Below are 127,626 nucleotides of genomic sequence, written 5' to 3'. Positions count from 1 at the left end.
AGATTTCAGTGAATCTTCGTTGTTTTACTTATTTATTGGAATGTAATGGAACCTCAGTTCTGGGTATTCCCAAGCAATAATTGATTCTCAAGGGCAGTAGCTTAAAATGAACATGCTAATTATTAAAATGCTTTCTGAAATATTCCAACTGAACAGCTTCAGTTTCTCATATTTAACTTTAAAATTCTACAATGAGAAAAGTTTTTATCTGCAATTTGGTGCCACTAATGCAAATTTCTAGTAAAAAAATATAGATTTTAAGTTTTAATCACACTTCCAGCTAGAAACATCGTATTAACAGACATATCAGTGGGATGTTAAACTCTCTGAATGCACTGAAATGTTCAGACTTGCTGCATGTCAGTGTCAATAGTTTTGGATAAATGTTCCATTTAGTATTTAACACTTTAATTATTTGTTATTAACTGTAATCATAATTCACTGTTATGTGAAATGTAGTCTTAAGTGAAAATATGGTCAAGCTTTAGAGTGTAGCATCTAAAAAATTAAATGCATTAATCACTTAACAAACGATATCAGTGAATTGACAGTTTGTCAGCAAGGGACCAAAACATGAAGGCATTACAAAGAATTCTCAGGAAATACTGACTTATTGTGTCATTTCTTCCCTCATGTGCTTTGTGAATGAGCAGTGTTGTTTTATTCCTGCTATTTTAATGTTTCTGTTGAATTTTTTTCTTGTTTGAACTAAAAAAAAAAAAGCAAAAATAAAGCAATTTCATTGCTAAAAAGCGTTTTTTGTTTTTTAAAAAAATTTATTTAAAAAGATAAACCTCAAACATTCAGAATGATGGTACATAATATATTTGAGGTCATTTACAACTGCTGGGTTCTTAAAAAATAAAACACTGAGTTCTGGCAGCAGCACAGCTTTTAATCAAAAATGTTTTGAAAAATGAAGGCATTTGCAAGATGTGGCAAAGGATAACAGGCTGAACTGTTGAGTTAAAACTATTCGTGTTTCTTCCCCGCCCTACGATTAGTTCAATTTCAGGTTCAGCAGTATAATTTCATCATTTAAGGTTAAACGTACTTTTAGCCAACTCAAAGCATACCATGTATTTGTTGGAAAAACTATATTTGGCTGACTTAAGCAAAAATTTGACTAACAAGGGATTGACCATGTTCATCATTGACATACAGCTTTTTTTTAAACATCATCTGTTTAACTCTGAAAACAAAAGACATTTATTTTTATTCTTAACATATAGTTCGTTATTCACACACACATGAGATACAGAAACAAGGGTCTGATGTGGATGGTGTTCAGCTGAAAAAGAGCCAAAGACTTATTTTTTTCATATTGTAGCAAAAATCTTTTTTATAAAGTGTCCTTTCTTTTGGTTTTATCTTTTGCGTTCACCCTTCTGTGTACGCTTCTTCTCCTTCTCTTTTCTGTCCTGTTTAGCTAGTTTGTCCTTCTCCCGCTGCATCTTGTCCATTTCCTTCTTCTTTTGAGCTTCTTCACGAGCCTGCTCCCGCTTTTGCTTTTGTCTGTTCAGCACCAGCTCCACATTGGTGTTTTTGAACAGGCCTGACACTTTGAGTAAAGGACAAGTGGAAGAAAACTAAAATCTGTACAAATCATGGTTATGCATCATTTATCCATTCTTGGAGTTAGACTTGCATGCAATTGTAAAATATCTGCACAAAGGATACTTTTTTCATTTCCAGTGATATTTCCACTTGTTGGCTCTTCTTCTTCAGCTTCAGTGCTTTAGTCAAGGAAAGAACTGACATCTTAAGGGTTATGACTGCACTGGATGAGACAGTTTCCCTCTTTTCCTTTGCATGGTGAAAAATATGGATGATTGCCAAACAGTGACTGCAGACTTACTATTTTTTCAATCTATAAATCAAGGATATTCCTCTTCGTCTGTTACATTAGCATATTGAGCGAGAAGGGCTTCTTTCCTTTTCTTGGACTCCTCAGACACCTCCTTCTGCTTCACCACAATCTGAGCTTGTTTTTCTATCATACTGGCAATAGCCTGGACCTCTGTTATAGAGAAGGAAGGACAAAATAAAATGTGCTTTTGCTTTTTTATATTTTTTTCCTCTCTCGCTGTCAGTGTGAAGGTTTACTAGCAGATGGAGCCATGAGGGCAATCTGTCTCCACACAGCATAACACTTCCTTATGGTTATGTACATAGTCAACATTCTCATTCCAAACTCAAGCCTACATTCTGGTTTCAGCGCTTCTCCATGAAAACTTTCCGCAGTCTTGGGGGCTGCTTTTGTTAGTCTTTCCAGGAAATCTCTCCCTTGGATAGAAGTGTCACAATGCACTCTGCTTTAAACTCAAGGCAAATGATCTTCAACTCATAGATGTAATGCTTCTGTAAGTTTAACCAGTATTAAAGACAGCCTAAGTAGCAAGCTGTCTTTTCCCTTTTCAGTCTGGATTTAAATAAACTGATGAATCTGCTGTATTCTGATGAATTTAGTCCTATATGACTATATTCTTGTGTTCTTCGTAGAGAAGATATACAACTTTGATCGCAGACTACAGGCTTATCTGCGATTCCTAGATTTTTTTAAAAGCAGAGTTGAAGGTAATGCCTTAAGCTTTCAGGCCCCTCTTCTGTGGAACTACCTCATAGTTTGGATCTGGGAGACAGACACCCTCTCTACTTTTTAGAATAGGCTTAAAATGTTGAAAAGGTTGTAGTTAAGGCTGGATCAGGTGACCCTGAACCATCCCTTAGTTATGCTTCAATAAGTTTGGCTTGCTGGGGGGCTTCCCATGATGTACTGAGTGTTTCTTAACTCACCTCTTTTCACCCTGTGTGCTTAAACACCACTATTGCATTTTAATCATTAGTAATTATTAAACGCTGACTCGCTCCCATGCTTTGGCTTTGCTTCCCCTTACTCCCAATGGGTAACTGAACATTTTCTCTTTTGGGGGGCGGGAAGTCAGGGACAATAAATATGGTATCGGGAATGAATCAGAGTCATACAGTACCATCGTCAGCATCCTTTTTGGCTGCAGATTTGCTGCAACACTCTTCCCACTGCTTTATGATCTGTTTACAGACATCTTCCACTGTGTTCTCCTCCTGTACACAAATGACAGCGAATTCAAGCAAGTCACACAGAAGTAACAACTCAAATTCTGACCTCACTACATAATACATTTTTTTTTCAGGAGCAGTGATAAAACAAGAAGTTTAGATACGTTATTTTATCAATATATATAACCTGCACTAGGTGATTTGCAGTATTTTTTCCTGAGCCGCAAACGTAAAAACGTCTCGGGAAATGTAAAATAGCCTTTATTTGTTACGTGGTGCACATCATTACAGCTTAACACCACATCCATCCAAAACCTGGCGATTTCTTTATGGGGTTTGGCGAAACACTTTGACCTATATCAATGCTGGATCTTAGCTAAAGAAACGTAATAGCATCTACGGTCGATAATTAGTGCCACATATAGAGGCTGACATCAGCACTGTCACTTGGTAAGCTACCAAGAGACCGACAAGACGGACAGCAACAGACGAGAAAACACAGCCTTGTTGGGAGAGCCGAACATGCGCTTTGAATATTCACCAGAAATGCGGATAAAATTCCTTGAAGCGCATCTTCTTTCTCCTCGTCGGTCTCCTCCTCTTGTAGAATCCCTAAAATATACGCCCCATACACCTCACGATCCACTTCTAACGAGTCCAGTCGATCATTTAGCCAGCTTTCAAACTCCCCGGCGTCTGTCAAGGGCGCAGCCATCTTGGCCCCTTTGGGTCCTACGCTGCAGCTCGGCTGTCCGTTATCATTGCCTGCGTTAAAGAAAAAAGTTTTAAAAGTGTTTGACAATTCAGCATTTCAGTACAAAGGACAGAAAAAAGCGCGGCCAAGGTAATGAGTCGTTTTTATTTTGTAACAAGCTAATACACAAATGTAGCAGCTGATTGGTTGACTATATGAACTTAAAAAATCAAATTTATCTCTCGCTGTTGCTTTGAAAGAAATGTTGAGGCATTTCGCGTGCCAATTACCATTTTTTTCTTTAATTGTAGCATTTCTGAAACATAAAGAAAATGTTTATGCAGTCATAGAAATTAGTCTTTTTTATTTATAACCTTGTCTCAACATGAATTTAAGCTTTAATATTTATTCACAGCGTGACACTAATAGCATTTTTTGTATTCTTCTGCAATTTCTTCTGTTTTCAGCCACAAGATTGTAGTTAAACTGAGACGAAAGCTGTCGTCGTTTAATATGAGAGAAAATCTGCATCCATTCCTCATACAGGTAGCTTATAGTCTGTATTTTCTAGTCTTTCCTAATTTCTGTGTTTACCTTACCAAATCACCACACGAAGGGTCCCTACTTGACCGCAGTTTACACTTTGCCCCCTGCAGAGTAAATCATGCACACAGATTATATTTCAGGGGTGCACCCATAAAGCTAAATTACAACTCGTAGTCTATGAACACAGGTCTTGTAACTGTCCATCTGAATAACATTTTCTGTGATAACTTTATCATGCTGCTTGTTAAATTGATTTAGCAGCCAAAAATTTAATCGGTGCTAAATGCCCAGCATTGGCAGTCGCTTAAGTGCCTTGGGATACTGCCACGAATACCAAAGTTTTTGATTGAAAATTAATGTTTGATTGTTCCGCAGTTTATACAAGTACTTATGCACTCAATCACGCTTTGAGCACGAGGCGTGCCAGTATTAGTCTAATTGAAATGCTGATTTCCAAATAATGAGCTATTCTTTGTAAACTCGGTGGGCAACTGGCAATCAAACACCTCTTGGCAGAAGACAATCGTGATGAAAACATACCAAAAATACTAAAGAACTATTTGTTTCCGCCTTCTAAATTGGGACGAGTCATCTTTGAAGATTAATTTGTGTGATTATAAACCTCTGTGAAGACTATTGCCTCAGTAGCAATGAGGCTAGGAGAAATAATTGACGGAAGCAATTTTCATTACTGTGAAGCAGATGTTGCATGATGAAGTTATGCACATTTTTTAAGTATTTACTATTAGCTTTTGTAGTATTTGATTCAGTATATATGTAAATTGAGTCACACACGAAATGCAGACTTTAGTTATTCGATACTATGTCTTGCACTATCCTACTGTATATTACTGTAAACTACTATTCTTATTGTATATATTGTATATCTTATATCTTATTCATCTGTTCCTCTGTCTCTCCAGGTGCTTTGAGCATGTACATGACAAAAGAATTTCCCTCGGGATAAATAAAGTTATTTTTATTCTTAGTGATGATCGGCGTGTGTGACATTCTGTTTTTGGCCACTGGGTGGAAGTAGAAGACAGATTTGTTTATTTCTTTGTTTATGCTGAAGACGATGGATGAAGATGAATTTAGCTGCATGACAGGCGTTTGAACCCCACTTAGTATGTTTTTCATTTTAAAATCCCAATGTGCATTTGCATCAGAGTTGGTTGTTTAAAATATAGTTGTTTGCAGACCTGTTGATGAGGAAAATGCCCTGCATGATGTTTCTTCCTCTCCTGTCATCTAACACTGAGAGAACCAACAACACCTTCCAGCTGTTTGAATATAGTAAAAACACAAGTGAATGGTTTGATCCTGCTTCTAGAAAGCATTTTGTGGAAGGGTGGTTATTTGTTACCCTACAACTCCTACTTATTACCCCTTACACACACACACGTGCATAAGCGCGCACTTCCTTTCCCGTTGCTCCTACATAATAGTTTCACACGTCGATGGACTTGCAGTAATGAAGTGTGAAGCTTCTGTGACGCCACAGGGAAGCTACCGTGTGGAACTTTACTCTCTATTTTAGTGCACCACCTTCGGTTCCTTACAGCCCATTGGCTTATGATGGCTTAAACATGTCGTTCACTTTGCACATTGTTGTAGGTAAAATTAAGTATAAGCTTCATCAAACACACTTAACAATTGTGAAGCCAGACAGACAAGTTTTAAATAACACAAGGTACATAACGTGCAGCATACTGAGTTTTTTACATACATTTAAAGTTGGCAAAGGAAGCAAAATGTATGTCTCTAGATTATCTACCGAGGCTTGAATATTGAGAAAATATGACAAAAATAGTGGGTCTAATTTTTTTCCCTCTCTTCATGTGTTCACATGCTTCAGTTAGCATTTGTTGCTGGGTAAAAATTGTTCAAACTGTGTAAAAGTTTCAGTAAGCACACGAAACAAACAAACAAACAGAAAAGCAGTACTTGGAAAAGCTTTTTTTAGAGATGAGATTTTTAAATGTGGAATTAAAATGAGGTTTCCAAAATCTGCCGTTACACTGATCCGTCCTTTAGCAGCAGTTTGTCTTGAATTATTGTATCCAGTACCAAAATGGTAAGGTGTATCAATTTCCTGTATTCCTACTCCCAAAATAGTTCCCTCTTAACAGAGTGGTGTGCAAGTGAGAGGGGAACTGCCATTAAAACAGGCTGGGGTAGTCATATTTCAAGCTGAGGGGCCCAGGGTCGATGCATAATGCCACTGCCTCTCATAGTACTGCGTAGCTTTAGGACGCCTGTCCTATTTATATTGAGGGGCTGTGGATTGATGCGAAATGACGAGGGCCGCGAGGCTGCTGAGTGGGTGGGCATCCACATGCTCTGCTCCACAGGCAATCCTCTACTTCTATGCACACATACATACACGCTCAGAGATGCACACTTGTCTTTGTGTCGCACTGCCACCAGCCTTAGAAAAGCCCTACAGTCTCAATGTGCAATGTCCTCTCTCTGTCAACATATCCTCTATCCCAGCGTTAATGTGACAGAATATAACCAGAGCCCAGAACAACCAGGCGGTGCAGTGCAATGAAAAACAGCATGTGTAACAGGCATGTTTCCTCATCTTCTATAACAGTTTGCTTTCTCATCACATTGTAACTCAACATGTAGCAATACTGAAAGTTTGAGATGCCGCTAATTCTTTTGAATAAGGCTCTTAAGTCTGATTTTGATTATTTATTTATTGTGCACATGGTTGTGGATTCAAATGTACATAATGTGTACTGTTACACTGCAAGAGTATTGGGAATTTATTGAAAATTATTGCAGCACTATATTATTTTGTTTGCTACTTATTGCACAGATAAAGTGAGTGTTAAATTTTCCTGATTTTAGAGTGCACAGTATATCAGTGGTCTGACCTGTGAGAAGTGATGGGTGGGTGGACCAGAGCGAGGCAAGTTACTGGTTCTGTAATTACGCCAATACAACATAATAATTCTACTATTATCACTGTGCTGCTTTTGAAATTTGAAGTCTGTTTTTTCCCCCTTTCAATTCACCCAACTCACTGTCACACACATACGCTCTACCCCCTCTTTCACTCATGCTTCTTACCTCTGCTTCTACATGGAGACTTTGACAGGCAGTTTCTCAGGTTAGTAGAGAAGTAGTTTGCAAAGTCTGTGAGAAAGTGGGGGAAATTTGTTAGCATTATAGCAACCAATTACCAGTCATGTTTTACGACCAGAAGCCTTAGCTGTCCACCCATTATCACTATTATTTAACATTGCTGATTGCATATTTTTTCATGGGTATTAAATGCCACGTTCTTACATGGTAGCCATCCCATCCATTTAGTTTGACTATTTGGGGTAAGAAAATGCTTTTTGCTGTATAGCAAAATGATATAAGATGTATTAACTCTCGCATGCCTTTATAGTAAGTTCAAGGCTTCAACAACAGCTGGTAAGCATCGCATACACTATTTAAAACAAGGGAAATGGCTAGTCAGTCACTGCCTAAACTCTGCCTACCAGGAAGGTTTAAAAAAAAATCATAGTGAAAAAGCTACAGATTGTATTTTTAGTATGACAAGTCTTCTTCCTAACGTACTGTCAAGTAGTAAGTTTGTTTCTAAAGTGCTGAACTATTCCTTTAAAAGGTGTCCATTAAAAAATGTTTGGTTTTTTTTGTCCTCCTACAGAGAACAACAGCTGTGCTCAGCTTGAATTCACGTCGTTTACGATGTTCGGAAGTGATTTTTTCCCAGAGGAAAAAAAGGATCATGAGCTATCAAATCTTCTGACATTACTTCCACAGTAATCCACCTCTCTGTTGTCTATCCCATATGTCTTCATAAGAGTCAAAGTTTCCCCAAAATGTAGTGTTAATACATTGCCTCTCTTTGCTTAACCCCTAACAGCGTGCGTACCAGAGCCACAAATGGAGGCATATTTGTTAATAGCGTTGTGTGTTCATTAGCCCAGCGGCAGATTATTTTCTTCATTAGTTAATAAATTATTTGTTAAACAAAATGACAGAACAAATGGTATGAATTCAACAAAATACATGAACACGTCAAGTTTCAGCAGTCTAAACTTCTAAAGATATTTGGTTATTAGGTGAGACAAAAAATTGTCTCATTCAAGGTTCAGTCTAACATATTTGGCATTTTTGATCAAAGCCCTAACTTGCTTACCAATGTTGTTAAAAAAGTAAGCAGGATTAACTGATTTACATCTTCAGATTACATTGATAATACTGATGCACCATGTGTGCCTTTTTACAGGTGGTGCAGTATAGTGGTACCCAGCTACCAAAGAGTAACAAAATAAATATTTTTGCTATTTCTACCATTTACTTTGTGACTTTATACAGCTGGTAAATGAGAGTAGATTTAAAAACTTGATATTGATCTCTCTAATGCATTGGAATACTTGTATACAGCTGCATAAAGTAGTCATGCAAAGTGCAAGTACCTGCCTCAGTTCCACTGCCCTCTGTTATAGTGTGAAGTCATATTAATTAACAAGTTTTAAGGCAAAGTTGCGATGTTTGAGTATGCAATATAAAGTTACCAGATTTGAGCTGCGTTCTTACCTCTAATGGAATAAGTCATTAAATTAAAGATGTTCTGTTTGACTTGTTTAATGATCTTTTGGGTCTCTTGGAATTTATATGCTACATAGCAGTGAAGCACACTGGTTCATCATTTGTAGGAGCCCTGTGACTGTGAGTGTCTTCGGAGAAGAAAAATTAACTTGGAATAATAGCTGAGGGAATAATCTGGTTATGTGTAATGAGGACTCTTATTAGTAGTTATGCGCCTATCAGGAGTGTGGTGGAGGTGGACTTCCCTCATCTCCCTCTCTAGAGGCATGGCGCTTTCACTCCGCTCATCTAGCTTTTTAGTGTGAATTGTGGGCAATTAAAACCCCACCATGTAAGTGTGGAAAAAAGGTAATGAATATGGAACACTATCTCAGAGAGGTCCGCGGAGACTGCTCGTCGAGTTCTGAGGTTTCCTTTCTCCAAATCATTGGGAAGCACAAAGACCATTTGACAGTGTTTTTTTTTTTTTCCTTCTTCTTCTGTCCCTGGCTTGGTGTGCATGTGACTCCCCAAATGACAGCCCAGAGGTTTTAAAAATGCGAAGCCCATCCTTTAGGCTGGTGAACTTGCGTGACCTCTGGCAGCGAGGAGAAACTTTTTGTCGTAGGTTTGGCGACCTGCCTGCCTGACCGTGCCAGCGCTCGCCGCTTCTGAGCAGAACACGGGAGTGATGGGAAGGGGGCTGAGTGGATGTGTCTAGACAGCCAAGTGGAGGAGGGCAAATATTTAGCCATGCCACTTGGGGAGGAGATCCAGGCCTCCTCTCCACACTAAGGCATGCCTCTTAGACACCGAATAAGGCCATGTCTCCGTCCTGCTCCCTACGCTGCTTCGCACTCTGTATTCAGGGTCACGGATCTCATTTCTTGGATAATATTTCAAGCTGGCCACAGATGGGGAATTAAATTGAAGACTTGAGTTGGTATGGTGCATAAAGGATAGATTTTGGTGGCTTTGCTGAGCTGATATGAAAAGGAATTGGATACAGTAGATTTAGCTGTACTGAGGCTGGCTTTAAGGCTCTTTGTAAATTAATGCATTAAACGTTGACTGAGTTGTGAGCATCCTGAAAGCAGAACAACCCCCTAAGTCATCAGTTATTATCCGCTGTGACACATGAGTCACCTCATTTTAAACCGACTTGTTATTTTGCTGTTGATAGTTGAATGTAATACTTACCCTCTCATTTACAAAACAGAGCCAGCAGAGCCAGCATGGTATTTGACAGCACTGCAGGCTTTTACGTGCAAGCTCCAGTACCTTCCTAAATTCACTTCTGATACAAGGAAAATTCCATGCATTTTTTCTCCCCGTCTATACCACATTTGAATAAGCCTGTAATCAGAAAAATTGCTGTCAGATGACTACCTAACAAGGCTTCTCACACCAGGGTAAATATTGATTCAAGCGAAACAGCACGTGACAGTTTATGGTAATGGCACGGTGCCACACTGACAACAATACACATCATCCTGTCACTATTCTGGCAGGATTTTGACACTGAGGGGAGAGTAAAAGTTAGAGAGATGGAGAGCAGATCGACGAGGCTTATGCTCAGTTGCTCGTGGTGAATTTAGGTGAGTGCTGCAGACTGGCGTTTGTGTCGCGTTTGCTGATGGGCTGAGTAAACCCTGCTCTACTGGTAGCCGTCACTCACCCACACATCAGACAGCGCGGTGCAGTCTCATGCCACCTGTGTTCTCACAGTGTCTTTATGATGATCTGTCTCTCTGGCCTCTCAGTCTTCATCTGGTCCCTCTGCTTAGAGCCAGCAAGAAGAGCTTTTTTGTTCTGATGGGAGAGAGCTTAACACACACTCGTGCATGTTGAATAGGAAATCCATCAGAGTTTCTCCTCTAACTATCAGTAGCCATCATGCAGTGCTGAAATGATTAGTTGGTTGATCAATATTCCAATCAGCAGAAAATGTTCTGTGGCAGTTTAATAGATTAATCATTAAAGTCATTTATCCAATAAAAGTTGCAGACATTTGTTTCTTAGAAGCGATCATTTGCTTTGCTCTGTCATTTTATTGCAAATTGAATGTCTTTGGAATTTTGATTGATCGCTGGTGGGATTTTCTAGTATGGATTAAATGATTATACTGACAAATCAGGAAATATATGTGTTTTTCTCAATTTTGTCAAATTCTTCAAGGGACAGTGCTCACAAATCACTGCATAAAACAGTTTAGTTCAAGCCAGATAAATTCAGCCACCACTCACAACCGCAGACTTTACTGTAGATAAAAAAGGCAGAGCGCCACGGCATTCGTAACAAGTTTAACTGATGCAGTACTTTAAATTTACCTTATAATTCTCCAAATAGATATAATAAGTACACTGTGAGAGATTTCAAATTGACACTAAAATGTGCAGAAAGAAAAATGGCTCCAAACGTACATCCAGCCAAATTAGGGCTTTAATGATCACAAAACTCATGGTGGGACCGGAAAATTACATTCATTTCCCCCTCTCTCTGCACACTACAGCACATTTGTAAATTTCCAGTATGTTACCCATGCAGGCTTAATCTCGTAAACACTACATACATATTTGAAACTCCCACCTCTCTGAGTTAATGAAAGCATTTGTGTCACTTTAATGTAAAGGCTTGTAGGGCTTGCCCATCTGTTTGCAGTTGTGCTGTTACAGTGTGTGTCATCAGAGTCTACAACTCTACAAATTATAGCTTATTAGCACCAATACTAGCAGTGACAACATTTATCAAGGAAAACATCTTCTATTCTCCCTAATTGTCCCCTCTAGGGCCCGCTGTTATGTGGACCGGTATCGACGGGCAGGCGCTCATTAGGACATCACACTTGAGCTGATGAACAGTGATTTAAGGGGACATGTCCATCCTGATTGGTTAATTTGATGTGAATAGAATGACACCACATCTGGAGCCGATGAGGTATTTATAGTCTGGGTGAGGATATCGAAACACACACCCTTAGTTTGTGCGCTTGTGTTCGTGATCTCTCATAGAGCGGTGCCCACAGGGGTTGCCCGCGCAGCCGAGGCGGGAAGGAATATGAATAGCTGGCAGGGAACAGGGTGCCAGAGGTGGAAAGGGCAGGGAAGTTTATGTGTCAAAAAACAAGAGCGAGTAACTGATATTCAAGTGTATCTGTCAGTCTCTCCTAGCTTATGAGAGTGAGTGACAAAGGGCACAGGTCGGCCTGCTCTGTCTGAGGGTTTTTTTTTTGTTTTCTTTGTTTCTCCTCAACAATGGGCTCTTGTCTGATATAGATATGCTTCCTGTCTGTCAGTTTTACTCGCTGATATTTTGTCACTTTTGCTGCGTGAAGTGAGACTGTGGACCTTTACATGAATGCCTGTGTGTGTTTCTGTCCTCAGATTGTGATCTCCAGTCAGGTAGAATTGTCCCCGCTGCTGCCCTAGGTTCACAGTGATACCTCCCTCCTGCCACCTTCCACTTTACACAGCTAACATCCTCAGGGAGTGACAGATAGAAATCAGAATCTAAGCCCAGCGCTCAGCAGCTCAGTACCTGCTCAGTGTCTGCTCCCAAATGCTGTGATCTTTTAAAAGGGCTTTGCCTCTTAAGTCTGAGAAGTCTCCTAGTCTAGATTTCTTTTTCTCGGGTTCCCCGTATGATCCGCTGCTATAGGATTGTGCATTAAATTCATTTGCTTTAACTATCCACAGTCTTGTTGCTTTCACTATTTCACCACGAGCTTGCTTACCATGATTTGTCACATTAAGGACCATACAGGCAAGCCATGTCTTTCCCCAATTTGTTCCGGTGATCAAACCTAACTTTTCTTTCCTGCCAGTTAAAGAGCTTTGATGTCTATCTGTGGAATGGGTAAGGATGGAAATGCAGCTTGCTTCTGCTGCCTCTTGGCTACCGAAGGCCAGACTTGTGCTCGCATAAGATAATCAGCACTTCTCACACAAACAAGATAAAAAAAAAAAAAAGTGAGAGAAGGATTTACTCCCATCCTGCCTATCAGGCACCCACTGAAGACAGGGGAATTATTTTGGCAGCAACACTAATGTGGTGACGGTTGTTGTTTCCTAAACTGATTTCCTTAATCCTCCACTTGTTCCACACTTTGTAAACATTGGGGCTTGATTTTGTAATCTGGGAGGTCCCATTGACGCACAGACACACATGCAAACACACACCCAACAACTTGTCCCCCTAACCCCCTCCTCGTCAGCCTCTGCCCTAATTAGTCAGAATTAAGACGAATGCCTGGGCCTCACACGATCAATTGGTATTGAGCGGACCTTCGCTCGCCCCTGCCTGGGGGCCTCTCTTGGCCGGCAGATCATTTATATCAATCGCTTTTGTTTTTCTTTCCTTCCCTCTTTCCATTCTTCCTTCCACCAAATGCAAGATTCAGTCTATTGGTTGGCATGCAGAATGGACGGCGGGAAAAATGGCCTACCTGCTGCCGTGTTAACTGCTACAATTGCATTTATGTCACAGCCACGTTTTCTTCCAAAATATTCAGGGTCACATAAACCTGTCACATTAATATCTGTGTTAGCTAACCGTTATCAGGTGTTTGAGTGTTTTCTGTGTACTTTATGCTATCTCTTTGTACTTAAAAGCTCACAATTTAGAAGCAGCAGTGCTCCTCCCCTGCCCTTTCCTCTTCTGTCAAATACATTTGCCTCTATCACTTGCTATTCTGGGTGAAGAATAATAAGTACTTATTTTTTGGCCCAACACAATAATCAGTCTACAGTGATACCAGTTTCTCACCTCCTTTTCGTCTTTCACTGACCTTTTTTTGTTCTGTTTTGTTTTTGCTTTGCACCCCTATGTTCCCTCTCTGTTGTTCCTGTTTCTTCTGAAAAGGTGAGTCACTTTAATAGTTTCATTTTTATGTTTTCTTTTGTAACCTGCCTCTTTTTGTCTTATCTTAATAATCCAAGTATTTCTTCTTCTCCAAAACTTGGAGACAACACCAGAAGAATTTTTGTGTTGCATTATTCTTGGGTTTACAGGCACGACACCTTAGGGAAATTTATTTATAGGCCAAATTAAATAGGGGGAAAAGAAAGGGTACAAAAGCGCACTTTTATTACCTCCTTTCTCCAAGGTTAATGGTACAGTAGTCAACTGCCACTTACAATAGATATAGATCCAGTTTGTCCTCTGTGTGTATCTCCATGGGTCACTGAGTGTGTACTTCAGTGTACTATATGTTAGTAGTACCTGAGGGTGTTAGAAACTGAGTGATTTTGCCCTGGAAGCAAGTTTAAACCTCTCAGGTCAAATGCCTTTTCATGTAGCATGCTTTGTGTGCATGCCTGGTGCATTTGTGATGTTGCAGAGAGCAGCGATGGCCTTCATCCACGTATGTGGTGCCAAGCTTGGATGGCGCGCAGCAACACTTCAGCCTTCAATGATTTGGAAACTGGCTCCATGATTAGGATTCTCCATTCTGTACACCAGAATGTAGCAGTATGCCTTTGGTGGGATTTATTTGGAGTTCACTTCAGAGAAACCTTGGGTAAATGTCTTAAGATAAATGTTTAAGCTAAGATATACTTTAGGCTGCAGTTAAAGTTTGATAGTGTCAGATGAACTCTATATACCTGTGTTAGATCCCAGTTACTCCTGTACAGGAAGTCTGGACCAGCTCTCTGTGTAAAGAGGCTCTGCTTCTAAATAGTATTACCTTCATGCGATTGCCAGAAACATATTTAAGCCAGCAGGGAGACATGCGTTGCTCTAACCATCTATGTCCAGAATCTTACCCAGCTTCCTCTGTGATACATTTAACTGAGCAGCCCTATTAGTTAAATACAATTACCAGCCACACCCGTTAACAGCCGCTCTCCCCTTAATGATCTGTGTACTTGGTGAAATTGCTAGGTATTTACTTCAGTGACCAGGAAAATAGGCCTCGAGGATCTGTTCATTTTGTGGGCTAGAACAACCCATAACATTACCATTAAAAAGATGCAAAGGAGTGTGCACATTTGAGACTTTAAATGCAGATAATATATTTAAGCATTTTAGCCTTTGCATAGCATGCATATAAATCACAGTACAAAATAAACTTTAAAAGCCAGTTTGCATTAATCACTTTACATATCACTAGAGCTAATCATAAAAGCTACTGCAAAAACTACCACTCATCTTGGAAGGAGTGAGAAGATTAAAAACTATTTCCTGGCCAGTAACAACCTTCCATCTCTGAATCTGATGAGGAAGTAGCAACTCTGTCCAAAGTCCCCCAGTTCCCCCCAAGTCCAAGAGTGAGCAGGAGGAAAGTTCTTGTAAATCCAATTCTGAAATCACAGTTGTTTGGTCACTGATAGTCCTTCAGTACTCTTCATTTTATAATTCAATTACGAATCTTTAGAATAATTACTTCTTCTAGATTATCTGCTCATGCCAAGGTGCAGAGGATTAACAGGTTGTTATTACAGAAATATCACTTTTTATCCCCTCTCTCCACTCCTGATATTACTCTTAATGCACTGATGATTTTTAGTTTAAAAACTAACAGTCTATAGATGGTGACCCCCTTACTTCCTATTCATAACCTCATTACAGTTCTCCCATTCAGAGTTACAGTGCAGAATCATTACGTTTACTCTTTTTATTACATCTTTTTATCCTGAATAATGTATTTCAAACCTCCTTGACAGGGTCCATTGGTGTGTATTTAATGGATTATGTATGTTATGTTTAAAGGTGATGAGTGAATGTTTTTATTTTGGCACTCTAAAGTCCTGGCTTTCCTGGCACAAAGACATCTCGTCTATTTTCCACATACTCTGTTGTTTTGTTTATTTCTTCGCCACCTTCTGTTTAGAGAAGAAGGTGACGGTTTTAAACTCTGCCTTTCTCGTCCATTAGGTACTGCTGGACAGCTATCATCTGTACAAACAGATGCTCTATATTTCTGCCTTGAACTCAGGGTCATGGAGGATATAAAAGAGGAGGAAAAACACAGAGATGGAGGAGGGGAGTTACTCTATACCGTCTTTGTGGATTAATGGGAGGAAAAGTGGGACTATTAATCCTCCTTTCCCATTCTGTGGTGTGGAGTATAGAATTTGATGGAGACAAAGTGCTATGTAAATATTAACCAGTGTATCCTTTCACAATTTTGCCCATACATTTTCTGCTTATTATCAGATCCTTAATGAGTCACAGAGGAGAGACACACTCAAGCTCGCCGTGTGTGTGCGTGTGCTTGATTGGGCGGGATGGTTGGCAACCACTTCTCCATTTCTGCTTAATTTGCCATTGTGAACACTATTGAGTTAAGTGCCCTAACTTTGTTTTGCTCCCCAGCTCCCTGCTGCGCTAGCATTACTCCACTTGGGCTATAAGCAATCAGAGAAAAAGATACAGGAATTTAAGGGAACAGGGACTGCAGTATCGCGTTTTAACTGAGGAGCATACCAATTAATGCTGATAAAGAAGAAGGTACAAGGAGATTAATATCTGGACCCATGGTAAGTGTACCGTGCTGACAGGTGGTCCCTATTAGGCCTTCTGAACTGGGGAATCAACTCTGGCTAGTCTGAACTTCTGCTACCTTTGCTAGCTGTATGGTTGTTGTAAATGGCACAGACAGTAGCAATGATGTGGCAGGGAAGACATTATGGAAGAGTAGAGATTGCTTTGGTGAAATTTATCCTCCATGTGACCCCTAAATGAAATCAATGAAATTGATTAATTCTTCCACAAAGCTTACCCTTCAAGAGAAGCATACACTGGCAAGAGCTGGCACTTCAACCTTTTCATCCAGTGCATTAAATGATCACAAGCCACCTGCAGCAGAAAGAAAAATCTGAAAAACAGCTAAATTATATGTTCGCATTTTTGATATGCTGTTTGGCTGCTCATGAAAACAAACTTGATTAGAACCACAAAGGAGTTAATTATATTCTGACCTTCAAGACCTCACACACCCAAAAAAATATTTTTGCACAAAATATTGACTTTAATTTATTAGTCTACATTTAAATTTGACATATTTTATATAAATAAATAAAATCAAAATTATTAAATTGAATGGAATCTGGTCAATTTAAATGTACTTGAGTCATATACATTCAGTTTATGCCAAGTATTTTTTTACATAATTATGAATTATTTGAATGAATAATCCTTTGATTTTACATCTTTCAGCACAAGTCAAAATAAGTGCTGAAGTATAAAAATGAACGGTTAATCTGTGACCCCCTTTTGCCTTCATAACTGCCTTAATTCTTCATGATACGAGTTGAACAAGATGCTGGAAACAAGATTTTGTTCCACATTCACAGTTGGTGCAGATTTGTCAGCTGCACATCCATGGTGCAAATCTCCTATTACATCCCAAAGTTGCTCTGTTAGATTGCGATGTAGTGACTGTGGAAGTCATTTGAGCACAGTCAGTACATTGCCATCTTCAAGGAACCAGTTGGAGAAGGTCTCAGCTTTGTTACATGCTGCTAGAAGCAGCTATCATAAGATGGCCACACTGTGGGCAGTGAATAACTGGGATCTAACGATGGTCACCAAAAATACTCAGGCTGTGGCGTTCAATGTTCAGCTGGTACTAAGGGGCTAAAAGTGTGCCAAAAAATATCCCCCACATCATTAAACCACCATCACCTTGAACTGTTGATTGGATCCATGCTTATTTATACCAAATTCTGGTTGTACCATCTGAATGTCACAGCCCGTATCAATACTCATCAGACCAGACAACATTTTCCCAGTCTTAAATATTCCAATGTTGGTGGGCCCATGCAAAGTGTAGTCTCAGTTTCAGTAAACTGTAGCCCCGCTGTAGCCCATCTGTCACTATTGCCCATCTGCTTCAAGGTATGAAGTGATGTGCATTCAGAGATACTTTAGTTGTAACAAGTGGTTATATGAGTTTCTACTGCCTATCATCTCAAAGCAGTCTGGCCGTTCTCCTCTGACCTCAGGCATTTTACACAGAAAACTGCCGCTCACTAGATATTCTCTCTTTTTCAGACCATTCTTTGTAAATCCTAGAGATGTGCAGCATGGCAAAATCCCAGTAGATCAACAGTCTCTGAAATGCTCAGACCAGCCCATCTGGCATCAACAACCATGCTACATTCAGAGTCCTTTAAATCACCTTTCTTCCCTATTCTGATGCTCGGTTTGAGCGTCAGAAGATCGTCTTGACTTTGTCAACATGTGTAAATATGCATTGAGTTTCTGCCATATGATTGGCTGATTAGATTTTTGTTAAAGTAGAAAAAAAGAAAGCGGGTGGTCAGTCTATATGTTCAATGGGGAGTTGACACCAGCACGTGTTATAGGCTGTTTGATTTTGATTTGTGTCCTGCTCTCTCTTTCTCTCATTCTTTCAATAATTTCAAAGTGGAACTTAAGTCGTGTACTGTGTGCACTACTGAGCATTTGGCAACATTTGAGACTGTGTAAAGTCTGTGCTGGGAGTGCATTTTTATTAAATACAATAAAACAAACTGATTGAATGTTGGAGTGCTGAACTTATACGTACTAGTAATTTGAAGAATTAATTAATTTTACAGGCTTTATTTAAAAAAACAATGAACTGTGCATCTGTTTCATATCACAGTGCTGCGAAGCCTTTAGGTGCTATACATCCTGTGCAGCAAGGACTTGGATGCTATAGTCAAAAAATCTTGGGTTGAAACCTCCTACTTAAAACTATATTTCCTGAATCGGCTCAGCTACTGAAATTGCAGCACATGCAGAGAGAAAGGAAAAAAGGGACAGCCTGTTCCCCCATGCTTCATGATGTATTCACAACTAGAACATGTTGTTTTGAGATCCACATGGCAGATTCTTGTTAGTCTAGATCCTGAATAATCAGTTGTTGCTGGGGCTCCCAGCGGCAGCCTGTTGGGCCACAGAGACATGCCCAGGGAACCTTGTGGGTCCCGGCAGAGGGGGATGAGGGCGCTGGTTGAGTGCTGCATCTGTCTATCAGGAGATTTGTGTGGATGCTGAGGGCACAGAGGGGAGACGGTGTCAGGGCGATACCCTTGATGCTGATGTGATTGAATAGACAGCTGCGACCCGCTCCTTTCTTTACTCACCACCCATCTCTTTCCCCCATGTATCCACCCACTCCTCCTTACAAGACAACCCCCCATGAGTGAATGATCTCTTAAAACAGCGCTAGTTTTTATACCATCCTTATAGCATCCTAGTAATTTATGCATGATTGCCTAGCAATCTAAGGCAATTCATCATCCTCTTTCCTATCTTTCTTTTTTTAATCTGTTGGTGTCTTGTTCCTCTGGACTTTAATCTATAGGGCTATTAAGAATGCCTGTGTAATAATGGCTCAACTCAGGTGACAGCATGACATTGACTCCGTCATTCCTGTGTAGGAGATCCTGGAGGACTGCGGACAGTGAAAGCGGACAGTGAAAGAGGGCAGAAAGACCTCGCTTATATGGTGAAGAAGAACAAATTGTTTTGTTGTTGGTGCAGAACCTCCTTTCCAGTCTAGCTTTTTAAAAAATATATATATTATGGAAAAACCTATAGTACTTTTGGCACTCTTTAACTCGATTTGCACTATGTTCCTAACACTAAATATGTAAATAGAAGCTGTATTTTTTTTTTTATTAATTTGCATAAATGTCTTGTGCTGATTTTGCAGTTTGTTCATGTTTGTTGGGAATGGACTCGTGTATGCTCATGGTTAGTTACTGTATTAACAGTATTGTTGGTTTTGAATTTGGTATAATTACTTAATGCAGAATGAATTTGACTGGCCCAATGGTATGCATATGTAATACAGATTATTATTAAAATTACTGCATTGTGTATCAGGAGATTTGTACAGCAGTGTAGTTCAGATAAATTCCATCAATTCGCATAAGCATCTAAACTTGTGCCTAATGCATGTGCAAAATGAAGATGTTAGCAGCAGCAGCAGCAAGCACTAGCTAACTGTTCTGTTGGGGAGTTTCCCATCTGTGACTCTAAGACATGGCTAATGAATGCCGACCTTGCTCCATGTTCTCTTTCGGTTCCATTCAGTATCTATCAACCCAGGAATGTATCTTGATTTACCCCCCTGTCCCTCTACCACTTCATGCTTGTAGAGTGGAACACCAGTGTGCATCTTGGCCTGTTGCAGGCCATTGTAATCTGTGTGGGCTCAGAGGAGGCTAAATTAAGAACTGAACAGCAAGACTGAGACAACAGAAGGCAGCAGCTTGGCAGACAATCAGAGGAAAATGGACCACAGATAGTGACCCTGGCTTATCCTTATCTTAATCTTTACTTATATAATTGGTCTGACTTCAAGCTATTTATTCACAGTGAAGACACAGTGTATGGGTACTGTATGAAATTACTGAAATTATTCTTCAGTAGCCTAAAGCTCTTTTATTACTTGTAAACTATATTTTTTCATTTCTGACAATATTGTTTTTTCTTTAAAGGATAGTTCCTTAATTGGCCTTAAATAAATGTTGCTATTGTAGCTAATGGATCATACTAACCACTTCTGTCACAAAGCAAACAACCATGTATCAAGCAAAATGTATTCCTTCACATCTCATAAACAAATATATCAGATCAGGATTATCAGAAGGATGTTTGAAAGGCCCTTTATGTGACATTCAGAAACACTGGATGTCACACTTGAATGTGCATATTAACAGAGTCAGACGAGAAAGAGTTGTCTTTGTGCGAAAATGTCATTTTCTTTTCTTCTTTAGCTCTGTTCTTTGTTGTGCGAATGTGTTTGAAAGCCATAAGTACTTGGATGGATGATTTTTGTGCTTTTGACTCTTTATTCCAACAATGAGAAATTGACTGATAAGCAGTTTCATGGCCACGTGTGGTATCCTTCTGTGTTGCGGGGAAAGGTGCAAAATTATGGCTACTGCTGGCTTAGGCTATGCTCTTGTGGAAGTCAGCATGTCATAACTGGTAGTGTGCGGAAACTGTGAGATTTAAGTAAGAACTGAGAAGATCAATCAACCCATCAATTAGAGCAGGGCGATATGACCAAAAATATTTATCACGATATACATTTGAAAATTTGCGATAACGATATAACTGACGATATAATTGACACTAGACAAAATACTTTACAACTCCACAACTTTGGTGTTTTTTGTTTTTTTTTTGCACTAATAATGTATTTTCACTTAAACAAGCAGCTGTTTTTTATGTGCATTAAAGTTATATAAAAATTTTACAGTGCAAATGCAAATTCCTCGCTGACAGTTTAACCAAAAGGCATTTCCAGTGGAAACTGGCCGACATATCCTCAGCATAACCATGTATAATATCCACAAAACTTGAAAAGAGGTTATACACACACAATACGGTAATATTATGTTGAAGCACAGTACGTATCACTCTGCGAGGCTCCTGCCTACAATAGCCGTAATGCTCCGACAATCCATCAAGCGGTGCGGCTTCGTAGCTTAGCAAAGTCGTACTAAAACATTTGACAGATTTTCGAGTGCCGTGTACCACATAAAATCGTTTCGAGGTCAGTAAACACAACCAGAATTCATACATAAGGCACACGGGATTACAAGGCGCACTGTAGATTTTACAGAAAATCAAAGGATTGATTTTTAAGTGTGCCGTATTTTCCAAAAAACACGGTAATAACGACGGCCCGCTAGCATGCTCTACCAAAAATAGTGCTTTGTTGTGTATCTGACGGACGAAAGCTAAACTAGTTCCACACCACTGGAGTTGCAGCATTTTTACAAACCAATGCTGGTTCATCCGTTTCATTCAACGATCCGCTTTTGCCCTTCTCATTCTCCGTCGCCGTCATGCTTTTTCCGCCATGTGCGTATGAAAACAAAGGCACTGCGCATGCGCGTTTTACCCATATTCTATCGCGATATTTCATTTTCTTATCGTTGGCCAATATTATACCGGTATTACCGTGAACGGTATGATATGGCCCAGCCCTACCATCAATCTTAATGGATATTCATCTTCTTGGTGTGCAAAAAGTGAAAAGTCTCAGAGTCTAATGACTAAACAAGTGCTTAGCAATCTAGTGGCCACTGTTAGATATATGATTTAACACCTAGATCAAATGAATACTTATCTGCCCACTCCCCTTGCTACCATCTTCATTACCAGCATTCTCATTGGTCAGATCATTTGTTAGCTTTAGCAAGTTATGCTCAATTTATGGCACCACAATTGTGTCTGTGTTTGTGTATTGCTCTACAAAGAGCCTGCAGAGAGAGGTTTACAAATAATGCATGTCCCGCAGTCCTTCAAAATCCTAATTGCACCTTCTTCTATGTGGACAACATTGTGCATGGGTCGAATGCAGACTAGTTGAGACTTGGGTTGGGTCAAGGAAGGGCACAAGAAAAGTCAGCAGGGATGGAAGAAGTGCCAAAAACCAAGCAAACAAACGTCAAAAATTAAAAATAAATAAAAAGAAGTACTGTAGGAAAAGTACAGACAGTGGCTAAATTGATCACTTTTCATTGGTTTTTTAACATTGTTTTAATTTAGCTCTTTGCAAGTTATAACTTTACTCTTTTCTGTAGCTGGCTGATGGTGAGAGAAGAATATGGCAAAGGACAGGATGGGCTTAATATCTAATGCATACCATGTCATATGTCAAAAATGATGATGGTACGGTGTAGGATAGTAGTCAATAGAATTGGAACACTGGTGTTTCTTGATGATGTGAAAGCATCATTCACCTGACCTGAGCTGAATAAAGCATTTTTTTTATTTATAAAGACACAATAGAGGCCATAAAGGACCACAGTGGGGAAAAAAGCGACAGCTGAAGGTGCAGCAGTAATAGCCTAGTGAAACGCCTCAGGAAACAATTTTTTGTGGCATTCACGAGTTTTAGACTTTTTAATTTACTTATTATTTCTTCCTTTTTTTTTGCTGTGGACCTGACTGTGTATTTGCCTCTGTAAGTCAAATTTCTTGTTTGGACTTGTGTGCTGACACAGATGGTTGGGGTTATGTTAAAAACACCCAGATGGTATTTAGAAATATATGAGTCATATTTCAGTTGCTGTGTTACAGTATGGAGCTGCGTTTACCGTTAATGTGACAGTGAAGGAAGCCTCACAACGTCAAGTAAAACAGGTTTTCACAAAACACTTTTTTTTCCCCCCTAAAACTTTTCTGTCGAGTTTTATCCCTGGAATAAAATATGCTTCGTGTGTTATTTCCCCTAATGTATGAAGACAGTCAAAGAAACTCTTAACTAAGAAAACTATCTCATGGGTCTTAGATTTCTTGGCAATGAAGCAGTCTTTCTAAAAGACACCCTTTTGATTTGCTTGATTTAATTGTCCTTGTGTATGTATGTGTGATTATTTGTCTGTGTGTGGGTGTGTGTGTGTGTTGTGTTTGTCCTCATATGCTTCTGTTTGTCAGAGTCTAAAGCCACATGGGTGCGTTTTTTGGATTGCACCTCCAAACATTTCATTGACACTCACAGCAGCAGTCAGTGCATTGATTTCCCATTGGCTGATGCCAGTTGAGTTTACAGAAGGAGGTGGCTGAGGTAAAATGTCTGCTGTCTTTCTTTTTTATATGCAGAAGTCACACGGTTTTTAGTTTCTTATTAAGAAGCTAGTAATAAAGGATCTTTGCAAATTTTGATAAAAGTAGCACTACAAATGTAGCAATTTTAATTTCAACAGCAATATAAGATCACAGAAATGGTCACAGCTAAAATTGATTTGTTCTGTCTTTTTTTTTAAATGTATCATTGGTTTGTTTACTTCTGCTTACTTCCATAGGTATATAGAGGTTGTGCTGCAAACCTCTACACTCCTGTGGCATCTCCAGCGCACCCTTTTACTGATGATGTGTACTTCAGCCATCAAGTGCTTTGCTCACACTTTTCCTATCCTGTCACTTTCTGCTATTTCCCCTGCCACTGTTCATAAAGCTGTTGCCTGAATATATCCTTAGAGTGATATTAGTATCATCACTCCATACTTCCTGCTGTTCTGAGCTTTGTATTGTCTTGTGGGGAGTGAGAGCCAGAGCCTTGACACCAACTTTCAATCCTGTACATGTTTAATCCCATTTCCAAAACAAATGTTGGGATGCTGTGAGGGATATTTGTCAATCAAATCAAATACAATGCCAAACATTTCTCTGGATAATTTGCAACCCTATATATTTTCATTAAATATTTAACCATTAAATGCCAGAACAAATTCAGAGGCATTTGATTTTAATTGATTGTGCTACACTAGAGAGAACACCGGTTTTCACATTGATTCGACTACAGTCCGATATTGTTTGGAGACGCAGAGCAGCCACGTATAACCCCAATTCTGAAAAAAATTGGGATGCTATGTAAAATATAAATAAGAATGGATTTGAGAAAACTAGAAAACTCATATTTTATTCACAATAGAAAAACTTTTAAATGTTAAATGCTTATAATGGTTTTAAACCATAATAAGAAAAATATTAGCTCAGTTTGAATTTGTGGAAACATGTTTACCATAGTATAGCATCCACCCTTTTATTTTAACAAGAGGATAAATATGTGGGAAATGAGGAGACCAGCTGCTGGACTTTTAGAAGAGGAATGTTACCCAATTCTTATCTGATATATGATTCTAGCTTCTCAACAGTCCTGGGTTGTGCTTTTCATTTCAGGATCCACCAAATGTTTTCAGTTAATGAAAGGTCTGGATATCAGGCAAGCCAGTTCAGCACCCAGACTCTTTTGTTATAAAGACATCTATTACATGTTGTAACAGAAGCAGTATGTGGTTTGGCATTATGCTGCTGAAATAAGCAAGACCTTCCCTGAAAAAGGCAATATCTGTATGGGAACATCTGTTCTAAAGCCCCTGTATATACCTTACTTTCCATATATGAAAGCTGCCAGTCACTAATGTACCCCCTTACAATCAGAGAGACGGACTTTTGAACTGAAAGCAGATAACTGGATAGTCTCTCTCCTCTTGGATAGGGTCCATATTTTCCAGAAAGAATTTCAAATACGAATTCATCTAACCATGAAGCATTTTTTTTCATTTTGCCAGTTTGTTTTAAATGAGCTTTGCTATAGATGCTGAGAGTTTCAAGGTCTTCACAATTTTACATTAAAGAAGATAATTCTGACATTAGTTGATGTCGTTTTTGCAGACAGTGAACAGAAATGGGGATTTAATCCGATTACTATTTTCAAGTAACGAGTAAAGTAAGGCATTACTATTGCAAAAAAGTAATTGGATTACTGTTACTTTCCTGTAAGCGTGCTGCGTTACTAAACCGTGATTTTTGTTTGTGAGAGTGTCTCTTGACAATGCCGTACGAGCGTGTGACGTCCGTGGCAGCACCAGATGTGTGTAGATCAACAATGGATAATATGGAGTGCAGGAGAGAGTACGACCATGCAGTGTTTAAATCTTGGAAGTACTGGCATTACTTTAGGTTTAATTCCGTAAAAAGTGACAAAAACATTAGTGTCCGCTGTACACTCGGGCTGGGAAGAAAACTTCTTTCTACAGCGAAAAATGTCTCCCCACTGACATTACTCTGCAGTACCAGGCAAACCTCCACTGCCCCCACTCCTGCTAAACAGATTAAAACAGATTTAAGAGCAATGGGACTTAGTGCCGCCGAATCTTTGATTTTATTTATTTTTTGCTGTGTTTTACTTGCATCTATTTGAAAGAGTGAGTGTAAACAAAACATTATTTTATTTTATATGCTGGAATATGCAGAAAATAAGGTTAAATGTTAAAAAAAAGTCAGAGAATGTTGCGTATAATAATGATAAAAGATTAAAACTAATAAAACAAGTTTTAAAAAGAGACTTTTTCATTTGATTCAATTTTATATGATGGATTATGCAGAAAAAATAGAATTGGGCTGAAAGGTCTGTTGTTTTATTACGTATTCAGGTTGTGCATCATTAAAAAGTAACTAAGTAATAAATAACTAATTACTTTTGAAAATATGTAATCAGTAAACTAATGGGATTACTTTCTTGGAGAAGCAATCAGTAACTAATTACTATTTTCAAGTAACTTGACCAACACTGCTCGTGAATCCCAACCTGTCGTTACTTTAGAGCAACTGCCTCTTTAAGACCTGTTGCCGATTGTCATATTAATTGGAAAATGTTCCTCCAGCTGTTTCTCTTTTGTACTACTTACTTTTTCAGCCTTTTGCATCCAGCATCCCAACTTTTGCCAGTATCAGAGTTATATCTTTAAGCATTGTTTCTTGCTTTGATAATTACAAAATGTTTTCAGAAAAGTTGGGATGCTGTTTCAACATTCATACCTAAAGTAAAGAGATTTTTATTATGGCCTCAAATGGTCCAAATTTGGGGGCATAGTGGCCAAAGGGCAAAAGTGTGGCCTAGCACTTTTGGGATTTGGTTTCAGTGTTGGTGTTTATACCCTCAGAGCATGGCTAATCCTCAGAGGCCATCATTGTGTACTCAATCATCTTCTCACATGAAGCACCAAGCCTGCTGGACATGCATGCCTAGTTGGTCCCATGACAACATTTTTCTTTGATCTGTGCCTGGTAGTTTGATGAAAAGCAATGAAAGAGAACAGACTTTCTCTTTCTATCCATTTCTTTACCCCAGAGTTTGCTGTCACCTCTTGAAGGCCTCCCACTTGTTTTAAACAGTAAGAAGATGACGAGAGCAAAAAAAAAAAGTTTGAGATTTGACGGGGTTTTTTCTCTTTTTTTGAGATGTTATTTATATCTACATTTCCCCCCCTCGTGGTAGAATACAGCTGACCGGATCTTTGAGGATGCATGAAAAATTTCATGTCTCTGATTCCTCCTCATACTGAGCTGGCAAAGAAAGTCTAGCAGCTGCATTTAGGGCTTATGTATATAGACAGGTAGATGGACTGGTAGTGGGAAAGGAGTACTGTAACCACAGAGATGGAAGGATGAGGTCAGTCATGGCTTCTGGTAACCTAGTACCATACCAGAGGCTGGATATGGCCAGACATGAAGGATCTTTATTGTCAGAGAAGGAGCCACTCTGCTGTCCATGCTCGCTTAGAAGAATTAATCTTTCAGTTCTATGAATACACTCAATCTTCTTATGTCATTCATCATCAGTCTTTGTCCACCTACCTGTCCTCTTTGACCGCTTCTCATCTTAATCATTAGCAAAAGTTAAGCTTCAAACTTGCAGACAGTATACCTCTGACAATTTCTTCAGTATTTCATTGTGTTCTTCTTGAAACTCTTAACTGTCAAACCTTTAGCTGAAATATAGAACTGGGTTATATCTTAAAAAGGCTTAGAGTGAACAGCTACATAGGCAAACTCTTGTGAGGCTACACTAAAGTCCCATGTCTCTTTAACGAAATAAACATGCTAACATGCTTACAAATAAACTAAAAGTATGTATGTATATTTACTACAGACCTGTTCCTAATTACAAAGTATAGTGGACGCTGATGATTTTCTTTGTTTTAGGTATTACATATTTAGATGAGGATTTCTGAAGTGATGGGATATTATTACTGCAAATAGTCCAAATTTCATGGAGCTCCACCTACAAATAAAATTGCACAGTATCAGAGGGCCATGTCTAAACCACGAGTATACACACTTTTGTGCCACTTTATCTATGTTGAGATCAGTTACATTTTTTATGTGCTGGTAGTGTTGAAGGAGAAGTCAGACAATCACCAGACAGATATTTATATTCATATGATAGGAGTGGATTGACTCACCAACAGACTTGCACTAACATCCACAGACCAATACCAGTTTTGTTACATTTTGGGTTTACTACTTTCTGCTGGCCAATATCATAAGGCAAGTCTTTCAGTTCATGAAAGATTTGCTGTCGGCTCTAAGTGTGTTTTCACAAATATAGTTTAAAAACTGATTTAGATGGTCAGAATCGGTTGATGAGTTTGAAAAAGTGCAGCTTTTCCCTGTGTTTTGGTTTCTTTTCACACTGAGAAAACTCCAAACAAACTCCAAGCGGAACAAAATGCACCACTACAAACCACATTGAGGACATTTAGTCTGCTTATTGGATACATGTGTCTGTTGTAGGAGCAACGCTCCGGGTAAATGGATAACATGGAAAATTTACTATCAACAATGGCTAATTGCTACAGTTTGTGTACTCTGCTGCATCACAGACTGCAAAGGCTACAGGAAGGCATTGAAACCAGACTAAGCCCACATTCTCCAAAGGGTTTTGGCATGATTGGTTTGTTCCGCACCTGAGTGCGATTACCGTGTTCACATCTGCACAAACAAGCAGCCTCAAGGGCGGATACGAACCAGAGTTTGATTTAAATGGACTAACCGGCACAGGTGTGAAAATACTCTAAGTAACTGCTGTGCACAGGAAGTGATGAATTTTGAATAACCAGGCCCAGCAGCTGCAATTTTTTTTCTTTTAAAACACATAGAACTCATCAGCACAAGAACTCAATAGGTGATATTACCCACGGTAACCACAGAAACTGAAAAGCCCACGGAAAGCTGCATTATAAAAAGGGGGGGAAAACACATCAGTGAACTAAACACATTTGTTATTTATGTGAAGCTAATCATTGTTAGTTCCTTGAGCAATGGCCACTTTGTGTCGAGGATGCAAATAAAAATGTAAAAAAAAAAATGAAGTTGTTACTCTCATGGAATATGGTTTCCATTTTCATTGGGCATGCAGTCGTGCAGTGCGTTTGTCCTATATCCTTGCTCTACAGTCTCAGGGAGGCAGGGAAATAAAAGTGAATTTGATTTCAGACAGGTGTTTCACTCAAGAACCTCCAAGGGGCCTCTCCTGACAGTGGTACTTCAAAACCCTTTGTAAAAAGTGAGGTGGGGCTGTCACCAGCAAGTCCCTACTGATGTGTCACAGAAGTACAGCATTTTAAGAATTCATGTGTTTGTATGCACATTTTGTATTGTCTATTTTCTACTTCCTGGGATATGAGTAACCTTCCTAATCAGCAAGTTCATCTTTGCAGAAGGTAGTGGATTAATTCTCAATCTGTTATTATTTTTCCCTGATGGTTTTATAACTTTGACTCTCAGTAGGAGTTCCCAAGCCTGTGCACAGCTATCGTTGCTGTTGGATTTTGAAGATACTCTGGCCCCGGAAATTTATAGAGACACCATCTTTCAGCCTACTCAAATTCTTTCAGTACATTTGGCCCTTTTCTGGTTTTTATGATTGCATTTTGATTTGTTGATTTGATAGATAGGCTTTTGGTGCCAGCCAGCCTCATTTCAACCTTTTCTGACTGACTCTTTGCAGAAATTAATCACCAACACCGTACTTATGAGATTATTAATAAATCAGTAATAGACAGTTAATTCTTACGTGGTAGACAGGATATCATGCTGATTTCTTCTGTATTCCAGTGAGTCATTTCTCTGGCTGCGAGGTAGTGACTGTCTCGGTCTTGTTTTAACAGGATTTCTCTCTCTCTCTTTTTTACTCATTCAAAATTACACTTGTTTCTAACGATTACCAAGACAAATAGATCTTCATTCTTTTATCAGTTCCTTTTGAATTGCTGTTACATTTCCACACACAAATTTGACTTCAGTCAACAGATTAGTCCCCCCCCAACCCATTTACTCTTCTCTCATTTTATGTTTTTATACATTTTCCTCTCACTCCGTCTTCTCTTCCATTTTCACACATCAAAAGAGCTTGATGCCTTGACAGGACGGGCCCTAGAAACTTGCTGCCTCCCTCCAGACCTTCCAGTCTCTGCTCCCTCATTGAACTGTTATCTGCTCCATTTCTGGGCTTTTCCATGGCAACCAGGAGCCAGCGAGCGTGTGAGTGAAAAGAGTGAGGTCTCCAGTGGAAGAAGTATCTTGTCTCAGACAGCTGTCTGCTAAAAAGACAAAGAAAAGAGGAAAAAAAAAACAACAAAGAGAAAAAGGAAAGTTTGGGAAAGTTGTTTTCCTCCCGTTAGCATGAACAACAACCAAAGTGGATATATTTTACCACACAGTGAGCTACAGTTGCATTCAATTAAACCCTTTGACCAACCTCAATCCTTGACCTCATGTGTCTCTGTCATGCTTTTTTATTTAAAAAAAAAAAGCTATATTACTTACTTACTTTTAGTGCTCTGGTGACAAACACATTACAATAGTGCTCTCCACTTGATCGGTTCCTAAGCAACCTGTTCACTTGATGCAGGCTGCAACTGCTGACTGACAGTCCTTAAAGTTTCATCCATGGGACCCCCTCAGTGGAAGTAACCCACATTTCTCTCTATTTTAAGATTAATGTCAGATGTAAGGTCTTACCAAAACATATGGGCCTCTCCACTCAACATGTATCAAATGCAGACTGATTTCCCTGGAAAGTCAACATGAACACTTGATTTCTCACACCAGAGCCTCTCTTTACAATCCTTAGCCTCTCCTCTCCAGGTTCTTCACTTGGATGTGGAGCGACAAGACAACTTTAAAGTCAGGTTATGTCTGTGTCTTCCATAGGATTACACTAGATTCCCAATGGTTTTAAACAGTCACACTCTGCCACTCAAAGCCAGACATTTTCGTTTGGAGCGTTTATTAAAGGAGCTTGGGAGTCTGTGGTGACAAGTGAAGCGTTTTGTAGAAACGGAATGAGGGATAGAGAAGAACAGAACTCTGCAACAAGGGTTTTCCTTTTTAAAAGTTTCGGTCTCAAGACTTTCACAGCCTTTGTCACTCTGTTTAGAAATACAGTCACAAACATAGCCCAGGGACATCATGACCCTGAGGACTGGGAAGCAACAAAGAGTCAGAGGCAATCTGTGAGTGGCGATAGCCACGATTCTGTATGACGGTTTTCCTATTAAGTTTACTGTTTGTGGGGTGGAGTGAGCCTTCACCAAGCTTAGTGCTTATATAGAGCCTGATGAGAGTGCTCTTTGTTTTCTTTTCAGAATAAAAAGGGACTAGAACGTGGGTCAGAGTGAAAACATAATCGGGGAGAAAGAGAAGCAAGCTAATTTGGTATGTAAAATGTCCTGTCATGGTAAAAAGACTATCTGTCAATTCTAAGGTTTCACATTTAAGAACATAATAGAATATCTAGTCATTACTAAGTAGATCCCACAATTCAGTAATTTGTTGAGCCACCTTTAGCAAAAGTAGATTTAAGTACTTGTTTTGTGTCTGACTTAATCAGTCTCTCACATTTTTTTGGCCCACTCTTCTTCACGTCATAGCTTCAGTTCAGTGAGGCATGCACACATTCATTTATTCACAGTTCTCTTAAGGTGCCATAACAGCATTTCAATCGTGTGGAGGTCTGGACTTTGGCTGAGTCATTGCAGCACCTTGATTCTTTTCTTTTTCAGCCATTCTGCTGTAGACTTGCTGTGCTTGTGATCTTTGTCCTGTTTCATCACCTGGGTTTTTGCCAAGTTTAAGATGTCAGACACATGGCCTCATATATATCCGTGAAATACTTATACAAAGGAGTTCATGGTCGACTCAGTGAGTCCAAGGTGTCCAGATCCTGTGGCTGCAGAACAAACCAAAATCATTACCCCTTCACCACTCTGCTTGAGAGAGTTGGTATGAAGTGTTTGTGCTGATCTTCTTTCTTTGTTTTTTCCCCAACCATGGCGCTGTACATTATGGCAAGACATTTCCACTTTCGCCTCATCTGATCAGTTTCTTCCAGAACTCTTTTTTTTCAGACGTAACTTTGCAAATCTATGCCAGGAACCATTCCATACGAGCCATATTTGTTCAGACTTTTTTTTCTAAATGCATTGTCATGAACTTTAACATTTAGCATGCTAAAGCAGGGCTTGTGGAGTCTGACTTGGAGCTCTGAGGTTTTTTTTTTATTGCAGTTTCTCTGAACATTGGACAGTCTTATTTTGAAAGATTGGCACTGTTTTCTGCTTGTGAATAATCCTTCCCATTGTAGAATAATGGCCATTGAATGATTTGGAAATGGCCTGATTACCCCTCCCAGATAAGATAAGATAAGATAAGATAAGATAAGATAAGATTGCCTTTATTAGTCCCAGAGATGGGAAATTCACATTGTTACAGCAGCAAAGTAGACAGGGCAGGAATATCATCATCATCGTTTATTAGTATAGCCCTTTAAGAACACACAAGGCAGTCCAAAGTGCTGAACAACACAGATTAAAACAAAAATAAATATATAGATGCTGTATACCTGAGAGTAATAATATTATAAATATATGTTCATATATATATATATATATATATGTATATATGTATATATATATATATATGTATACACTAAAATATGTGTATATATGATACAACAATGCACTATACTAGTAGCAGCAGAATGAAATGTTTCACAGTGGAGCGGTCGGCTGTTAATAGCCATAGATTGATAATTTCTTGTGAAAGATTATTGCTGATATTGTTCCTTTTTGGTGCCGTGTTAACACACTTGAAAATATTAATTTCAGCTGATTTAAGGACGTCATACAGCAGTTTTGTAGCTGTTCTTTAAAATGTCATTAAAGATTTTGTGCACAATAAAAATACAGCATTCAGTATGAAAGTGCAGTAAAAGAAGGTACAATAAAAGCACCACAAGTGTAAAAAACACACTATGTAAAATGTATAAACTTATAGTCTATATTTTTATTGCTACCGTTTAGAATCTCAGAATGACAGTTTAACAACTTGTGCTTCTGACTTCCACTAAAAAGTAAGCAACACCCCTTCTTTTCTCCCTTTACCAGTTGTTACCTCTATATCTAGTCAGTGTTTGTAACAACAAGCTTGCAGTGAAATCCCATGTGAAAAGCAGCATTTATCATCCTGCAAGAATAGAACAAAAATTGGAAGAAGCATAGCAACATCTTTTTCCACCGTCCATGGTTTCCTCAATGTAATCTACCCTGCGTAGCTTGTGAAAACAGAGAAACGCTCTCTTGCAAACTGCCTCCTCTGTCAGTTTTACTGTGTTTATCTACTCCTTCTGTCACTCTCATCTGCAAAATAGTTGGTGAGACTATGGATCCAGTTCATGACAATCCATCATTTAAGACAAGTATACACAGTAATCTATTTTAAACAGCAGGGTATGACACTGATGATGCATGGCAGAAGAGGCTGTACAGAATACACACTTATGCATATTGATAATCAATTTTCTTCATTTTAACCACTGCAGGAAAAAATAAAAGTTTCCGGGTGCCACTCTGTGCCGTGTTCTTTGAACTTAGAAAATGCACACTGATTTTCTGTATTGCCATTACTCACTATTTAGAGTACTGGGAGTGACTAAAATAAATGAAGCAAATATGCCCAAAGTCTTATTGTGTATTGATCTGTCAAAGCTAGACAGGTGTTTTAGTTACAGACAGACAGAGCTGCTGCAGAAGAAAAAATAATCTAATTGCACCACAGCAACTTTAATGTGCGGAGCTACACAGCTACAGTATATAACACAGACGAAAGCAGTGTATTCATGTGTTTGTGGCAGAATATAGGAAGATAAAACAAGAGGTGTGATGACAGAGTGACAGTATTTTCTTCTGTGTAGCCTTCCCTTGGCTTTTTTATTTTTGTTTTTGTTGAGTTGTTAAAGCAAGTGGCAAATATTACCATGGCAACGTGGAAACTGTCCAATGACACGGCACAGCAGTCCTTGATGTGGCCCATGGCATTTCAAATTTTTAAACATCTGTGTCCTGCAACATTTTATCTGGTGAAAATGGAGAATTTGGTTAGCAACTTTCTTTTAAAAAATTAGTCTTAATAATTAAGGAGTCATCAACAGGTAGCTTTTACTTCCTGTGTCCTGCCATTTCTCCGTACTCAAATTTGCCTTCTTTCCCCAGCTGGTTCCCACCAGTATCCCATCATCACACTCCCATTCTTGTGTTCTCAGTGACTGTAATGAATTCCAGACCATTCTTTTGAGATATGTGTAGGCTTTCTTTTTGCTTCCAGCTCCCATTGCTACAATTTCAATCTTCCTGCCAGTTTGATGGGGCTGCCAGGTGCTTCTAGCTAAACCATATGTCCTTTGACACTCTGTCTTGGGGATGGGGGGAAACGTGGAGAAAGGGGGGTTAAAGAGGAGACTATCTGGAGCTACCTCTGAGAAAAACTCTCCCTAAAACTCCGTTGGCTGACATGTGGCAAAAACACAGGCCACCAAAACGAAACTCCGGTTCTAATTCCTCTTTGCGCTAGGCCTGAGAGAGCTTCAGATAGAGGGATGGCAGGGAGCTCTTCACTGTTTCCCCCGTGGGGTCGGAAAAACAGATCCTGTTTCAGTGAGCCAGTTGGCTTGGTGTGGCGCAGTGACCGCATCGCCATCTTCGGCTCAGTCTGTCAGTCAGTCACAGTCTGCTGGTCTGCAGCTCCAGTGGTCAGGCAGGAGTTCATTCTTTTCTGGTGTCTTTGTCTGAATGTTTTTCTGACGGCCCGAGAATCCTTTCAACTCTGAAACCTCAGTCTCTGCCTCGTCTCTGTTTCCGATCCAGGGCTGTGATTCTGCGCTGAACTGGTCACACCATCGTTCAAGCGGCTCCTCCTGCCTACAGGTAAGGCCTGTAAGCCTAGTGATAGTTCTGCTTGCACAAAAGCATAGTTACATGTATACACACACACACACACACACACAGCAGATTTTTTAAATCACTTGCAATGTCTCTGCAACAGAGACATAGCATAAACAACAGCTAAATGCCCCCAGAGAAGAAGCTGATTTTAGCTGCTCCCTTATCTGTATTCTCTCCGGTGCAAAAACCAGTACTACACAACATACATTTTTATACTGAAACTCCAATGTGAGATTCTGTGTGTATGTGCTGAGCCTTTTGTCATTTTGCCGCACTAGACGGACGTTTTCCCAGAGGTCCATGCAACCCAGCAGTGACCTGAAGTTACCAAGTCTCCGGGATGTATTGTGACAGACTTTAAATGTGAGGAAGAGAAACTCTCATCACCCATCACCTCTGTGAGATGAAAGGCCCCAAAAGCAGCCAGCCACCCTGCTGGACACAGCTCAGCTGTTATAAGAAGTGTCTGACAGAAGTGGCAGGTACTTGACCTTCTCTCTAGCTTTTTCTCTCTCACTCTTTCTCTCTTCTTCTCTTTTCTCACACTCTCTTTCTCTGTGTCACTGCTTTGCCACAGGCTGACCACTCACGCCTCCCCGCCTCGTCGGTGTTGTCAGAGAGCTAACAATCCCAGCCTGCTGTGCTACACCTGCATTTATTTGTTTATTCCCACTGTCTTCTAATAAGTACTCCTCATGAGTCCTTGTGGTGACGCTGATCTTGACGCTGTGCAGTCCCACTTTCTCCACCTTATTACTACAGGGGTCTCATGGCTCAGGGAAATTTATTGGTGAGTTAATGTCAATAGTTAGTCTGAGAAATTAGAGGATGGACACATTTCTGCTCAGTTCACAAGTAAAAGAAAGGTCTGGGGATTCGAGTTGTATAAGCATGGTTTGTGTTACTCAAGTGGAGTTAGATGAAGAGTACAATAGCATCCACAGACTAAATCAAGGGAGAATTACAGTGGCAAACATTGCTGGTTACCTACTGTATTCCGAGCCTAGATCTGCATGTCTGGGTGGGGAGGGCAGTTGAATTTTTAACAGCCTTGATGCACATTTCCATTTCTCCTGCAGACAGTGTCCCATGTATTCATCTCTCCTAACAATGGCGAAATGTCAGCATACTTTCAGGCTGGTCTAAATTAAACATTCATCCCCTTTGAGTATACAGCTATAGAGCTGTTCTTGCCATCCCCTCCCACACTCTTTCTTTCTATTTTCATATATAAGGGTTCGTCCAAATGTGGAACGAGAACAAGACACTTTCTCTCATTTTAGGCCAGATGGTCAGTATGTAGCGTTTAAATTATTTTAAGTTTGCTAATATGCTAAATAACACTTCTCTGGCTGACTTTCATGGTCACATCCCAAAAGTCCCAAGCCTTTATATGTGCAATGGCCAAGAAAGTTGAAGACAAGACTTAAGATGGGGAGTGGGATATTTTATTAATGGGAACTATTAATATTCCATCGCAGGGGGACGATGGCGTGTTTCTTTTTGCAGAAGCATAATGAATAACTGAGCGCCTCCATGGTACCCGATTCGTAGGCATGAATATTCAGGCTCTGGCGGTGTATCATGGGAGTGTTGGGAGCCTCTTCTCTACCCTATAGTGGATCACACCCAAGCTCTTTGTCTCACCTCTCTACTCCTACTTTTATTTCTTTCCATGCACATTCAGCCAATGTCACTAAGGCCAGCAGCATCTTGAGACCGGCGACTATAGATCTGATGCTTGGCTCTCAATAACAACCGTCCACAGAGGCTGGATTGATTGATTACACTACTGTGGCTTTGTGTGGGTTTTTAATTGATTGATTTATTGTGGGCCTATGATTGATTATGAGTAGTCAGCAGTGGGTTGGAGTTGGGCTGTCAGAGGACACAGGGTGAGAGGTGAGCTCTTGTGGCCCCTGTGATATGTTTGTTCTTTTATCCAAGAATCCCACTTTTATGTGTAACACTTGGTAGAGCCACATTTTGTCCTTACCTCGGTCACCTCTCTGGAGCTCTTTTCTCCCTAATTTCAGTGAATGCGCGCCTGTGTTCACATGTGGTGTTGCCTGGAGCTCTGTATGTCCTGTTCTTGCCAACAAAATGTTCAGTAATGTCAAGTTTGTGGTATTCAGCAGGTACAACAAAGACCTCCTTACAAACCTCAAAGAACTAACTCTCACAGTGCCTGTGCAGGAAAATAAAAAGAGATCAAGCATAAAAAGGAGAAGAACAAAGAAAAGGGAAAGATAGGGAATCACATGACAGTGCAGAGGGAAAAAAGAAAGTATTACCCCGCTCTGAACATCCCATTCAGATATAATGCTGAGGAAAGGAAAACTATGAAGGACCAGAAGAAAGAATCAATTTGGTAACATAGATCAGGAAGGGGAGACAGTTAAACGCAGTGGCAAACAAACATTTCGACAGTACACATGTCATTCTCAAATGATACACTGTCCCAGTGGGCCAATAAATAACAAAAATCTATGCTTATTTCGACTCGTAAAATCAGGCCGGCCGAGATTAGGGGCGGTTGGTGTGCTACCACCAAGACATAAAGCCTGAATGTATCAGTCATTTCTTCAAGTTTCATTAAAGTCTGATCCGTGTTGTCTCAGGATGTGTAACAGATAAACAGATGAATGAATTAACAATAAGACAAACAGAGAACAAATAGATGAACAAACAAAGCGCAAACAAATACACCAAGAACAACAAAGAAGCAAAGAAACAATTCAGTGAACAAAAAAATGAAATAAATGGAGTAAAGACTCTTGCATGGAAATGGGAAATGCACATGGGTATCAGTCATTGTCTTTTTGTCTTTAAACTCCCAATGCAGAAGAAAAAGTATGGGACAAGCATCTTGGCAGCTAAAGCCTTTGTTTACTCACACATTAAATTAGCAATGAAACAGGGACATGCATTTATTGTGTCATAGCAATTTTAGAAGGGTACAACAACAACTCTGATTACATTGTGGCTAGTTAGTGCATGTTAGTTTGATCATTTCCTTGGTGTCTGTGTATATTTTAGTATTCTAAAGTGGGGGAAAAAATCAATTTTGATATACATTACTGTACAAAATTACTGTCGAAAAGATGTTATTAACTGTGGTGAGCTTGCTATTAATATTACTGGAGAATGGCTTTGTGTGCTCTTATTGCACTTGTGGCTGAGACAGCTGTGATTTGAAACTGAGCTAACATCTTTAAGTCAAGCGATCTAACAGCACGAAGATGCTAGGCAGCTAGGAGGTAGCAGATATTTAGGGAATCTGTGATCAACATCAGCCTGCACAGTTTAAGGTTCTTCACCAAGAAAGAACATTATTCCTGGTCCTAGAAACCTATGCCTTTGCAATGCCTCAGAGAAGCTTGCTGATTGTTGCTCAAATACATCCAGATGTGCAACATCTTTTCTTTTTTATGCAGTAATCTAACACTGCCACTGCTAATCCTTTTTTTTTTTTTCAAACAAAGGGTTGCAGTACAGAAAAGCAATTACCCTGATGCAATTAGAGCCCACGAGTGGCCCTCAAACACCAGTTAAAGTCTGGAGGATGTCATCAGAACTTTGTTATGGCTCCTTGTGCCAGGTCAGTGATTATGGCTATCCTGACTTCTATTTGAAGACTGAATACAGTCTGCTTTCAAGAGGAAGAAGGAGAGGTATTACCCATAGAGCTGGAAATTGTGCGCACTGCAATGCCTTGGCACTCTTCCCTGGTGTGGAAGTAAACTGCAGATGCTTAATTTGGAACATACACCCAAAACTTCTTAAAGTCTTTTTAAAACACTGGCTTGAGGCTCAAAAAGTTGTTTAAGGACCTGGTGGAGGGAGAAGAGCAAGGGACCTTTTGGCTTTAACCCTGAAGTTAGCACAGGCAGACAATCCTGCTGCTTTACCAAGAAAAAAACATCAGTGAAAGATGCTTCCCAGATGGCCATACTGGTTGCTGGGAGTGTCTAGGAGGTAGGAATACATGTGGCTACATCACTGTAAAGTGTGCCCTTTAAAACACATAGTATTAATTAACACAAATACCAGACAGGTAGTCAAATGTTCCTTTCACCTATTTCATTCTTTTGCACTTTGAAATGTCAGCATAGAATCTTTTCACTTGACCTTGTTTGCACTTTTTCCACATTAAATTAAAGATCTGAAAGTAAACATTTAATGCCTTTACTTCACTGATCTTATTCTTTTTGAGACACTTACCATGTTAACCCTGTTTTGCCATGTAATTTTTTTTAAAACTTTCTGACAAATTTAAAAAATCCATATCCATTTGCATACATATATTCAGTTTGTTTATATATATGCAAATAAAAGCATATAAGGTGGTTAAGGCTAAAAGGCTGAAAACATACACAGGATGAGTAAATACATAGGTAACTCTGTTAACCTATGTATTTCGCTAACTGATGCATCACAATAGCTGTTATAATGTACTTAAAACTGATAGTTATAAATATGCTGTTAACTGGAGCCACCAGAGGATAAAGACTGATTTTGGAGAAGCTTACTTATGATGTGCTTTTGACTGAAAATTGTCTGGCAGAGGTCAAACAAGTTCACAGCCACTCCCTCTCACATTTCCTGATGCTGTCTCCTTCCTGGACAGCCCAGAAAGAGAGATGTGTGACTGAGTCACATATCACAGCCATCTGTCAGCCAAACATTGCCAGATGTGGTTGATGATATTAAAAGTGGCAATGCACAATATATCAAAATTCCTATGTTCAACAACAGGGCAGGTCAAAGATCACATAAAATACGGCACCCTTTCATTAAAACCAAGTTTTTGGGTCTTTCTCTTTTTATAACAGAACAGGAATAGGTAAATATGCATTCATTCTATGACAGTAACTTGTACTTTCTAAATATGGATTCCTGCTGGCCAGGCAGATGACATGACTTACTGCAGAACAGCGTGGCATCGTGCCTTGAAGAGTAAACCGGAAGATGGAGGGCACATCGGTATGGTTTCCACTGACTGGATGCTATTAAAATCCCTGAAAATGTGGCTTTAAATATGAGAGTTCTATAGGTTTTTTTTTTTTTTTGGATAAAGGCCCTTTTTTCTTGCCAAAGTGCAACAATAAGTGCAATGCAGTAGGTCTGCCATCGACTGTCTATTCACTCCAAGAACACTTGCTGTCTTAGCTCACAGGTACAACAGGACAAAGTACAAAAGGGCTTACTGAAGTGGAAGATATTCTATAAGAAAACTTTATTCGGAGCACCTGCTTCAGCCAGTTATTTTGCTGCAGTGGATAGAAACGTACAGATCAGGAACTTCAGTCAAACTTAACATATAATATCTGATTTAGGCAAAATATCACCTGAGTGATCCAATGAGCAAAACATAAATAAAAAAAATCAATAGGAAATAAAAGAACAACAAAACAAAACAGAGAGACAGGCTGCAACAGCAGAGAACCACATTTGATCCCACTCCTGTCACAAATTCACAAAACTAAATCAAACATTTGTTCTTGTTCATCAAAATTACTTAAATGTAAAGCCTGAATTTTTGTACTTCAATTGCAGCGTCAGAGTTTCAGAAGTTGATGTCAGCAGCACATACGCATAGATCCAACCTGTACACTTCTTGCCCCTTACTACCAGTTCTCTGTTAATTTGACGTCATAGCCTATTTGATTGGTAATAGTAATTTTATTGGTATAGCACTTTTAAAAATACAGGAAGTGCTTCACAGTTTGGATAAAAACACATTAAAAATAATTTCTTCCAGAGGCTTGTGTAAATACAACAATGCATCATATTAAAAGCTGTCTAAAAAGGAGTTCATGAACATGAGAGTGACACTGAGTGAAGCTTCCCAGTGACCAGAACTGATTCAGGCTGATGGAATCAGTGGTGAAGGATTTTGTGTGTTTTAAGAGAAAATCATATTAAGCGCAAAGCAGGGTGTTCCTAAAACATTGGTTGATTAATGACAGATTAGAGATGCAATAATTAATAACGTTGTTCATGTAGGTTGGCATTTCTCATACTAAAAGCCTGATTGAACAAAATAAAATAATAAGTTCTCATGACCAGCTGTGTGTGCTTTGCTTTATTAAGGTGATAGAAGTTACGGCCTGGCTGATGACAGCCTGACCAACACTTGGTCTTTCTTGTGTGCAATTTGCACTCTGTCACCAAGTGCACCTTAGGTTTTCTGAACAGCTGGTGAACTTTAGTAGACACTGCAGACTGCCAAAAGGGTTCTGTCATGTATTAAAATTCACATCAACACCGTCAGTATAGAGCCTTGGGTATGTTATCTGATGGATATGTTGCTTAAATTAAAGCAGTATCTGTGATCATAGTCTCTTATTAATTTCCTTGGTCAGTGCTCTGACTTCAAATTGTACTTAAAAAAAATGAAGAAAGAACCTATTTCATCTAACTTTAGGTTCTTTCTTCATTTTTAACAACTTGTGCCTTTTTTCTGTTGGGCGACGTGGTCAACATATGCTTTATTCAGGATTCTGTCTGGCATTCATTACCAGTGATTCTCTGTATATGTATAAGATGTTATTTTTCCACTGTCAGTTACAATAGAAGTAGTTAGATATTATAATTAAGTATTTGTTGAAGTATACTGTGTAAAAAAAAAGAAAAAACCCCCCAAACTTCCTGTACTCAAAAGTGTTAAGGTTGCAGAATTAGGATCCAAATGCATTGCTTCCAAAAGCAGGGAGAAGTAATAAAAAAAGCAAATGTTCATTTAGTTGATGCAGGGCCAAAATACACACTAAACAATATCAACCCTGAAGAACATCGGAAGGTTACACACTCTGGCAAATAATAATAAGAGAACAAAGCAATCAGGGAATGAAAGACAGGAAGCTAAATGTTCAGAGGACACAACAGAAAACTTAACCTTCAAATTAAAAAAGGAAAAGTAGCTCAAGAGAATGACGCAGGCCTCAAATAAGACTTAACAAGTCTGGGACAATAGGAATATGACAAAAACTCCTCTTAACTAATAAAAATATACCTGAACCAAAACTGAGACTCATTACTTGAATACAGAAACACAGGAAACGAAGCGTTTATGTTTCAGGAATTAAGACCTTGAAATCTATACACCGAAAAAGAAATGAAACAATGAATCATAAACCCAACCTAGTGATAACAAAAGAAAAGAAAAAAGACAAAGAGCATAAGGATAACAGTGAAAACAAACTCAAAACCCTTAATAACCAAAACCCCAACACTCCAGATCCCACAGACCATAACACAAAAGTAAGCAAGAGCGCATACGCAAGAGTATCAAGTTACTTCCCAACACTGCTCATAGGTACTTTTGGGCAAACTTGTCTTAAAAATTTAAGTCAAGTGTGATTGAGGCTTGTGGTGTTTTTAGGTGTTGTTTTGACCCGTAGAGCAGGAGGTGCATCTGGCTTTGGCTTTGGACAGTCTGCAGGTTCCCTGTGGGGCCCAGCAGCAGAAGCAGTAACGGAATGAATGTTACTAACCCTTTCTACTTCCATTAGAGACAGAAACTAGAGGATTACTGCCAGGGGCAAGGCTAATGACTGTCATGCCCGCAGAAAGCCGATTTACTGAAACCGTGGCAGGAAGGCGTGAAGCCAAAATCTCCCACTAAGTCCCAGTGTGAGGGGCCTTAATAAAGGAGAGACTCTGCTCTATCGCCAGCTTTCTTCAGTGAAAAGTTGTGAAAATCACAAAAGAGTGTATGTAATACATGCATCCCTCCAAGTTTACCATCAGCATTAATCACCTAGTGAAAACAATGGCAAATGAAAGTACACAGAAAATTGCAAATATAGTTACCGAAATGATGACATTCCCTTACAGATCCATAAACCGACCATAAAACTCTCTTTTGCAGTCAAATCTATTTTTGAGGAATTTGTAATTCCCTCTTATTTTCAAACTGGGAGCATGCAGAAATAAATAGTCCCGTCGTTGGCACTAACTCATAAGACTGGAATCACTAAAGAGTGTGGTGAAATGATTAAGTGGGACAATACAGACAATGAATCTTCTGTCTCACAATAACAATACAGTGCAATGCATGTGTTTAAATGTTAATGCTCTTTGAGGCTCTGCACAACTGCTTGACGATATTCATTTTTCCAACGTATGAGTTTGGTTCTGGAAATAGAAGCATTTTATTTAACTAGAGCATCGTCAGTTAAAACTCTGTTGATGTGATGCTAAAAAGGGGCTTGCACAAGAAAGGGTTTTTGTAACATATTAAAGAGCGATGCAAAGTGGGAAATTCAGGACTTAAAGCAATAAGCGCTGTCCCAACTGCTAAGACACGTTTATATTCAACAACACCGTAGGGAGACTTTTCGGTGATATTTAAGAATATCGAATCTGAGGAACTTCCTAACATACATACTGCTACTTCTCATATTTAAACATATTCCATTTTCTATGCTCAGAATTGTCCTCGTCCGTTACCTTTCTCCACCTAAATAGCATGCACATACACACAGGCTCGCACACACACATGCCTAGGCATTGATTTGGCTGCTTCAGGGGCAAGGGAGAGCACTCATCGAGAAGTTCGGACAATTGATCTCTGGAGGGCATGAGATACAGGGCCCGCTTTCTTCTCTCCTTTCTCAGTCGAGTCTCTCACAACCTCTCACACACACTCTCGACTACTCGACATGTTTCCTCTGAATGTGCATTCTCTGGATTACTGCGAAGTCGAGGAGTAGCGAGGGAGAACATTGCTTTACTGAGTGTTTGGGTGAGATACTGTGGGTATAGCTTCTCAACTCACAGTTGAGACTCAAAGTTGAGATCGCAAAACAACAGGAAAAACCCCCACAAAAACTAGCAAAGATTTTTACACTGTGTTTCACTCTGTTGCATCAAAATCAGGCTCTAGTTCCTTTGTCAAATGTTTTTTATACTATTGCTCAGAAGTGTTGTTCACATGTCTAGCGTTTTAGTAGTGTTTACATTTTTGTTAGTTGTCAGTGGTGCATCTATATGTTCAAACAGTCAATGTGCGTTTAAGCCTGGACCAATTACCTACTGCATGTCACTCAAAGTTCCACTTCCACTGATTGTGTAATCTCCAAATACTCACCAATTGGTTGGGAAATACACATTTTTCTATAGTGACTAGAGGTTGCTATGGAAATGTGGATTGCCAATTAGTATTTTGGCCTGCGTGACTGAACCTACATACAGACTGGAAGCACTGTGGTGACCAAACATCAGGTGAAGGTGAAATAATCGTTGGTAATAGGACGTGGGCGGGAACCAAGAAACTTTAATTCAGCTTCCAGCCAAGCAATGGGACTACCGATCAGAACACATGATACTGCTCATTTAGATATGATGTGAAATGGACATCAAAGATAACCTGAGAAAGAGGCGATGTAGGATTTTAAAATTAATACCATGGGTGCGTTTACTAAACATTTTGGACCTCAATGTCAAAGGTCACAGTTCCTGAAAATCACCTAGCATTTTTAAAATTTATACCACAGGTGCATGTACGAGGAGGCTGAGGGGTAGCACTGGTGGCCGCCAGCATTTTCAATCCCAGCACTCTGTCCTGTACATGTTTTCTTTTCTGTTTGTAGCGTAGTGTTTAGTGTAGCCAACACTGACTTGCATGACATCACTTGAGAAAGTTCATTAGATTTTGCACAGCTTACTCTGGAACCATTAAAGAATTTATACCACTTTCATTGCCTCATTTGAAGTAATATTGAAGGCCTAAAAGGAACATGTTATTAAAATCAGAAACATTTGTCAACATGCATCATACAATAGCTACACAAACCAGCGGACGGAATTCCTCATGTTCAACACAAATAGCAATTTTAAGCAGTCAGATGAAAGTACTCTGTAACGTACTAACTATCGCAATCATGATGATGTAATACAGATGCAATACATACATCTGCTAGTGATTCAGTGAAACCAAGGCACTAACCATGTAAGCTGAAGTTAAATACTTACGAACCATTTTCTTAAACTCCAACATATCACAATTTAGGAAATGAAATACTTTTTTTTTTTCCGGCATCAGGAAGTCCAGCTGTACACTAACAGTTACACTTCATTCGCTTGGTCACCATAAGTAAAATGACTGGCTTTTTTGTTGTGTTTCTTTTTTTTCCCCCCTACTATTTTAAAAACTGTATATCACAAGCTGGAAAGTCTTTGTGACCATCTGATGTCTGACTACATTTTCTCTGAAATCCCTGTATATTTGCAAAGAAGAAAGTCTGGCGAAGGATTAGGGAAGAACAGCAAACTGCCAAAATCTGCACAGCCTGTCAGAGTTTGGAAAAGAATGAGACAGGAGAGGAAAAAAAATGTCAAGAAGGAGACTGCAAATGAGGCTTGTTTCAATAAGAAGATCGATGGGGATGCAAGAAAAGATGTTGTGTGCATCGATGATAAGTGTCCATGGGCAAACAGGAGGGGTGCCTATAGAAGTGGGATATATGGGTATGTTGGGAGGGAAGTTGAGCAGTGAAGATGGTGTGAGAGAAATGATGGCGAAAGTGTGGCCCACGAGAGGCTGCAGATAAACAACAGTTTTTGACTACATTTCCAGTGTTTGTGTGACTTGAAAACCATTTTTTAATAAAGAAAAGAGCGTTTCATGATCGTAGAAAAGACCGCATGAGAAGAGACTCCGTAAGAAAGCAGTAAACAGCATCCGACAACATTTTTTAATTGCTGACTTGGATTCTGCTAAAATTCCGCTTTATCTCTTTGTATTGTATTTTTTGACTTATGTGTAGCCTTGATGATGATCATTCATGGCTTCTGTATTAAGTGGGAAATCTCTATGGGTTTGGTAATTATTTTAGGCTGTTGCCCTTTGTGTTATTCAGTTTCCTGGTCTGGACCTTTTGTAGGGAGATGTGATTGTTGAGGACAGCCCTTCAGCAGTTGTGCATGTCACAGGGTCTTGTGGGGGATACACTTTTCACCACGAGACCCATCATGGCAAACCAGCCCAAACAAACAGAGTTGCTCTGTTTATGATAATCTTCTTTTAGAAGTATGTTATTTATTTGTACATTCTCCTCTATATTCGGCTTGTACCGCATGCTGCCTAGCTGTGTGCATATATTGAAGTGAATCCTTGTAAAGAGAAAACCTAGGTATTTCCCAGCCTTGATGTCAGCTGCGTTACTCAGCTTCTTTTCTCAGTGTTGGCAGCTTATATGTTGTGAAGCCACTGACCCTGAGCTTATGGATTAGCTACCAAAGAGCTTTCCCTCATCTAGTCATGATGCCATTAGTCAGTGGTAGCCTCTGAAAATTGAAAAATGATGTAACAGTGGCTTAGTGTATATCCATGTCACCTGTTTTGGTACCATTTGATTTGGTATTATAATGACTGCAACTCTTTGAGGCTACATTGTTCAGGAATGTGCCGTACAGTGTATGTGAGGACGTTGCAGGCTGTGGAACAAAGGCATATCGATTTTTAAAAGAAGCAGTGCAGCTATGCAGACATTTCTTGATAGGTGTCACTGTATGTTTATCAGATACCACTTCACTGATGTGTTCACAGTGACAGTAAGACAGATCAGTTGCAAGTGTGGAATATTTTTTTTATTATTTTTGAAAGCTGATGGCAATAGGAGGAGATCTCTCCAGTGTTTCCCACCGCTTGCCATCCTGTGTTAAAAATAGTCATACAAACAGTGACACTGAGCCATCATGGCATGTCATTTTTGTCATCATCTCTGTGCTGAGAAATAGCTGGAACATATGACAACCCGTTGATTGAGAGGGGAGATGGTCACGATTGTCCACCTGGCTCATATGTTTGTGTTGGGTTAATTTTCAAAGAATACACGTGTAGGCTCTCATTATGCTGAAATAACATTAATTACCTAATGCATTGGCTCTGAGTCATTTTCAGAGTTCATATTTTACTTTTCTTCCCTGGTTGGAGTGCAAAAATAAGCTCTAGGAGTAACCTCTTTATGTGGCTTTTAATTCCAGTGACTGTTGCGACCCTCTTGCTAATGTCTAAAAGTGATGATTTGGAGATAATAACATGTAAACACCTTAAAAGTTTTGTAGTTCTTCACCATTTTTGGAATTGGCAATTCTCCAAAACTAAAACCATGGTAACAAATATAACACAGTGTGAAGAGGTACCAACACCATCCTTTCAGATAGTGTTTACTGAATGAAGATGGAGAAAGCACTAGGCATTAACAAGTCCCTAACCCAAAGGTCCTCTCCTCTCCATCTTGTGCCAGCAGTGGGGCTCTTGAGCATGTTGTTCACACACAGGCACATCCATCTTCTTTGTATCCGAAATTACTTGCTGTCTTTGATTCTCACTCCCCGTGTAAATGAAGTGGGTGTGAGAGGGCGGGAAAGCGGTGGGCTGATGGATCTTATTAAAGGTGTTGCATTGATAATCAGTCGAGAGACAACAAGATATGGGTTGAGCAAGGAGGAGAAAGAGAGAAAGAGAGAGGCAAGAAAGGGTTCGGGGGGGGGGACAAAAGATATGTCTCTGTTCACAGTGGCAACATGCCCTTGAGAGGATGGAGACAGAAAAGCCAAAGAAGGACAGAGAGAGCATGGGAAAAGAGATGGAGGAGACTGTTGAGCTGTCACAGATGTAGCAGTTATGTCACTTTGGTTTATCTCCATCAGTGCATCTGACTGACCAGGGAGGCAATTTCACATGTTTGAGCTGAGTGAAACTCCATGTTTACGAAGGGATAAACGTTTGTAGGACTCTCTCTGCCTATCCTTCCATCCATTCCGTTTCCTGGCCCTGCTCTAGACCTCCATTTAGGAAGTGAGAAATTACACATCTTTATTTATAAATCATGGAACTCCCATTTCTTCCACTTGGTAACAATAACTGCACAATTCATTTGCCTTTTTCTGGATGCACTCTGTCTGCTACAGGGTGAGTGTTGTTTTTTTTCCATATGATAATGTGTTTTTTCTCACTTTGATTTGTTTATATTGAACTGTGAACATACAGTGCACAACATTACCGAAACACCAGTCTGATCTTTTCCTAACATTGTTTCTATTCAGTACTACTGCAGGTCATGCCTTACAGAGTTCTTGCAATGAACAGAATATCACTTTGACAGGAGACCTCAGGGGATGCTATCCCATCTCTCAGTCGGATTATTTCCACCTGCTACGATGTGTGGCCTGGAGGACATGCTATTATGATATTTTCTTTTTAAAAGAAGGCATATGTTTGACTGTAATACATACAATCAGATCTTGTTTTGCTTATATCCAACAGTGAGCTAGGTTTGGATACAGCTGCAACAGTATTTGTTGCATTTCTGTATTTAAAGGGAAGTGATATATAAATAAAAACAAAACAAAAAAACACCTGCATTATATAAGCAAAACTCAGACCTTAAAGCATTTATTTAACCTGTCTATCTGTTTAAGTTGTCAGTAAAGCCATTGTCAGGAAATGCTGAAATTGTAAGGCTTTAAAAGTAAGTATGATTATGCCAAAGAAAGTCACAGAGTCAAGGACCATTTTCATGTTATTTATGTGCAACCAGTTTTATGTCAGGATAATTTCCTGTATGGTCTAGATGTTTTTATACATATTTAGACATTTTCCATTTATATGTTCAGGCAAGCAAAACAGGATGTGTAAAACAGTTAGAAATATGTCAACGAACAAAAGAATTACAAATTAGTTGTTTTGCTTTTACATTGGAATGTATTTAATTTGCTAAAATGTCCTTATTCTGCCAATAGTTATCATATTCAGACTTTTGAAACATGAGGTCTCTTCAGCATAAACTAAATAGCTAAATCACTTTTTAACTGACCAATAGCTGGTGGAGGATTTTGTATGGACAAGATTAATGTTTGGGCTTTTTTATGATAATTATTATTATATTAAAACATTGTAACAAACTGCATATGCCTTGTTCTGGTTATTGATTGGGATTTTGTTGCCTTACTCTTTATGACCACCCTTCTTATCTCATTATGTTGTGGATAAACTAAGTTTTCCAAGCTTGGAAGTCAAAGTCGAGGTGATGTGGGATGAGGAAGGAAAGAGAACTGTTTGGGGCTTGTACAGAAGGTATTATACACACACTGGTACACTGCATGCTAGAGAAAACACACTGAGCCTGTGAGCTTGACTTTATTAGATTCAAGCTTAAAGTATTGTCAGTTACAGCTGGAAAGCTGACTTTATGTAATCGCACAGCCTGAGACAGCCAAGCAAGCCAAGGATGCACGAAAAGACATATATATATCTCCAAATTTATATATTTCTTATACTGTGAGGTGTGAAAACTGAAAGTAGGTTAAATTATATTGTTTATTATTAGAAGAATGTAACTTTTCTAGCTTCAGTGTAAAACAAGAACAAACTGCTTACAGAACTTTTAAATGAATTAAATTAAATGAAAAAAATAAAATGAAAAATCTGTTAAATTATGCCATCGTTGTTGACAATGAAAACAGTGTCAGTGGAAAACTATTTTTAAACTTTATGAAAGTGGATACATTAAAACCCAAGAGTTTTTATTCACTTTTGTTTGTCATTGTTTTTGTTTTTAATTATTGCTTGTTTTAGGCAGTAAATTAACTTGCTTGTGGCCAATGCACTGATAAGAGATTGCAGTAATTTCACTTACTTCTATGTGACCAAGTGAGTTGTAAATCTAAACCTTGCAAAACAGTGTTAAACCTCAATATTCACAAGATCTGAGTACTGAGCAGCTCCCATTAGCAAATCAAAGAACCCACATTTGCTGATGGTAATTGTCAAATTTCAGCTGTATTTTTCTTACTACTCTTACTAGCACCAATATCTTTTGCAGCTTTAATGATATAGAGGAATAAAGGCAACACAGATACAGAGTATCGCTGAAACCAGAATATCTGTGTCAAACAGCATGAGATACTTCTGAATTCTGTCCTATCCATAGACAGCAGAAAACATTGACATGCCTCCCGTGAAGTTTGGAAGAATCCAGTTGAGTGTTTTTGTTGTTGCCACCTTGGTGTTTTGAACTCAATCTGACAAAAAAGGGGTGGATCTGACTGTGAACCCACATGCTCATTGGCTAAGGACTTGTCAATCACCAGCACCGAGCCAATGATCATACTGTGCTTAATCTTTCTTTTATGAAACAGCCTAACTTTTTATTCAATATGACACAAAATGAGTGATGGAGACCATGAATGTGGCAAGAAAGTGTTTACAGAGGTCAAGTTAGAGAGCAGTTTTCCTGTAGACTTCTATATTCTTGGAAGGTTTAGGGGTTTTTTTGCCACCACCCCCACAGAGATTGTCCCCTGGTGGCCATTTAAAAGAATGCAGGCTTAAGGTCCTACCGTGTTGGCTTCACTTTTCAGACCCAGCAGCTACTCACAAGTTTTATACTGTTTATGGTTCTATCAGAGAGCTAACATGACTGGAGCAGGCTGGTAAAATGAACTAACATTGAATCATTAGAAATGATTTTGTCATTCCATTAATTCGACTTTTAAGTTGGGCTGTTTCAGATTCGTTCAGCATACACTAGCCCTATCTCTTCTTTTCATTCCAGTTTTGTTAAATGTCACATTTCTCAATTTGTCATTAGTCAGAGTTCAGTGTGGAGTGACACTGACTGACAGCCAAGTCACGCTGTGGCAAACGATCAGTGATGGATTTGACTGAACCAGCTCAAAGGGTTGTTTAAAAAAAGCATGATTTTATTATTACTTGTTTTCATCCGTTGCTGAAAATAGTGAAATTATCATTGAACTACAGTTTGTTTAAATGTCATCGTCTGCTGGCAGGGACCCTACGATGTAATTTAAAAAAAACTTTTAAAAAAAAAGTCAGGGTAGCAAAACTAGAACTTTCCTCACCCTGAGAATTGAGAAATGGGGATGCTTTTACTTCCCTTGTTTTATTTATTAGTTAACCACAGTGACTTGGTAATGGTGCTCTATGAAAAGTAAAAAGTAGAAGTAATGTGTAGTGTTTTCCTGGGGTTCATTCTCTGGAATTTACGATATCTCTTAAAAATTTGTGAGTGACAGTTAGTCAGACTGATGAGAGATTTCAGAGATTTGTTGTTTGTGTATCTATGTGGTTTTTTTTAGGGTCACAGACAGAGATGCATCTGGTCTGTTAATTTATCAGAAAGCAGTAGAAGTATATTAAAACAAGAGATGTGAGAGAACATAAGGGTCAGTGTGGATGATGCGGTTATGAGGCGTAAGTACAACAGAGCCAAGAACTGAGCGAAATGCATAGAGGAGGAAGAGGACAAGGCTTAAAAATTCCCCTCACATCGTGTGCCTCTGGGTTATATCTCAAGTGCACCAATGAAACAATGTTTTCTCACAATAAATTACACATGAAAATGCTGGATCATAATATATTCGCAGACTACATATAAATGTCATTAGGTATTTAACTGTGTCTCTTTGAATGTTCCTATCTGCGCCTTTGTTATGCTGCCTCCTTGTCTCTCTCTGTCTTTCACAGTTTTTTTTTTTTGTTTTAATTCGTTTCTCTGGAGGGGATTAGAATAGCAGCAGTCATGAGGGAGTTGTTACCTGGATTAAACTTGATTGGTTGCTTTCTTGATTGTTGATGATAGTAACATAAAACAGTAATCCACTGGATAATGATGATTCTCTCGAGATGGTAACATGGAATTAGAATCACCAGGAGGCTATGTTTTCTAACTACCAACTAAATTAAAAATCTAATTTTCATAGCTTTGTTTTATTGCTTCTCCCATTTCTAAATCTTTATAGAAAAACAGATACTGCTAAGTATTAGTACAAGACTAAGATAATAAGCTGTCTGCGCTGTATGGGTTTATTTAATGATCTGAGTGAGAGCTATTTTAAGCGTAAATACCGGACATTAGCAAAGTAAATTGCAATGACACTATAGCTGACTCAAAACACAAACTGTCAGCTATAACTTTTGAAGTATTTTTCTTGTCAGTGAAAAGGTGTTGTACTTGTCAAGCAGCATAAATGGATGTTGTGCATTTTCTCTAGTGACACACACACTATAGGTAAATCGTTTTAGTAGGTTTTAGCAAAAGATGCTCTTTTTGGTTACAATCTGGCACGATACAGCAGATACTGTATATATATTTAAGTTGAATAATGAGCCTTGTGAAATTATGTGATGTTGATAGTCAAGGATGTCTTTTAGTACATTTGGGTGGAAATGTGTAGGCCGGTTGAACATGCTTATTGAATGTTATTCCAGCCGCACCTCAGCGTCTCCCCAAGTCGCCCATTAACTGAAATGTGTGAGCAAATGCATTTGACTGTGCTGAGTGTGACTTTGCTGAGTGTGACGGAGTTTTCTTTTCAGAGGAGGAAAACAGCGCCTCTTGAATCAGTGGAGCGTGATGCATCTGTATGGCAGCAAGTTGGGCCTCTGCACTCGCGCAAATGCTGTGACACCCTGCTCTGCAAATGTCAGTCCCATCCAATTAAATGGTTGAGCGATGCCATTGCCCACAAGGGGATCCTGCCGATGAAGTTCTTTGTTTGTTATCAGCTTTGTTTCCCGTTTTTCACTTTCACAGACAAGAATGTTGTTCATAGATGCCCCTGCAATACATTCTGAGAGAGGGAAGACCCGTGAGCTGTTACAGTGCCATGTTTCATGCAGAAGTACCCTCATGCTCTGTCTGTGATTCTCTTGGGTCATGTCTGTGCTTGTTATTCATTTGCAAGCAGTTTGGACCACCTACACATTGGCTATATTTACAACAATGTCAGTCTGTAGTCTGCAGTTAACTTCGCTTTGATTATTGGTTGCTCTCCTTGTCAAGCACCTACATTATCTGCCTAGGCTGCAGTCAAGAAATTCATCCGAATGTTCAAGAGCAACCAACAGTAAGCGATGGTCTCTGCTGAGTGATGATAGATTAATAAACAATCCACACAAAGCTCAGTTATTGTCCTTATAATGCTATAATGCTGTTCTCTGTGTGGCAGAAAACAGCACATTTTTATGTTTCCTTGGCGATTGAGCTAAAAATTAGCTTAACATTTGCCACCACACTGTCTCATGGTATATAAATATAAGGGGAGTCTCATACTTGTTTTAATTTGAACATATATATATATCTATATCTATCTATCTATCTATCTATCTATCTATATATATATATATATATGTGTGTGTGTGTGTGTGTGTGTGTGTATATACATATATAAAAGAATCCCATAATGATGACCCAGGTCAATATAGTCATCTAAGAGGACATACTTTACTGTAATGTTCACAGGGAAATATTCCTTTACATGACTATAAACCATACTGTTTGTTTTTGGCTGTCTGTCAGAGCAGGGAAGGGTTATTGGCTGACTTTTGCTCATGTAAATCCTGCTTCAGCAGCCACAGTCATTTCCACATATTAATTAAGCCAACTTGCAAACCTACTGCTAGTAGTAGCTGTGCCAATGTGCCACTCTTACAACAAGAAGATAACGCGGAGGAGAAGTGTGCAGGCATTTGCTGTCTTTTAGGAGGGAAGGTCTTAAACGGTGAATTTGGATCTCGAGGCATATTCTCCAGATGCTAGGCCAGTCCCACCCTTTTCTGTTGGAAGTGTGTTTCACACTCTTACTAAAGTCATTAGCCAAAGCCTTTTACACTTTGGCACCAAGACATTTTCCAGGAAAGGGATTTAGGAGCTCTGTTGAACTGTTTCCTTAACTGGGCTTGGTTTGCTCACCATGTTTTTTTTCCTGTTGAGCTAATGCTAAAAAAATGATTCAGATAGTGATTAAAAAAAAAGGACAGACCTTATAGGACTGTAATTCCCTAAAAGGAATTTGATGTTCATTCCACCATGTTAACAGTGACACTCTCCAAAGGCAGCACATGTGAAAGGTTGGACACTACATTACAGGGAAATGTTTTGTGTGAGGGGCTTCTCTATGGGTCAGTGGGTACTGCCAAGAAAATATTCAGACTCTGACATTTGTTCAGGGCTTGTCTTCAATCTGCTGTAAATATTTTCTTTGCCAAGGAAGTTAAGTCACATTTGTGTATTATAAGAATTATAATTCTCTCCAACACATTCAAAATGATTGGTTAACTCTACAAGCATATTGAATTCCTCCTGAAGAACTGACGATTACATACTGAGGGTATTATGAGAGCTATTTTGGGAGAATGTGCGCAGTGAGTTGGCAGTGGTAGACATTAAGTGGTCTAAAACTAGATTTTTCAGCCTGGCTTATTAAATGTTTGCTAATTGACAGTGCAAAGGTCATGATGTTCTTGGCTTGAAAATGCTCAAATACCTTGGGACAATTTAGCTGTCTACTATTTCTATGTTTAAGCTAATTGAGAAATCCAGCACATTCTTTTTCTTTTAGCTTCTGTGCAGTACCAATATATTAGAGAAAAGAATGTGGACATTATATAAACATTATAGGACATGTAAGTTATTAAATGCAACAGCTGCTTAATATGGAACATTAAATTAGTTTTATATGTCAGACATAAGTTACAAAAATTAAATAGTAAAAAATAAATTACACTGCTTACAATATGGATTCCTGGATACATGCATTGTTTTAAATCCTGCAGATTTCACTTAAGAAAAATAAATATGAAGGCAAATATATCACACACAAAAACATAAAAGCACCAACAAATAATCCAGAAAGATAACGATGTGGTTAAATAGTAGATTCATAGACACAATAAATTTAAGTAATCAGTTCACTGTAGTTTCGTTTATATACCACCATTTCATCGTCTGAAAGCATTTTATCTTGTAAAGGTAAACAATTTCCAAATATTAGCTTGAACACCAGCCATGAGAGCCACTGTGAGCAATCTGACTCCAGTGGTGGGGAGGAAGAACTCCCTTGTAACAAGAAGAGACCCCTGGCACAACCAGGTTTTGGTAGGGGGAGCCATCTGCCATGAGTAGAGTTGAAAGACAAAACAGACACAAGGAGTCCCTGAACGTCTAATGGGACCAAATCCAAACTGTGGCAGGAACAAAAGTAGACAAAAGTTAATGACATGCAACTAGTGGCAAATAGATGGGTAGTCAAAAGAGAAGAGTGAAAGACAAGCTCTCATTGCATCATGGGAAGTCCCCCTATAGCAGTACAACTAAAGGGTGTTCCACAGTAGAGCTTAAGGCTCTGACTCCCATTCAACAGTATTTGAATAAGAGATTTAGCTTTGAATTTAAACCTCATCATTATGTACATGTTTAGAGTCCACATTAACAAAACCCCAAAACACTTTTTAAAAATTCACAGCACTATGTTTATAATATCATAACAAATTAAGACATGCATTATATTTTGCGACTCCTCTAACAACTGCAAGGAAACTACATTAGTTCTGACTTTAAGATTAAAAAGCAATGACTTGTACAACAAGCTCAAGTAGACAAATGCAGCAAGTCCCTGAGGGGTTAAGAAGTGTCCATCAACTGTCTGTCTGCGCCTCAGCCTCAAGCTTTTCCTATCCTCTATCAACTCGCCTCCCTTCAAAGTGTCAAGTCAGTAAAAAGTTTCTTTAGACAGTGGAGACTCTACTGAGTGCAGCTATAGCCTAAGGAAGATTTATTAAATTGTAGTCTTTTTTTCTCAAAATTGAAAGTGACAGAAGGAAAAAAAAGAAAACAAATTTAACGATCAAAACGATTTGTTACGAGTTTTGTTTGTCTATGGATATCTGACAGCTGATAAGGAAACGCTGAAGCATTGACAGGACTAAATAAGTTACAAATGATGAGGAATAGTTTTTGTATATTCATACTGAACACTTAGAGTTTTGTATATATATAACATACATACACCGACAAGGAGAATATGGCATTGATAGAATACAACTCTGACAGCAGACACAATGTGGTAGGTTATACAGTTAGGTATATAAATATTTGAACAGAGACAACTTTTTTTTTAATAATTTTGGTTCTGTTTGTTACCACAATGAATTTTAAATGAAACAACTCAGATGCAGTTGAAGTGCAGACTTTCAACTTTAATTCAGTGGGTTGAACAAGAAAGGCTGCATTAAGTGTGAGGAACTAAAACATTTTTAACACAATCCCTTCATTTCAGGGGCTCAAAAGTAATTGGAGAAAATAAATAACTGAAAATAGAATGTTCGTTTCTAATACTTGGTTGAAAACCTTTTGCTGGCAATGAAGGCCCGAGGTCTTGCTCTCATGTACATCACCAGATGCTGGGTTTCGCCTTTAATGTTCAGCCAGGCCTTTCAGTTGCTTTATGTTCGTGGGTCTTTCTGTCTAAAGTTTAGTCTTCAACAAATGAAATGCATGCTCCACTGGGTATCCCACTTCTTTGCTTTAAAAAACACCTGGGTTGCTTTGGGTATATGTTTTGGGTCATTGTTCATCTGTATTATCAAATGCTGGAAATCATTTTCATTGCATTTAGCTGGATGTGAGCAGACAGTATGTCTCTGAACACCTCAGAATTCATTCGGCTGATTCTGTCCTGCGTCACATCATCAAAAAACACTAGTGTGCCAGTACCACTGTCAGCCTTGCATGCCCAAGCCATTACACTTCCTCCACCATGTTTTACAGATGACATGGTATGCTTTGGATCATGAGCTGTTCTACGCCTTCTCCATACTTTTTTCTTGCCATCATTCTGTTAGCGGTTGATCTTGGTTTAATCTGTCCAAAGAATGTTTTTCCAGATCTGTGCTGTCTTTTTTAGATGTTTTTTGTTTGTTTGTTTGTTTTTTAGCAAAGTCCAATCTGTTCTTTCTATTCTTGAGGCTTATGAGTGGCTTGCACCTTGCAGTGGATACTCTGTACTTATTTTCATGCAGTCTTCTCTTCATGGACTTGGACATTAATACGCCTACCTCCTGGAGAGTGTTGTTCACTTGGTTGGCTGTCCTAAAGGGGTTTTTCCTTACCCTGGAAAGGATTCTGCGCTCATCCACCACTGTTGTCTTCCATGTTTCCAAGTCTTTCTGCATTACTGAGTTCATCAGTGCTTTCTTTCTTCCTCAGGATCTACCAAACTTTAGATTTTGCCACTACTAATATTGTAGCAATTTTTTGAAAGGGTTTTTTCTGTTTTCACAACTTAAGGATGGCTTGTATCACCTGCATGGAGCAAAATTTTCCAAATACAAGCACCACACCTCAAATCAACTCCTGGGATACTGATATAATGAAGGAATTGCCCACACCAGCCCATGAAATAGCCTTTGAATCACTAGTCAAATTAGTTTAGGTAAAAAGAGGGTGGCACATGTTAAGGAGCTGAAGCTCCTAAACCCTTTATCCAATTTAAATGTGGATAAACTCAAATGAAAGCTAAGAGTCGTTATGTCCATGTCCACTATATGACTGTTATTGGAATATGTTTCCAATAATATATACACAATGGAGACACTACTGAGCAGTCTGGACATAATGAGCCAATCCTGGTAGAAGAGAGCAATGTTAAGGAACTAGTTGATGACCGGGCACCTACTATGACAAATGTATTTACTGAGCTGAGTATAAAGATTATGGCTAGACTCAAAACAGTCAAATAACCAGTAATGTGGCTCCTCGGCTCACTAACAAAGTTAGTTTAGAAGTGATGCTTGTAGATATTAACATAGCTCTACTCACCATCTTCATTACCAGCATTATAGAAACCAGTAAGTTTGTATATGCCACTGCCACAGTTTTCCTAGAAACATTTAGGTAAAGGGGCAATAAATCCAAAGAGGTCCCCCACAGATTTGGTATTTGAAGCAAAAATCAAAGAAGCCTAGAAAGATTTTAGAAGGAATTTAGAGGTGCAGTAAGGTGTTGTGAGAGACGGGTTCTGGAGGGATAAGAAGCACAGCAAGATGTCCATAACTGATACTCTGCAGACTTCCAAACAGAAGCTCTGGCCTCTAGGCTGCAGAGCTATACCATGGAAGCAGGGACCAAGACCGAGACCTGCATGTGGTGGACTCCTTGTTGCAAGGGGAAAAGAGCACATGGACAAACCCACACAGAGCTGAGACTGAACAATACTGGAAGGAAGGAAGTGTGAAATTGTCCACCAAAACTGCAGCCTTTTCCTCCTTGTCATCCCCCTCTGTGTCTGGTTGGTTGGAAAATAGCTGCCTTTCCATCTGAAACTTATAGTCCCAGATGTTCCAATCACTTCAATGGGCTCAAGTGTCCAGAATCATTCTTCTAAAAACACTTGTAAAAAAATGGATTGCTCGCAGGAGCTCAGTGAATTCCAGTGTGGTACTGTGATAGAATGCCACCTGTGCAACGAGACCAGTTTTGAAATTCCTTGTTAGTAAATATTCCACCATCAACTGTTGGTGGTATTGGGAACAATAGCAACTCGGCCACGGCATGGTCGGTCATATAAAATCAGAGAGCGGGTCAGCGGATGCAGAGGTGCAGAAGTCACCAACTTTCTGCAGAGTCAATAACTACAGATCTCTAAACCTCATGTGGCTTTCAGATTAGCTCAAGAACAGCTCATACATGGACGACATCAAGCTTTATGCCAGAGGTGAGAGAGACATCTACTCACGGATCCATCTCACCAGGATCTACATTAAGGACATTAGGATGTAGTGTGGTCGAATGTTGCAAATAGAGGTGAAGTGAGCTGAATGAACGGAACTACCACTAGTCAGAATAGCAGAAATGCAGAAATACAGGACAGCTGCAAGTACCTGGTTATTCCACGCCAGCAGCAACTATGATAAAGACGTGAAATGTCAGCCATAGCCAAGTACCTCTAAAAGACGGGGGCTGAGAAGCTAGTAATAAGATCCAAGCTATCAATATGTGTGGGTGTGTGAGTGTGAGTGTGCATTTACATGCAAGAGCACTCTAACATTTTATTAACATCATCATATTTTAGTTGCAAAGAACTTGTAATTTTTTTCTCCATGTTATGTTATAATTATTTGATATTAATGAACATAATTCTTTGCAGTGCCTCTTAAGATTATCAAGGTTTGTATTAGTGAGTTTTGTAAGAGTAAAAACATTTCATTTTCTGAAATTACACAGAGCATAAGAAGGCCCATGTCTTTACCAAGTTAAGATAAACCAAGAGGCTCAAAGCCCATTATCTATTTTCTTTGGTCTCATCTGAAAAATCAATAGATTTAAGCACTTAGCAGGCCAGTGTATTTTCTCCTATTTTTAGAAAACCATTTCTTTGGTCTTTTGTCACCAGCTGCTTGTCCTCAGCCCACCAAGTATTCAAGTCTTTGGAAATTAAAACCTTGAAAATTGATAATAGTAGTTTGGAAAAGCTTGAGCAGCTCAAAACGCAGTTATATGCAAACTGAAACATCATCTAACTCAGGAGTGTCAAACATAAGACCTAGGGGCCAGAATCAGCCTGGCAAAGACTCCAATCTGGTCCATCGGATGACTTTGAAAAATGTTGAGGAGTGCATACATTTTAGACTCTCAACTGTATTTTCATTAGTTTTACAGCTTTTCCTACTGATAAAGATCTCTCCATGGCCATCCATACTACATCAAAGTAATTAAGTAATTAAGTATTAATAGTTCCTGTTTTTCACTGCTATAGAAAGATATAGCTCTTTTCAGTCAAAAATAAATAAATAAATATTTTGAAAGGAATTTTTTGGGGGGAACTAACAAAAGATTTCTGTTTTATAATTGCACCACAGTCTGGGCAATGAACTGCCAGAACTTTTTTTTTTTATTTGACATATTTATTTTTCACAATTTAATTCTAAAGAGTTGCACTAACAGATTTCTTTCATTTACTGCAACACCATTTTCTTTATCATGAGACATAATGTTGAAATTGCACTTCTTTGCGTATTAAACCTCTTTACACTGACAGTTTCATTGGTCTGGTCTATTTGAGATCAAATTGGATTGTATGAGGCCCACGATGTAAAATTTGTTTGACCCCCCTGATCTAAACAGTTAAAAGATTACTGGTTTATGTTTTATTCATTAACGACATTGGATATTATTAGTTTAGAAATTTCAGTAAGTTGTAGTAAGTTGGATTGAGTAAATTGGGATTGGGTGGGATGTGGTATGGCATGGGGAAAAAATCTAATCTAAGCTGTAAGAGTGAGTAGAATCTTTTTTTCGCTTCAATTCATCTTTATCTGCATGGATTTATGCAGCTGTCCCAGCAATTTGCTGGTCTTTATGTCACACTCTGTTATCAGACTTCAAAGACCATGCTGTGTTGCTTATCAAAGTGTTCAAGGTGTATAAGAGCTTATCGTGGTGGGACATCACTTCTGACAGCAATAATGTGTGTTTAGGGTAAGATTGGACTTTTGATTTTAACTAAACCCGTGGCTGATACAGTGCTGATGATGCTTGTTTGTTGTTTTGCAAAACTGATCAAATGTGTCTGAGAATCAAATTGCCATGAGGGAGCATAAGTTATTACTAGTTTGTCTTTGTGATATTTTTTTAAGACTGACCAAGAAAATATCTCACTTACAGTTTTGTAAATAAATATTGAACTATGTCAGTGTGACAGACTTGCATGTAAGGGTGGCAGAATAACTTTACTGTAAGAGCTGTTTGCTACAATAAGTATAATATTGGGTGTTGGGACCATTACTGGTATAAGATAAGTAGTAGCAGAAGTATCCCTATTACCTGAAGAAGAAGCCTCAGATGTAATGTACAGCCAGTTAGACTATTTCATTGATTTTTCTGCCCTTTTACTGAAGCAAAGAAAAATATGAAAAGGTCTGAGGTTTAGCAGTACTTAGTAACAGTGTAAGGTGTGGTTTATTTGGGGAAATGGAAAAGAAGCCTCTCAAAAGGCTTAAAAGCACATCAGGACCTCAACGCTCCCGTGTACCACCGCAATTGTGTGATTATTTAAAGACAAAACTATCCAAATGCAAAATGCCAGTGGCAGACAAATGCAAAACCAAATCTTTATTACAGAGGTTTAAGCCATAAACGGGAGGTCAAAACAAATTAAATAAAATGTAGACATGGAGTAGGAAAAAGGAAAAAGAACAATAGGAATAGATAAAATTGCAAAAACGAAGGAAAGAATTGCCAAAAGGAAGACTGAGGTAAAATTATTAGTTCTTGCTGAAATAATCAAGAACGAAATCATTTTGTGCGACAAATACATTTTTCTATTTGACTCTTGTGTATAGTTTGTCTTTATGAATCTCACCCTTGAAGCTGTGCCTGTAATTTACACAAGCTCTCATGGAGCTTGAATAAAGGGAAGCTACGCATCAGCTTCTTCAGTTTGCCATTTTTGTTTCTCAGATGTTTAAAATGGCCGTTTTAACACGCTGGGCAAAGAGTGATTTCAACTTGGAAGAACAAGACAGTGAGAGAAAAGCTAGAAGACAGAGCAGAGGGAGATTGATCGGGAGACATACCTTGGCTAATGGAAAAGCCTTCGGATGAGACTGTGATCTAGGTAAAATGTCAGACTGCTTTCAGCCGGGGAGCCTGACGTTTTCCCAATTAAGCAGAGGTGCAAAGGCAGCTTTTCCCTAATTGTTTAACATGTAGTCCAGTGGCCGAGTGGCACAACTTACACAGGTATTCAGGAGATCACCATGTGGTGATTGACATAGCCAGCCCCCTGTGATGTCTACTCCATGAACCTCATCAGCCTTCAGGTCAGCACCTGCGCAACAAAAGAAGGGCTTGTGGCTCAGCTTAGAATGAAGAGCTTCAGAGGGATAATGAAGCTGTTATCAATAGTGGTGGTTATCAGACATGAGTAGTTTTGAAGGACTTCATTTATCTTCATTATTACTCTAAATGTGTCATTCAGATATCTGCACCTCCCTCTCTGTTGACCATTCAGAATAATTCAAATAAAGAACGGGGGAACTGCTTTCCCTCTTCTTTTTACTGCCTTTTTTGAAGTCCTACAATATGTCCAGTTTTACTGAGCTACTGCCATAGGACCCTGCAGGGCTCTCAGAAGCGAAACATCCAGTTTCGGGCAGTCTTGTGTTTGCAGCAGTCCTGCGCTGGAGTGGCTGGTCAGTGCTGAGTTTCACTGTGTTTGGCCAGCTTAATGAAACCTTGATTTCCCAAACTCCCTTTCTGTATGTTTCTTCTCTCATCACTCTGCTCAGAGTCTCTGCGCCTCTGACAGTGCCAGGAGCTGCCATTTGGTTTTGTTTGTAGAGTGCTCATAGCCAACTGAATCAACAAGCTGACTGATTAAAATGAAAATGGGCCCTCACTCTTGGCCCTCTATTTCTGTCTTCTGTTTTCTCTCTGCTCAGCTGTGGGGGCCTTGCTATATACATTTTCCTCTCATGAATAACAGTGATAAACCTCAATATCTACCACTGCCACTTGAAATAAAAAGTTAATGAAACATAAGAATTGTTTGGACGTCAGACTGTGGAAGATGGTGTGTTTCTGGAGAGTTCCAGCACTTCAGGCAATATTTAACTACAGAAAATGCTGACTCAAACATGCAGAAATCTCCTCTTTACCGTTGATAATGCAATAATAGAACTAGTCAGCATTGTTGGGTTTTAGGTTATTCATTAAATGTCAAATATGAGAAGCTTGTTTATGAAGGAATCTATCCTGCTCTTTTTTTCTATTTAGGAATTTTGTAGTGATTACAGTGAACAAAGGTGTGTTAAAATTAAAGTTGATTTAACATAGCAGGGCATCTGAGATGTGGTTATCGCTGCCTCTGCAGAAAAATAACTTACTGGAACTTTATATATAATATGTCAGACTTGTACAGGTGCTCAGCTGCACTGAAAATAGGTAAAGTGGCCTTACCTATGTAAAAATGCTTATTTATGATGTTAGGAAAGCAGGGGTTTTTTTTTTCAATGATTGCACTTTTATGAATTGAAGCTTCACTTTTGGAAAAACATGACAGGGGCATATCACCAACTGCTGTGATGCTGCTTTTGAAGTGACAATTGGCTAAGTCTGTTGGAATAAGTAAAAAGACTGCGACTGGCCAAGCTAGAGCACTCGATGAGGGATGTCAGACTTTTAGACACACCAGAGAAGACACACAAACTGTGGTGAGCACAAGGGCTACAAAGCAAAAGGGAACATTTACATTTCATTGCAGATTAGATATATGTACTCCAGTGGTTTTAACTGACTGTCTTTAAATACTCAACTCTGAGAAGCACAGAGCAAGTTGTTAGGAGACTTGAAAAGACGTGATGAAAACCCAAAAGTCAAATCTATATTTTCTATTTTTGCACAGGCGTCTTTCTCTAACAGGGCTCTATAGGATTATAGCCACTCAGGATCCCTCATGTTCAGGCAATCAGAATGATCCTCTTCAATCCTTCAGGGTGCTGCCCTTATAAAAGGACAGCAGCCGCCCACATTTCTTCAGTGACAGCCGACGATACCATGGATAGCTTCATCAGACCACTCTGCAGAGTTCTATTGTGCCTGGCACAGTTGACTGCATGGGCTGCTGGCTGCTGTGCAGTGATGCTGAGCGCACCCCTACTGGTGTCACACAACTTTCTCAGTTACTGGCTCTGCCACAAAGTTTTGTTACACCGCAAAATTCACGAAATTCCACATTTTAAACTGTCTGCTGTGAATAAACATCATACCATCATATATGCTTTTGTCAAGAAAGACACATACAAGTCTATTTAACACACCTTTTTCATGGCTTCTGTACCACTATGATGTGTTAAAATTAGTTTACATTCTGCAGTGAACTATTGTTACATTAGGGAATCCTGTGTTTTATGTATATGTCAGATACAAATTCAAATGCAATCAGACTTTAAATATTCTGCATCAGAACTATAGCTTTTTCTTTTTAGCATGCATAGAGCTACAGATCTTTTAAAGGGACATTTTCTTTACTGCTTCTTTCTCCACATTTTTATATTTCTCAACTATCCTGAGATCCAATTTCTTACAAAGAAAATTTGCAGTAATTAGCATTAGGTCCTGCAGGACTTGCAAATATGATTTTGTCTGGAAAGCTACACTGTGACTATTGGTAGATCACTTTCTGATAAGATATAAGAAGTTTTAATCAACCTATCCTGCACTTTATATTACCTACTGTCCAGACAGATATAAAAGCAAACAAGTAGCTTGGAGAACTTCCTGAGTGTAAGAAAGGCTGTAAATTAGCCCTTTCCAGGACAGAACTTCTCTGTCGCCCAGTTGGATTGAGCACACACTGTGAGTTTCTGCACTCGTCATGATCACAGACCTTTGTGTGATACCACAGGGCACAATGGGTGACATCCTTAGTAATCAGCGCCTGCTGCCTGTGACAACAGAGCTATATCGGCAGATGACATGTCATGTGGTCACATACTGTGCGTTGATGTGTGCGTTTGATAGCAGGGAGAATAAAGGTGTGAGTCTAGACTCAAGAGAGAGGAGATCGCCGTAGGAGACTGTGAGGCAGTGGCTTACATGCAGAGCTGGTGGTTTGTGTGAATAGCTAATGACGAACAAAGTCATCCACGATTCTTATATGGGATAGGAAGTCCTGGGAATTAGCTAGCACCCTTCCAGATGCACCAAAGCGTGAATGTCTCCTGTTGGCAAACTGTTACAGCACCTCCCACAGTTTGCGCAGATTTCTGTGTGTATGTGTGTGACTGAACCTTTCTTATTTAGGCAAACCCTAATTATATTGCCTGTACCAAGAAAGGTTTGTCTTGGATTTTAAACAATTAAACTGCATATAGACCACGCATATTAATTATGATAATATTTCCTCTCTCTTCGATTTGAGAACTTCCATTCTTACAGCATTGTTTCCCATACTCTTCATCTATTTTCTATCCCGTGCACAGGGATTCAGTTAAATCCTTCATTATCATTTTCTGCTTACCTCCGGGTTGTCAGATGCAAATTGATCCTCTCTTTTCTACACTTTTTAATCAACATCAGCCTAAGGGAAAACAATGCCTCCCACAAGGTAAACGTGTTTGTTTTCAATATGTAGAAATCAATCTGTGTTGCATTGCTGCAGTGTCCATTTGTGGTGGAGAAGCTGCACTATCTGATAGCTTCAGAAGGCTTTGACCCTTTGTTACTGTATATCCCTGAGTGGAATGAAGTAGTTAGCTTTGTTTGAGTGCTGAAGGAGTGCACACACATATTTAGACAAAAATCCACTCACTCGCGTTTAAGAGAGCATCTCATTGATGGGTGGAAAATTAATTTTTCTTATATGTCTGTAGTAGTTTTCAAGCGTGATTTTGTTTAAAGGGTTGTCTTTTTTCTTTTTTTGCTGCATATATTTGTCATTTATTTAAAATTTTTGTTTTTACAAGGTTGTACACCAGATAAATATCCTGTAAGGTTTGCAATGTAATAGAAGAGCTGAACTTAAGGGTTTAATTATGTGAGCAGAATGATCTTGAAAACCAATATATATACTTTTTAAATACACAAGAGGGAATACTCATTTTGTTAATTTTCTCAATTCAAATTATCACATCATCCCCTTTATTGCAGGATAAGTGTTATATACAGATTCCTTTTTTTGTTTAACCATTTTTATTTCAAATGTAAACACAGAAAATTAAAAACAATAAGTGTTTTGACACAAGCATAAAAGCTATTCTATCAATGAAGGCAAAATGTTTTAATTAGCACAGGCTTAATGAATAAATGATAGCATTCATGAAGCGTGTATCCTCACACACGCTGGAGAGAGAAAAGTGTTGCAGACAAAGTTGGGCACAGATTATCTGCTTGTACAATGAGCTTACATCCTCAGAACACTCTGCAGCCATCCTGAACAGGTGTTGTTGCGGATTTCTACAAAGACAGCTTAATGATGCGGTGAAAGCTTATCCATGCTATCACCTACCTTTTTTCCTCCCCACCCTAGTGAAGTTCACCTGCAGTTCTTTTTGGAAAATGAGCATCCTGTCTGTACTGGATCTCTCCAGCACGAGTTTGCCCCAAGCAAACAACAGGGTTTCGCTTGTTCGTACCCTCTTGAAGAACACATAGATACTTTTTCAAACATAATTTCTCTGTGTCTCTCAAAACTGTTACAAGAGTCTGTGTTGGGAACAAAAATGCCATGTATTCATCCAGTTTCTTCTGCTTAGAATCTCTAATTAACCTAACATATATGTCTTTGGACTGTAAAGGACATTAAGTTACAATTTCACAGCCACTAGAGGGCTTTGCCACTTCACCTTATACATATGTCATTTAGTGGCTCTTAGCGAAACAGCTAATGTCATTCTCACTTGCTAATATTTTCACTTATATTCCTCTTTTTGTGTCTTTTAACAGTAATACATTATTGTTCATGTAACTGTTGCTATATTAAAAGAGGATGGTAAGTATTTCTAAACAATGGTACAGTATCAGTGCGATTTAAAGTCCAAATCTGAAGGAAACTGTGAACCCTATCTCATCCTCTCCCGTGTTTTATGTTCAGCTTTGGTTTTTTAAGGTCTTTACAGTCCTGCTGTTGTTACGATTAGTCTAATATTTTAGTGCTGTGTTAGCACTGCAGTATATGGAGCTTGTATGATTGAACAGCAGTGCTGCTAATTCAAGTGCATAATTCTCCCACGTCTGGCCACGAAAATGTATAGCGTCTCCGAGCATGAACAGTCATTCTTATTATGAGATGCGGTCTCAGTTGTTTGACCATTATTGTGATGCGCACGGTTAAGAGATACAGCTGTCAAGAGGCCAAATGGAGAAGCTAAGTTCAATACTAGGTCAGCCTTGAAACAATTCATGGTAAAGTGACAGCGCTGTCATCAGTAGCTGCGTTTCAGTGACACATTGCGGAGAATCATTAGGGAGTCATGGTGAATGTCATATTAGAAATCCTTGTCCGCAAAATTCATTAGTGCTTATTGTTGTTGTTGTCGATGTTTTACCCTCCTCGTGGATCCATAGTGTCTCCCTGAAGACAATAAAATGCCTTGTTCGGACCTGCTAACCTGCGATTAAAAAAGAAACTGGTCAAAAATAACATTTAGTCAACAATAAGTTCCTTTTCTTTTTGAATCATAGACTGTAGGTCCCAGCAACTCTTCCACATATTGTAGAGTGTTAATGAATACCCTTCTGTCCCTTGCATTTTCAGCTCAAATTATAGGAAAGCAGGCCAACTCTCTTTTCAGTGAAGCTGTACTTAGTTTGTGGTTGTTGAATAGAAAAGCAAATTTATATTTTTTTTTCAGCAGTTAGAGAGCACTGGTAATCAGTTTAATTTCTGTTACACATTCTAATCCTGATCACGTCTCAAATTTGAGACACAGTGGGTACTGTTTTTGCAGAATAGTGTCACCGAGCCTGTCACCTCACACACGCAATGACTTATATTTAGACGTTTCTGTTTTACTCCCAACATATGTTGCCACTAACGGAGACAATGAAACAAGGGGTTTGAAGATAACCAGAAAGCAATCAACGTTTGGCAGCAGTTGTCAGCCACTGAATGATTTATGTCCGATCGCAGTTCTGGTTTACCTCTCTTCCTGCCAGTCAGCGGCCGGTGTGTTGTTGTGAAGCAGAGGTGCTGCTCGCAGTTTGATTGGAGTGGCGTGGAGCTGCAGCACATGAAAAAAGAGCCAGTGTCACCTTGTCACTCCTGGGCACGCCGCCAAACTGCCGGTGGGGGGGTTGGAGCGGGCATGTTGCCGAGGAGGGATGTGTGTTGAGCACGTTGGTGATGAATCATTGTGCTGCTCGACTCTCTCCTCTACCCCTTCTCTCCCCCAGCCTGTCCCATACCCCACCCTCCACCTCTCCCCATCACTAACACTGTAATTATCCGCCTACAGAGGGTGGGACATCTGCAATAACACTAGAGTTTGATCATTTGTGTGTGTGTTGAAGACCATAGTGACTCACTGCAAAAAGGAGCATGCTGAAGAGGGTAATTTAGGATTGAATCGGTCGTTTTCATAAGTCATTCAGTGAGTTTCGGTCTCTGTATGTCAGAAAGTTGGCAGCAGGTGGACTACATGTTGTCAAGTCAGTTGGTCGGAGGACCTATGTGGTTCATTTCAAGCTTGCTATGACCCAGAGCCTTGCACGTTAGAGGCACACTCCTGCCCAGGACTGCACCTAGTCAAGATCCTGCAGCTGATCCATCTGGGGGTTTATGTGTGGCACATCTGATTAGAGACCGAGGGTCGAATGTGAAGTCACTCAAGATCAAGGCTTGTGCTGAAATAGATGCTCCCATGGTAGCAGGTCTGTCACAACAGCTGAAGCTCTGTGGTGGAGAAGAAAGGTGGATGGAGGTGACGCTGGGGGACTCTGGGTTGGTAACACACATGCTCAGTCGCAGCAAATGCTTCTGGTGATCGGAAGTGATTTTCTCATATTTGATCATCCCACAGCTGTGTAAAATCAAAGTCGGTGGCTCACTGATGAAAAAACAAATACATTTATTAATATAACAGCACAAGAATTTGACTAACTGAAGAGAATATCAAATAAAATACGCAGCGGATTGTGTATTTATTGTATTCCCCAATACAATAAATACAGACTTCCCCAACACATCCACTCTGACACTGCTGTTGATCATCTATGTGCAATATCTCAGTCTTTCCATGTTCTGTGCAATATTTTTGGCTCATGTGCAATTATTTTGGTCCCAGTCTGTTTCAATGTTTCCTACACATACACCATGTATATAGTTCCACTCACATATGTATACATATACACTGCTTTTTATTCTATTCTATTTATTTATTTATTTATTTTTATTTTTTCAGCCTTATTGTATATTGGTTTCTCTTCTTCTTATTTTAGCACCTTTGTGGTCCAGTTACCCAATTTCGCTGTGCAAGAAACTGCACAATGACAATAAAAAAAAAAGCTCTAAGCTCTATTTATTGTATTTATTTATAGCTCGATATGTGGAATTATAAGTTAAGATATCAACTTCTTGAAGGTTTTGATTAACCTAAACCAAATTTCGATGAATTCATAGTGTAGCACATCATATTCTTATATATTAGCTACCACTACGCGTCCACATAATGAGAGGGCAAACTTGTTATTAATTTTAATAACAAGTGATTCGCTCATTATATTATATATATAACCAATAATTATAACATTTTTAGAGGGTCTCTCTTTTTCACCTTTATATTAACTTTATATTACAAAAGGTTATTTAAAAATAACTGATGATTGTTCCAGCTCTGGTTATGTTCAGTGCATGTGTTGTGCAATCTGTACTCAAGTCATACTTTAAAACACAATCGCAACACAAACCCCCCATTGCCTTGCATGCTGTTGAGCTTGAGGTTCCATCGTTATGATATAGCGCTTCACTATAACTCCTCCTGTTGGCTTTATTTCTGTGTGTCAAGACAAAAACTGCCTAAACTTTCTGCAACTTTTTTTTTTCTTTTTTATTTCAGGCTAAAACTTCCATGGTTCCTACCTCTCCCGGCTGTGGCCCCGCAAGGTCACTGAACTGCACACTAATTATCACCTGAGGGTGCGTGGTCTTCTCAGGGGTCTGGGAACCCCACCCCCACCCCAACCCACTCACCCAGTTTGAGCATTTAAGGACTTGGAACAAGTGTTGCATGGGTACACATCTGTGCCTGTTGCATATATGTTTTTTATGCATAAGAATGTAATGTTCACCATTATCTATGCTGCGTGTTGTTTGTGCGCGCGCGTGTGAGAGAGAGACAATAGATGATCCCTCTCGGATTGTCATGGTAGTGAAGTCTGGTTAAGCACCTCTTAAGACAGCTGTGCTATCTGTCTTGTCTCGGTGGATTTCCTCCCAATTTCTGTGAAATGAGACAATATAAGAGACCAGCCAACATCTCATTTGAAGACTAATTAGGTTATTCAGAAGGCGGGCGAGGGCGTGCGTTGCATTAATGGTTTAATATGTGCTCTTTGAGATGATGAATATTGAGTCACATTTATATTGCATGGGTGAGTGAAAATACATAATGTTATCTGTTATTTAGATCCTTGTAGAAGCAATCTGCATATCTCAGCTTTTAAATTCTCACAAGATAATTAGAGAGATAGACTGTATGTAACACTGCAGCATGTTTGCTGGCACACAGTTGATTTCTCAAAGTTGGGGGAAAAAAAGACAACTGTGAAATGTGTTTGGACAGCAGAGGCATTAACATCTGTGAAGTCAGGAGTGTGAAAATGTCTGAAAAAAAATCTGAGATTTTATCTCTGACTCTTCTTTTTTACCTCCTCTTATATAGACATGACAAGGTTAAGAAAAATGTATAAATTTAGTGGAGCTGTAATGTGATATCTTTTTCCAATTAACACATGAGATCTTAACCGAGCAGCCATCTGAGCGAAGATGACATTTTATGCAGTCCCCACACAGCTTGCCCCACTGGTTCGCTCAGCCCAAGAAGCAGGACTTGAGGGGGTTTAACTCATGTCAACATATAGAAAAGGGGAAAGAGACTATGATATGAAGCAGGGAGAGAGAGATGGAGAGAGAGTGAGACACAATTCCCTTAAGAAGAGAAGAAAGAGCTTTCACATGACCTCCATGTACATCCACTGGTGCTACCGGGAGCACAAACACTGGGATCCAGAGGATATGGAAATTTCCCCTTGTCATCCACTATCGCTTATGGCAGCTCATGGATTTGATATTTCTAGTCAACTGAGATCGTCTTTCATCCATGAACACCCCTTGGAGAAGAAAAGCCTCAAATAGAGATTAAAAAAGGGAAAAGTATGGGAATTAGGAAGGATGAGGGAGAGCTGGACACTTATAACCTCACCTTATAACCTTCTCTGTTAAACCATCAGTCTTTCTGACCCTTGTAATTAACACACAAAGCACAGGGATGGAAATTGGTCCCTGTGAGACTCTGGTCTCAGCCTACAAATAAGATATTGCCGCATAGGCAGTATTTTACAGAAAGCAGAGAATAGATTTGTCTCCTGGCAGACACAGCAAATATTTCATCCAGGGTATGCCTGCGGCTTAAAGCCTTGTCGGTATTAGTGCGCCTAAAAGTTGTCGGGAGCTTACAGTCCGCATGGGAATGCTTTTACAATATCAGTTACTTCAAACACACACAGGCATTCAGAGGGATTTACACACACATTCGTGTCAAGTGGAGGAGAAAAAAAAAGCGAAAACAACTGGAAATGACATAACAACTTCCTCTTGTTTTTCTAATTGGCTTAATCTTTAATTCTGTACTGTTACGGTGCAAAATGACGGTGATTTTGCTCCACGCAGCACTCCCATCTTCCTCTGTACCCCCCACTAGCAGCCCCAGGGAGTGGAGGCCAGCCGGATATAGTAATTGAATCACTAACGGCAGATCACTTTTTGGCTGACTCCAGCTTGTGGGGTAGACAAGAATGCTTTGACAGTGCTGGCTGGCAGGCTGAACAAATAGTGGACTATATGGATGCGTGCTGAAGAAAGCCTGAGCTCAAGAATGAGAATGATTGGGCTGCACATGTTAGCTACAGGGCTGATGGTATAAGAGCAAAGGATAAGGCTGTGCCAGTGTAATCTCACAAGGGGCCACTTTAACACCATTTCTGAGTTCTTCTTATCATGTAGCTTAATGACTTTAATGACTTGTAGAAAAATTCTGAAAACTGTTAGAAGGCTTTGAAAATCAAAGAAAGGCTTTATGAAGTCAGGGATTTTTTTTTCAAGCGCAGCAAAAGCCTGTACAATCCGGTCTGTGTAGAGTCCGCCACATTTCAACTCTTTGTCTTTGTTCCTGTGAAGAGGACAGGAAGTGTTGCAATGTGGAGGAACTAGTTTACTTATTCATCAGGTTTTCAAGTTCTAGCGGACACAAGGTTTCTCGGGGATGATAAATGGCATTGGAAGGCCCAGGTGGATGGAGAGGGGGAGGAGGTAAATAATGGAACAGCCTGACAAACAAAGGGGGCTCCATGATGCATTGTCTGAATGTGAAGCGAAGCTACAGGTGTGTGTGTGTGTGTGTGTGTGTGTGTGTGTGTGTGTGTGTGTAGAGGTGTGAATGTGTGAGCAGAACTGATGGTTGTGGAAACTTTATTGTCTCTTTCTGTCTCTCCCTGATCCCTGTAGGTGTGTTTAGGCATTTTTTGAAGTGAGCCTTGCAGCGCCACCTCTGTGAAGTGACTGCGTGGATGACGACGGTGCATTTGGGCAGGGATAGAAAATAGAATAAATAAATATATAAAAGAGAGAACATCCCCCCCAGAGTGGAAATGTAACTCTAATGCAGCAGGAGGAGGTGGACAGGAAAGCTATTAAGGCTAAGCGAGGGCCTGGGGTCCACTCAAGTTTTACATTCCTACTCTGGGCTGCACCGTGTGTTTCACTGACACAGTCTCTCTGTCTCACACACATACACACAGACACACTTAGACACACATCCTCTCAACCTGCTCTTCCAGCTCTGTTCCATCTGAACTCTTTCTCAGCGCTGAGCTGAGCAGACTCAAGGAAACGGTTCATTTAAATGTACATAATTTGCTCTCCGAGGCTTACTCTTGGTCTTACTGTTCCCCTGTGGCGCCATAGAGAAACAGCCCAGGAGAGAGACACAGAGAGAACAGATTTTATCCTGGAAGAATCCAGTGGCCTGGACAGAAGCACAGACTGGTAAAAGCCAGGCAGTGTGAGAGCTTCAGGTACACTGGACATTTATCCCCTTGAGGCTTTGATGCCAACACGTGTTTTCATCTTGTCTCGCCACCAGATTCCGTGTGCCGGAGAAGCCCAAACACTCCACTGCACAGTTAGTTATTTACTCAGTAAGGTGCTCAAAAGCATAGATTTTCATACATGTCACTATATGTTGAGAAGATTATGAACAATAAAAAGAATCCTGACAGCGGACTAGCAGGCTTAGTTGCAGTACTCTCATTCTGAAGCAACAGGCCAATGAATAATAAAGGTAACGGTCCAAAACCAGATGAAAAGAGGAAGGCAGAAAAGAGACAGATTGAAAGAAAGGGAAAAGCGATTTGGCCTTTGTCAAAGTCAACACTTGACCTTTTGCGGATCAGAAGGTGATTGTTTTGACTGTGTTGCACAAGCTGGTGTGTTGTCAGAGTGTGTAAGATGCACACCATGGCAGACTTACTGTGAGGCGTCACAATATCACTCATCAGGCTGTTTGCTTATTTCGGTGTGTGAGAAATTTCTTAACCTCTGGATTTAAACTGGCTCAGTCTTTACACTAAGCGTTGAAGCTCCGAGCACATGTCTGTTCTCCGTGAATAAAGTAAACAAAGCAAGCAAATCCACATAATTGATTCCATTTGGTCTGAGTCAATTCATATCAAATAATGGGTAAACAACAAGAGGGATAAAAGGGATAAAAGACATGCTTTTTTTTGCAGAGGGACTTCCAGTCACTACAGTGGAAATGAAATAAAATTAAAGATTTAAGATCACAACAAAAAGAGTTTTTGCAAAACAAAAGCCTAATTAGTTAGTAATTCAACATCACAGGTGTATTTCTTTGACTCAGTTTTGACCTGAAAAAATAAATGTATTCAAGAGTTTAAGAGCTGATGGGCGGGTATACTCTTGACTTGGTTGTAATATACAGCTGAAATAAAACTGCTGGCAGAAATTCACAATACACTGGTTCCCTTCTGTACTTATCATTAGTGCAGAAGATGCATTATCATCCATTCTAATTAATAATAAAAAAGAAAGCAGTCCAGATTATGAAGAAGACTTCATCCCTTACATAATCAGTGAGTTTAACTGATGATGAGGTAACTTTTGATTGCTACTGCTAAATTGCTCTATATTTGTTTTTTGCAAGCCTTTCAAATGTTTAGATTAAAGGGAAGAAAATGATCGTTTACATGTGTTCGTTCAAAGATGTTCTTTAAAACAGCAGCAGGCAAATAACTGCTCCATTACTTCTTAAGTTCCTCAATCTTGGATTTCAGACTGTTTGCATTTGTCATTGCACATATTTGTTAAAATCATAGCAGCCTCTTTTAAAGCTCTTTAAAATCCACACTTGCTCAGAACTTACCTGTGATTAATTACAGAGCAAATATACTGGATCTGAGGTTTAATTATGACTTAACTTCATTTAAGCATTATTTTTATGTGTAAAGCAAAGTCTTTTATTCGAGAGAAGATGAATGCACAATATACTGCTGTAAAGGATGCCAACTATTATAAATTTCATTTCCTCTTAGGACCACAAATGGTGGCTGTTTGCCCGCTAAAAATAATAAAAATAATAATAATGATGACATAATTTATTCAGTCAAGTCAAATAATCACTAAGGACAAGTTCTGTGCAAATTCATTTGATCGCTGTATTAGTGCTCATGTGTATTGTTTCAGTAAATTAAACTAAATAAATAAAAGCAGTCATGAATTCCATTTCCAGACTTCTTTATTTTGTATGGCACCATGCACTGGTAGATCTGGTCTTTTATCAGTGTGTCAGTTTACAAAAGACCATAACACCCACGCTCCCACTGGGCTAAATCTGCTGCTCAAACACACAAATGAAAATATTTAAGAAGCATTTCTCAAGAATCCATATGGTGTAGATGTGTAAATGTGTCTCATAGATCACGGGCCTCAGTTGTTATTAAAGCCACAATAAGCAAAGCATTCACATTGAGTATTGTTAGTTCTTGCTCCTTAATTGGTTGCATTCACAACCGATTACTGGATTACATTTCAAACTGAACAACACCTAACCTTAGCCTGTAAATTCTTTTGTAGAAGCAGGTTGCTTACAATGCTCATCAGTAATTTAAAAAGCAACTCAAAAAGGCATCAGCGTATGGTGCTGTGAAAAAAATATGTGCCCCTTCCTGATTTTTTATTTTTTGGAATATTAGTTACACTTAAAAACAAACATAACCCAAATAAATACAAAATTGATTTTTTAAATGATGTCACATTTATTAAGGGACAAAAGCTATCAAAATCTATCTGGCCCTATAAGAAAGCGAACTGTGAATTAACTATATTTACAAACTTTTGAAAACTGAGTTCGATTTCACTGGCCACACACAGGCCTCATTTCTGTCAGGAATGTTGAATCAAATAAATCACTTAAATAGAATCTGTCTGGAAAAGTGATGTAGGTTAAAAGATCTCAAAAACACCATGTTTTGTAGCATCTAAAGAACTAGATGAGAAACAGCCAGCTTTCAGTCTGCAAAGGGATACAGCTCCATTTTTAAGGCTTTGAGACTCCAGCAAACCACAGCGAGAGTCATTATCCACAAACGTGGAAAAGTTGAAACAGTGGTGCACCATTCCAGGAGGTCGCAAAATAAACCAGGAAAACATCCAAAGAACTACAAGCCTCACTTGTCTCAGCTAAGGTCAGTGTTCCTGATTCAACAATATGAAACAGACTAAAAGTGTTCCAAAGGTAAAACCATTTCTGATCAAAGACTTGTCTTAAATTTTCCAAAGAACATCTTGATGATCCCCTCTGGAATTACTTTTGGAAAACTATTCTGAGGACTGACAAGAGCACAGTTGAACCATTTAGTAAGTTTGAGTCCCATTACATGTGGTGTAAAACTAACAAAGCATTTCATAAAAGAACATCATACCAACAGTTTAGCATGGCGGTGGTAGAGTGATGGTCTGCCGCTGCTTTGCTGCTTCAGGACCTGGAAAACTTTGCAGAAAGTACTGTGAGAGAATGTCTGGCAGTTTATGCGCCCTGAAGCATAAGCTTACTTGGCTTATGCAGCTGGACAATGATCTGAAAAGGCAAATCCATCTCTGAATGGCTAAAATAAACCAAAGAAACAAAAATATAAATAAATATATGGTTTGGGAGTGATGTTGTCAAAGTCCAGACTCAAATCAGGTTGAGATGCTTTAACATGACCTTAAACAGGCTTTCAAAACCCTCCAGTGTTGTTGAATTAAAACTCTGAAACAAACTTTATCGACAGTGATGTCAAAGATCCATTGTCGGTTATCACAAACACTTGATTGCAATTCTCACTGCCAAGGGTGGCACAGCAAGTTATTAGGGTTCAGGGGCAATTACTTCTTCACACAGGGCCAGTCAGGTTTGGATGACTTTTTTTCACTTTAATAGATGAAATCTTCATACAAAAACTACCTTTTATGTTATCTTTGACAAATATTAAATTTTGTCTGATGATCTGAAACATTTAAGTGTGACAAATAAAAACAAAGAAATGAGGAAGGAGGAAAATAATAATAGTTTGTCACAGCACTTTATTATAAACTCTATTTATGTGGAGTGTTACTTTCTCCAGTCTGGTCAATGACCTTTTTTAAATGACTACATACACTCTTTACTTTGAACCAATATCTGATACATGTACATTGCTGGAGCTGACGATACAATAAGGCCTTGTTAGATATTTTGCAAAGGAAACTATGATAATATGTTCATTAAAATACAACTTCTTTTAGCTTTCAGTCGAATTCAAATATCTGTGTCACTTTTATTTGCAAGCAATACTGTGTATTTTAAGAAAGCACACATTTTTCTGTTCTGTTCTCCTCTTCAAACCTCACCTTAATATGTTAATATGTTGTTAATATTTTAAGCTGCTGTAAACTTAGCATAAACTTCTAACCGCTGGCATCCACTAGGTTTTAGTCAAGTATAGTAATTTATCACATTTCCATAATAATTAGTCAACAGTGAGCTCCATAGCCGCCTCCAGGAACACAGTCAGCAGCTGCTTCACACAACCGGAGTGCACCAGGAAAACAATGGCTGGCAATTGTCACTTCAAAGTAATACTATTTATCAAGTGAACAAAAGCACAGACTATTGGTTGTATACGTAGATACTTTAGAAAATATTATAATTTGCAATTTGTTTTTATTTACAGCAGATATATTTTTATTTAATGCACAAAGAGAAAACAGTTTTCACTCAAAGGATGGTGTGTTCTAAAATCATGTGCATGTATGCACTTATTAGGAACAAGTTATATGAAACAAGCATTTAATGACAAAAACTGACTGCAACTAAAAGACGTCATCAAATGAAGTGCAGAGTTGTGCTTGCTTTTTTTGTTTCATGGAGAATTTAGACCTTTGTATTTTGGCAGAAAATAAATGCCTCTGTTATTTCAACTGACACAGTGCCAGTGCTGGTGCCCAGTCAAGAACCAGTTACGCCTATTTCCACCAAAAAAAGATTGGTGCCAGTGCTAAATAGCTGGCAGCAGAACAGCACCACAAAATTGCTAGGTCCAAAGTTGGAAGCACTGGTGTTAGCAGAATTTCACCACAATGAATTCATCAATGATTGGCAGATGCAGCTATCAAATTCATGATTTACTTTCCATGGAAATGATCCCAACCTGTTATGGGCTGGTTTGATGGCTCTTTCCAAGGTACCATGTTGGTGGAAAAGAGACACAGGTGTCAGAGTTTATGTGTAATTAGCTAAATGTTATCTTGCTTCATTACAGGCCCGTGTTGGAGTTGATGATTTCTTAAAATACTAGATTTTTGAAGATGAAGTTCATTCATAATCACGGAATTTATCACAATATTTAATATTACTCCTTGTAAAACTTCAATATGTTCATACTCAGTCTTAGTTTTGAAAGTTTGGATTAACATTATATTGGATTGCACTGTATTGAAATTAATTGAAGCTTAAAGAATAAAATGAATGCCTATCTGTTTGTGCACCATTCTGCATTTATTCAGCATTTATTATTAATCTCTGGCTCTCTTCCACTGAGTTTCTTTTGTTCTGTTTCCTTCCCATAACCCCTAACTTGTTGCGGTAGATGGTTGCACTTTCCTGAGCCTGGTTCTGCCATAGGTTTCTAATTTGTTCTAATCTGTTGAAAGGGAGTTTTTCCTTCCCGCTGTCACCAAGTGCTTGCTCAAAGGGGGTTTGTCTAATTGTTGGGGTTTTCTTTTTTATTATTGTTGGGACTTTACCTTACAATATAAACTACCCCGAAACAACTGTTGTGGTTTTGTGCTATTTAAATAAAATTCAATTATATTGAAATTCAATTAATTATATTAACTGGGGGGAGTTAAAAAAAATCCTTGCTTCTACTTACTGCAAAGGTTCTGCAATGCACATTGTACAACTGGCACTACTGGAAAACAAGTTTTAACTTTTCATTTTGTTTGCAGTCTCTCCAGAGGCAGCCTCGTTTCACTTTGGACGATCCAATCTGCAGTTCAAGGTTCTACCTAAAAACTGATAAACATGAGCTGTTTTCTTAAACACCTTCTACCTAGGTACTCCCTTCAGTTCTTAGCCAGCACTCTCTCTAAAAAAGCAAGCAAACAAAAAATACAACAACTGTATTTTGATTTCGTTGAAACTTTGGCATCTGAATGATCACTGTCACTGGTAGAGTGTAATTAGGATATGTAGGATGGTTATTTTCTTTGTTTTATATTTATACAGAGAGATTCAGATTTTCCTCCATATTTTTATCACACTTGTATACAGTCGTCCTACAAACTGCAGCCTCAATTAGCAGAAGCAAATAATCTGGCCTTTGGCAGACGCACTCTACTTCTTGCCAAACTTTGCCGGCTGTCATGGCAACAGGTGACACTCTGACATTTTCAGTCGGATGCGTTTATCACCTCACACCCTCCCTGCTATAAACACCTCTGACATTTTGGAAGGGGTGGAGCTGGCACTGGGTACAGCAGCTCCACTGCCTCAGGAGCCTCAGTTGCTGTCTTTATGTGTCCGTTTGCAGAATACAGAATACTACATGCAGGCATGCTCATGTGTATGCATGTATGTAGATTAATGCCATGATGTCTTTATTTCATTCAAGACCCGATGTCTCACTGAAGAATTTCGGTGCATTTCATGCCCACGGTGGAATAAATAAAAAAAGAAAGAAATCTAAACAAGCTGTGGTGCCATGTAAGTTATCCATTATGAAAACATTATGAATAACACAGCCTTGTTTCAATGATTCATCTCATCCCATATTGCGTACATGTGTGGAAAAGTATTTTTCTATTAATGTGTGGAAGTGCTCAAAAATGAGTCTACAGACCTTGTGCTTAGGCCTCTAGCCCAATAATTGAAAATTGAATAGAACAGTGAAGTCGTGGGCTTGTGGCTCATGGCCTAATTTGGCAGATGGCTCACTGAATCTCTCGGTGGAACCAATCCCTCAAGTGTGTGTGTGCGTGGTGTGTATTTCTGCTTGTGTAACTCCTTAGAGATAACAACTACTCAAAGTGTCCTCTTAACGATTCAAGTTTACATCAGGATCAGCAGTTGGAAGCCATTTAATAGTTTGGGGTATTGGCGTTGTTTTGGCTTTATTCTCTCTCGAACCTCTGTTGCCCCTCTGCCCTCCCCTGCGGTCTCCTTCACCTTGCAGGGGCTCATTACCTCCTCTGTTTGTTTGAAACCTAATCTAATTCCCAGCCAATCAGCAGTTTAATGTATTCAGTTTACCAGATGTCATTCTGAACATTTGTTGTTGTACTTGTCTTTACTGTCCAGGAATATGTCTGCGAGAATAATGTTAATATTATTCATAGGAATGACAGTCAAAGCTAATGCTATAATGTGCCGGTGCCTCAGTGTACAGTAACCGTGATGGTAACGATTATTGTTAGGGGGACGAGGGTGCTATCTGAACATATGGCGCTGGGAAAGGATGATTAAATTGTTGCTCCGAACCTCCAATCCTCCTAAAACTGGCACATCTCCAGAGGTCCTTTCATGTTTCTAAATAACACTAAAAACAATTCGTTGCTCTTCCAAAGGCAGGTGTTAAATGCACACATGTGGCTCTATATGTGCATACAGCACGTACTAATTTCTCTTGCACTCCACGTGAAATGCGTTTTTCACTCAACGCATTAATTATATTCTACTCGTGTAATGTAATCCTGTGCGAGTCTATCGGTGGGCTCTTTGTGGCCTCCCAAGAATTTCTCATCCTTTCATCTGTGTCTTTATTTAGTCAAACTTTTGCCGTCAGGAGCAGGTTGTGTGTGAGCGTTTCCCAGCGCGCCTCCCCGCAAATCCTCCACACTGACACGTGTCTGTATGTGTTAATCACAGATGTCTATTTCACCCCCACTCTGGCCTCCTCCAGACCTCCCATGGCTCTTCCCCTGTCTCCCTGCCCGGTGCAAGTGCAGCACAGGTGACACAAGGCAGCATGACTAGCGTGCCACACATCCATCAGTCTGCAAGAAGCAGCAGGAGAGAGCAAACTGAGCTAAATTGGGAAGTTATTACTCACTACAAGCAGCCTGCTCAAAGTTATCCAAGAATCTGGTGGCTTTTATATTTTATTAAAGGTTTGGCAAAATTACCATTTTCTGGTTTCACTGTCTCCCCCAGACGTGTTGTTAAGGTTTCATGTATTATTCACAATATCTTAATTTTCCAGCTAATGCTTCTCTCACTTGTCAATATTTGTCTTATCTGCATGCTACTGTCTGAAATACAACATGTAATGGCCTATCCTGTTTGAGTGGGAGTAATGTGGAGGGTAATATCTCCTCTTTGACATATGCCCTGTGCAATTCTGAGCTTATCCACCTCGCCGCGGTTTCCTGCCGTAGGCCCTGTAGCTCCGTCTGATGTCCGCTCACGCAAACACGACTGCGCTCCGCGCACATAAGCATCCATACACGCACAAACACACTCACTGCAATTAGAGTCATATGGTGTGAGCTTACTGCCTCCCACGATACTACCCAATAAGGTCATTTTGTAGATGAAGAAAACAAATACTTCCATTTCTGCAAGAAGCCCATTTCGAATGTGCTCTCCAGCCTTTCTTTTCCTTGAACCAAACAGTAGATTATATGGTTGTATTTACAGTATCCTGGTGTCTTTCCTCCTCCATAGTTATTGTTTCTTCACAATCCTAGTCTTCTGATTCCCATTTGTACAAGAAATAAATGCGAAGCAGCTTAGCACGGATATTGTTTTACCTAATGAAATAGAACAACAGCGTCATCCAAATGGTTGAACAATAAGTCAAGGCAGCACTAAAAAGTAACACAGCATTTTATTTTTGCGTGTCTGTAGTCCTCACCCAGCACAAACTTTCACTCATTTGGCTGCTGTTTCTGTACAAAGATGTTTGTTTGTCTTGGCTACATAATTGAATAGCATTAATGTAGCAAGAGCTGCCTCATAGCCAAGAAATTGTTTGATCTTTGTTTAAAGTGTGTCAGCTCTTTAGCCCTATTAGTAGTTTGTTCTTCTTTGGGGTGTGTGCAAAGCGCTAGGGAGGCTGCACTTTAAAAGGTCACTAATGCACTCAGCCTGCTGAAGGGGAAAAAAGGCATGTTGGATGTTTGTTTGTGCTTTTTTATCTCTCTTTACAGTGAGTTCTCTGGAGATGTGGCACTACAACATGTGAGAATACCACAGTAGTTTTACAGTGAGGGAGCAGGAGGAAAAGAAAGCGAGAAATATTTACCGCATTGCATCCTGTCGCTCCTGCCTGCAGCTTCTAATGTCATGGTCCCTGAGTCTTGGACCCAAGGCTTTTTGCAAGTTTCACAAGTTCATGGTTCCTTTTTATTTTGAGTTTGATTCATATTCGAGTTTGTTCCTTGTTATTCTTGAAATTTTGGGTTGTTTATTCTTTTTCTGGTATTTTGTGTCCTCTGTACTCTGTTTTTGTACTCTGAGGTTTGATATTTTGGTCATCTTTTTGGTATTTTCCTTATGTGCTTAGCTAGTCACACTGATAGTTGTAACCTTGAACCTTTTAAGTCTTTTAAGTCCTTATTTGCCTGTATATATTTTATTTGTCTGTATTTATCTTTAGTGTCACAGAAGGGTTTGCCTTTTTGTACTCTTAATAAATGTGTTCTTGGTTGAGTTTCTCCTTAGATTTTATGCTTTTACAGTGTTTTGGTTTTTATCCTGTTATTGTGAACACCTTTGTTCTTTAGTAGTTAAGTTAAATTCCTCTGCATTCTGTCTCATCTCTCCTTTCTTTTGTCTTTCAGTGTTTCTGTCTTCCCTGCATTAAGTTACTTTACTTGCTCTTTTCGTTACTTCCCTTCTTTATTGTCTTGGTTGTATTAAGCTGTGTTTGATTTCCCTGCTATTTTCACTTCCCTTGTTACCGTTTGTGTTTATATATTGTCTCAGCCTTCCTTTATCCTTTCTCCTGTTGTCCATTTAGCTGTTTGTCTCCAGGTGCATCCCTTGTATTTCCCGAGCTTCTGTTCCAAGTCGTTTCCAGATATTGGGATTCCCTGGCTTTGCTCTGTGTGTATTCTTGGATTTGGACTTTGTAAATCTTTGGAGTTAATCAGCATTAAATGCTTGCTTTGTGTTTGACTTCTGTCCTGCTCTTTGGTTCTTAACCCTGTAAGACCCAACCAATCAAAACATAGCCAGAAAATTCTGATCTTTTGAAACTGAGATGTTTATTAACCCTTATAACAAAATCCATAACTTTTTTTCTATATCATGTTGTGTGTGATATATTTTTATTATATATTTATTATATTTTTTTTGTATCACATTTGATACATTGGGTGTTTTTTTTGGTGCTTTTTGTGAGCAACAATGTTAATTTTAAGGAAAAAAGGAGTTTTGTCCATAACATTTTGAAATTATGGCAAGTATTGATCATGTTGATGAGATAGTGGTCTCAGAAACTCACGTATCAAATATGATACAAAGGGAATTATAGGGTTAAAGTAACTCTACATTGTACACAGCTGATTATGATAACTAACACAAATTTAGAAGAAACAGAAATAAAAGATGGTGGTGAGTTTAATGAAACAAATGAGGGTTAGTGGTGTCTAAAGTTCTGTGGATCAGTGTGTTGTTGCAGTGTTAAATTAGTGCATATAAGGCAGCAGAGTGCCGAGCCGGGGTCAGAATGTCACAGTGACCGAGGGTGGGTCTGCAATAAGCGCCCGGGCAACTCAGCTCGGCCAGCTCCCACAGTGCAGGGAGTGACTGCAGAGTACACCTGGCCTGGCAGCTTCAGAGCATACAGGGACAACTGAGAAAGGCTTCTTCCTCGGCCGCAACCCAAACTGACAAAGGGAATCATGCGCTGTGGTTGAAGCAAATAAAGCAAGGGTGGCAGTGTTAATGTGTGACTGTGCTATCATGCAGAGGTTTTTCCACGTATGCTTATGCATGTGCGTGTATGTGTGTGCATATAGTAGAGGCTCAAGGGTGGCGGGAGGAGCCCCATCTACTAACAGCTGTCTGCTTTCCTAACCTTTGTGTTTGTCATACCAGGTTAAAAGCAGGGCACAGTAAGGAGAAAAAAAAGTGAGGAAAAAGGTCAAATTGAACATAGACCAAAAAATGATGGTGCTAGAGTGCATGCATGTCAGATTTATAGAATGTATCACTATATGAAAGCAGCGTTTTGCAAGCTTGAACTGGCTGCCAAACCACTCATGAAACCGTGTCGGGAAAGTTGCTAAAAACATTTAAAAAAAAAACCAAACTGTGAAGCTTACGTCACTCAACATCTTAGCACCGAGAAAAATAACAGACCGTGATTTAGCAGCCTTTTTTCTTACATAAATAGTGTAACTTATTGATTCAGATTCTGTTTCTTGAAGAGAAAATTAATAATTCAAGAAAAAAACATGCAGTCCACTAATATACATTCAAAATACTCCTTCCAAACATGCATATATATATCAACTGATTGCTGGGAAGGGCACACTGCCTATACGCATCTATAAGAGGTCATATCGATATGGATGCATAACCAAAAAGAAAAGAAAAACAATCAAATAAATAAATACACTCTGGGGATTGGTTTTATATAGGTAATGCGCTATTAGGCAGAGCAGTAATTTAGGATTTATTGAATATAACACAATGCATTGTGGGATTCAATCGACATTTTTTTTTAATGAAAGACCCTTTAGTCTTCAGCTGCCAGTCTTATATATAATGCATATTATTCACACTCATGACTTGAGCACTGAAATCAAAAAGAAGCCAGTAAATGAATGCTGTTATTCTGGAAATAGACTTACTCTGTGTTTGCTTGTTTGCAAGGGCGGAGGCTTATGCAGCAGGGCCCCTTTGGCAGCATGAGAAACATCTGGGCTCAGTGTTCTCTCGTGATGATAAGCTGGTGACATTACCAATGCAGACATTGCTACAGTTGCACCTCAGTAATTGGTAAATAGGCAAACAATCAACATGTTTCTGGTGCATTCACAGGGCAAAACATCGGCAACACTGCTGAGGTAATCAGAAGCTTCTGTGAGATCCACAGCACAAAACTAAATAAATAAATAAAAAATTGAGAAAGGGTGCTATACAAAGGTTTCACAAATTTCAGCACTTCACAAGCAAGAGAAATAAATGAAGCATCTCATTTTAGTGGTATATTTTAATTACAAGTAAAATGTCTCACATTATTTTCACAATTCTTCATAAAACATCTTTTACGTAACCTTTTAGTGTACATCATACTATGCCATATTCTGATTGTGTTGATGCATGTGATCAAGTTATCACAGCACACACTGTTCATTGTATTTGTAGTGATACTGATTTGAGTACAGTGTTATGTTGCATTAAAAATGAATGAAAAATTTCGTGTTTCTTTATTAGAAAAACAGGTTGAGTTCCAAAAATATCTCCTTCTTGCACAAATTCCAGAATTAATTATTTTGGTTGCTGTTCTCATCATCTAATCACTACTCTCGTTATTTATAATTAATCTCTCCTGCAAAAATATATATATATATTCACACTTTTGGAAGTTTTTTAGTTACATTTTTTAGTTTCACCTATTTCTCCTGTAAATAATGTGGGTGCCTCTTGCTATATGACAGTGATAAATATGAAATAAAATTGTCCTGTTGCTACCTTTTTACCTTCTGACTGTGAATTGAGATTTTATGTTGTTTAGTCTATTTGTGCTGAAGTAAATCTCAATTTTACTTGGCACAGAATTTAATCCTGAAGACCCTTTTTTCCCCTGCTGATGGTAATATCTTTAAAATTACACCTGGAACAATTCCAGATGTTAAGATGCTCAAACACTTTCAATATCACTGATGTGCTTGGAATTATCTTGCTATATGCTTGAGGAAATTTCATAAAATGATACAGAGAGGGGTGAATGCCCCCTTAAGAGCAAAGTAGTGCAGGCAAGCGTGGCAGCCAGTGTCACATCCCATTCCTGCCAGGTCTGAGGAATGTCCAGTCCTTGACACTTGTCCAATCTAAGCTATCTCAAGCTCTCTCCTCCAGCCTCACGCTGGCTAATCTCTCCTGACACCTCACACAGGCCCGACAGGGAATCACTCTACCCTGAAAACAATCCACCCCTCCTCACTCTTCACCCCAAATCAGTACCACCCCCTTTTATGTCTGTCTTCCTTATATTTCTCTTTACCTTCTCCTTCCCTATCTATCCATTTCCCATTACTTCTCTGTGGCCTACTCTTCCTTTCATGTTTCCATCTGTCTTTGTCAAACCATATTCTGCTCCTTTTCTATCGTTCTCAATCTTTCCTCCCCCTGTCTTCTCTTCTCCATCCTCACTTCCTTGAGAGGTATATCGTGCCCCTGTTGATGTGAATCTGTGAAAAGAAACTGTGATTGCAGATTGAGGAATAGCCTGCATTTCCCTAAGGGCTCATCTGCATTCAAAAAAGGCATTTTACTCCACTGGAGGATGTTGCTAAAGTTGGAGAGTCTTTATCTCCAAGAGCACCTTTCCAGATGGAGAGAAGCACCACAGGATCACTTCAGGATGGGACGTGGCGGGGGGAGCATAAACACAGACATCTCTCCCTGGATGCTCGTCATCCTGGATACACTTTACATTCTCCAGAGAAAAGAGAGATAAGGGATTTGCTGATAGGATCTTTTTATTGTTTGCACTGACTGTCCATTATTCGAATTCTCGCTTTAAACAGAACAAGAAACGCACATTTGCAGTCATGTTGTTTGCTGTCGCTGCAGTTGGTCTCACAGAGCGAATGAGCTCTTTTACAGATAATTTGCCTTAATTAGTGTATTTGGGATTCAAAAATTCTCGTGAGACAAGTCACTCAAAAAAATCCCATTTATTATTGAAATGTATTCAACAATTCCAAAAGATAAGATAGACAAACAAGTCATAGATTTCAATTACAAGCTGTTTGTTCTTCTCATCATATCTATAGAGGCTCCACCCTACAGAGCACAATCTCATTGGCTGCTGAGTAAAATATATGTCATTGGCTGTAGCACAGGATAACTCTGAAAAATAACAATGTAATTATGGCACGGCACATGCTAAGATGCAGACACTCACTGGTATGCACAGAATACACACATACGCGCACAAACGCAAACACGCATACACTCAAACGTGCGGTCCTAATAGGCCAAGTCACTCACCCAATCAGTTTCATTCTCAAGCAAGCCATCAGGCAGCCATGTTGAGTAAATATTACCATAATGCCTGTGTGTCATTGAATATGCAGCTAATGAATGGATGACATCCAGTGAAGACACTGAAACATAAAAATTGCCCACTCACTTTCACTGTGCTTGAACGCCTCCTCTACCTCCCCATCTCACTCACTTCTGACTCTTTCTCTGCATTTGTGACCTTCTTTTCCTCGCTCGCTGCTTCTTCTTCTTCTTCATTTTTAATAACTCGCAAGAAACCTTGGAGGTTGGCATAACAGAGAAGAGGAAAGGATTGGCGTTCTTCAATTGGGTTACCTCTGAGTTTGAAAATTTTCTGTATCACATAACTGGTTGTGCTGAGTGGAACATCTACATGAAGCTAGAACATTGAAAAGATTATTTGTGCCCTCCTTTAATCTGAAGAGCAGCAGGACATTTGTGACAGTGCCAGAAACAGTGTGAGGTGGTTTCTGGATAGGGTATTGTCTATATTAGATGTTTTCTTCTTCAGATACATTGGAAGTGCAGAATGTATTGTTATTCTCCACATGAATAATAGTTACCTTGTTTTACCTAGAAATGAAGAAAAACACCCACTGCTATGAAATAGTGAAACTCTTGATTTAAAGATTTGTTTTCCAGCTGTTAGAGCTCTGAGCTGCATCACAAATAACATCTCTCAGTCAAACAGGATATCTTCACAAGGGACAAATATATTCTCTTTTTCTTTTTTTGCTCATGTTGAATATTATGCATGTCTACAAAATGAAAACACAGTCTAAGGAAAATTTCACGGAACAACACTATAAGTTTCAGTCACTTCAGTCCACTGACACTGCAGCTGACTGCTGCCGCTGTGGAGAGAAGAGGTGAGATCATCCACTTAGCAGGGTTTTCATATTTGTTGATATTTCTGTGCAATGGAGCAGGGCTAAAGAGGAGAGACACTGAGAGTGAGGAGCTTTTGACCAGTGGCATTGTGGCAAGGAGTGCGGAAAAACCGGCCCACCTCCACCTAACATCCCACTCCTCCCACACACGCCCAACCGAGCTCCTCTCAGTCCTCAGGAGCTTTGCATCCAGACTTGGCTACAGAACCTGGATGTCTTGACTGATGGATACGAAGCAGAGGTGTCCGTGATGATGGAGAGAATTAGGAAAACTAGAAAGCATTCCAGGCTTTTAACACATACACCCCCTCCCCCCCGTCATACTACACTTAGTCTGAGTCTCTTCCTGTCTGACTGTCTCTGTGTCTGTGTGTTCTCAGTCTGCGTAGAGGATGAAGCCAGAGAAGGTGCTGTACTTGTTGTTGTTGCCACCGTGGGCTTTGCCTCCATCCAGTTTGATGTAGACCTCGTCTCCTGCATCCAGATGGAGGATGACGCTGTTGGAGGCGTAGTCATAGTTCTGGTCAGCATCTTGGGCAATGGCACTGGCACGAACCTGCAAGGCCAGGAGCAGATAAACACGTAAAGAAGAGGTAGCCTTCATAGTCGCTAAAGGTATCAGTGCATTAGCTTAATGTATTTAGGAAATGCTATGAATCAGGTGTCAGTCTCTCATGCTAAGACACATAGACAGATACTATATTCACTCTTAGAAGTCTATATTACTGTAAATCTAAACTAAAAGCACTTAGCGCTTGTAAGTACTCATATATCTCCAAGGATGCACAGACATTACATTTGCTATTTTGAGCGGGGAATGTGTTTGCCATTTGATCATAGAAGCTTAAGCTTGTAAGAAAATACACACAGCAAATACAGTTTTGATTACAATGGTGAATATATTCAGAAAAACCCAAACTTACAGTATTAAAATTACATTATTTTTAAAGTCGACTTAGATTAACATTTAAAATAAAGCTAGCATCCTCTTCCTGTCTCCATGGTCTAAAGTTCATAGAATTTTTTTATTGATATTCTTCTAATTAAGAAGCAAAACTGCATTATTTATGACATGGAATAATGAAGGCGCAAAAAAGACAAGCTTTTTTTTATCATAAGAGAGCAATAATGATTATTCAACAGGAAGACAATTTATCATTTAGGACATACATTTCGATTTGGTTTCATTTTGAGGTTTATTTTTTATTTTTTTATTTTGGACAAATATATCTTTTTAATATTGATACTAAACCTATAAAACCGACCCAAAACTCTAGCCTCTGTGTCAGGCAGATTTATGGTTTCAATCAAGCCAGGGGTCTTTTGCAGAGCTATTATTCGACCTTGAAGCAAAATGCGCTCCAAAAGTCTCAGAAATGCAACAACAGGGCTTACTCTGGGGGGTCACAGTGTGGAGGAAATTAGAAGAAACAAAACATAAAAGATGTTTACTGAATATAAGCAGAAATATCTGATAACTAAGAAGAGTGATGGTGATGATTTGCACCAAAAGAGGAAAAAAATACTGAGCTGTTCTAACAGTGATTATTTAAGTAGGAATGAGTTACTGCATGAGTACTGCATAATGTTTTTCAATTCAATTCAATATTTATATAGCTCCAAATCACAACAAAAGTTGCCTCAAGCTGCTTTATACTGTAAGGTAAATAAATCCTACAACAATGCAGAGAACACAGAGAAACCCCCAACAACCATATGACCCCCTGTAGGCAAGCACTTGAGCGACAGTGGGAAGGAAAAACTCTCTTTGAACAGGAAAAATCCTCTGGCAGAACCAGGCTCAGGAAGTGGCAGCCATCTGCCACAACCTGTTGGGGGTGAGGGGAGGGAGACAGGATTTAGACACGCTGTGAAAGACAGCCATACTAATAATAACTAATGATTAAATGCACAGAGGTGTATAAACACATATTGAGTGGAAAACATGACTGAAGAATATATACTCAATGCGTCATGGGAATCTCCCAAAATACTTTTTTTTGTTGTTTTGGGGTTTGCAGCTTCTGTCTGGCCACATGTGTGTATGTGTGTGTGTGTTTGTGTCTCTGCGTGCCTGTGTGTTTTGGCACTCTGTCTGCAGGACATTTGGAGCAGTTTCTAAATAACCTGTCTGGGGTAATTAAGGCATCCACTACAAACGTACTGTGTTTTTAAGTGTAGGTGCAGTCCCACATGAGTCTTGAAACAATAGCTGTGGTTTATCACATGTGTGTCCTTGTGTGTGTGACAGAGAGCTGTTCTAACAGTGATTCTTTAAGTAGGAATGAGTACTGCATAATGTTTTTCAATTCAATTCAATTCAATATTTATATAGCGCCAAATCACAACAAAAGTTGCTTCAAGCTGCTTTATATTGTAAGTCAAAAATCCTACAACAATGCAGAGAAAACAGAGAAACCCCCAACAACCATATGACCCCCTGTAGGCAAGCGCTTGAGCGACAGTGGGAAGGAAAAACTCTCTTTTAACAGGAAAAATCCTCTGGCAGAACCAGGCTCAGGAAGTGGCAGCCATCTGCCACAACCTGCCGGGGGTGAGGGGAGGGAGACAGGATTTAGACACGCTGTGAAAGACAGCCATACTAATAATAACTAATGATTAAATGCACAGAGATGTATAAACACATAGGGAGTGGAAAACGTGACTGAAGAAGAAATACTCAATGCATCATCTCCCAGGAACCTACACCTACTGCAGCGTAACTAAAGGAGGATTCAGCGTCACCTGATCCAGCCTTAGCTACACGATTTTTTAAAAAAGGACAGTTTTAAGCCCAATCTTAAAACCAGAGAGGATATCTGTCTCCCAAATCCAAACTAGGAGCTGGTTCCACAGAAGAGGGGTCTGGAAACTCAAGGCTCTGCTCCCCATTTTACTTTTAAATACCCTAGCAACCACAAGTAAGCCTGCCATCTGAGAGCAAAGTGCTCTATTAGGGTGATCCAATACTATGAGGTTTTTAAGACAAGATGGGACCCGATGATTCAAGAACTTTCTGAAACTACATTGTAAAGACTAAAATCTTTAGCGCCCTGTTTTCCAGCTGAAAGGTAAAGAGTGAAATTAAAGGCAAACCAGTTGAATGAAGATCCTAAGTTGGTCAACAACAGCTTTTATGAAAGCCTTATTCTCTATTCTCACTTCAGTCTGGCAGTAGTGCCATGCATTATTTTGTGTTGTTTTGCTTCTAGCACATTCCATTTTAAATTAAAAGAGTGCTCATCCAATTTATTATTACACTCCTACAATGTCATTCTCACGATGGTCTTTTTTATGTCTGCAGCAGTAGCAGAGATATTGTTTTTTTTGTTTGTTTTTTTTTGTTCACTCAACATCCTTGTTTGCATCCTTGACAAAAATCTGGCACCAGTTCAGCTGAAGACAGTGGTGTGTTGCACAAGCAGCAGCTAATATAGCCTCGAGCTGTAAGCTTTTAGCAGAGATGAGGAGTGGGCTCAAAGGCTCTAGTATTCCAACTTCTTTCTAACTTCACACCTCCAAATTATTTTTCAGATTTAAACTTCATTAGTGACACCAGTTGAAGAAACATAAGGCTTTATACAACCTTTTAAAAACACATTTAGAGATTATTATCAAGATCTGAAAGTGTAAAATTGGCTTTAAACAATGAATATGAGCTCTGAGGAAGAATTCACTTTAACAGACTCATTGCTCTTCTTCACCCCCTTTTATTTAGGACTAGAGTAATAGGCTGGCAATCCTGACATACAAATGCAGACAACCATGTAGATTTTACAGCTTAATGGTCGGATGATCAGTCACGATGACCCCTAAAGGAAACAGCCAAGAAAAGGAAAAGAAGAAGAAGAGGTAGGATGTTCTTTATGGGACAAGTCTGTAGCTTCAATTATAGCAAATGCTGAAAATCAAACTTAAGGCAAAAGGCAGAGAAGCAAGCAAGAAGTGGATGTGGATTCAGTAAATATACATAAACCGGTAATAGTAATTAACAGCAAAGGCACTGGAGCCAAATATTCTCGCACACTTTTTGTTTTACGCTAGTGAAAATAATGACACAAACACAGTCAGCATGTCCTTGACATATGACACATGCCTCAAACGAGGAAAAACCACATCACTGGTAATATGTGTTTGTCTTTCATTTCTTTTCTAGACTTCATTGTTATGTACATCACAAAAACTGTGATGTGATGGTTCAAGGCCTTTCCACCATAGACCTCAGAGCTGGTGCAGATCCCAATGCAACACTCTGACACAGAAGTGTACCTATAACAAATCATTTTTTGGGTGTTTAAATGTAAAAAGTCTGTGATCTAAATGTAAAGACTAAAAAACATCAGCTTTAATTTTCGTTGCACATTTACCGCCCTGGAACAACTTGTGAAAAAAAACAAAAACTAGATGAGATCATAGAGTGAACTTGTTTAAGGTTAGAACAATTCAGCATTTACACCTGAACTTATGGAGCATCGTTATCGTTAATGCGGACTCCTTATTTTGTGATTAACTGATTCTGACTCTTTTTTAGTGCTATGTTTGGTCCCTACCAACTCCTCTGGGAAATTGTCGACTTCATATCAGGTAAATGCTCCACTATGCTCACCAGCTAATTGTGCAAGAATATGTCTACTGTTGTTTTTTAGAAAACAGCTGCTTCTTACCTGAAATGGCAATAAGAAGGCAGTGTGGGTGAACCAAAACAGTAGATCTGAGACCAGAAAGCTAAACAATGAACTGTAACACTCTGTAAAGCAGAAGTCAACTAAGAATTCCCTGCATTTTCATTGTTAATTACACTTGTCGTTGTTTTTAAATCGCTATCAGTTATAATCTTTTTCACTCAACCAGTGTTGTGTTTGGTGTAGAGAACCAAAAAAAACATAAGACGAAAAAGCAAAACACACAAAAAAGTGTAACTCTCTACTTAGTGTCTGCATCGTGTCTCAGTGCTATTAAACAGTTACTAACTAGACAAACTGCATCATATGTAACTCAAATGGAGCAGAATCGAACGGGAAGATCATTAATTCTCTAGAGATGGAAAAAAAGAAAGCACTGTACATCCTTAAAAGTATCTTGTGGTTAAATAAGCCTATTAAGCACTTAGTCTGGTCAGTAAGGTTGAATCCAAATCAATAGTTCATGTGCATTTGCAGTGTTTCTTGTGGCTCATTATGGGGTCTCCAAAGTCTGTTTCAGGCCTATCTTTAACTCAGTGTCCACAAATCTTTAAATCTGGGATTTTTGAGTGGGAGTCGACAAGCAGCTCAACAGGCGTGCCCAATAATGCTGAGAATGCCCAATAATTAGTTGCCCTGTTTAAAGGGAACACACACAACAGGCATATTGACAAATGTTTGGGCAAGCCAGCTACTGACAGAGCTCTCCTGCACAGAAGGTATCACTGGTGCCAAATCTAATGGGGAACCTAAAACAGATTTTCTTTGCATTTAAATGTATAAAATAATAATAATATATAGATTATTTGTGTAATTTAAATATGTGTCATTGACTAATGAAGCATTTTTTTTAATTAAAAAACCTTTTTCTATTGTCTTTCCTGCTACAATAGCTAATGCTGTCAGTACTAAACTCTTAGCTCATCTTCTGTTGATTTTTGAAAACCTGCTGTTGGAAACATAAAAGTGTGCAGAGGATGTGCAGAGGCGTACAAAGTCTTATTAAAATAGCAAATGTAAAGCTTGCATGAACTCAGCATTCAGTAGTTTGAATAACTGTTACATGAGCTCGACCTGACAATTACGTGTATTTATAAAATGATTTATTTAAAATTCTGCATTTTTAAGCTTTAAATGGTTCAATATTGAAAAAGCCTCTGATAGAAACCATAGAATTCTTTCAGGGAAGCTTTGTGGAGCCAGTAAGTGCTTCTCTTCTGCAGCGATACAATGATGAACAGCCAGGCGTACACAAAAGGCTACAGTGGGTCGTGAAATCAAAAACAGAGGTGTTCTTTAACCGCAACTGTAAAAAGCATTTGAGTCTCAAGATGTCATATTTAAGACAACGTATTTACAACCTGGTATGTATGCTGTTAATGCTACATCTTACTTTAGGTGCAGCTACATTTCTGCTAATACCCCCAGAAATAATAATAATAATAATACCCCCACAGTGAGAGAAATGGCTTGGTCAGTATTAACATGTATGACAACGATTCTGCTATAGAGTCAACATAATGCAAAATCTTATACTTTGTTACTTGCAGATATGTTTTATGAAATCTTTGTATTACCTTTACCTAACTGCTTTAAATTCAAGTCAAGACTGACACTTCTTCAGCTTTCCACTTTAAAGAAAAATGTATGGATTAAAACAACACTTGATAAAAGACTGTGAAATTAATCAGAAAAGTAATATGCAAGTTTAAAAGGACAGACAACTTAAAGAACAAGCGAAACTATGACTAACTTTGTGAAGGTGCGACTTCTGCTTCATAATTAACAAGTGAGATAGATGTAAGAAAGGTGGAATGTTGTGGAGGGCTTGACAAGTTCTCTAACAGCGTGCTGTGGACAGTGTCACACTGGTACGAAATGTGCAAATGCTGTAAAGGCTAATTTTGGATAATGAAATTCCGAGGAGAGGTTTTAAGATCCAGAAGTAATATATGGAATATTGTACATTTTTTTCTTATTGTTTATCCTCCTGATTAAATCTAGCGCAGCTCATATCGATGTGCAAACAAAACCTCCTGTTCTGATTCTAAGATGCCAGCGTCCGGTGCATAGTAATACGAAATGATATGCAATGAGTGTGCAAAGTCAACACCATCTTATTAGAGGGTTACCGCCTTGGATTGTAGGGGAAGCAGGTGATGATGGCTCTGGAGGATTTGTCAGTTGAGATTTTTAATGAAACTTTACCAAAATATTTGCTTTGCAGGCAGTCGCACAGAAGCGGGGAACCTCTGGCAATGTCACAGATGTGTAATATCATTAAGTTATTCTCTTTCCTTGCTTTTTAAAGGGCTAAATTTAGGCCATCTTGAAGTAAATGATTTATGGGATTTTGGTGGGGGAGGAGATGAACAATACAAATATAACGTTTTCTTTTGGCAGAGATGGAATGAGCAAAGCCCTGGTGAAAGCAAACTTCCCTGAAATCCTTCTAGTTCATCCACAATGATATTTTTGTTTTGTTTTGTTTCTTTGCTCTAATGGTTTTTATCCCCTTCTGAGACTAACTGCCGCAGTCTAGACCTCCTTCGCTTGCTTTCAGTGATAAGCATGCATGAATAAAACCTCTCACTATTTTTGAAATAATGATCAGGGAGCTCCTATTGGAGCTGTTTTTCTTTTTCTCTTTTCTCCCCCCCCCCTCCCGCTTTCACTCCTCTGCACAAAACTTGCTTGCGATATGAGCCAGAGGTCTAAATTCAGGGTATGGCAGATGTATAGCCAGAGATGAGCAGGACAAACAGCCAACTGGCAGTGCGTGACCTTGACACGGAATATGTAGAGGAACTTTGACAAGACAAACAAAGCGTGAGGCCGTAAGCGGCGGCTCCAGCGATGGTAAATGAGGTGTCAGGCGATGTTGTCTTCCTCGTGGCTGCTCGTGCATGTTTGAATCCGTCATATCATCAACATGATGGCCTTTATTGAATAATATTTAAGACAAAAAAATACAGGGCTGTGCTTGGACTTAATAATGCATGCTGTAACAGTGCGGTTTCTCTTAAATGTGAATGTTACAGCTATCAGTAATGATAGCATTAATCTGAAGGATGAATTTGTGGAACATTATTAAAACCGTCACTCATCCTCAGTCACTTGGGATTTCCTTTGCAATCAACCTATTATCTAAAAGGCGCTTTGCATTATTTTCATTCAGCTAACGCAGCTTGCTGAGTTTAATTGTGAACTCTGTAAAAATTCAGTTTTTATTCTTTATCTGTTGTCTGCCACAAGACAGGCCTGAAACATCTCAATGGGACAGTGATCTTACAAGAAGCTTTGTCACTGTGACAAGGACATGTCTCGTGGCTTCTCTGACAGGGATTTGTTGACTTGATGTTGAGCCTCCATTTTGGATCAACGAGTCTATTGGTCCCCTTTAAATCAAAGTGTACTGCCATCTAATTGTGTTTGAACATTCCAGCCGTGAACCGCATGCCTAATGGCAGCTTAGATAGCACGCCATCTCTACCGAGCCCTATTCAACGCATTCCTGCGACACACATGCAAACGCACACACGCACCATGACAGAGCGACACAAAGAGAGACATGCTACATCGAAATGCATTTTTATGCAGCCGCGTGCACTAGAGATACAATTTTACTAAAGTAATGAGAACAGGAAAGTACGAGGGGTTGCAAGAGAATTGTACTGTCAGAAAGTGGCATGTGTTTACACGTTCATTTGTTGGAGACCTAAGTGAAAACATGATAAGAGAAGTGAAATGGTAACAGGAGATTTGCCATCTGTCAGAAGCGAGTAAAAAAAGGTCTCCTGAATTAATTTCACCAGCTGTTCTCTTTGTACCTGCTCAGCCTGCTTTGAAACGCAGTGACTTTACAGCACAGGCCTCTCACTGTTTATGAAATTGCCTACAGTAATGCTTAAGGTGAGCTTGGTATCAGGTGTTAGTTCATTAGTTTATAGCATGTAGCAGCAGTACCTGATACAAATACCGTAAAACCTTTTCCCAGGGCCTGATTTTTAGTATTGCAGTTAATCAGTGGTGACAAAGAGGATGAAACTCGGGCAGCTTCTCCTGAAAGAGCCACTGAAAGAAGCCTGTCAGAGGAAACAGTGGTGGGGGAGAAAAAAAGAGGAATGAACTTTGACCCGCAATCCAGCCACTCTTTTCTTTGTTGTGTCTGCTTCATCGCGGTCAGTTAATTACCGAGATACACAGCACAGTCTGCCTCGAGCATCACCACCAAAACCACAATCACTGCTTCTAGCATTGTCTGAAAAGACACTTTCACTGCAAAATTTTCAACCTTTGTTCACACTGAGCCTGTTTTCCAGTTTGTTTCATAGTAATCCTCGAGGCACCGAGAGTTTCCTTTTTTCTTACCGAGAAAGCTACAAAAAAGGTAAAGTGGGTTTCTGTATACGTGTTGGACGAGAGCGAGAATGTCAGCTTTGTTATGACATGTGTTTTTCGTATAGTAGTCTGTGTCGTTCTTACTGGGCAGTTATTTTACCCATACTCATTTTAAGGAGGGCATGAAGTGTTAAACGCGCTGAGTTATGTAGCAGACTGTGAGTCATTTGGAGCCATTGACTTGCTGCTTTCCTGTGAAGAGGGAGAGAATAATTGTGGGTATCAGTGAAGACTGAAATCGGGGGACGTCTAAATGTCAGGGGCGTGAGGACGAGAGATAGAGAGAGATGTTTGCATAAGAGGGCCAGGGGCACTTGTCTATCTCCCATATGGCCCTCATTATAATGAAGAAGCCTTGTGAGTCAACACCATAGCATCCTTGAGTCAGCCAGTCACAGGAGACAATCCATAGCCTATTTTGGACCGTATGTTTTAGGTCTCTCAGTACTTGAGATATTAGACATTATCAGTATTTCATGAGTTACTTAATCTGAGATGCCAGCTCAGATGGTCTGTGCACTGCTGAGCTGTAATAGCTCTCTATTTGAGAAGCTCAGTGTAAAATGTTTTAAAAGTAATTGAATGATTACTGACAAGTGGTGGGCAGCTTTCGAGCAACTTTTGAAACTTCACCAATAAATGATAGATTTTCTCTCAGTGCTTTCAGATGACAGCCCGATGTCATCTTGACATTTCCAATCTGTGTGGTATTTCCTAACAACGTGGGCCAATCTTCATTTAATAGCCCTCGCACCTAATTAGGCCAGCTCTAATGTTCCACTCGGCAGAGTGTCAAATCCAATGTCCAATTACACAGCAGATCAAGGCCAAAGGTCCGCCTTCACTACCTCTCAGGCTGATTATAGAAGAAGTGCCATGATATACATCACATAGAAACAGGTCTGTCAGAAGAAGAAAGAAACGCACATACATGGGCACACACGCTTCCACACACACACGCATAAGGGGATCAATACCGCAGGCAAAGAGGCAAAGAGGGACTGAGGGTAGCTCACTAAAACCCCGCCTGTCTATTTCAGACAGAGTCTCTCTGTTACACCAGGCGAACGCACAGAGGCCTCTCAGTGCTGAAGTCAGACCACGATGAAGAATAGCAGGTCTGAACATTACCAGAATGTTAAAATCAATCAAGTCGAAGTATTGATGTATCTGTGTGCAGATAATGCAACGATAACTGAAATGACTGAAAATCTGCCTTCTTTTCTGAAATCGTATTTGGTTTAATTAAAACTTAACTTGTTTGTTGCACCTTTTTTTCTTCTTCTAAAACATATGTCAATAATCGAATCAAGCGGAGCAGACCTTCTCCAGATGGCTCAGCTTCCCTTGTTTAATGTTGGGATTGACACCAGATGCTAAACACAATGCGTGGGTTTCACCTGGATACACAGCAACAAGATAAACAGCCTTGTGCTCATGTGTATCAGAGCTGAAGTCCCCACCTGGAGGTGTCTTTATGAGAAGAGATGGGCTGAGGCAAATGGTTTGACTGAGAAATGACATGTGACTGAGATGGGTTTTGGTTAAAAAAAAAAATACATTTTTTTTTTCTATGGATGAGTTGAAGGATGGTTCACTTTAACTTATTCTGTTGTAGTGCAATGCATCACTTGAAAGAATTGAAGAATATTGATGGCATTGTGTTTTAGGAAATCGATCCTGTGATACAGCAACCCGGATTCTCTTTTAAAAGAAGTTTTTCTTTTTCAGAAGATGAAAACTTTCTGCTCCTTTAGAAAAGTGAGCTTCTGTAGACCAGATGCAGAGGAGAGATGGAGGGCAGTGCACAGTTGGGGTGGGTTGAGGCAGTGGGTTAGAAAGGAGGGGCAATCATGCACGCGTGTGTGTGTGAGCATGTGCGAATGTGTGTGTATGTAAGGAGGAGACTGCTGCGGTAATTGCTAGGGAAGAGCCATGTGCACGAAGGACGTTGAAGCTTATTAAAGGAGGAGACAGAGTGATTATTCACTATGGTCCTCTTGAGAGACTGACGCTGAAGTCATTGCTTTTAATTAACTCTGAAACGGTTTTGCGGATTAATAACAATATTAAGAAGGGAACGGAGAGGAAAAGCGCAAACACATCCTGGATCTGGTTCAAGCTTTTTAATTACAATTAAATAGACTCGATGGCACAATAGCACAATAACTATCTCTTTTCTGTCCTCTTTCTTTCTTCTCCTTTTACTGCGTCTATTAAATTTATCTTCTTATAGCCGCTGCCATGTCTCTCAGGATGTGTCCAAGACAGGTTATAGCAAAGCATTGATTTATTGGAAAGAGTTTAGGATCGGTTGGGATATTTGGCACAAAAATAAAAAGAACATGCAAAGAAGAAGCCAAAAAAAAGTGTGAGAAGAGGAAGCTGGAAAGTGAATAAAGTGTGCTGTGCTGAAAATAGATTTTCCTTTTGTTTGTTTACCAAAAACTGCAACTTTTTGCTCTAGCTTGAAAAGTGTCAAAGTTCTGGAGACAGTGTTTGGATTCTACTTGGTGCCCTTTGCCAAGTTAAAACACAAAGTGGAAGAAGCGGAGAAGAAATAAAGTAACCTCTGGATGCTTATGTTCGAAACAGCTTGTAAGAACCCCAGGAGTAGGAGGTGCACATGCTGGAGTAAAACAGTTCTGCAAGGCCTGGAAACCCACCACTTCAATAACGCCAAAAGATGATAAAATACTAGTATTGTCTGCAATTCCCTGGCCTCCCCTATCCCAACTCACAGTGTAGCTTTTTGCAGCCTTAATGAGCTGAGTAAAGCACCAGTGTGACTGTAGGAGTTTCAGTTTGACTCTGAACACTTCATCAGAGATGTAGCATAAGTTGCCCAACATTTATAACTATTCACAGTCATTTACACAAACTAAGTCTCTGGGGCCTCCTCCATCAGCCAAGCAACCTAATAAACACCATGAAAGGACTGAACATTTATGCATAAGCTGTTCATAGGACAAAGGAAGACAGAGAAAGAGAAGCAGTTACCACTTTATAAACATTACGCGGGTCTCTGGTGATGCACACTGTGTGCGTCTAACTTAAGTACCTCCACACCCTCCTCTTGGGAGCACAATGAAGCGGGAACAGAAGGCGTTTTATAGGAACATATGTTCTTCTTCCCCTATTATATATCAATGCTTTTACGCCCACCCAGAAACATTACTGTTGAGTGAGACATTATACTGTATATAGAAGGCAAATGTTGTAACTCTTTTTTTCTCCCTGGCTTTGAACTTGGTGAGGTTAAAGGATTTAACCTCTACCTCCCTGGGTGACACAGTAGGTTCACACCAAATCTTATTTCATCTCTAAATCTCATATATCATGACCACAGCACTTGTTTTTGAGCACCCCATGTTAACTATTGCATATTTACATTGTTTTTTAAACAGGTCGCTTCACTTTACAAAAGTGAAAATAGCCATTATATTTTTTATAGTATTTAATAAATGTGAAGCAGGTCTTTTAAATTGCAATTGGAGGCTGAGTCTCAGAGAATCAGTCTCATTGCTGTGGATCAGGCTGTGAATCACTGTGAAACTCTAAACGTGGTACAAATATAATACATTTCATGTGACTTGAAACAAGTATTCTCATATGATGTTAATTTAAAGCTGAAATGTCTGTCACATTTCCTAAACAATGAATATTGTGTCTCAGTTTGGGTAAAGTATTGTGACCATGCATGGTGGCAAGGAATTAAGTGCAGCAGAGCTTGTAACGCATCCAGTTTCAGCCCACATTAGTAAAGCATAATAATGTGTGAAGTGCAATGTGAAGGTTATTATTTTTATTATTGTTATTTGCCATGATTTCTTCTCCTATAATAGAGATTTTATTGTTTCGTGTCAAGTGTGCAGTTTGCAGGTTCAAACGTGAAATCAGGTAAAATAGATTTATTTTTATAAACACGGATTTTAATTTCTTTACTGCAAATACTGCTTTTTGGTGACTGTGATTACACTTGCAGCAAACTACAGTGTTTGATATGGGCTCAGCCTCAAGCTGGTTAAGCAAAGCAAAGAATAACTGTAGAATGGCATCCGATCTGCTTACAGGCAAAACGTTTTTCAGAGCCGTTTTGAAGATAAGAGATCTGACGGCGGGTGGGAAGCCTGAGCTGGCACGCATTGCCAACCTGAGAAGACCCTCCGGGGCGCGCAATAATGTTAGCTCCCCATTAAAATGATGCATCAAAGAAAGCGATAATAGATCATGCAGACGTCCTAATGCATTTAATACGACTGTAAAGGCAGATGGATTGGTCCGCGGTGTCCGCTAAGCTTTCACATGTAATGTACAGTTAATATGTTGTAAGCGAAATTTCACATTTCCCCATCTGCTACTTTCACTCACAAGCGCATAAGAGTTTAAAGTTATGTCGCAACAGAATGTTATAATAATAATATTATTAATAATACTTACAATAACCCTCCCTACTGACATATATGGAGTATAATTCGTCCTCCGAAATTGATAAAATGAAAGTAAAGCCCTTTAGAAAATTCAGTCTTGTAGGTTAAAAAATACTTTCTACTTCTGCAATTTGATTTAATAAACACTCGAGCGTTTTCACTCTAAAACAATTTAGATACTCAACTCCTTGCACAAACTGCGATCACGTTGCTTCCACTTCAGGAAAATCGATACGCACGACATTTTTTTCTTTTTCTATTTCTTTTTTTGTTTTTTGGCTAATTTTACAGTGTACAAGCAAAAAGATCGGTCGCACCCTACGCTCAGTCCACACCGTGACCGTCCTCTAGATCGCGGGACGCGGCAGTGTCAGGACGCATCATGCAAAGAGGGGACGCACTTGCAAACGGTCAACACATCTTTATCTCTAGGCGCGGTGTATGCCACAGCTGCGCGCTCTAGGCTTTGAAGGCGGACGACAGATGCCCAACTTGTCTCGCAATGTCACTTTTTATTTGCAGGGTGTGTCATGAAGCTACTTCTTTAAGCAAGAGAGCCACAGAGGAAGCGGGAGAGGACAGGAGAGTGAGCATCAGAGGAGTCAGATAGTCTTACGCTGAGAAAGAAAACTCAGAAAAAGTTTCAAAGCACTAACCTGGCCATTCTTGCAGAGGTCTGCCCACATGCTTGTGCCGTCCCCTCCTCTCATCAGCACATGGTAGATGAAGAAGTATGTACCCGGTATGCTGCAGATGAACTTGCCCGAAATGCCATCATAGTTGTTGCCTAAGTTGGTGACCACATCGTCAAACTTGAGGATCTCGTAGCCTTCGTGGGGATTTTTAAGCCCTGCATAGAAGGCCACCCGAGGTACTGTGCTGTAGGTGGCTGTGCTGATAGCTCCGTTACCCCCCAGACCCAAAATCCCAGTCCTTCCTTGATCTCCTCTGTCACCAGGAGGTCCAGCTGGTCCTGGTGGCCCTGGTGGCCCTTGTTCTCCTGGCGGTCCAGGTGGTCCTGGCTTGCCTGGCCTGCCAGGCTTCCCCTGTGGGCCCTGCAGTAAGGTGGAGGGTGGAAGCACATTGCTGTGGTCACTCAATGCCTCTGCTTCAGCCTGAAGACCGGTGGAGCTCGTGCTGCTGGCTGGAGTGCCTTTGTTCATGTAGGGATCACACACCATACGGCAGGTGCCCAGCATCTCATAGTGGCTGGCATCTGTACCCACGGAGCTGACGAGCACGGGGATGAGCACCACCAGCACCAGGACCAGCATAACCCCTACGGCAGCCGCCACCAGGGTCTTCCTCCCGATGCTGAGTCGGGGAAGAGGCTGCGCTGCCAGCGTGGGTCTCCCGGGGGCGGAAATGGTGACTGCTTGGTGTGGGGAGCCTGTCACCGAGGAAAGGGATCCACAGATCCCAAGAAGAGTTGCAAGAGGAGCGGCGAGTGTGTGAGGGTGAGACAAAGACCCACATACACTTGATACACCTCACTGCTCCACTAAGTCACTCTAAAGTAACCAAGCAGTCACTCACACACACAAAAAATACTTAAGGAAACCCAAGCATCCACACGAAGACATTCAGCACGTACTTACAAACACAATCTGACTTGTGAGAAGAAGCAAGAAGGATGCAGAGCCCAAAGGAATGGAGTGAGAGACAGAGGGAGCGAGACAGAGAGAGTGAGAGTGAGAGAGAGAGAGAGGGAGAGAGAGAGAGAGAGGATGATGAGAGTGGGTGAGTGTGAGAGAAACAGAGCAGTCACTGGATCTCTGTGAGTGTGTGTCTGTGTGTGTGTGTGTGTGTGTATGTGTGTACGTATAGTGAGTTAGTGGAGCCAGATTCTCAGGCTTGGCTTTTTATATGGCAGAGCAGCGGAGCCTCCCCCCTTCCCCTCTGCTCCCCTACCGAGTGAGGGGCTGGTGTGGCTACGTCCCCTTCTCTCTCTCTCACTCTCTCTCTCTCTCTCTCTCTCTGGCTCACTCAGTAGAAGGACTCTCATCACACTGCATTTCTTTCAGCCAGGCTCCGAAACCACAGAGGAACCACAACAACCCCCTGACCACCTTGCTCCCCCTCTTTCAACCTTCTCGTTCCTCCTCTCCTTGCTTTCCCTCCTTTCCCCACTTGGGATGTTGTTTCTCACTCCTTTGCTTTCTCCTCTCTCTCATCAGCATCCAGTCTCTAAAAATAAAGATGGAGCTGTGGAAAGCCAATCTTTTTTTTTTTTTCCTGGAGGTGGGTTCTAAAGATTCATGCATATATGTGCAGACACAAGACAACATTTAAGTCTTCCATGCCAGGAAATGCTAGCAGCTTCTCAGGAAAAAAAAAAAGGTGCTAATTATAAAAGTTAATGCCAAGAACAGACCAATGAGCCAACAGAATGACCATACAACCACACATGTAACCTGTTCTTAGAGGTTTGAGTGTGGTGTTCTTTAATGATCTCGGTGGAACATTACATGTCTACCCCACTCTTCGGGGCAGCCGACACTGACGCGCCTCTGCTGATATTTTTTTTTCTCTCCTCCCCTTCCCCCTGTGTCAATAAGACTGTTTCTCCACCTGAATGTGCTGACACCATTTCTTATTTGTGTCTTTTTTTAGGTATCGATTTCATGGTTTTTATCAAATTAAGGGTCCTTGTTGGGAGAAAAAAAATCCATATGCAGCAGTGATGTCATTTGTTTGACATTTTCATCCCTTGGTGTGATGAATGGTAAAGTAAGAACGCAAATGACAAAGTTTGTAGATGGCAAACGTAGTCATCATGAAATGTGTGTTTGGGTTGCAGCAATTTTGTTTTGCTTGTTTTTGGTCGACTTCAATTGAGAACACAAAAAGAACTAATATGTGATGGATGGAGAAAATCTGGCATGTTCATGTAAATGGAAACCTATGAAAAATAGGATTCATAGGAGAAGCAAACATAAAAACAGCAGGGGTGGGCTTATTCCTTACATCTAAATGTATCTTTTATGTATTTAATCACAAACGGATTAAGCCAATGCAGCTAATAGAGCAACAAAATGCATTTAAAATTAAAAAAGAAATCAAAATGATCACTGTAAGACTATTTTCATCATGACGGAAAAATCCAGATCTAGTTGATTGAATTGAAAACATGTTACTATTATAGGTCTCATTGATAAAATGGCACAGTATGCTTTAAAGTTGCAGTAATCCAGTGTTCCCATTTTTAGATTATTTTTGCCGTGGCATATGCACACATATTTGGTTAAGGTCAAGTTTTTTTAGCACACCAGGTGTTTTTATAGATCAATTCCACTAATCTGTTTAAACTTGTGTTAATTAGTGAAATCAGCCCGTGTGGTCATTGGTTGGAAAATATTTCCAGACTCTTGGCTTTCTCAGCGTTGCCTATTTCTGGCTTTGATAGGACAGTTTGTTCCTGAGCTGGACTGCGCTCTTGTGACGGATTGAGATGGATCAATGAGCAGGATGCCTGACTATTTGTCACCACTACACTTGACATATCACCAGTTATTTTGCTGTATTTCTCACTCTTCATCATCATTAAACTTCAGGCACAAACTTATGGCATCACCAGTTGGTTGTCTAATTTATCACTGAGCAGAGAGTGTGAGACATATCCAAATAACTGGCACACCAGGTGCACCTGCAATGCATATTTGGCTGTTTTGTTCTATTCCTCATAACAGACATGGAGTTTGCCTATATGACGAAGTACACAGGGCCTAAATTGGTTTTGGGGTTTGCTTAAGGGGTCATTGTTTGTTCTTCACACCTGCCGGTTGTAAGTGACAGTCAGATCACTGTGCCCCAAATCTCTAAAGCTCTGCACCACAGAGATCAATGCACACTAGAGAGGACAAACAGAATGCTATAGTGATGAAAGAGAGATGAGAAAGACAGAGAGCCAACCAGTAGCGATGGGAGCAAGAGGTACAACATAGGCGGGCACTACCTGCTGTAACAGCTGAAATATCTGTCAGTGGAGCTGGTTTGTTTTGCATGATTGGTTAGAGCATATAAAGAGATCATCTGTAGGTGTAATTAGTGGTGAAATTCAATTGAATGTTGCTGACATCATGCTTTGAGACCTGAATAGCAGTACGATAGAGAGATAAGTCAACTGAATTTCTTCTTTTCTTAATTTTATAGTTATTAGTTGCTTAACCCTGTGATTTCTAAGTCATTATTGGTCATGACTATAATTCTATGGTGTCAGAATATATAATTTTTGGTTTTTTACTAATTTGTTCTCCAGAGTCTGTAAAGTCTATAAACTGAAACGCATCTAAAATGTCAAATTGTTTTTCCAAAATTGACTTTTCACATCACTTTGAGGTTAGAATTTAGAGGTAGGGTTTGTGTCATCACCACTGAAGAGGTTAGTTGTTGTTTACACTTGGATGTTAATCAATGCTTCACTACCTGGCTAACTTGGAATCCTTGGTTGGGGCCTTTGTGGGAACTACTGGGTGACCTTAATGTTCACATGGGCAAAGACAATAAAACCTGGAGGGACTGCCTTCCTGCTTTGAACCTGAGTGGTATTTTGTTGTTGTCCTTGTGTGTTCAAGATCATGTTTGAGCATAAAGATATTTATAAATGCGCTTGGCAACATGGCCCCCTAGGCTGCAGGGCGATCAAATTTGTATTTGTCCAATAAGGTCCGTGGCTGTATTTCCTGGAAACTTTGTTGAAGAAACGAGCTGAGCCATCAGATGACTTTGATGCCGAGGAAAATGCCGGGCAGGCTTGGTGCACCCAAGTGTGTAATGATGTGCTGGGTGAATCTGCAAGGCCTGGAACTGGAGATCTTCAACTCCCACATCTAGCAGGATATCAACAACAGCAACTCCTGAATCCCAAAAGTGGAAAGAGAGTGGAGCAGGAGGTTAACAGCTAGATTAGGTTATTTACCAATTAATGAATTAACATCAGAATCAGAATCATCTTTATTTGGCCAAGTTTGTGCAGACAAATAAGGAGTTTGATTCCAGTCTGCATGCAAAAAAATAAATATTTTTTTTCTATCTTTTTCTAGACACTAAAAATTAAAGGAAAGTGAACCAAAATAGTAATGTTAAAGTTGCTAGATTTTTTTCATCTACATTCTCACTTGCTCACAAGATAATCCAAGTATTTTTGCTCAAAGCCAGCAATTGACCTGATTTATTGGAGGGAGTGGTTAGCACTGTCACTGAACAGCAATATAGTGCTGGGTTTGAATCCACCAGCCAGCTGGGGCTTGTCTTTGTGGAGTTTGCTTGTTCTCTTGGGTATTTCCTGTTCCTTGCTCAGTCCAAAGACATGCTTGTTAGGTTAGGACTGGATATTCTGCTCTGGTAGTAGAAATGTGAAAATGAGTGGTTGCCTATTGGTCTGGGTTAACCCTGCAGTAGCCTGGCAACCTGTCCATGGTACACCCTCCACCCTTTGCCCCATGACAGCAATGATAGGCTCCAGTCTTCGTGTGCAACCTTGAATTAGATGAGTTGAAGAAAAATGGATGGTTGTGTTATTGGAGTAAATGTCAGACTGCAAAATATATCAAAGAATGGTGAAGACATATTTAAGTATAACAAATATACATGTAATAGAAACAAATGCAATAAATAAAAATGCAGAAAAATATGAATGCATTTTTGTGTAACCCTGCTATGCTACTCTGAAAGACAAAGGGGTTATCCTTTAAATGTACAGCATGCTTTTGGGTTTTTTTGGGAGGGGGTTGCACCGTTAAGTGTTGTTAAAAGGAAGCACAAACAGGTTTTGTACTGTACTACTGATCGAACTGTGATAAGAGCAAAAGCTTTTGAAATTTGAAACGTGAGCAGATGCGAGGACATGGCAAGAACAGGAAACCAGAACCTCAGTAGCACTGTGTCCAGACATCAGCCACATCCAAACACACCTCAAAAGCTTTTAATCACTTTGTTGTTCTCCCTGGTTACAAAGAGATGGGGAGGAAGAACAAATGTGTTTCCAAGAGTTTCAGAAGTGCACAAGGGAAAACCACAAAACATGGAAGAATAAAAAAAAAGACTTTCATGGATTTTTTTAAGAGTGAAGTTTAACAGGTCAAAGAAACAAAACAACATCACAAACACACAAGCAAACACAGTAGATGTCTCATCTCTAGTTGAGTTTGTGTCTCTGATTGCTTCCCTTGTGTTGCTCCTGGCCGAGGCTTATCAAAGAGCTCCTTTCATAAGTGCCAGGATCAAGCCACTGCTGTGACTGCTTGGCACCCACTGAGGTGGTTTGGAGATGGGGAGGGGGTGAGAGCTTCAAAACATAGGCAAGGCAGAGGAAGTCAAAATTGAAGGCAGTAAGTGAGGGGGAAATGGTGCATTTGTGCATTTGAAGGAAAATGGGAAAGGAAAAAGGCTGATTTTAGGGTGGGGACATAGCTTCTGCAATGTCTGGAATAAGTGTATGTGTGTTTGCGTGTGCATACAGTTTTGTTTATGACACAGAGAGAGAGAGAGAGAGAGGAGAAAGAGGGCAATCTTTCAGTCTGGGAGGAGTTATTTTATATATGTGCTGACAAAATTAATATGTATTTGCTTTAAGCCTTCTCTGCTTCTGTGATTTCTTGCTGACGCACACTAGAACGCACAGAATATCCAGGTGAATGCAGAAACAGTGAAGGACATGACTCCAGAGGAAAAGAGCAACACACACACAAATACCCTCGGGCCATGTGCTCCTCCTCACTACAGCAGCTATAGTCCTCTCAAGCCCGATATCTGCCCTGTTTACTAAACCATGTGACAGCATCGCATTTTTACAAGACATAATAACTGACTTTGCAGACTAGAGCTCATCCACTAATTGGCGAGTCAGTCTGGTGTTCCTTCATGTAGGGGGCTCTTGTTTGCACGATAAATCCTGACACAGAAGTGATTATGACATGTTGTAACCACTTTGCATGTTATGTCACACGTATAGTTAAATCAGCCTTTTGTATGCACTTTTCAGTGCAGTGGGCTGATTAGTGTTGCATGCTCTGAAAGCAAGATTATGAAATATTTACTAGCTGATTACACTGACACACATCACCATCCAAGAGTAGAATACTGTACAATTTAGACATTCAGGCTGAAATTTGTCATCCATAACTGTGGCTTGATTTTTTAGTCTGCTTATACATGGTCTAATTTTTCTTTTTACTTGACTGAACAGCAAAGCTGCAGGCAAACGGTTATTTAAGAAGTTTATTTCCAGACTGTAGAAACAAAAGTAAAAAATTACTTGTGTATTTTTTTCCAATTAAATTTACTTCACTTCATCCAGGTCTAATGATAAGCTTTTTTACAAACTTGCTACTTCCTATGATCAAAATCTCATAATGAATTTGATAATTTAGTAACTGTGTGTGTGTGAGACAGACTCATATGTGCATCCTCTCAGTCTGCCCTGCATGCTGCAAGCTTGTTGTCCGCCTTGACTCCTCTCCCTCAAGGCTCCCAAATGATGAGGTGACCTTTCCACCTCATCCAGGACTGCAGTGTCACTCACAGCATGAACTGAAAAGTCATCCTCTCGCTAAACACCTCACATCGCTCTCTGCTCTCCTCCTCCACTTGCATCTGATTTGAACTGTGCTTTGCAAGAAAGGTCAGAATTCTCTGTGGAAAATTACACTTATACTTAAAACTAAGCTTTAAACTACAGTAAAGTAGAGTGGCAGCAATTAGTTGTTAAATGAATTACTATTGATTCACTAGTGGTAATAACTACTTTTTCCGAGCATTAAAAAAAAGCAATTTCCAGAGTTCATGACCTGGTGACTCAAAAAAGTCCACAAACCTCGTGGTGAGCAGCAGTAATGTACAAACTGTTTTCCCTTAGAGAACTGCGCCCTGTATCACTGTGAAGAAAAGAAGCATTCATCTGGGTTAATGCAACTGACAGCATGAAATTATTAATGGTGTCCACGCCAACCTGAGCTGCAATGATCCCGAGCTACATTCTTCTTTTGGTTGAAGGATTTAGACAGTAGAAATTGTGTCCTGAGTGTTGTTTGTGTGCTTTTTAGATTTAATGTAGACATGTGATGATTGTTTTGTGTTACTTTCTCTCTGTGATTGTTTTCCTTCTTCTTGCCCAACCCAGGGGATGTCCCAGGGTGGCTTCCTTCATCCACCCATTGAAGACAAGAGTCTGTCGAAATCTCAGCTGGAGTCCAGCAAAGGCTCTCTGTGGTCTGGTTTCGCTCCCAGCATGGCAAAGCTTGGGCAGAAACTCACAGAGGAATATTCTGTTGCGAGGGAAGAGTATGAGGCTTCGTGTGAAATAGACAACTTCCCCACAGGTGAGATTACAAGAGAAAAAAAGAGCGTTAGAAGCGTTAAAGTAGCAAATTTCCTGTGTTCTCTGCATTTGTTATCTTGTGATTTAGCAGGTGTATGCAAGAAAAGAACAAGTGATATCTTAAGAGGTATTAAATGTTTACAGTTGGTTAGTGCAGCACCAAAACTGTTGTTTCTGAAACTCTGATTACAACAATAAGATTGTTTAAGGTTAAATGAATAGTGTGACATTTTGAGGCATAGATTCTCATGCTCACTTTGCTTCTAATCATTAAGCGAGATGATTATTAGCATTTTAATCTCTGTGCAGTATCTACAAAGCTTTAGCACCACTAACAGTGGGAAAAAGCTTCCCTCATTCTGTCCAAAGGTAACAAAGTCTGTTCTTCTTCAACGCTAAACCTCACTAATTTATTGTAGTCATGTGTTCATTTTACATTACGTATTGAATTCAATTCAATTTTATTTATATAGCACCCAATCACAACAACAGTTGCCTGTAAGCTAAAGAAAATAATACACAGAAAACAACAACAATCACATGACCCCCTATGAGCAAGCACTTTGGTGACAATGGGAAGGAAAAACTCCCTTTTAACAGGAAGAAATGCCCGGAAGTGCCACATTTACTTTACTTTTTTCTTTCTATCCATCAAAGATCAAATGTCACGTCTTTGGTATTTACTGTGCAGAAATATATGTAGCATTTGTCGGGTAACAAGCAGTAAGTCCCACAAGACAGGAGAATTTACTGACCATTTGCCAGCTTGTAGTTTCCGTTTTGCAGTGATTAAACACAGCTCTCAAGAGGAAATTTAGCAGTAACCCTCACACTCGCATGATTGCAAATAGAGACTATATAAAAGATGAATGTTTCCATCAAGATGCTACCCAGTGGTTTGCTAAATCCTGTTTTTGTAGTCTTTTTGAAACCAGAAATCACAAAGTGACATGTCTCCACTTCTGAATGAGTTTTCCCCTGTGGTGTAATGTAAGCCTGCATTTCTGGTACACAGTGCTTGATTTGTTTAATGACTACAAAAACAATATGCAGAGTTTAACAAGAGGCTATCTGCTGGACAACTTCTTGACCAAAAGTCCCCAGGAAGTTGCTGCTCTGGAGAAAAATCATGCAGTTTTGCACATAAAACCCTAGATTAAGCAGAAGGCACAACATCTTAATTAGAGAGGTTTGAGGAGCTGGCAGATGGGTTTTGTATTTGGCATCGGAAGCTATTCCTCACTCCCTCCAGTATTTATGGTAACTTCATAAATGACACAGCTCTATAGAAGCCAGTTTTTGGAGATTTCCATGGAGTGGTGTATTTTCATGTTCACAGCTTTTCTTCCCCCCCCCCCCCCCTTTAATGCCTCTGTTCCTAACTAAATTAAAACAGTGCAAACCCAAAACAACTATAAATTAAACAATATGATAAATGCATCACCTTGTAATATTATTATTAAAACAACAGAATTATAACGCAATAACGGCATCCCTCTTTTAGCACAACTCCAATAATTCTGCAAAAGTACACTAAAGGTCAAGGCTCTATATGGGAAACAGATGCATAATGAAATCCCCCCATATTTCACTGCAAACCCACTGAGCCTGCAGGAGAAAATCGGGAGATGTGTGTAGGCACACTATGTGTGTGCTTTGATGGTAGAAGCAATAAAGCTGTTGGTAGAGCATCTCTTCATCAGCAAAAAAGGGACTAATACTGTACAGGAAAGCATATGATTTATGTAGAAAATAAACTAAAAGTAATATATCTGTGACATCACATACACAGCGCTTATATGTTGTATAAAACTATATGATTTTCTTACAGTGGGATGTCACATGGAGTCATCCTCACTCCTTATTCCCCTCCCCACTATGTACCTTCTTGCCTCCACTCTTACCCATGAGCCCTTAACCTTGAACCTCTGACTCCAGCTAGCTATTTAAGCCACCCTGAAGCCGCTGTCTCAGGGCGTAGACTAGCCACACAGCATTAAGTATTGTGCAACAAATATGTACTTAAGTGCATGAAGTCTAAATGAATTACATGTGTCACGGTGAAGGTTTCTGATGAGCTCTGATGAGGACTCTGTCCTTTAAGCTTTTATGTCAGCCAGCTCAGTTATATATCTTATTGCCATCAGGCAATAAATGGTACTATAAAATATTATGAATAAGAAAATAATTAAAAAAGGATGTGGGAGCAATGCATCTTAAAATAATTAGAAATCCATGATTAGTAATGCTGTAGCTCCACATTTCAACCAAATCTATTATTAATTATTCATAAATTAGTGTGGGAAACACATATACAGGGTATTTATATATACTGCGTTTTGAATGGCGTTTACTCTGGATAAATTAAAGGAGTACCCACATCCAGCACCTTCTCAGCAGTAAGTGCTGCCCTTGACCTTGTAGATTTCCTTGTTATGAATCTGCTTACTGGAAGAAAAGAAAATGTTTTCATCGGACTGAGCATCTTTTCCTGTGAAATTTTTCAAAGTCCATGAGTGAACTGACCACCGGAATCCAAAAAGCAGTACAAATTTCCCCCATGAGAAAGAGGGAAACAAGACAGAGTGGGAGAGAAAAGACAGAGAGAGAGAGATTGAGAGGTGGAGTGCAAAGGGGAGCAACCCAAAAAGCAGTAGTAACCTCGATCCTACCTCTGTACAGCACGGCAGTTAATTTAAATTCTGCAAGGAGACAACCCATAAATCACCTCCATTCTGACTAATGGCTTCTGCACTGAGGGAAAACTTGCCTCTCTACCTGGAGACTTTCTGCACTGCAAAAAAATATAGGCTACATTCATTTTGTGTGTGGTGTGTGTGTATATAAATATATATATATATATACCGTATATGAGCGCGTCACTCAGACAGACAGTTTTTGAAAGAGTCAGCAGCACGACTAACCCCACCACGTGAGCAGCTATCACTGGAGGCAGAAATCCCCCTGTGCTGGTCCATAATTAGCCCCCATAACTGCCTGACGTCAGAAGTGTGTGACATAAACCTAACCTTGGACTGGATTCCAAAAAATCACCCTGGGTTAGCACACAAGCACAGCTCACCCAGATTTGTGAGTCATGTGAGTCATAAAAGCTTCTATAAATGTGCTTTTTAAGTGCTAGTACTTCAGAGATTTTGAAATTGTTTTTTTTTTTCTGATTACTTAAGAGAAAATGGGTTTTTTTGGTGTGTGTTTGTGTGATTTTGCAGTAATACTGTTTTTTTTCCTTTAAGGAAAGAAAACCCGTTTAATCATAAGGTCCAACAGAATGACTTTAGATTTAAAAAACTGTTTTACCAGTTAGTTAACGGAGCTATGAGCAACAAAATAACCATAAAATTGTAGTTTTTGAAACCCTAATAACTTATTTCGTCAAACAGTTTCTTAGTATGAATATTTGGTTTCACTTTTTCTGAAAAGGTTTGAGGGATTTGGTAGTCTCATACTTGCCTCTATATTTTCGTGGGGGTGGTTGTGGATGGTCATAATAGGCTTGCATGTAGTTGTTGCTTAATGCTTGGTGGTGGCATCCTCCGTGTTTAGGGAAATGTCTGTTCGGGCGGTGATCCTGATCGCAATGTGTAAATTTACAAGATAAGCTGACAGAGTTTCAACTTGCAGCTGAGTGACGTCGATACACAACTCTCCAGACACATTTGCAAATGTTTCCGCTACAATAATACTCCCTTGCTCAGCTCTTACAGTCAATGCATCTCAATTTCCAACAGATTCTGTTGTTTTTTTTTTTATTAGTAATTGCTGCTGTTCCCTGTAGCCGTTAGACTCAAGCTGAGATGATGTGAAAGTTATAGTCATGTCAATGCTTTGTGTTTTTCAAAAGGGAAATAATTTTAGTATCTGAGAAACAAGGACGCGGAAAACAAAAATGCATACTTTTGCATTACTTCAGTTTAGTAGACAATTGTATACTGTATGTGTGTGGGGACACAGTGATGTCACTCACTTATGTTGGGGATATCCTGGCCAGAGTGGAGTAGACAGGGTGGGTTGGGGACAGTACATAACTTCTTGCTTGGGGCACGCGGTCACTTGCTTGTTTTTTTAGTTGGTTCACAATTTCCTTACAGCAACTGCCCTTTGCTCTGGGATGACACACAGTGCCTTGGGGCCATGCTTGCTTCTTTGTTGCTCCTTCATCAACTGTCACTACTCATTTGAGAGTTCAGTGGAATGACTAATTCAAAACATGCACCAGTCTTGCTAAATACATTTGTTCTATGATATGTCTAGATATCAAATTAAAAGACTGGAGTTGTTGTTGCTAACAAAAGCCATCTCATTTCCCTTTATTCTTTAGTTTGGACTGGCACCTACCCAGATCTGGAAATAGCTTTTGTTCAGTGACACAGTGTGGTCAAAGCAAGTGGAAAATCATTATGAAAATTCTCTAAACACCATTGATGGACACACACGCGTAGGCCATTTCATCAGACTTGAATATCCATTGAGAGCCCAGAGGAAGATTAAACAGTGTTTTGTAATTTGTTACACTCTGTAGGCATTTAGTCTATACACTCCACATGAAATTGGGCGATTGCTTGTGCAGTGACCTGAAGTAACCGGCTGCAGCCTGCTTCGACTCTTATTCCATCCCAGTAACATGGGTGACCTCCAGCTGTGATTGGGACCTCTGTTTCCCCTCGTGGTTAATAAATGTGCTTTAAAACTCAGAGATACGCTTTCCTTTCCCCACCTTTCCCTTTAGTCCGTTCACCTCCTGCTCCCCATTTTAACCCCCTTTTCTGGGCTGTAGCTTAGACAAGCACTGTTTACAGCTGGAATCTGACAGAGCTTTAAAGGAGGTTTCAAGCTGTCGGTGATGACACATAGCTAGGCTTTCCAGTGCTCTTGACCACAAGAGTACAGCTTTCTTACTTCCATGTCAACCTGTGAAAGAGAGATATGACTGTGTCCCTAAGCCCCGCCCAGTTTTACCTACAGTTAAGGACCCTTACTACCTTAAGATGACCTGGTACACTCTAGCACGCTTCAGTTTAAAACAGCTGGTCTATGTGCGACAGCCTAATGACTGTAGTAGCGGCTCATTGCAAAGAGCCCTTGCACTGCTTACCCATCCCACTGATTAATAATGACTATGATCAATCATATGTGAGACTTCACTGCAAGACTGCTAGATCACATGAGATAAGAGCCGATACATAAATCCCCACTAGCCATGCAGGTGCTGAGTTGTTCTGTCCCACTCAGAAAGACAGCGGGAAAGGCCTGTCAGGCAGCACATGGTTCAAGGTCATGCTTTGCATCTGAGTCCTCGCCCCTAGATTTTTCTTATTGTAAAATCTATTTTCTTTTTTTCTAGCTTTTTAAGTCTTGTAAGTATTCCCTCTGCTCTCTGAAGCCTTGGTCCTGTAATCCAATATCATTAGCCCTACGAATGGAAGGCTCTCTGCGTGAATCCATTAAGAAGGCTTCTCTGTTACTCCTTCTCTGTAATCTCTCTAACCCCGTGGGATTAATCACCCACAGAGAACAGAAATCGATCCATTTAATCACTAAAAGATGTGACAAAAACACTATAACTCGCGTATATGGTGGGAAATTATTGGCCAGTTGAAATTCATTGGGGAGAGAAGAGAGAAAGCCTTATAGAAAACAATACTCTGTTGCACCTTAATCAGGCAATCATTCCACTTATTTGTGCTTTGTATTTATACAAACAAAGGAAACCTTTTATTGTTTTCAGGAAACCAACAGTGAAGAAAGTAATACCTAAACAAATTAATGATTAAGAATTTTTTTAAAGCCCAGACCGCGAGTTTGACCATGCAACACCTGTCTTGTTGTACAAACAGACAAGGTTTTCATGTAGGAGTAAATCATGTTTAGTGCCACTCACTTTGCTTGTTTATCTGCATGTTCAGCAGATGTATTTTAGAAATGAGGCCAGGGTCTGCTATGAGGTATTGTAACGTTTAAGATTTGTTGATGCCTCTATGAGCCTATAATGATAAGGAATGAGGGTCGTGCGCCAGTGTTAACCCACTAATAAAATCTGCCTTCCTTTAAAAGGTGTTAGAAAACCACAATTACCCCCCTGACATTTTTTACTGCATGATTTATGAACTGATTATTGCATTTCTCTCTCTAACCCTTATTCTAGCTGCGGAGTAATAAAGGGAAGTTAAGGGGCAGTATTGATCAGGTAAAAAGTACTCTTTGATTTGCCATAGATATGCAGCTGGAGAGGAGAGGAGAGGAGAGGAGAGGAGAGGAGAGGAGAGGAGAGGAGAGGAGAAAGCTATTGATGAGTTTTTCCTCTCCCACGGCCCTCTACCATGCAGCCCCTGGCCGTCTGGACACCCGCCACGTGTGAACAAGCTTTCAGCTCACATCATCTTCTCCACTTCCACCTATAATTGGCCATATGTGTCACTAGCACCCTGCTGCTGCTGCCACTGCTACTTCTAGAAGGAAAGAAAAGGAGATCACAGCTTTGACAAGGTGATTGTTGGATGGCTCTTGCTTCGACGTATCAGGTAAGCCTTATCTGGGCAAACATTTACTTTTGAGCCCTTCTATGACATAAATTAGTAGATACCTGTTGTGTTATAGCAGTTGGCTTGATTTTAACTGTTGCTTAACTGCTCTGGTGGTAAAGTTATCTCCATACTATAGCATAAAAATAACACACCGAGGGTTTTTAAGTTTAAGTACTTGTCCTTCACATAGAGGGTGGATATAACGAGACATTTAAACTGTCTCAGGAGGATATTTCTAGAAGCGCTGGACAGAAAATGTACAGTAGATCGTCAGCGGGCCAACAACTGAATAAGCTGAATGCATAATACCCAAAAGTGGCCCATGGCATGTGGCATTCAGTGAGCATTCATTAACCTTTACAGCAGCTGCAGCAGTTACCTGAATTAAATAAGGTAATAATAAGGTATAGTGTTAAGATAAATAAGGGTAATTGAATCTATATGGGCCGACTTAAGCTCAAACAACAGATATGCTATTTTTTTTCTGGTGTCTAAAATGCATTCTCGCTTAATTGGCAGCAAACCTATTAGTGATGCCAGAGAGGGAGAGGGGGGAAAAGGTCAGAGTTTGGATAAGTGTCGCTCTGCCGTTGTCTAAAAGGCAAATGTCACACCATAGCAGGGAGGCTGCGGAGAGAGGGTGGTAAGTGAACAAGCTGGTAAAGTGAGTACAGAGAGTATGGTTAGGGTGGGGAGAGGAAAGAGAAGTAAGTGGAGAGGAGAGGTGAGGAAGCATCTCTTCTGAGATGCTACAAGGCACATGTAGATGCTAAGTGGTGAGTGGGGATAGGGAACGTGCGGAACAGAATTCCAGAGCAGCCACAGGGCAGCCTGGGGTTTTGCCACAGGGGAGTTGGGAGGCAAATTTCATGTGACAAAAAGGCATTCACAGTAGCTCTAATGCTCTTTTCTTGGGGAAGACCACTGGTGTCATTTTTATCACGTGCAGTTTTCACGATCTAGAGTTGTTCAAGAACTGATGATGTCAAGCGCAGTTTTACTTTGGATTACAAGCTCAAAAAAGAAAGGAAACGGTCCTTGTGACATGTAAACAGTTAGGAAGCCGCTGTACTTGTCTCAGTCTCAGCACTTCATTAATTCATTAGACCTAAATTAACATGTTGGGGCTTGTATGACAAACCAGACTTGCCTTTAAGTTTTAGCTTTTGAAGCAATTAACAGGCTTGATAAAGAATTGAACTGATGCCCTCATAACAGGAGAAAGCTCCAAAATTAAAACAAAGCAATTACCCATATAATTTCCACTGTCACTAAAAAATAACAGTTAACTGTAGCTGTTTTTTAATATACTTATTTTTTATAGCCAACAAGTCCTAAAAATAAGTTGATCCTGTGGATTCTTACTTTTCTGTACCTTTGAGCTCCACTGGTCTGTCATATCTTGTAGCTCCTGCAGTACAGGTTTCAAATCGTCTCATTCACTGGAGCTTCTACACTGCACTGGCTTTGCTGAGTGGTGGATACATTGCTCATTGCTCTGCTGAGTCCTTCACCCATACAAGTACACTGTGTGAATATATCCCATCAAACTCTTTCTTCTTGTGAATTACACATATACATAGTCATCATGCATCTCCAAAATCATCACGACACCAGTGTTGGAGTCCTATTGAAAACTGCAGGGCTGATGCATAAACATTGCCTACGCTGGATTCTTCACAAAGAAACCTTACCTGACCTCATGACAAAAGTCACTCCTGGAGTTGTTCTAGGAAAAGAGCTGAAGCTCTGTTAGGCGTGGTGTGAAAATATTATGCTTTGGGGTTGAGCGGCTTCTTGTGGCAGACGAAATTACACCAAAATATCAGCAAATTTGGGATCCGAGTGTGATGCAGTTGGTAGAGAAATTGAAACTGAAAAGAATCTGGCTTCAACAGCAGGACAGTGATCCAAAATGCACCTCATAATCAGCAAATTCACTACTTGAAGAAATGCAAGCTGTAGCTTTTCCAGTGGCCCTGAAGGTCCCCTGATTTGAACCATACTCAGTTTCTGTGGATACATCTCAATTATTTTGCACATAGGAGATAAGCAAATTATTTCAGAATTTGAAATAATCTGCAAGGAGCAGTGGGTGAAAAAAGTGGATGATCTCACACGCCTGGATGAAAGCCAGTGGAGATTTTTTTAATGATGTTGTTTACTTTCCCCCGTTGTTGTCACATAGATTATATCAGAAACCAAGAAGTGTGATTATGCATAATCATTTAGAACAAAAGTAGCAACTAAATAGTCGCACTTCTTTGCTTGTGCAGTGCTTCAGTACAAATATCTGTCTGCAATTTTAAATTGAAATGTTTAATTTTCAAAAAAACTAAGGGGTAGTCGAAACTCCTGTTGGAAGATTGCAGGTTCTACATGACAAGTTAAAAGGGGAGAACAAATAGTTAAATAGTGATATCAGTGGGATGCTTTGATGGTTTGACACAGTTTATTTGTGCCATCAATGGCCTGTAATCACAGAGCACACAGCAAGTCCTTTGAGCTCCTCAGAGAATGATGAGTTGTTGTTTTTTTCCTTTGGTGCCATAGCAGCAATTTTCCCTGTCTCTGACACATCACGAAAGCATGTGGTATGAGGGATGTTGTGGTATTATGCTTGTTTCTTTCTCTCCCTTCTAATCTAGTGATTATCTAATAGGCTACTGCCTTTAACAATGGTAATGAGACATTTCACTGAAGCATACTGAGATTTTATCTTCACCTTTTGACACAGGATGTCAACAACACAGTGTGTGATATGCTGGTGTGCACAGTGTCTAACTGTGAAATGCCAGCATCCTGATGTCTTGTTTAGAGGACATATCACATACCCATGTGACAGCTATAACTGAATTCCACTCTGGGTGCTTTTATCTTCTGTTATTTTTGTTCATTTTCTGTATATCCACATAAAACAACAGTCATACTGCAGATACTGGGAAAAGACAATCAGGCAGTTTTAGGGGCATTAATTTAGCAACAGAAACTCTTTGATTGTCAGTTCTAAATGGTCACAAGAACTGAAGCAACAATAAACTGCACAAATTCGTTTTTGAGTTGTCTGACCATTATATAATATTGACAATCTATATTATTGCTAATATATATTTTGTAATATATCTATATCATGGCTAAAGCACTTCTGGATGGATGCAAACTGCATTTCGTTGCCTTGTACTTGTGATGTGTGCAATGACAATAAAGTTGAATTCTATTCTATTCTATATAAATAAAACTGGCATTAAAAAATGTTGTTTTGGTGTTTTTTTGTTCAATAAATGTGTCTTTTTGTGGTTTTGGATGGCAATTTATTTACCTAATCATCATGTGCTCAATAATTGGCAAATACGGTATATTTTTAGGTTAAAGAATGAGTGATGATTAGTGTGAATGTTTTGTTTTGCAGACGTAGGTAGTGTCTTTTTCTGAAATTACATGAATGAAGATAAACTAGAGTAAGGTTCACAAGACTCGAAAATGATAGATTATAGCCATTGTGTTTCTTTTTTTCTGATTCTGAGCATGAAGGTTCAAATGTTGAGGAGTTAACCTTGGTAGTGGGGTTGGGGGGGGGGTTTAAAAAACAGGATCTGATGTTTTGCTTTGGATATTTTCAGCCCCTGCAGTTTCTCTGGTGGCAAACAGCACCTGAGAGTTGCCAGCATCACAGAAGTGGAAACAGGCCGAGACATCGGGGAAGCCGAATGAGGTGGCTCCATCCTCTTCTAAAGGAATGGCAGAGGAGGGCACTGGCACAGCGTCTGGCCTCATGACTTAGTGAGGCACATGAGACCACTGGAGTCCGACCACCATCTGGTGTCTGTCATTGAATTAGATTGACACCATGATGAGAAACATGGAGGATTTACAATGTATGTCTGCGTCTCTGTCAGTCTCTGTGCATCAATGGCTTAGGCAAAGATTGGCAACCACCGCCCCCCTCCTTCCTCTCCTAGTCTTCAAATACTCCCACCCCCCTCCACCTCCCTCTTGCTCCTCATCCCTCTCTATATATCTCAGTCTGGTCTGAAGATAGACGAGAATCTGCTGTGGGATTATGTACTGCGAGCTGCTAATAATGTTGAAGAGCCTCCTGGGCTCTCACTCCCGAAGCAACGGAGCAATAAAACCAGAAGCTGGGAAATACATGGCTATTTAATAGAAACCGAAGCTTCTGAGCTGCTGTGCTATATTTACAGGTAGCCTTTCTGCTTTAGTTTTTTTGCATCCTGCGCTTGTCTGCCTTGCCTGCCCACCCGTCAGCCACCTTGGAGGAGACCTGGTACCTGCTGTTCCTTGCTCCCTACAGCCTCCCACGCCACTGCCACAAACACGCTCTGCTTGTAGAGGCAATAATGCAAGAACCGGTGCGAGTGCAGTCATTGTGATTGTTGTTAAAAGTGACACTGGGTTATGAAGCATGGAGCAGGTGACAAAGAAAAAAAATGATGATGCTATTCACAAAACAAGGAGAAAAGGGGCAGAATAGAATGCTCTCTTCATCACAGTTTGTTGTTTGTTGTGCTTAGTGATGCTGCCCAGTTTCCCAACTATTCAAATCTTGCCATTTAGTTTGTACCATCTGTCTCACACCGAAGTCAGAATGGGTATGACACAACAGGGCCAGTGTTTTGTTGTCTTGTTCTATTTATTCCTCGATAATGAGAAATCAGCAGAGGAACTGGCATGGTGCTTGCTGCCACACATATACACCCATGAAAGTCTTCCTGGGCCATATGGCTTGTCTACAGGGGGCTATTTGACTCTTCTGACTCTGTGGCACCAGAACCACAGATCTTGATCTCTTTTCTTCAGAGGCTTATCATGAATGCACTCTTATCACGCATCTTCACTGAAACTGAATAACCTTTTGTAGTATTTCCAGTGGATACTCATCTCCCTTCAAATGCTTAGCAGTGAGTGACAGGTGGCTTGATTGTCAAACAGCAGCATAAAAAATCAGTCGGAGGATGTCATGAGAAAATTATTGGGACGTGCTGTGGGATTTAAATTGTCATAATTGTCCTGCTTCATTGTGGGACACTCTGTCTATGCAATAATTCCATCTTTAGCCTCATGTGTGTTCATTGTGTCATTTCTTCAAAAGGGAAGACGGCACCATGTGACTAATTACACACTCTTGGAATGTTTGAAGTGATACAGATTGAGGATGGCATGAAAGCAATGTTTAATTCACCATCCCCGCATGAAGACTTTTAAATCTAGAGCTTGCTTGACTTTGCAGCAGCAGGCTCTGCCACAAAAAGGACTTACTTGTAATCCCCAGTGTCACAAACAATAATGTGCGCTCTCTCCCACAATGGTTTACAATGGTTCAAATGTGGAAAGGCACACTCACAATATACTGCAAATCATATGCACATTTAATTAAAGTTTTACAAAAAAATATGTAAATTCAGAGTTTAGTAATTGTGGAACAACATCCTTATAACTTGAGAAGTTGCTACTGCGCGAATGTGCAGTGTCCCCGTTTCAAAACATAAGAAGACTTTAGACTTCAGTAGGGTCATGTCACAGAAGCTAAATCCATCTTTATTTACAGTTCGTGCTCTCAGTTTATTGTCTTGCTTGAAGCTGGGGCACAAGTTGGTGTACTCCTGTTAAAAATGAAGCAACCTTATGATTCAGCATCTGGTAGAACTTTAGCAGCAATAACTTGAAGTAATCTCTTTCTGTATGACTTTATCATCTGTCACATCATTTTCCATATCTAAAGAAACTGAAGCAAATTTCTAAAGAGTGTGGCCCACTCTTTAGAAATTTGCTTTAGTTCGTTGAGGTTTGCGGGCGTTCTTGATTCTTGATGCTCAATTCTTTTCTTTTTCAGCCATTCTGTTGTATCACCCAAGCTTGAACTGTTAGACAGATGGCCTAATATTTGACTCTTGAATACTTTGGTATACAGGAGTTCATGGTTGACTCAGTGACTGTAAGTTACCCAGATTCTGTTGCTGCAAAATGAGCACATCACCCCTCCACCACCATGCTTGACAGTTGGTATGAGGTATTTGTGCTGATATGCTGTGTTTTGTTTTTGCCAAATGTGGTCCTGTGCATTATGGTCAAATATCTCTAGTTTGTCCTTTGTGTCCAAAACACATTCTGCCAGAGGTCTTATGGTTTGTTCAGATGCAACTTAGCAAAGCTAACCTGTATTGCCATGTTGTTTTTAGAGAGAAGATGCTTTCTACCGGCAGCCCTTCCTCATGGAGGCCAGTAGGGTCTGAGATTTTATTTTATTTGCAGTATTTTTTTAGCATTGCATCGCTGACCTTGGGATAAATTTGCTGGGACATCTATTCCTACAATAATGCAGTGGTGTGTTAACACATACACGAATGGTGCAACAAACTGTCAAAATTTCAGTGCGTATAGACATGCTCATACTTCCTGATGATCAGTTAATGAAGTGCATTCGCTTAACTGATCACTTATTGGCTGATACTAACCCTCTTAATTCCAATAGAAACAGTGTAGGTGTACTTTGTTTTTCACAAGACAGCACAGAGTGTTGTGATGTTGTGAGTGTTACTGTCCAGCTATGATTACAGACGCTCCATCTCCATTCACTTTTATTTTGTTTTCACTTGATTAATTTGCCAGAAAATACAACATAAAATAGACAAATAAATTTGATTTTTGACTTGAATTTGATTTTTAAATTTTCAGTTTTGTTTTTGTTTTCATTTCTGTGATATTGTGCCAAAGTAGATACAAGACAGGGTTTTTTCACATTAAAGTTACTGATGCTCACTCTCATCTGAGCAATACTCTAATTCAAAAAGCCAAGCCAGTCCCAGTTTATTTATAAAGCACTTTAAAAACAGCAACTAGTGATCAAAGTGCTGAACGCAAGAATAAAAATATATTAGAATAAAATAAACAAATAATACAAAATGAATGGAATTAAAATTACAACGGAAAATAAAGGGATCAATATAAAACTGGGTCGAAAGCATAGCAGAACAGGTGGGTCTTAAGAGCAGTTTTATAAACTGGCAGTGAAGGCGCCTGTGTAATGTGAAACAGCAATGAATTCCACACTTTGGGAGTCGCGTGAGCCCTGTTCCCTCAACCGCGAACCATCAGCTCAGAGAAGTAAGCTCTAAAATGACCGTGGGTCATTTTAGAGCTTAGAAACAGAAAAAAGAATTTAGAATTGAACTCAAAAATGGACAGGCAGCCAGTGCTGTGAGGATAAAACAAGAGTAATATGCTGCAGCATTTTGCACTAGGTGAAGACATTACAGGGAGAACTGGCAAACACCGACATACAAAGAGTTACTGTACAGTAATCTAAACAAGTTGTGATAAAGTCATGGATTACTGTTTAAAAGCTGGAAACAGGCCGAAAGTTGGATAATGCAGTGGGATCCAGGACAGGTTTTTTAATCAGTGGATGGACTGTCACAGTCAACACAATAAAGCCTTCAGCTCATTTCCTCCATCTTCCAATACGTCTGTCTTCATCATAGCCATAAACATTAAAGAATAATTTCAGGAATATACAATGTTACTGTTTAAGCTTCAGCATTTTACATAGCACTTCTGTATATCAAAGACCATAGAAGCTCTTTAGTTTGTGCTTCAAGTGCTAATACTATATATAATAAGTTACAAGATGATTATATTGTGAAACTTACAATCTTCTGAAATCTTTATATTACTAATAATTACAGTTGCATGACACGTTCTGAAGCAGTTTAGAGGTACTTTCAAGCATTATGTATAGGGTTTCAGAGAAAACCTTCTTGTCAAACAATGTAACTGTTCAGATTCAGAGAGGTCTCAACAGGCTGTGGTGACCGTGAAAGCTTTCACAGACACTTTAAATCTAAGCCAGATTTGAAATTTGAATGGTAGCTGACAGAAAAAAATAAATTTTTTCCTCAGCCTTGAACTGAAAAAGGACAGCAGAAAGGACAAGTACTGAACAAGGTGCAAAAGAAAAAGAAAGATAGTGTTCGTAATCATTGGAAAACATAAAGTAAAGAAAAACATACTCCCAGCAAGCCTAACATCTTTTTAGCCACAAAATCTTTCTCAATCTCTGCACTAATGCTTTTCCAGTATTGACTTTAATTACACATTATATGGAATTTATCCATGATCTAATCTTTTGTATAAGTAAAGGTACTGGGCCACAGCTTTTAAATTTGGAATTCAGGTGATTACAGTTCCATTGCTACATGTATATAAAAATCAAGTATATATCCATGCAGTCTGCCATACATATTTTTGTGAAAGAATAGCTCATTCTAAAGAGCTCACTAAAATGGAGCATGATACTGTAATAGGATGCTATCCCTGAAACAAGTCAGATCATCAGTTTTCTTCTCTCCTAGATATTCCACAATCAGCTGTAACTGGTATTACGGCAAGGTGGAAGCGTTTAGGAACCGTTTAGCAACTCAGCCAAAAAGTGGCAAACCACATAAAGTTACAGAGCAGGGTTTGACAAGTGCTGAGGCAAATAATGTGTAAAAGTCACCAATGCTCTGCTGACTTAAATAACTGCAGAATTCCAAACCTCCTCTGGAATTAACATCAGCATGAAAACTGTGCGCTGGGAATTTCATGGCATGAATTTTTATTGTTGAGTGGCACCTGTGCGTGTAATGTTTGGACAGCCTGATGCTTTTCTTCATATAGTGTGTAATACTGACTCATATCCAGTGTGTCTCTTAAGAAGTCTATTCAATCCCCCTGGACCTCAATCTCTTTAAGAAATATTTTCATATAAATATGACTTCGATTCTGTATGCAAAAGATACAAAATTTTGTATGAGAAGCTTTTTTGGACACCATTTCTATTTAGTAGAGTGCTAGTGGCCGGCCACATTTGAGCAGTCTCTTTTTTTTTTTTACACCATGTAACTAAAAATTTGGTTTGGAAAGCACATTGTTGGCCATTGTCTGGTGGCAACTTAGCATATTAGCTTTCCTTTTCTTTCTTTTATCTCCATTTATAAACAATAGCCACTGAACAGAGCAGGAAGTCTCATTCTGGACACATGCCAGCTGCACTGGCAACCACAAGATATTGGCAGTTTCCCACAGGGGCAAACTCAATGAATGATGAATGTAGATTCTAATGTCAAAATGCCCCACATCTTTACTCTGTATATAATATTTCTTAAAAGAACATAAAAGGATGATTGACTTTATATGAAGTCTATCATCCTGTCCTACCCCTCCACGAATCGCTACTTTATTATGGCTACGGAGTTTGTGTGACTGAGTGTGCCCAAGTGGTCCCAGGAGCCATGTTGCTCCAAATTGGGAAGAAGTCTAGGGCAGGGTCACAGGAGGGACTTCCAGGGAACTCCAGGCCATGTTTAAAACATGATGGGAGTCAAACATTTACAGTAAGATTCTAATAGGGCCACCACATAAAGTAGCTTAATGACCTGGCAATCAGTGGGGGAGTGCGGTTAAATACAGTAGGTAAGAGGAGATCTGTTATAAGTGCGCCAGCAGACACCTGAAGGTATGTGTGGTTCCTATGCGCGGTGGTAAGGAGAGTTATTGCACAAGCACACCCACAGACACGACAAAGATCAAGAGAGAGGGAGAGGTGGAGCAAGAAGAGAACAGAGAGAAGGGCAGGTGCCACATCTGGAGTACACAAGGGACCATATCAGGAGAGGCTTCAAGTAGAGCTGTAACTCCTCCACATTGAAAGGAGCCAGTTCAGGTGGTTCAGGTATCTATCTAGGATGCCTCCTAGGTGCGTTTTAGGCATATCCTACTGGGAGAGTGGCTGGGGAGATGGAGATCTGGGCAGATAAGACACGGATGGATGGATTGTCCTCCCCTATTTAGAAACACACTGCATCAGATGTCATCCACAGTGGTCATCATTTCAATTCATTATTACTTAATGGGGTGAAAACGGTCCAGTTTTAAACTAACAGATAATTTTGTTTTTAGTACTCAACTAAAAAGAAAAAAGAAGAGTTGTTTTAGCCTAACAAACATTATTTTCACTCCCTCACATCTGGAAGAGTCCACATCCCAGTAGGGAGCCACCTCAGGCACAGCCATGCTGAGCAGAATTTCCCAGCAGGACCAATACCATCACAAACAAGGAGCGAGGCCCCACAGAGCACACATGTGGAGAGAAGGTCACAGACCGTGCTGAACCAGCTGAACACAAACAGCATCATCCACCCAGTCCAAAACCACAACTTGTAGAGCTGCACCCGGTTCAGACTCTAAAAAGTCCCCTGGTGGCTCCATGCCTGTCAGGGTTTATTATTGTTATCTTACTGCTGTTTGGCCTCATGCTAACCTAATAAAAATGTATGGAGACATTTCAGTCCCATGAAATCTATTATTCCAACAAGTAGCCCATACTTCTAAGTTCTATGTGGTATGTTAAACCATGTTATCTTGCATATATTGTAGCCTACTTGGACATATTACAAGCTGCGGCCACTTCAAGTGTAGCCCAATATCCTGAAAGTATAGAAACCTTACAACCTAGAGTCACATTCAAAATTGAGAATATTCTGTTGAACAGAGGTGAAGAGAGGTGATCCATAATCAAAAAATCACCACATCTAAGATTTCTTTAAATGTTGTCATCAGTGTGACTAAATTGTTCAATTTCATCAAGATTGAAAAATTTGGTCAAAAGCACTGATTTTATAAACAAATGGTCCAAATGTAATAACAACATATATAAGTGTTCTAACATCTGACACCACTATCCAAAAGTCGTGATTATTTCTGAGTTAAAAAAAAATCACTGTCACAAACATGATGACGTGATAACACTGTTAGGTATATGGAATATGACAAAAACTGCTTTTCAACAGTTTTTGTATCTTGTTGACTCAACCTTTGTACCTCAAACACCTGCTGTACATCATCTTACATCTTCCTCTGTTCCTGTCACAATCAGTGCTCTGTCACTTGAACATAAAACATATGACATTTTGGGGGCATAGGGTGAAATACCAAAGAATTTTATTATTTGCTTATTTTATTCAGCGTTTTAGTGTTACTTTTGTACTGAAAAAACAGGTGTTAGGTGCAACTTTTACAGTGGTGTTATACTCAACCCACTTGCACTTAATATCTCTAGTGTTATCTTGCAGGCAGTGCTGTCATTTGATGTGGCCTTGTTTGTTTTTTGGTTTTTATTAAAAGAGGTTAAAATCTAAGGTCAGTTGTGTCCTTTTTCTTATTAAATGCAAATGTGCAAAAGCTTCTTACCTGCACCATGGAGTGCAGGTAAATAAAATGAGAAGGTCCTGCAGCTTGACAGCAAAGAGATGAAAATCTACTCAAACATAAAGAACGCTGATTTGTGAATGTTTTACATCCAATCAAGCACCCCTCCTTTTTTGTTGAGCCATGTTAGACAGGTGGTGCTGTGTGCCGTTTCTTGGGACTGAGTGGCATTTTAAACTGAACTCGCCATTCTTACCTGCACCTGTATTGTGTCTCCAGAGCAACTGCTTTTCCATTTAGCACCTGACAATATCCAAGCTTTCTATTCATTTCCCGTCTTTCAGGCTGGAGGAAATGAATCACTGGGCTGTCAAGGAGAGGCACAGGAGCAATAACAGAAGTGTGTGAGAAAAGAAACTTTGATATGTAAGGTTTACTCACTCTTTATTCCTCATGGACCCTTGGGGTATGTTATGGGACATCACACTGTTAGACTCTGGCTTCTAAAGCTAACAGACCTGCAGGTGTAATTTCATCTGCCCATCTTTCTATTCCTTGGCTCTGCCTCCCACTTTCACTCTCAGTTTTTGGCATATTCTCTTTCTTTCACACAGGCTGCCTAACTGTCTGCCCTGTGTCACTTCCACTTGCATCACAACCATCATGGTGATGAATCTCAGCAGTAACTTGGAATAAAAAACATTTCAGAAGAAATTACTCCAATGATTAAAAAAAAAAGAAGAAAGAAATACAGATGACATAAGTGGTAATGAATAATGATAATCTTTCTCTCTCTCTCTCTCTCTCTCTCACACACACACACATCCACACACACACACACACACACACACTTGCCATATGGCCGGTCTTTCAACCTTCAAACTTGTGTCCTCTTCCAGAGCCTTTTGAACTTGAGGGTCAAAGTTTGAAGGATAAAGTTTGTGCAGTGTCTTTGCTGTTCCTAGCAAGAAACCGCTAAGAAAGTATCCCCTCACACAATTGCACAAAGCAGTAATGCTATGCAGGGTACAAGACAAGATGGTTCCATTTTTTTGTCTTGTTTGTACCAATTGTGACCCTACCATCTGAATGTTGCAGCAGAAATCAAGTCCCAGATCAGGCAACATTTTTTCAGTGTTTTTAGCTGACAGGACGTGGAACAAATTGCAGCCTTCTGCTGATTTAGCATCTGCTTCAAGAAAAGAGTTTTGTATCCAGAGATACTCTTCTGCATTAGTTGTAACTAGTGGTTGTTTGAGTTACTGTTGCCTTCCTGTCCTATCCTCAAAACTTTCCTCTAACTTCAACAGGATTTTCACCTAGAGAACTAGCACTCACTTGATAGTTTGTATACTATTCTCTGTAAACCCTGGACATAGTGCCGGAAAATCCCAGTACATCAGCAACTTCTTAAATACTCAGAACATCTCGAACAACCAACCATGTCACATTCAGACCACCTTTCTTCTCCATTCTGATACTTG

The 127,626-nt window shown here is 39.6% G+C and overlaps 3 protein-coding genes and 2 long non-coding RNA genes across 7 annotated transcripts in view; 2 read left to right on the top strand and 3 right to left on the bottom strand.

Moving 5' to 3' along the window:
- moto (minamoto) overlaps positions 1 to 407 on the top strand; it is an 11,639-nt gene extending 11,232 nt beyond the window's left edge. Inside the window, exon 9 of the mRNA XM_005468835.4 lies at positions 1 to 407. This exon is cut by the window's left edge and continues 552 nt beyond it. The gene's annotated coding sequence lies outside the window, so the exon portion shown is untranslated.
- Positions 408 to 874: 467 nt separating this feature from the next.
- On the bottom strand, positions 875 to 3,796 carry ccdc43 (coiled-coil domain containing 43). Its single transcript, XM_003442041.4, has 5 exons — positions 3,581 to 3,796; positions 2,991 to 3,084; positions 1,888 to 2,020; positions 1,681 to 1,733; positions 875 to 1,555 (listed from the first exon to the last, which is right to left on the bottom strand). The coding sequence occupies exons 1-5, from the start codon at positions 3,752 to 3,754 to the stop codon at positions 1,368 to 1,370; spliced, it is 642 nt and encodes a 213-aa protein (XP_003442089.1). The 5' UTR covers positions 3,755 to 3,796; the 3' UTR covers positions 875 to 1,367.
- A 25,519-nt stretch (positions 3,797 to 29,315) lies between these two features.
- Positions 29,316 to 29,973, bottom strand: LOC102082382 (uncharacterized). The gene is made up of 2 exons (XR_269159.1): positions 29,913 to 29,973; positions 29,316 to 29,682 (listed from the first exon to the last, which is right to left on the bottom strand). It is a non-coding gene; the product is annotated as an uncharacterized LOC102082382 (long non-coding RNA).
- Positions 29,974 to 33,314: 3,341 nt separating this feature from the next.
- Positions 33,315 to 73,692, top strand: LOC102082290 (uncharacterized). 3 transcript variants are annotated; one of them, XR_003219768.1, is made up of 4 exons: positions 33,315 to 33,518; positions 34,285 to 34,344; positions 34,641 to 34,844; positions 68,732 to 73,692. It is a non-coding gene; the product is annotated as an uncharacterized LOC102082290 (long non-coding RNA). The 3 variants fall into 3 exon arrangements; XR_269158.4 differs by lacking the exon at positions 33,315 to 33,518 and adding an exon at positions 34,020 to 34,169; XR_269157.4 differs by lacking the exon at positions 33,315 to 33,518 and having other exon boundaries at positions 34,020 to 34,344.
- Positions 73,693 to 85,325: 11,633 nt separating this feature from the next.
- On the bottom strand, positions 85,326 to 101,977 carry c1ql1l2 (complement component 1, q subcomponent-like 1-like 2). Its single transcript, XM_005468834.4, has 2 exons — positions 100,735 to 101,977; positions 85,326 to 87,121 (listed from the first exon to the last, which is right to left on the bottom strand). Exons 1-2 carry the CDS (start codon positions 101,350 to 101,352, stop codon positions 86,942 to 86,944), a joined length of 798 nt encoding a protein of 265 aa, XP_005468891.1. The 5' UTR covers positions 101,353 to 101,977; the 3' UTR covers positions 85,326 to 86,941.
- Positions 101,978 to 127,626: the final 25,649 nt, after the last annotated feature.

This window comes from Oreochromis niloticus, linkage group LG4 (assembly GCF_001858045.2).
Source record: "Oreochromis niloticus isolate F11D_XX linkage group LG4, O_niloticus_UMD_NMBU, whole genome shotgun sequence".
NCBI lineage: Eukaryota > Metazoa > Chordata > Actinopteri > Cichliformes > Cichlidae > Oreochromis > Oreochromis niloticus.
Note: the sequence above shows the minus strand (reverse complement) of the source record. Positions and strands in the feature narration are given on the sequence as shown.

Bases quoted from the DNA above. Each gene is read 5' to 3' on its own strand.
- c1ql1l2 (XM_005468834.4), bottom strand. From the start codon at position 101,352: ATGCTGGTCCTGGTGCTGGTGGTGCTCATCCCCGTGCTCGTCAGCTCC. The intron at 87,122-100,734 runs GTTAGTGCTTTG...CTGGCCTTGCAG, and splicing joins ACCTCTGCAAGAATGGCCAG to GTTCGTGCCAGTGCCATTGC.
- ccdc43 (XM_003442041.4), bottom strand. From the start codon at position 3,754: ATGGCTGCGCCCTTGACAGACGCCGGGGAGTTTGAAAGCTGGCTAAAT. The intron at 3,085-3,580 runs GTGAATATTCAA...ATTTGTGTACAG, and splicing joins GAATTTTATCCGCATTTCTG to GAGGAGAACACAGTGGAAGA. The intron at 1,556-1,680 runs GTATCCTTTGTG...TCAAAGTGTCAG, and splicing joins TATCACTGGAAATGAAAAAA to GCCTGTTCAAAAACACCAAT.